This window comes from Heloderma suspectum, chromosome 7 (assembly GCF_057233095.1).
Source record: "Heloderma suspectum isolate Gila_16-S chromosome 7, 16-S_ref, whole genome shotgun sequence".
Taxonomy (NCBI): domain Eukaryota; kingdom Metazoa; phylum Chordata; class Lepidosauria; order Squamata; family Helodermatidae; genus Heloderma; species Heloderma suspectum.
Genome location: NC_139464.1, coordinates 85,438,223 through 85,582,401, shown reverse-complemented (window position 1 = coordinate 85,582,401; position 144,179 = coordinate 85,438,223). Strand labels below are relative to the sequence as shown.

At 41.7% G+C, this 144,179-nt stretch overlaps 2 protein-coding genes across 15 annotated transcripts; one reads left to right on the top strand and one right to left on the bottom strand.

Annotated features, from left to right (window-relative positions):
* Positions 1-30,524: 30,524 nt before the first annotated feature.
* On the top strand, positions 30,525-127,453 carry ANKRD26 (ankyrin repeat domain 26). 13 transcript variants are annotated; one of them, XM_084810829.1, is made up of 40 exons: positions 30,525-31,131; positions 33,006-33,120; positions 33,769-33,942; positions 35,421-35,527; positions 39,975-40,112; positions 40,489-40,637; positions 46,558-46,608; positions 50,290-50,323; positions 50,407-50,476; positions 50,917-50,977; positions 51,094-51,293; positions 53,332-53,461; positions 54,713-54,780; positions 55,924-56,026; positions 56,446-56,465; positions 56,571-56,655; positions 56,761-56,805; positions 57,838-58,032; positions 59,136-59,188; positions 61,224-62,267; positions 63,005-63,231; positions 65,239-65,388; positions 67,873-67,906; positions 69,999-70,140; positions 71,870-72,086; positions 73,551-73,734; positions 80,206-80,352; positions 88,165-89,121; positions 90,223-90,375; positions 90,892-91,067; positions 96,187-96,280; positions 96,644-96,721; positions 103,479-103,613; positions 106,226-106,338; positions 107,059-107,200; positions 109,425-109,715; positions 109,921-110,156; positions 111,092-111,338; positions 123,014-123,059; positions 125,199-127,453. In XM_084810829.1, exons 1-40 carry the CDS (start codon positions 30,878-30,880, stop codon positions 125,345-125,347), a joined length of 7,014 nt encoding a protein of 2,337 aa, XP_084666955.1. In that variant the 5' UTR covers positions 30,525-30,877; the 3' UTR covers positions 125,348-127,453. The 13 variants fall into 13 exon arrangements, 9 of the variants coding, with proteins under 9 accessions (XP_084666955.1, XP_084666954.1, XP_084666953.1 ...); XM_084810828.1 differs by having other exon boundaries at positions 30,525-31,257; positions 61,224-62,204; positions 71,873-72,086; XM_084810827.1 differs by having other exon boundaries at positions 30,525-31,257; positions 61,224-62,204.
* LSM8 (LSM8 homolog, U6 small nuclear RNA associated) lies at positions 119,992-131,992 on the bottom strand. Of its 2 annotated transcripts, XR_014784442.1 has the most exons (5): positions 131,825-131,992; positions 130,872-130,912; positions 129,754-129,881; positions 125,114-128,512; positions 119,992-122,862 (listed from the first exon to the last, which is right to left on the bottom strand). XR_014784442.1 is itself a non-coding variant. In XM_084810834.1 (4 exons), exons 1-4 carry the CDS (start codon positions 131,853-131,855, stop codon positions 128,422-128,424), a joined length of 291 nt encoding a protein of 96 aa, XP_084666960.1. In that variant the 5' UTR covers positions 131,856-131,992; the 3' UTR covers positions 119,992-128,421. The 2 variants fall into 2 exon arrangements, 1 of the variants encoding a protein (XP_084666960.1); XM_084810834.1 differs by having other exon boundaries at positions 119,992-128,512.
* Between the last annotated feature and the right edge of the window lie 12,187 nt (positions 131,993-144,179).

The following is a 144,179-nucleotide window of genomic DNA, read 5'->3' as shown; positions in this document are numbered from 1 at the left end:
CCCATGAGTTTTTAGAGGAGTTGCGAGCGGTACACCACCTCTTACGGGACTCCCTTGAGCAAGCCAAGACAGCCTACAAGGCCTCTGCTGACCGGCAGCACCAGCCGGGTCTGTCTCTGCAACCAGGGGACTGGGTTTGGTTGTCCACCCAATACCTCCCCTCTCACTCGCCCGCAAGGAAGCTCGCGCCTCGCCGCACAGGGCCTTTCCAGATTATGACCCAGATTAACCCTGTTGCTTTTCACCTGGCTCTCCCCCCCTCCATGAAGATCCATCCTGTTTTTCATCGGTCCTTGCTGTCCCTCCTGGTTTCTGGCAACCCTCATCGCTCAGTTGGCTCCCCCCCCCCCGCCGCCAATGCTGGTGGAGGGGGAGGAGGAGTTTGAGGTTGCAGAGATTCTGGACTCCCGCCTTTCTCGCAGCCGCTTGCAATATCTGGTGGACTGGAAGGGGTACGGGCCTGATGAGCTATCCTGGGAACCCACAGAAAATGTGCATGCTCCATTGCTGCTGAGGCGCTTCCACCAGCTGTACCCCCACAAACCCGGGGCCCCAGGGGAGGAGCACAAGGGGGGGCCTCATGGGAGCGGGGATGATGTCAGGGTGGACACTGAGCCCGTAGAATCCCAGAGTAGTTCTGATTCTGAGGAAGAGCAGTCGCTCCTGGGAGAGGAGCGTGCTCATCTTTCCCAGGTCCAACAGCTGACAGGGATTCCTCCCACCAGCATTCCTAGCTTAGATTCCTAGCAGTCCTGGGAGTGACAGAGCGCGGGAAGCAGACTTGCTGGACGTGCGATGCTGACGCAGAGAGTGGCGCCAAATGGAGGGCGCGGAAAGGAGGCGTAGTGCCCGGTTGGCGCGCAAACAATGGTTGCGCCCAGAGAATCCAAGGGCAAAGGGGAGGGACTCTCCCTAGCCCTTAAGTTCAGGGTCTGCCAGTGATTCCCTTTCAAACGGGGACCAACTGTTCCAACTTAGGGCATAGGTACTCTGCTGCTCATATCTAGTTGCTAACAGTAGAGTTGTTAAGTTGTAAAAGAGGAATAAAGCTTTGAAAAGAATCCCTTTGTCTGTGTCTGGACTTGGTTACTGGATTAGACTGAGAGAGGCCTCCAAGGAGCCCTTGACACTCTGTGACAACTAGGGATGTTGGAGAATTCTGCTGCGGACTCAAATGGGACTCAGGAATCCGCGGCAGGAGGGATCACTTACCTCCACTCTAGGAGGATTGCAGACAGAACAGCACACTGGCTCTGGACCGCTGGCGATACGGTAATGGCAGCCACCAGTACCATTTCGCTGGGAGCAATACAGCCGCAAATGGCGTAGTGGATGCCACTTGCGACTGTAAAGTGCTGAGTTTAACTTAAATGCAACTGTAAACAGCTGCGACTAGGTTAAACTAGGGGCTTTATGGCCGCAAGTGGCATCCACTACACCATTTGCAGCTGTGTGTCTCCCAGTGATATGGAGCTGGTGTGCAGCTCTGTGGAATCCTGCTGGAGCAGAGCCACTCTGGAAGATTCCAGGGGGGAGAAACAGATTGCCTCCCCCCCGGGCAGAAAAGACAACAGAACTGACGGTAAGTAATCCATCCATCCCTAGTGACCTTTCAAGTACTTGAAGAGCACTATCCTATCTCCCCTCAGTCTTCTCTTCTCAACATTCTAAACATGCCCAGTTCTTTCAGTCTCTCCTCATAGGGCTTTGTTTCCAGTCCCCTGATCATCTTCGTTGCCCTCCTCTGAACCCTCTCCAGCTTGTCTGCATCCTTCTTAAAGTGTGGTGCCCAGAACTGGACACAGTACTCCAGATGAGGCCTAACCAGTGCTGAGTAGAGGGGAACTAGTACTTCCCGGGATTTGGAAGCTATGCTTCTATTATTAATGCAGCCTAAAATAGCATCTGCCTTTTTTTGCAGCCACTCTTTGTCCTTGAGAGACTCAATGAACAAATCATGTACATTCTGTATTGTGCGAAATGTTTCTGTACCTGAAATGCAGTTGACATTTTTATATTAACTATAAACTGAAACTGACCATTATTTCTATCTCACCATAGTATGGAAACTAGAGGAGCATGCTGCAACCTTAGAGTGCCATGTATACAGGGCGCAAAGAGACAGACAAGGCAGAAGAGGGGAGCCAGACAACGAAGATGGGGTGCAATATGTTTATAAGGAATGTTTTTAAAATAACTTTGTACAAGTAATACTTTTTTTAGAAAAAAAAAAACAACCTCAACTCTTCCTGTTAGCAAATTTATACTTTTTCCTTAACTGACAGCATGTGCATTTTCATTTTTTTCTGTTATGGTTGAGCCCTTAAGCAGTATTCTGTAACAAAAGGTAGTTGGTAATCTTGGTGATAGTGTGAAGCAGGACTACATCAACAACCTGAGGGTCACCTGGGGAGTATTTCTTAGGTTTTTTCAGAGGACTAAGTTCTCTTTTATGTTCAGTGAAAGATCTCTTGGGAATTGAAGTCAGAAGTGGCAAACGTTCAGGACTAGATGCCCTCCTTGAAGGGGGTAAGTGCAGTATAGCGGATTTACTGGGCAAGTTAGGGTTATCAGCAACTACTCTGCTAGTGCTGACTGCAGGACTGTCAGTGGTCTCTCTCTGCTCTCTACAACTTTGCCCAGAATTCCCTGCAACAAAGTACACTGATTATCTAGAGATGCTATCAAAGCTTTTCTATCTTTTATAGAAAGATAGCTTATCTGCTAAAAGCTTATTGCAACATCATCCTCAACAATGTGGCACATGTAATTGTTAAAGGATTCCACATCCCGATCCATTCTTTCCAGTAAGCAATTATTATCTGCAGTAGCGTGCAACCAGTACCCTCACCGGAACCCTTTCCAGTCTTCCTGTTCCTTGACATTGCTATTCTTGTTGTTGGAGACAGAGTTGTTTTATGATTGGGGATGCCAGTGTCTGCAATTGTACAGGGAGAAAGAAATGCACATAATCTAGTTGCGATACTGTTGGATTACCATGCCAAATCACTTAGTGTCACACTGCATCATGACTACGTCCTCACGCAGTACAGTAATGATAAATGGAACAAGATGGGTGTGTAAGCATGTTAAGATGAGTGACGGCTCCGATCCTCAAGTCCTACACGTACATTCTGATTACAGACAGTTCTAGCAAATGACGTCCTATACTTCTTAGAGACTGATTAGTCCAGCTATGTCCACAGTATTGCTCTCCGCAATGGAAGTGTAATCACAAGTGTAAACTATGTTCAGATACATGTATTTTAGGGACTATGTCAACTTAGGTGTTAGTACAAGGGTTGTACTGCCAGTGGATTGGGAACATACACCAATGGTGTTAGTTTGCACCTCATACCTACAACAGTAACAGAGAAAAAGAAAGATACACTGTTAAGTAGTATCTGACACGCTTTCCTTCTCCATCAGAGCATCAGGATACATGTCTGTGACACCAGGTACAGAAACCACCAAAGAATTACCGGCTGCATGTCAAGATAGTGAGGAGTAGAAAGTGAGATAGGGTGTAACTGAACAGGACAATAATGAATTAGGCAATGGATGAAATCCACTACTGAAGAAGCAAGAGTGGGACAACTGATGGTATTTTATTTGTTTATTTTTATACTGCCCAATAGCCCAGTTTGAAAGACATCTACACACACCACCTTCCTGCACTCACCAAACATGCTGCCTGCTTTTGCAGTGGAGGAACTGCATCATGTCTATGCTGATTTCACAATGATTAGGAACAGTATAACTGAAGATGCATATTAAATGTGGATGTCTTTGGGAGTATACATTTCTGTAGCTAACATAAGTGAACAGCAGAAGGCACTCCCTAAATAAATGGCCAGAATTGTGAAATGAAGGGCTTAAGGACTCATGTTGCTTGCCACAGCATGGTAACAACCCTAATTTGTGGCCATCACTACAGGAAAGTTGTTAGGAAGGGCAGTTTCAGAGCTAGTAAATAATATTACAATAATGGTTGATATCCATATATATATGCGAAAGTGCGCAGTAGTGAAGAAGGGGGGGAGATACAAAGCAGACGTGAGGAGTAGGCCTTCCCAATTTGCATAGAACAAACATTCACTCACCTTGGGGTTGTCTGCTCAGACATGTTCCTCCAAAGGATCAGCGTTTACACCTTCAGGATCTGAATGAAAGATGTTGAAATTTTAAATACTTACAGATTTGTCGATACATGGGAAGGGAAAATAAATACTTCCCTGCAATGACTTGTTCTCTGCCCATGTAGTCCTCCACATCGACAGTGGTCAGGTCATCCATGAAAAGTTCCTCAGAGCCCTCTGCAACTGGAGGTTTTGGTGGCACAACTGGAGTACGCTGAATTTTTGTGCTTTAGCTAACACACTTCAGTTTGATTGTAGCATCACCACAAATAGTGCTGTGCAGCTCATTATGGTCATGTAGCAGCATTAATTCCAGACCTGGAGTTATGATTCACTACCTGGTGGTATTCAACCCACATACATTTTGTCTTTATGTGGCACTCAACCATGGTTTGTCTCCAACTATGTCCACAGCTGGAGATTTCACGAGCAATCTATGTTCCTATGACTCACTCTCAGCTGCTCCTGTATTTTTTGTTCTCCTCATATGTCAAGGAGATCTAGAATTTCAAGGTGTTTCCATGAAACACCACCACCCTTAGCCGCTGAATCTCCAGATGCCATTATGTGGAGCTCTGAAGGAGTGGTTGAGGAGGGAGAACCAAGAGACTGTTGCTTCATACATGTGCAGGTGTGAAGTTCAGAGGCAGGAAGAAAAAAAGCTACCTCCAGAGGACATCCCACTTGTAATGCAGTAAAAAGTAAACAGCAGATTGTTGGGGCACACACACAATTATTTCAGGAGACAAACCATGCCCTCTACTGCAAATTCATATCAGAAATATAAGGCACACTTGAGTCCCAAAATGCAGGGAAGTCTCAATAAAATGAAAATCTGTTACAAAAGGACTCTGCGAAAATGTGGTTTTTATGGCAAGAAAGCCCAGGATTGACTCAAATTGGTGATAGCATCATGTGTCACGCCACTGTATGATGCACAGTAGCACTGCAATAAATTCCCCAGGTAGATTAGCCCGTAAGGACAAAACAGCAGCCTTTATAATTTGACATTATAGCGTTCAGTGAAGCCATAGAGAGAGGCAGCAAGATCATGTCTGGCTATTTGCTGGATTCTCCACAACCTCCACATTTGTAACTGAAAATCTGTATAGATCTTTTGCACATTCAGATGTATACGTGCATAGGGGTCTTTCCTCACAATAAGGAACCAAAGAAAAGAAGGGGCCCCAGTTGCACCAACACTTTGTGCAGACATACAACTGAACAGGGGGAGGTTGGGGCCAAGGAGAGTGCCTGTGATCCCCTTCTCCCCACCTTTTTTCAATCCTAGCTTTTCTCACACATTACAGTGAAGGTCGTCAAAGATGAGATTATGAGCAGCGTTCTGCCAGGTTATTTTTTGCAGGTACAATCTTAGACATAGTGGCCACAGTCTTAATACAGAGCTAAGAGTGTTTAAGCTAAAGCAGTATCCAAAGCTCCCTTGCTTTATATGCTTTGGTTGGCTGTCTGATTTGCCTGAAGACGGGACGTGGGAGTAACACAAGGGAAGAGCAAGGGAAAGCAATCCTCACTTGGTAAACAGCGATGGGTCCATCTTCCTCCTTCTCCCAGCAGCACAATTTTGAACACTCACTGCCCTTATCGAGAGCAGAGCCTAGAACATATGTAATAGGAAATCTTTGAAAGTTTATAACAGAATTAAACCAGGTATCTTTACCTGGTGTCGAAAAGACCATAATGCAGGCACCAGGCAAGCATCTCTGGTGACAGTGCTCCACAAATGGGCTGCCACCACCATCAAAGTTCATATATATCTCCTCTTACTTTAAGACAGAAGAACTGAAATAGAACACTTTTGACCTATCAAGGGGTTGTAGTTGGTAATTGCCTTCTGCAGTTAATTATCTATAGAGCATTTTTTTTTATCATGCACAGTCTGATGTTTTCCATACCAATCAAAATTAAATTTACCTGATCCAGGCCCCATCTATAAATATTAAATGTGACAGTCTCTCTCTCCCCCTTCAGAACTTGTCACCAAGCTCCTGCTACTACTAAATAGGCCTTCAACACTGTAACAATACTAGGCCTCAAGTCTACACAGATACATTGTAGCCTCACAGAGGCCATACAAAGCATTCCAACATTACATCACATATATGGTTATATACATGGCATTTCTTCACACCATCATTCTATGAAACAAAATAGATCTTTAACGTGAAACAGATCTTTTTTAAAACCTAATTAAGCATCCATTAAGCTGATTGATCTGGCTCAGAAAAACTCTTTTCCACCTCCTCCCCATTTTTTGTTTATTCAACTTGACAAAGAGTTTCTTATAACTCAAAAGTTTGCATTCAGCATGTTCAATACTAGTTGGTCCAAACCAAGACAGGAGTGGCCAGCCCAGAGTGGTGCGCCCAAGAGGGGACATTTCCATTCCAACCCATTTCTATAGCTAAACACTAAACATATTGTAAATCCATACAGCAATGGGACCAAAGCAACAATTCCTCCACCAGACTTTTACTGAACACTCTAAGGGGATTCTACCTAGGTCAAAGTCTTTGCATGGTAAGTAGGAGACCCCCCATTTTCAGCATTATTCTGAAAGTTTTTCTTCCTGCCCTTCCACCCATCTAGGAGCAAGAAGCCTCTTTTTCCTCTCAACTTATAGGATGCCACTTTATCCCTGCATGTCCCCAAGTGAATTATGAGATAAAGGGGTGTTTGTGTCATGGCTGAGCTGTAGGCAGCTGTCAGAATTGAGCCAGGGGTCTGTACCAAGCACCACACAAAAACACACCACAGTCAGGAAGACCTTGTTGCTCAGGCAAAGTCCCCGCCCAAGCAGGAAGCCTTTATAGTCCTTCGTGTACAGGAGAGCCCAGTGGCCGTCCTGGGTGGGGCCAGACCAAAGCACAAGAGTACTTCATGGCCAAGATATTCCAAGCTGTAGTTCTCATACTCACTACATAGGGCAGCCGTATTCAAGAACCACAGGTTCCTGGTTCTAAGCCCTGGCTGCTCCTAACGGTAACTAAGGGTGCTTTCACACAAGTCTTTTATCGTGAAATCACACTGCCTCATCCATGGAATTTTATGAAGAGGTCCAGAGGTTGTCTCCCATTGTGGCCCTCCCATGTTTTCCCATTCCTTCCCTGTCTTTTTTCTCACCAGAAAACTATTAGTTAAGAAAAAGCAGAACAGCTGCACAATGCCTTTTGAATGTTAGCGATGGGAACCCTCCATCTGGAAGCACCCTTGAACAAACAACCAGGATGTGCCACAGTTATATGGATGCTGGTCTTGCAGAGTGTAGCTGTAGGACCAAGTACGTTATGCTGCTCGTGCCTGCGGTGCCCATGCTCCCAACTGAAAGGCTTTACCATGCTGTTATAAATGCTATTTATGCAAACAAACATTGCTTAATGTGAAAAGATTCATAAAGCTTCCCTATAATAACCAGCATATCCTAGAAAGGAAGTACCATTTTTCCACCCAGTGGTTTGAAATAAGCAAAAATGATATATGCAAGAAACTTTGCTCATGTAAAGCCTGAGAGTATAAGCCCTGACTTTAATAGGCACCACAGCGCTACAAAATAAAAACAATTTTTTAAAAAAGGAAATGGCCCTTTAAAGCATCTGCTTAACCAGTCAGAAATAATCGTAGCAGAATATCGTTCTGGCAAAGATAAGGGGTATGTTGTGGAGGGGAAAATAAGATGCAAATATGTCAGAAAGTAAAACTAGTCTAATTTTGTACAGTGCATCACTCCCTGACTTTGAATTGACTTGTGAAAAAAAAGACATTTGTTTAGGTAATGTTGCTGTACTTTATTTACTATCCATCACTATCAGGCATATGTCCATGTTCTATTCTGGAACTCTTAAGTAAAATGAGTTGGTTGTTGTTTACAACTCAAGTAAGCTGGGATTTCAAAACACTTAACATCCATGCAAACAACAATTTAAACATAAATTCCTTGAACTAAATGAATAGTCTAAACTCCTGCCGATATTGGCAAACCTTGATTTGTTTAGTTATTTTTCCCCTTTTCTTTTTTAATAGTGCTCAAGTTGCTGCTGTCTCTAAATACATAACCTCCTGGGGGAAGATCAACATCTTTCAGATATTTATGTCTCTTTATTTCTCAGCTGCTGAAATGCTTCAGGGCACATCTCGCTAAGATCCTACCAAACCCTTTGCCCATCTCTGATTTTTGCTAATTCCACTTGGTTAGGTTTCCAGTTTCAAACACTTCAATAACTATACTAATTTTTCTCCTGTGGTGGCCACAGCAGTGCTACGCTATAATGAGGATGTCTACAGCTTCCATGCCCAGGATATTAGCTTTGATCATTTTAGTTTTATTATTGCTTCCATTACCACCATTGCTGTGTGAGAGAAGGACCTGATGTATTCCTATCAAGGCTAGCATCAAAGATGAGCATGGTTCGGCACCTGCCCAGGGCCCACTGACAAGAGTCCCCTGGATGTGCTTCTCCTCTCCACCACTGCAACCTGCTTCTTCACCTGCCTCTCACTCTGGCCCAGACAACAGTGGTGGTGAGAAGAGGAGCTCACTGGCTCTCTGCTTGCCAAGCAATCAAGTGGCAGCAATGATGAGGAAGAGGATGAATAGCAATAGCAGTAGGTGACAATAGCAGTGAGAAGGTAGTTTCACGGAGGGAGAGGGCCCATTAAGGGTGTCTTGCTCAAGGGTCCTCAAAAACCTGGAGCCAGCACTGATTCCAATACATAAACACAGTGTACATATAAATATACTTGCCTGAATATGTTGTGGATTATAGAAGAAACTTTGTTAGGATATGGGAGAGTGAAATATGGGTTAGCATCCAATGCAAGTGTGATAGAGTGAATAGTGTCACAGAGATATGTGTGTGTGGAATCTCAGATGTCTTCCATACCCTGTTGTGTTTCTGGAAAGTTTGACAGCTCTCCACAGGGGTGAATCCAGAAAAGTCCTCTTGGTGGGGCCCAAGAAAGTCTGCAATGGGGCAGAGTGTTTTCGTACTGCTCCAGTACAGCTGTGTGTTATCCTTTTGTGTGAATACACATGCTTTGTTGCTTAGAGTCACATTCCAGAACATTCTGAACACAGAATGGCAGAAAATCCTGACAACTGGGAATTTCACAGCACCAATCCTGAATAGTGTTGTATTAGGGATTCACATAGCATGGCTACTTACGAATTGCTAAAAAAAAAAAAAAAGGAATGCATCACTTAAAAAGACAATGATTTGCATAACATTTGCATATGCTAATTTATAGGTGATAGATAGATGCAAATTTATTAATAAAAAGATAGTACGTACCATCCTGTAGAAGACTGTGACCAGGGCTGTCTTTACATGAGACATTTATAGTGCGCTCTTGATTGGTCACTCATAGAAGTTTGCTGGTCATTTACATGATGCCATCAACCTCCAGGGCACATTCATTCAGCTGTATTTCATCTTTATCCAGCTAAAAAAAAACCCCCACACCTGAGATAATCCACTATTTAAATGTAAATCCACTTTAATGGCTATGTGTAAATGAATGTGCAGTTCTGCTATAACCACAGCCTGGGAAGAAAAAGCCATTGAGAAGAGCAGGAAACTCACAACTGCTCTTCCCCCTCCCCTCCTCCAGCATGTCTGTCTGTTGACCAGGGCTGAGAGGAGAGTTTTCTTGGCCAGGCTAGGAGAGGCTGAAAGCAAGCACGGAGCTGGCTGGGGGAGCAAGAAGAAGAAGAGGGTGACTCCCCGTGTAAATGGCTGACAGCAACGAAGCCACCCCCCACATGCTGCTTTGCAGCGAGAGCAAGAGTGAGTGAGAAATACTTGAATCCTTCAGGAAACCCACTGATTCACTGCTCGTTCTCTGCCCCAAGCCTGTGGAGAACTTGTCTGTGTAAAGAACTGATCTTTACCTTGCTTAGAATGCAGAAACAGAAGCCCCAGTTAATTGCGAAATAAACAGCCTTGTGTGATGAACCCTCAGGTGATCTGTGTGCTGGCCTGTTCAGCCTGCTGTTCAAGTGCTGACCCTTGGAGTGTCATCACGCGGGGCTTTTATCCTGCGACTGAGATTGGTCACTCAAGGAAGTTTGCGGGTCCTGTACATGATGTCATCAACCTCCAGCTCCTCTCTCATCCTTCCCAAGCAATTTTGTGGGTTAATTTGTGTGAACAGAATGCTGGACTAGATGGACCCTTGGTTTGATCCAGCGTGGCTCTACTTATGTTCTTAATTTGAAATGTAAATAAACTACTAATAAACAGATCAGTTTCCAATGTTTCCATGGGGGAAAAAAACTGTGATAAGAAGAGCTAGTCCACAGCGCCATCTTGTGGCTGCATAAATGAAACATATAGAAACATATAGAACTCCCGGATAAAGGGAGAAAACAGGAGGGAGGGGGGGAAATGGAGCATGTCTTGATTCTGTGAAGGAAATGGAGGCAGAAAGTCATGGTACAGTCCCGGGATTTCTGCATCGTGTGATGACACCACTGATGGGCATTAGTTATTATCGTTCATTATCTTTAAACTTGAACTGGACAAGACAACACTTCCAAGAGGGGGCACCTTCAAATAGAGGATGGTTCTCTTTTGAAAAAGGACATCTGGCCCACTGGAGGGGCATCAGGTACTCCAACAAAACTTTATTTGAGGTGAGGTCAGGATATATATAAAAAAGCAAATAATACAAGAGAAAAATACAGATGCACAAACACAGTACAGCAGTCCCTGTAGTAATGTCAACTTGAATATTTTTCTGGCATCACTAACATCGTTGCCCTTATCAGACTATTGATAATTTACATGACTTGTCAGGAAAGCAGTCCCCTATTCTACAATGGTTTCCTTAATTTTGGAAACATGGGTAAATGCTCTGTGTTCACTTTTTGTAACGTAATACAACTTTTGCATGACTTGCATTTTGAACTGCACAAAAGTTATTTTGTGACTGCACATTTTGAGTCTGATTGCACATTACAAAACAGAGCCCAACACATCCCATTGCTACAAGGTAGCAAGGCCTTGTACAACACAGTAGAACAGTGTAGAGTGCTCTATGGCATACAGCTATTGTATGTGCTTATAAATATTGTACTGTATCATCCACACATGGTATCAGGCCCTGTGGATCAACATAATCGAGACCAGACAATAGCTATGCCACAATCAGAAAGCAGAAACTCTCCTCCATACAGAACAGAAAACTCAAGAAAATGAGCCAGATCACACATTGCAGGACATGTGAGCCTTAATATGCCTTATATGATAAAATAATTCACATGTAGAACGTTTCCTAGAAAATGTATACCCGTTTTAGAGATGGTGTACAAGTCCTGTTCAATTCACTCTCAATCCATCTTTCCCCCCTATGACAGCAAGACAACCCTCCATTTCTTCCCTCCTACCAAGATAATGAGTCACACCCCCGCATGCATTTTCCTCAAATCGTCACCCAACCACACATGCAGTTTACTCTAACAACAATTACAAAAATACCAACAACAACAACACCAGTTTAGTAACATCCTGATAATATATATCTTTTACCTTCTATCTACTGTACAATGGACCTCTGCCCAGTACGACAGGGTTTTAGGACACGATCAGAAAAAGAAGTATATATTCCTGGCAATTTACAGTCCTTCTAGAAAAGGTCTCGAGTGTTACGTAGAATGCACTACAGCTTGGTTAGGGATGTAGCTAACGTACATCCATAGCTCAAAATGTTCAAACCCATTTTATTTATAGATAGATAGAAGTGGCCATGTGGTCCAGAAATTCTAAGCGATGTCCTTACTGAGATCGGTTCCCCCAGGGTTACGTTATGTTTTGTTTTATTTTCACTTTGAACGTCTATGTCATAAGAAATATATGTACTCTGCAAGCAGAATCTGCAGTGCCTTTTGGCTTAGGTAAGCCTTTTGGCTTTGCGTTATTTATCCCATTTAACTTGAATGTGCTCTCAGTTAATAATCATAGTGATGTCCCTTCCAACTTCTGAGGAGTTTCTCTCCTGTTTGCTATAAATACAAATGCAACAATTAGAATATATGTAGGATTAACCTTCCATTGACCCTTTTTGAGTGTTTAGCTATTCCATTGTTCTGAGATTATCTTTAATATGGTTCTCTCTTTCACAACAGCTGTCTGCCCCTAAGCACCGCACCATTTCTCATTCTTTGATTAATCCAAACACTGAACTGGTTCTGCTTTGTACTGCAAACAAAGCAAAACAAAATATCCACTGTTCTGTATATTTTGGAAGAAAAAGGGATACTGTTCCATTATGAAAAATCAGGATGATTTTGATTAATTGTGTGAGATTCAAAGTTCTTTTGTAGCTTGTGTAGCTGACCATTACATGAATGCACAGATGGTCTGTTACTGCAGATATAGATTATGCTGTAATATCCTCTACATTTTTCCATTACAGTTATCTATAATGTATAGTTGTAGATAGCTATACATTCAACAAAAAATAACACATCCAATGTCTCTAGCATCAAAACTTTAGTTCTTCCAGTGATAAGTCTAGAGTTTACTGCAGTTAGTTTTAGACAGAACAAAAGACAGAAAAACTCTGAAGTCACTAAAATGAACAGAACAGCATGGTATAAAGACCACTCTGTCCTTAGAGATAGGAAACACAGTAATTAAAGTAGACTCTTGAAATGGTATTAAAGTTAATGGACTATCCTGCCGTTTGTTGGAACAGAAGATGCAATATAGACTTCTTTTCAACAAAGTAACCAGCTTTCTTCCAAGGCAATTCAGTTAAAAATATATTTTACCAACTCTTCTTCCATTCATCTTTTGTTCCTGTTCTTTGGATTACATCTCTTTTGATAGTCATTTAAAAAAAATTGTACTTGGCTTGTCGAGGAAAGGAAACCTTTAAGCAATATTATTGGTACTGGTGATGGAATTTCTGATGTGTATCTGCAAACTGGGGGTGGTAATTAACCCAGTAAACATAACCATAATTGAGCTTTCGTGTATGCAAATGAAAATGTACAGAGGGAATTTCAACAAAATCCTGGGGAGCAATATGACAGCAGATAATGCCACATATAGTGGTTATTTAAAACACTGCACATTCATGGGAGCATGTTTTAAAATGGTGGAATGATTGGGGACAGTGGCAGTGGTGACACAATGAGGCATATGAAGCACAAAAGGTAACAGGGAGCTGGCTAGCTGTGACTAAGGGCATCCATATCTTCAAGTATATTCATGAACAAATTTGAATGGTGAATTCAGGTTTATCCAAGGCCTGTGCAAAGTCACATAAACTTGCTCCAAAAACTGAAGGTGAACTTACTCTAAGGGAGCAATCCTATGGCCCCTAGACAGCATCTGGGAGGCCATAGGATCTTTCGGATTCCTGGATCTGAGATTGGAGAGAGCGTTCCAGCCTCAGACCCAGGAGTCCATGTTCCCTGCCCCCTCCCCATCTTGGCTGGCACAGAGAGAATCGTGCCGGCTGCTCTCTGAGGTTGCAAAAGCAACCTCGAAGAGGAGGGGAAAGGAGCAGATCTGTAGGCAGGAATGGGAGGGTACTGGGGAGATCAGCTTATGAAGAATCCTCCAGCCCCCCTCCCCAGCTTCCTTCCCTCCCTCCTACTCTGCAGAGCCCCAGCTAGATGGGCGAAAAAGCAAAAATGCAGAGTGGGAGGAGTGCGGAGGTGATGATCACCTCCACACTTCTCTCGCTCTACATAGGATGCCCATCAGGGCATTTAGAAATTATTTCTAAATTTGCATGTATGTGTGTGTGTGTGTGTGTGTGTATAAACATATGCAAATGTTATGCAGATTTGTCTCTTTTGGGGTGATGCATTTTCTCTTTTCTTGGTGATGCATTAGTGGCCACCCTACCCTTACGTTGGGCTCTCTTCTGTCAGACAGTTTCCATATGAGTAAACCTGGTGGGGTTACTGGTGGCCGCAACTGCAGGTTGTAGTGGTGGGTGGCTCTGATTAGCACCAGCTCCCATTTGAATTTCCTGCAATACCCCAGACACAGCTGTAGGGCCTTCTGGAAATTAAGGTGGCAGCTCCCCATCCCATCTGTTGATCAGAACTCTGGGGAATGTATTTTTTTAAGGAGGGCCCTAAGCCCTCCTAGTATGCTAGTATGCTGGGGCCCCAGAAGATGCCCAAGGATGTCACATGCTGATGCAAGGTATGACTGAAGAAATGACTTGTTATGTTGTCCCATTAGATGGATCCACTTATACTCCCAGAAAGCCAGTTGGATTTCCAGAAGGTATAGTTGTGTCTGGTAATCTGAACTAACTGTACATCTTTTACCAGCAACCAGAATAGCAATTACAGAAAGCTGGGGGAAGAAAACACCAGATCCATCATCTACTATTGAATGGCTATTTAAAGTGTGGGTGTCATCATATTCCCAGCAAGGAGATGAAGGGAGTGGCTCAAAGGGATCTGTTAACCCAGCTAAGGTCCAGAAGAGACTGAGTGTCTTATATATTCATTGTCAGACCCTCCTCTTCCTGGTCCTCAGCTGGATCACCACTTGCAGCTGGATCATTTCCCTCCTCCTGAATAGTCTCCTAGCAATAGAGCCTTCTGGCAGCCAAACGGGTGCTCCTACAGTGAATTTGGGCTGCCTACCGGGTCTGTTGTCAACTTCCCTCTGGAAGACCAGAGGAGAACTGGGGAGCAAGGCACGGCTCAGGATGGAGTCAGAGGAGTTATTGAAAGGGGGCAGATATCGGATCCCTGAGATGGGGCTCTTCAGGCTGCCTTGAGCTACTGTAGATTACTTCCAGTCTTCTGTTGGAAATGGGTCATCTGTGGAGTCTCAAGCCTCTTCCTCTGAAGAGGTTTCTCCAGGGTCTGGATCGAACGAGACCCTGACAAGCAGTGACCTGGACACTGACTCTGAGCAGAAGGCACCAGAGAACTCTGGAGTGGGGGCTCTGATCTTGCAGCTTGATCTGAAGAGCAGCAGGGTATAGGCCTTGTACACATGGATAAGGTGTACACAGAATTCACATTTATCCTCATTGTCGCTTTCACCAACAGGGGATGTCGTTTACCGAGTCACATTGATATGTCCAAACCAAGCCTTGTGCTTGATAATTTGCAGCATGTTCTGGCCATTCCCCAGATCAACCAAGTGCCTGCTGCTGATGACCACCTTTCATTCTGACTTTCAAAATGCACTTAAAAAACACACCTTCAAAAAGTGTCACAATGCACTCCATAAATAGAGAGGTGGTGGGGTGAAGTGTACCGTAGCGCATTAATTTCAATGGGTGAAAGGTCATCTAACAGCTCAATCCAATGCATGTTTACTTAAAAGTCCCACTGAATTCAGTGGCACTTACTCCCTCATAGGAGGACATAGGGTTGCAGCTGCAGAAGGGCTGTAGCTCAGGGGTAGAGCACACGCTTTGTTTGCATAGAGAAGGTCCCAGGCATGGTGGTGGGAAGCCTTTGCCAACCAGTATAGACAGTATAAGATGACCAATGACCTGACTTGGCTTAAAGCAGCTTCCTGTGCTGCCTAGTCTAGGTGTCAGGGTGGAAACTGAGCCCAGAGAGCCCCAGAGCAGTTCTCTGCCATCCATGGGAGTGGAGCCAGCTCATCCCTCACAAGCTCAGCACCTGGCAGAGATTCCTCCTGCCGGCATTCTTGAGATAGATAGAGATCCTAGCAGTGAGAGAGTGTGTGAGGGGGGCTTGCTAGATGCTCGACGCAGACGCAGAGAGCGATGAGCGATGGAGGGTGCGGAAAGGAGGCGTAGCGCCTGTTTGGTGCACAAGCAACGGCCGCCTCCCATGGACCCAAGGGAAAGAAGGAGGATCTCTCCCTAGCTCATAAGTTCTGGGTCTTCAAGTGACTCTCTTTCAAATGGGGATCAACTGCCTGCCTGAAGCATAGTCCACACTGCTGTTCCTTGCTTTAACGGCTGGTGATTAGCATCTGAAAGAGTCATTAAGCTGTAATGGGATTAAAGCTTTGAAAAGAATTCCCTTTCGTCTGTGTCTTGAGTTGGCTATTGGAATCTACTGAGAGAGGTCGCCAAGTCGTTCCTGATACTAGGGCTACAATCTTAAGTACAGAGAGTAAGTACCATTGAACTCTCAGGGAAGTAGTTCTGAGTAAACATGCTTAGGATTGTGCTGTCAATCTGTGTTGGATTGTGGCTGGAGTAAGCTGCTCAAGGGAAATAGCCCATTAAGGTTTATCAAGAAGGAAATGGCAAAGCAGTTCCTTGGTAACTAATCTGAGCTGATTTTGTGATGTTTCAGGGTACCTAAAGTTCCACATAATGGTCTTGCAGGCTTCGCTGCTGTGGATATAGATCCCTGTTCATTATCAGATGATAGGCATAACGTCCAAGTGAGCAAAGAAATGAAAGCTACAGGCTCATCATCTGTGCTTTTATGAGATATAATGGCTTTTATGTCACTGTAGCCAAGCATAATGTTTGATCATATTAATGCTTTGCAGCTAATTTGGAGATTCAGCCAGGAAGACTAGTAGCCCAGCCGTTGTGTAATCTACATTTATGAACTAATCAGTAAATAGTTCCATCTGCATCCAAATTAACCATTATCACTGCAGGGGAAGTGGATGCATACATTTTAAGTGGTACTGGAAACATTTCCTCTAGACATCAACCCAGTGAAATCTACAGTGCGAAATATGTACGATTTCATCAGCTCAGAGTTTTGCTACATTGCTGCTTAAAATACAAATTGGTTTGGTTGCTCTGCTTTGACTCTAACCTCTTTATGAAAGTAATATTTGTCAGTGCCACAGGAAAATCACAGGACATAATATTTCAGGAGACGGAAATAATACGTTCCTGCCAGTAGATGGCAAGAAGTATACACACTACGTATAATACCATTTTAGATTCTCAGCTGAAACATATAAAAGCATTGTTCAGTTGACAAGTAAAATCCACATTTCAATCCTTAAAAATATCAGATTCATACCCATTCCTTGCCCCCCCCATTCAACTTCTTGAAACGCCCCCCCATGCCATTTTCTTGGATTCATTTTTCAAATATTGTGACCATATAATTGCATTTTGATACAATCTAAAAAAACAACAACGAACGAACGAAAAGATCCACTCAATATGAAGTACAGCAGATTACTCCTCTCTTGAAGAATATGTCAAAAGTAGGCTGTACTGGTTTATTCACTATTTATTTTACTTATTTAGATGGACAGATTTTTACACAGCTTTTTTATGCAAGATATTCAAAGCGGTTTACAAGCTAACAATAAAACAATATAAAACAATAAAATAAATGACATATTAAAACAAGAAGGAGAAAATCAACAGAAAATAACAACTTCAGAAGCATCAACAATGTTCAAGTCAGTAACTGCCCTTTAGGGTCATAGCTGCCCTAAAAAATACTAACAGCAATGGAACCAGGTGGTTCTCTATAATCTAGGTGCCACTATAGAAAAGGCTCCATCTGTCATACCCATTTGAGAGCAGGATCTCAGATTCGGATCTTAATAATCATAATCCCATACAGATAGGAGGCGGCAGCGGTATTTAATGTATCTTTGTCCCGGTTTGTTTAGGGCATGTGCAGGGAACATTTTTCACCCTCAGGACTCCAGTCTCGCCTTCTGGGGCCATGTGGCAATGGTCAGTAGGTTCAAAGTCATATTGCCCTCATTCACACACATCCATACATTCAACACCACCCACTCCTTCCTCATCTTTCTCAGATGCATCCTTCTACACTCCTTACAATTCGTCCATCCTCCTCCTTGCATCCAATCCTCCCCGCTTCTCCACTCAGCACTTTGAATAGAGCATGGGAACAATTTGGTAACCAGAAAAAAATGATGTGTTATTGGAGTGATGGGGCCCAGTTAAACATCTGGCAGCTGCATTTTTAGTTATCTAAAGTGCCCAGGCCATTTTCAGAGGTAGAGGGCTATGGTGGTAGTACGCTATGCAACAAGCCTAGTTGCATATACCTTCCACGGGCTTTCTGTTTTCAGAACCATTTAGACGCAATGAGAGAGTCACAGGACCAAGACAAAACATTTTGGCACCCTAAATGGCTGCACTGCACGATCAAAATGGAGCAGTGCAGGGTTCCTGTAGTACCACAAGGATGCGGGGGTGCAACTTCCATGTCACAGCAAAGCGTGCTTGATTGGAGAGTTATGCTTCAAAGGATCTGCAGCATTGCAAGGAGGCCTAGGGTGAGCTCTCAGATTGCACGCTGCTTCATTCTCACACAGACCCCAAATACTTCCATCCCCAGTGACCACTTGGTTGTTTGTGTAACTGGGGTGCTTTTGAACAGGCCAGTGAATCCAAAGCCCCTCCAGAACTGGAGTTCACTGACAGGTGTGGGATTAAGGTTGTGAGCCACACATTCTCATGGGATGTACAGCTGGAAGATACAGTAAATGGGAAGTGAAGGAAGACTATCGGAGCACTACCAAAACCCTTTTTGGCTTGGCATACCCAAAAGAGCACGGTTGCACTGGTGGGGCAAGACACCCCTATATTTATGTGACATAAATACATCTTGTTGCCTTAAGTTCAGCTAGCCTTTAAGTCACTCACTCATTGTTCCTTGAGGGGAAAGTATTTTTTCTGTTAGAGTTCTACAGATATTCCAAATGTGCATTCCGAAGTTCAGTTTCTTACCATTAAAAACAATGACAGCTTTTGATCAGCTTTAGGGATAGTTCTCAAAGGTTGGGGATGTATCACTGAATGAGTGCACAGTAAATTCAGAACGTGCATTATTCATTTTAAAATAAAACAAAAAAACGTGAATGTAGGTAGATCCAGTGCTGAAACTATACATGACATGCTGTCATGGGTATAGTGCAAAATAAATGTACTACAAATAATGGTGTCTTTCTACAGTAAATACCAACAACCTCAACGCCTATTAGTCTGCGATTTTTAAAAAAATCATATAAGTAATATATTCAGTCAATGATGATATTATAGCAAGAAGAGATCTCTGAAAATGTGCAATACCATTTCCTCCACTGGATGTCAGAGTTACATAGCAATGTTCTATGTTCTAACACCAAGAGCAGAACTGATACAATTGTATAGAATAATCCCTCTGCCCTATTCCCCTCCGGCCACCTGAGATGTTCATGCTGGGCCAGCGTCTGGTGAGTCAGTGGATGAAGGTACAACAGAGGGGTAAGCAAAGTCAGAGTCCACAAATGGTCAGATCCGAAGTGGCAAATAACAAAGTCAGGCAGTATAGACAAAAGGAGTTATGCAGAGAGAGTAGTCAGATCCAGGCCAATGAAGTGGCCTTACAGAGCAAGGTCCAAGTAGAAGGCAGGGGCCATAGGAAGGTAGCACGCTGGTGCTAGAATCAAACACAGACATTGTTTCTAGCAGCTTCTATAAGCATCTACTGGGTTTTTTTTTTTCCTGCAGCTTCCAGATCCCCACCCAAGTCCCATCTGCCGTCCTTCACTTTAACTGCAGAGAGTCCTCCTTGTGAGGAGGGCCCTCTACTCATGAGGAGTCCCTTTGCTCCCAAGTAGACCTCTGCCACAGCTTTGTCGAGGTTCTTGAAGTTACACCTGCTTCCTCTGGCACCTCCTCTTCTGAGGCAGGCAGCCTTCTCTTTTCTGAGGGGCTGGGACCTCAGCAAGCTCCCCCACAGACTCAGGCCCCTTTCACAGTGCAGATGCAGGCACGACATACCCCTAATGGCTGCCTTATCTAGGCAAAGCAACCCTCCTCCCCACCTACACCTCACCTTTCCCACCATGGAGTTTCACATGTCTGTTTAGCTCTTGTGGATCATGTCATAAGAAACATACACAAAGTATTCTGGGGGATGTTTTTGTACCCCAAGCTAAATTCCAGTGTATCTCAGAGTGGTAAAAATGTTCCAACCCTACTATTCTATGATTCTAAATGGTGTGGTGTCAGAAGTAGTCTGCTTCCCTGGATCAGTTTTTGTTTGAAAAACACCATGGGGCATTTTTATCCCCATGACTTAACCCTGGCTGGGGGGTGGGGGGTGGGGGGTGGGGGAAGCACACCAGGGGCAAATAGATTTCTTGGGGTGCTTTTTCTCGCAGGCTCTTTTTGATTTTCAAAAATAGTAATTCTGTGTGGGCACTTAAATCTGCCTCACAATTTTTGTCAGAATCTTTTTTACCATAACACGTTCCATTGGCTGGCACAAAAAAGCACAAAATTCAGTTGGTTTTCTTGGGATTTCTGTTGTTTTTTGTTGTTGTCCCAGGTGCTTTTGGCATACAGAAAGAAAATTGTAAATGTTAGGTACCTGAAATTTGGCAACATTGTTTACTACCGTGCAGGGGACAGTGTCCTAGAAAGACTACATTCTAGGTCTATTGTTGTATACATTCTGCAATTAAAAGTGCACCAGAGGTGTAATTTTAACTCCAGTGGTCTGGCTGAGGGACGATAGGCAAAGGGTTAGAAGAAAAATCAAATTTACATTCCAGACAATGTAGGACTGACATTTACTTTGGGAGCTGATTAAATCAGCAACAGTGTAAAACGCCATGTGTGGAGAATGCTGTAAGAATTAGAAAAGGTGAGAGAAGACTTATCCGGTTAAATTTCCCTTGGGATGGTTTGGTGAAATGGCTGGTGCTCAAGATAAAGCTGATTATATCTGAGATCAGAAGTTGATTCCAGACCTGGGGGGGGGGGGATACCTTCCCCTGCAAACATGTGCTTTCACTTGTTTCACTGAATCAGCTTGGGTGTGTGTGTTTTTAGCTGTGTGTGTATCTATAAGGCATTTTCTTCTCTGTTTGTAACATGCTGTGGTCTAGAAGATACATAGGCTGATCGTGGGGCAGGGCTGGGGAATGGAGGAGCCTGCAGGCCGTTGGACTCAATGGCCTTTTAATGTATCGCAGTTCTGAGTCAATTAAGCTCATTCATTTAGCAGTTGAACCACTGAGAACACTTGTCTCGTGCCCTCTGAGTAAAATAGCCCTATTTCAGTTAGAAGGCGAACTCTGCGCCCGTTAGGGCTTCTCGAGAAAAATATAGAGGCAGTTTTTCAACTGCAGATGTTATTAAGTATAGTGGAAGGCTAAAATGTAGGGATCAAGACCAATGTCCATAGAGGATAAAGCTATTTTATGGAGGTTATGGCTGTTAATGGCTACTAGTCATGGTAGTATGTCAAGCCCAGTATCAAAGGCAGTATACCTCTGAATACCAGTTGCTGGGAAACATGAGCAGGAAGGTGCTGTTGCGCTCATGTCTTATTTGTGGCCTTCCCACAGGCAGCTGGTTGGCCAGTGTGTGACCAGAATGCTGGACTAGATAGGGCTTTGGTCTGATTCAGTAGGGCTGTCTTTATGGGGTGATTAATCTGATTAATAATTTGGCCATAGTACTCATACACACTGTAGAGTGATCAGAACTCTGGTTCTTCCTGGTTCTCAGCAAGAACTAAGACGTGTCAGGAAGAAATTACATAAAGAATGGGCTTCCAAAGAAGAGGCAGTTCATGATTATAATCTAAAACAGTTCCTTGGCTGTCTTTCCTGCACACTACATGGCGTACTACTACACACATCCAGGTCCAGCCCTACTATTAGGTAGAATGAGGTGGCTGCCTCAGGCAGTTGAATTTGAGGCTCATGAAAGGGCAACAAGTTGTTAGCTATTTAATTTATTATTATTGTGTTCTTACTGCCAGGGAGGGGGAGAGGAATTTGTGGGATTTTCTGCCAAAATACCTGATTGGCTTTGGTTACTGTATACCTTGACTTTCAAGGGAAGGGTGGGGGTGCTATTTGCTGCTAGGCAGCAAAATGCCTTGGGCGTGTCCTGCACATCACTTTCCAGTATCCAGCCAAACATCAATATGCTCCCAATATGCCTCTGAGAGAAATGAAACAATCCATTACCAAGAGGTAAGTAGGATGCAAAGTAGCATAGTGGGGAAATGGGCAGCCAGGATGAAAGCTTGTATGAATAACTATAATGTGATCCTGGCTGGCTAACAGAGAGTTGATTCACAGTGTACTTAACGGACACCTTTGTGCAGACACTATATTTATGCTACCTGCATGTTTAGCCCCAACAGGATCTTAAGTACAGAGGCAGCCCTGTACTCTCCTTCACCTCAAGGTACAGCTTTGTGCAAAAGTTCTCCATCATTTAAGCTCCGTTTAAGCTCCACATTAAGTTCTTAAGTGGAGATTGATATATAAATCACTTTAGGCTCAGGTGAATTTCACCATTACATTAATGTCCTCAACCTAAATTTACACTCTTCTACATATATATGTGCATGTACACACTCAATATTTAAAGGGTAATCCTTCATATGTTTCCTCAAAAGCAAGTCCCATTGAGTTCAGTGGGGCTTACTCACAAGTAAGTGTGCATAGGATTGCAGCCCAAATGTTGACATATAACATCAGCTATTAATGTCACCTGTAATGATTCTAGGGGAAAAAATATTTAATAGGGCCCAATATCTGGCATTTACAATTACATTGGCTAGTTACTTGCTTTCGCTATTGTTTGTTTTATTTTACTAGAACAAAAAAGCATTCTTAAAAACAGACAAATGTATTAATTAAAGTATTGTTGCAGTTTCTATTTCCCTGAGTGATGAGAAGTTTCAGGGGCAGTACTACCCAGGTTTGGTTTCCTTTGGATGAGGCAGCATTGATAGCAATTTCTTAATATTTGCTTTATTAACACAGGTAAGAGCTCATTATCGAGCCTACTCTGTGGCAGTCAGGGTGGCAAAGAGACAGTTCCTTTCCACTAGCATTGCATCTTCTCAGTGTCATCCAGTGGAGCTTTTCCGAGTGGTTCGTGGCCTGTTACATTCTGGGCCAGGGAGAGGGACTGTGGAACCCTTGGTTGCACGCTGTGATGAGTTTGCACAGCACTTTGAGGATAAAGTCGCTCAGATCCATCATGAATTGGACACCACGATTAATGCATTTCCATTGGTAGAGGCGTTCAGAGCACTGTCTGGTCCAGTTTTACTGGATGAGTTTCAGTTATTGAGGACTGAAGATGTGGACAAGGTGCTTGGCCAAGTCCGATCGACCACTTGTATGCTGACCCTTACCCTTTATGGCTTATTAAATCAAACAAGGAGGGGATATCCAGCTGGGTCCAGGAGGTTGTAAATTCCTCCTTGAGAGAGGGAGTGGTGGCAGCCACTTTAAAAGAGGTGGTAATCAGACCACTCCTGAAAAAGCCTAACCTGGACCTGGAGGATGTTAACAATTATAGGCCAGTGGCCAACATCCCCTTCCTGGGCAAGGTGCCTGAGCGGGTGGTTGCAGGACAGCTCCAGGCACTGTTGAATGAAATGGATTATCTAGATCCATTTCAATCAGGCTTCAAGCCTGGTTTTGGAACGGAAACTGCCTTGGCTGCCCTGTGGGATCTGCCAGGAGAGGGACAGGGGGAGTGGGACCCTGTTGATTCTCCTGGACCTCTCAGCAGCTTTCGATACCATCGACCATGGTATCCTTCTGGATAGGTTGTCTGAGTTGAGAGTTGGAGGCACTGCACTGCAGTGGTTCTGCTCCTACTTGGATGGCCGATTCCAGAAGGTGGTGCTGGGGGATTATTGCTCTGTGCCATGGCAATTATGCCATGGGGTTCCATGGGGCTCTATTTTATCCCCCATGCTGTTTAACATCTACATGAAACTGCTGGGGGAGGTTATCCGGAGGTGTGGGCTGAGGTGCCATCAATATGCGGATGACACCCAGCTCTACCTCTCTTTCTCATCAAACCCAGGTGAGGCAGTGGCTGTTCTCAATCAGTGCCTGGGCACAGTAATGGACTGGATGAGGACCAACAAACTGAAACTCAATCCAGACAAGAAGGTGGTACTGTTAGTGGGTGGTTCATCTGCCCAGCTAGGTGATATTCAACCTGTTCTGGAGGGGGTTGCACTCCCCCTAAAGGATCACGTTTGTAGTTTGGGGGCCCTCTTGGATCCAGAACTGTCACTTGAGGCACAGATGAACTCAGTGGCACAGAGCACTTTTTATCAGCATACCAACTATGCCCTTATCTGGACAGAGATAGCCTAGCTACAGTTATCCATGCTCTGATAACTTCTTGTCTGGATTACTGCAATGCATTATATGTGGGGCTGCCCTTGAAAATGATCCGGAAACTTCAGCTGGTCCAAAATAGGGCAGCAAGATTGTTAACAGGGACTGGCCTGCGAGCTCATATTACGCCAGTACTTTTCCAGCTGCACTGGCTGCCAGTCCATTTCCGGGCCCGATTCAAAGTGCTGGTGTTAACATTCAAAGCCCTTAACGGCTTGGGGCCAGGTTACCTGAAGGATCGCCTCCTCCCATATGTGCCTGCCCGGACCTTAAGATCATCATCAGCGGCCCTTCTCCGTGATCCCCTGCCAAAGGAAGTGAGGCGGGTGGCTACTAGGAGGAGGGCTTTTTCTGCTGTGGCACCCCAGCTGTGGAATGAGCACCCTAGTGAGGTTCGCCTGGCACCTACATTGTATTCTTTCCAGCACCAGGTGAAGACCTTTTTATTTTCCAGGCATTTTAGCATTTTAGCTTTCTAGACTTTTAGCTTTGCTGTTTTAAATCTGTATTTTAAATCCCTGCATTGCTGCTAAGTTGTATTCTGGTTTTATTCTGTTTGTGTTATTATACTGTGGTTTTAGTGTTTTATATATTTTATATTGTATAACTGTGGTATAGAAATAAATAAATAAATAATCTATAAATATATAATTTGAGTATACGTAGAGGCAAAGAGGCATTCCTACAAAGTAGGAGATCCACTATTGCATACCGGATCCCCAGATAGAAGTCCTGTATCCTCAAGATATGACCTCACAGCTCCACCTCCCTCTGCCTCCTCAAATTGTGCTCTCTCTCTCTCTCGCTCTCTCTCGCTCACACACACACACAGAGTTTATAACTGTGCCCTCCCCAGCTAAGAGTAGAGGAATTTTTTCTGTGCAAAAAGTCCCAGATTCAATTCCGGGCATTTCCAGGTAGGGCTGGGAAAATTCCCTGTCTGAAATGCTACCAGGCAGCGCAGACAAGACTGAGCTAGATGGACCAGTGGCCTGACTCAGCGCTCCCGCCCAGCGTGGCAGGAGAGCTTGCACTGAAGCTGAGGAACCAAATTGGCTGTTGCGCCTAGCCAGGCCAGTGGAAACTTCCTCAACAGTGCCATCTTATATGTCTGCTCAGACCCCACTGAGTTCAGTGGAACTGACTCCTAGGCAAGTATGTCTAGGACTGCAGCCTGAGTAGACTTAGCTTAGGGTCCTAGCCTCTGTGTTCAATGGGGCTTGTTCCTAGGTAAGTGTGAACAGGATTGCAGTTTTAATTTCTTTAATCTAAGGGAAGCTTCTCATGCTACAATTTCTACTCGAGTACAGAGACCCTGTCTATGTCAAAATACTCACATACGCCATATCAGTTGTGAAGGACCATGTATTATGTCACTACCTTTCTCTTCAAAATACATGGAAGCAGAGGGTCCTTACCTGGTTGTAGCTTCTCTGTGTTTCATTTACACTTGCATCTAATTTACACAACTGTGCATTGTTCACAACCGATGTGCTATGCCTGCATTTTTCCCACTCAGGCACCAATGCCTGAGTACAAAATGTAACTTGCAAAGCTGCCCTAAGAAAGATAAATGCTGTCATTGTAGGGTGCTTCTAAACGGAGAGCTCCTGGAGGTACCAAATAGAAAGCATTGTGCAGCTATTCTGTCTTTTTCGCCTTCACTGATTTTCTGCAGTAACAAAACAAACAAAAATACTGAAGAAATGGTGGGAAAACATGGGAGGATTACGAGTCTGGGCTCCCTTAAAATTCCATTAATGAAGCTGGGCAATGGCATGATAAAAGGTATGGAAGCATCCTCAAAGCTGGAACCTAGCTCTGCAATTTGGTAGTCCTGAAGTGTAAAACAATACACAGTGTTAAAGTGCATGGAATCATCATTTTTGTCCAATTTTGAATTGCTTGGAATTAAACATTGCATGTTTAGGCAGAAATAAGTCCTCCATCTCCCAGCATCCCCCAGCCAGCCATGTTGTCTGGGGAATGCTGGGAGTTCTAGGTGTTTTTTTCTGCCTAAACATGCATAGGATTGTGCCCTTAGCAGTGCTTAGTTATAATGCAAATATGAATAGTAATGGTAGTTAGACAGGCAACATTTGACTGGACCCTTCTTGAAACTCGCTTCTTCCAGAAGTCTAAGACCAAGCCTCAGCATCTTCTGCAAGCAATTCAAAATTGGACAGAAATGATGATTCCATGCAGTGTAATAGGATTGCACCCTAAGATGCTGCTTTCAACTGACCAGAGAAATTACAGTGGAATACAGGTATGGATGCAATATCTGATGTGTACACAGCCCAATCACATCTTCCTTTTCTCCCCCCCCCCCCCATATAGACAAAAAATATTATCCTACACATATCTCGATCAAAGTATTCTGCTGCCTGCTAACCTTTGGAGCATTCTTCCACTATGCTGGCAAGTGGCCCAGAAACAGCAGCTGGTGGGTCTGATTGCAATCTGGAGTTCATACGTAGTAAAGCCTAAACTCTATGAGATGAACACATCGAATTGTAGAGTACAAGCTACATGTAATAATACCCTTCAAGTAGCAAATCACACGACATGTAGAGGAAAATCCCCCGCTAGATGCAATTTTTGTCAGTATTCGGTGCAGCGCTCATCTAAATCCTATTTTCTGTGCTATTAAAGATTATCCTCAATCACAAAAATCATTGGTCCAGAAACATTTTAAACCAATCTCATCATGCAGAGCACACTTAGGGTGGAATTTTCAAATACACTCAGTGTCAAATTATTTCTTCCCGCATTCACATCACTGGTTTTAGGAAAAGAATTGGTGCCAATATTGAGAACTAACTTTCCTGAGCAGTTTTTCTGTTTCAGATGGATCTGTGCTGCCATTTTCTATCAAACATTATAGAATAAAACGATTCAGGACTGACTATAACACTGAGCTACTCTAGTCTTCATGAAGAGGTAGAGCAGTGTCATCCTCCCATGTTTTTGAGCTCTGTGTGGAAGTACGTAGTTTTGTAAGTATGGACAAGGGGCATCTTCACATGGAGATTTTATCCTGCTATTGAGATTGCTCACTCACAGAAGTTTGCAGGTCCTTTTCATGATGTCATCAACCTCCAGGGCACATCCAGAGATATTTCCTGGTTATTCCATGTTAATAGATTCGGAAATAATGAAGTATTAAGATACATCGGATTGTTGCGCTATTAAAACAGCCACCAGATGGCACTATTTCACTGAGTTCTATGGAACCTTGAATATTAAAAACTTCCCCTGTCAGCAATCACGTGGCTGCTGTCTGGGAGCCCGCTGTAAATGCGGAAAGGCTTCACAACAGTAGGACTGTGGATTTTTTCTTCAATGTAAAGGCAGCCAAGGGCAAATAGGCAAAGGATCTCAGGACAGTGAGACAAGATCAATAATACAGTGAGATGCATTAAATGTAATCAAGTGTAACTAACAGCAGTTGGTTGGGACCTGCTGGTGGAGTGGGTTTACTGCAATTTGAAGATACCACCAGGCCAGCCTAGCAGCTGGGGTGCGGCGTGTGCATTGTGTGAATTACTATCTGAAGTAAGCCCCATTGAGGTTTGTCTCAAACCGTGCAGCCCCATCTTTGGTGTACAATGAGCTCTTCCTTGCTTAATCCTGGAACAAAATTTAAGTTCAGGGTCCAAGTCCATGTGAACTACTGATGAGAGCATAGTCCATGTTCTTCAGAAGAACATAAGAAGAGCCCAGCTGGATCAGACCAAGGGTCCATCTAGTCCAGCATTCTGTTCACAGAGTGGCCGGCCAGCTGCCAGTGGGAAGCCCACAAGGACATGAGTGCAAGCACCATCCCATTCATATTCTCCGGCAACTGATACACAGAGGCATACTGTCTCTGATACTGGAGGTAGTATATAGCCATCAGGACTCAAGACCACATGAAAGGATCTGTACTGTGCTCACGTTTTCCCCTCCAAGGGGCTCATAGTAGCTGGGTGGGTGGAGGGGGCAGAGAATTTAGATCTGGGAAACAATTAAACCCACCCGCCTCAAACATTTTATTAAAGGAACCCACCTCAGTGAAACATGGCATTTGTTTTAGGAGCCACCTATTTGGTACTATTCCATGACTTAGAAAACTCATGAGCACGTCTGGAAGGTATTTCATATAGGAATTAACATGTCTATATCATCAAGTACATTTATCATACACACAGCATTTTGCTCTTTTCTTTTTTTACCCCTCAAGCCACCTCTCATATTTGCATACCAGAATTTCTGGTATGAAAAAATATACTATGGATGATGCTGCAATTATGGGCCAAGCAAAAGATTACTGTAAATCATGGGAGGGTTCTCCTTGCAGCTTCCTTCCGCAGCAAATAGTTAAAATTTATGTATTTGTTTTATTTGTATCCCGCCTTTCTACCAAGAAAAATGGCACTCAAGGTGGCATGTTCAGTACTGGCTAACAAGAAAACAGGAGGTGAGCATCCAGGGTAGATCACAAAGAAGAGAAACAGGTTCTCAGAATTCAAAACTGAATTTATGTAAGAAGCCCAATGCGTTTCAGCCTTTTCTCTTATTTTAGGCAGAAAAAAAGTCTGCAGACTTTTTTCTTTACCCCCGAAGGCCTAAAAATAAGTGAAAAGGCTGAAACGCATTGGGCTTCTTACAATAAATTCAGTTTTGAATCCTGAGAACCTGTTTCTCTTCTTTGTGATCAGTAATTGCTAACAGCAGAGGTTCTTTGCTTAGTTTTGTTTGAGCTTGCAGCAGAGCTACGGTGGTTAGAAAAGTTAGGTTGCATGGACTGCGGAAACGCTACGGAGTGTTGGGTACTCTGCTGAAGATCTCACGTCTGTACTTTATCAGCTAGCTGGAGCCTGAAGGGGACAAACTGATTTCTACGAGACAACCAACTTCTGTTGTTACAAAATTATGAGAAGTTTTGAGTTGCATCAAGTAGGCTCGAGTAGTGTGGCCAACACAGCAATCCCATACATGTCTACTCAGAAGTCAGCCCAACTGCATTTAATGGGACTTACTCCCAGGAAAGTGGGTATAGGATTGCAGCTTAAATCAGGCGTAGAGAAGGCAAAAGTTTGGTGACAAAATACAATCTGTTTAGCAGCTCCTTCAGTAGCGACATAACTTTTGGGCCGCTGCGTGGTGGAGGGGTTTGCAAATGTTGGGTTCAGCGGAGGCTGGTGGCTCCGATTTCGATGGGGCTGTGCTTCCATTGTGATACGTTCCATGGCGTTTTCTTGGCAAGAATACTGGAGTGGGTTGCCATTTCCTTCTCCAGTGGACAACATTTTGTCAGAACTCTCTGCCATGACCTGTTGGTCTTGGGTGGCCCTGCACAGCATAGCTTATGGCTCCGGGAGAGAGCACAGGACAGGAAGGCCTGGCGTGCTATGGTCCATGGGGTCACAAAGAGTCGGACACGACTGAACGACAACAACAAAGTGCTTCCATTGTGGATTTCAGTCAGAACCAGCCAGAACTCTAAAGGAACTATCCAAGGTGCTGAACCCTATCCCCCAAATAGGTTTGCTCCTCTAGAGGTCTGGATGGTTCTGACTGCAACCGAGAATGGAATCATGGCCCCTCCGACATCCGAGCCACCAGCCTCCACTGATTGGGTTGTATCTAATGTTACAGTAGACCCACTGGAATGAATGGGACTCCAGTTAGTCTAACTTTTGCCATTCATCAAGGGGTTTCCTCTAAGTAGGTCTAACGCTGGACTAAATCCCTGATGCTGGGAAAGACTGAAGGCAAAAGGAGAAGGGGACGGCAGAGGATGAGATGGCTAGATAGCATCGCCGATGCAATGAATATGGACTTGAGCACGCTCCGGGAGAGAGCGCAGGACAGGAAGGCCTGGCGTGCTATGGTCCATGGGGTCACGAAGAGTCGGACACGACTGAACGACTGAACAACAACAGCAAAATCAGTGGAGGCTGGCGGAACCAATGACGCAGGGAGGTGGTGGGCTCTCCCACACTGGAGGCATTCAAGACGGGGCTGGACAGGGATGCTCTGTCTTGGACTCCCGCACTGAGCAGGGGGTTGGGCTCGATAGCCTTGCAGGCCCCTTCCAACCCTGCTATTGTATGATTCTAAACCCGTTTGCTTTCGGTGTCGTCACCCTTACGCAACCACAAGCTGCTGCCGCCGCGGCTGCCTCGCAAAGCCCCGCGCTGCCAAGCACGCAAAAGGCGGGGGAGGACAAAGCGCCAAGAAGCCCGCGCATGCGCCTTCTCCAGCAAGGCCCGTTTCAGGGCGGCGGTGCGGGATGGCTCGAACGCGCGTGCGCAGCAGCCCCTCCGGGAAGCCGTTGCCTTGGCTGCCGAGTCCTAGCGTAGGCTCCCTTCCTCCCTCGCGCCCCGCGCCTCCCCGCCCCCGGCCTCCGCCGCGCTCCCCGCGCCCCGGTCCTGGCGAGACGCGCACTCTCGCGTGGGAGCTCCCGGCTCCGTTCTTCCGCTCCGTTTCAACGGCCGTCCCCAGGCCGGTGTCCGGGCGCCTCTCGCCCCCGTCAGGCGCCGATGCTGTCCCCTGGCGAGACCATGGTGGGCGCGGGAGTGACTCCGTGGCGGCGGCCGACGCCGTGACTCGAGCGCCTCCTCTCCGTCCCCGGCCTTTCTGAGGAGGATGAAGAAGATGAAGAAGATCTTGGGGCTGGGGAGGAAAAGGAAGGAGCAGCAGCAGCGCCTGTCTCCGGCCCGGCCCGGGGCCTCTGCCCCAGCCTCCTGCGCCGCCTCGTTTGGCTGTGCTGGGAGCGGCGGCTACAAGGTGCGGAGCAAGGACCTGGGCAGGCTGCACCGGGCGGCGGCCGAAGGCGACGTGGGCGAGCTCCGGCAGCTCCTGCAGAAACACGACCTCAACGAGCAGGATAAATGCGACAGGTGGGGGAGGGGCCGCGATGCGCTCGGGCCCCTCTTCGTGTCCACACGAACGGTCCCCGCCCCGCGCTCTCACTGGGCTGTGTCTTCGGACATTCAGGCTGCAATCCTGTACTCAGCTACCTGGGAGTAAGCCCCATTAGACTCAGTGGGCCTTACTTCCGAGGAGACATGTCTGGGATTGCGCTGTTAGGCTGCAGTCACATCGGGGGGCCAGAAACATGGGATGGCGTGTCACACGGGCTCCATCATGGGTTGGAACAAAATGTGTGTGAAAGGGTTGTGGGGTCTCACCGGCTAGCCTTACTCACACCCTTGGTGTGTGTGCCACCCATGCATTCAACAGCCATGTGAAGGGGCTCTACACATGTACTGATGTACACATGTAGTGCTTCTCCATGCGAGGGGAAATGCTGGGTCAGTCAAGATTCCCAATGTAAGTGCGTAGGGCCACTTCACATAGCTACTGAATATGAGGTGGGGGTGCTAGCTGGCATGACTGACCCCTTCACATGTGCTTTCAACATGTGAGGGGTTTGTGTTACCCTCCCCCCTTAGCCATCAGTGGCTGATTTAAGAGTAACTACCCAAACTTATACTATTGACCTATCTATCTGGCATCCCACCCTTCCTTCAAAGAGCTCAGCACACTAAATGATTATCCATTTTATCTTTACAGCAGCCCTGAGAAGTAGGTTAAGCTGAGAGATAGTGACAGTTAAAAGGTTACTCAGTGAGCTTCATGGATGAGCAAAAGATTTGTACCTGAGTCTCCTAAATTTGATACTAAACCCCACTGTGCCACAGTTATTAAGTACAGGCACTTGTGCACTCATTTTCAGAGATGGCTTTATCTCCTCATATTGTTTGAATAGGAACAGAACTAAACTGAGGACCACTTTATGTGCTTCAAAAAGTTCCAGCACTGAAGATGCTTCTGTGTAGGAAGTAATGTTCCATCTCTGTGACAACCTACATGTGGCTGTGTGTTGTTTTCTTACAGGGAAGCATCTTCCATGTTGGCATTTTGTAATATGTAAAGGAACCTTGAAAGTCTTCAGTCCCTTCAAGACTGAAGGGTTGGGGGTGCAATTAGTTTCATTTTTCCTGCCCCACTTGTGTTTCTTCTTGCAACCATGATTAATACAAATAACATACCACTTGTACAGTGCTATAGCGAATTGTACATTACTATACCTATTTTCTAGCCCTTTCTCCCGATTCCTCCATCTTTCCTATTAATTTATATTGTTCAAGTTATAGCAATATATCCTTCCTAATTCAACATGACTCCATATGCCATTAGTTCCTCCACTAGTGCAGCCTTCTTCAACCTGGTGCCCTCCAGATGTTTAGGACTTTTTTGGATAAATTGAGATTCTCTTTCCCAAGTTATTTCAGACGTTACTGAAACTGACATTTTTCTTGCAAAACACTGTTTACTTTCCAACATGGGGAAAATTTGGTGGGACTGACTTCTGAGTAAGCAAACAAACATACATAGGCTGGGCTGTGAGAATTGATTTTGAAATGTGTGTTTGTCCTTTTGGATTTCTTCCTGTATTGTAAGAATCAAAGGAATACAACTACTGTTTAAATCTGTGGAAGTTATTACTGATTGCCAGAAATAGTCAATCTACAGGGTCAATAGGAAGTAGTGAATGAAGAACTGGACTTAAACCATGAAACTTACATGAACTCTCTGGCCTAAATAGCCTCTTCCAACTCTATGACAATACCTTGGGCCACTCTAATTTGCATGATTGTTGTGAGGATAAAATGGGACAAACCCAGGTTTAAGCTGTCAGATAACCCTTAGAAAAAACAAATATATTTCTAAATTATTGATTGACTGAATCTAATGATATACCTTACAGAACAGCTTTGCACCTTGCCTGTGCCAATGGATATACAGATATTGTTACTTTCTTGGTAGACAGCAAATGCCAACTAAATATCTGTGATAATGATAAGAGATCTCCACTGATGAAGGTATGTATGAAACATAATACTGCCATTTTACAAATGGCTTATCTAGATGAAAATACCAATTGAGTACAACTGCTGTATTAAATGGCAACTATCAATATAATACATTGTTATTGCTGATTATAACTAAAAGGCTGCAAGAAGAGTTCTTATATGGCAGAGTGGGGAATTGTTTTGGGGTGGAAGACAGAACAGCTCCACATCCAGTCTTCCATGAGTAGAATGAAGTCGGGGTGGGACCACACACCCTGATATCGTACAGTCCCCGGCTGAAGCAGCAGCTGGAGCTCCTCCAAACAGTGCCTCAATCGGGATGGCTTTGCCTATCTCGCTCCTTCCCCCATTGTGGAGGACATCGGGTGGGCAAAGCTAGCAGGAAGAAGAATCCCCTCTTATCTCGATCAGTGATTGGAGATAACAAAGGGAACTCCTCTCTCCGCCCGGCCTTTAAGGGGTGGGGCTTCAGGGAGGGGCCTTGCTTCAGCCCATGTGCCTCAATCCACATGGGCTGAGCTGGGTGGCCAAGTTGGCCTGCAGGCCAGAGGTTCCCCATTCCTGTTATGTTGCGTTGCATTAAATTTTGACAGCATTAATTATTTGGGTGCATTAACATAATCTGTGGACCTAACTTACTCTTCTTAAATGTTACAGGCTGTGCAATGCCAGCAAGAATTCTGTGCAATTTACCTGCTTGAGCATGGAGCAGACCCTACACTTGTGGACATACACAATAATACTGCCCTCCACTTCGCTGCCTCTAATTCTAGCATATCTATAGCAAAACATCTGCTTGATCATAAAGCTCATATTGATGCACAGAATACGGTAAACTACAACAAGTTTTATGTCTTAAAAATAGGTTAAAACATTTTTGCTTCTATATGCTGTTTTGTATGTTAAAATAGTTTATGGAAGAAAAATATTACTTTATGCATTAGCGATATTTGCACATATAAGACAAACCAAAAATTCTGGCTTAATAAACTACAGCAAACAAGCACATGCTGGTGCACACAGGCTGTTGGTTCCTGCTTCACTCCTTCCTTTGAGTGAATAAAGAAACCAGGAAATGGGAGTTTCATATGACATCTGAACCTGGGATTATGGGTAATGCACCCAAAGAAGCCAGGATTTGTGAGTCAGTTTTAAACTTGAGTTTGTTGTTCGTTTAGAAATCCTGGCTTGTTTGGGTTCTAATCATAATCCCAGGTTCAGATGTCACACAAAACGGTCCCTTCCTGTTTGTTTACCTGCTTGCATGATGGGAGGAGTGAAGTGGGAGCAAACAGGCTGCATCCACCAGCATGTACCTCATTCTCATCGTGCTTTATTAAGCTAGAATGTTTAGCTTAATTGTTCGGTGGGCTGCTGTCATCTTGCAGCACGCAATTCGTCTTTTATTTCAAGAGACCCGGGGCACAGGAAACACTCCTTTCCAACCCCACTAACTGGCAGCCAATTGTTGTCCATAGTGAATCCCATTTACACCCAGAAGGGCCAGTTGAATGGGAAGCTATGCTCTCAACAACCTTGTTGCCTGACCCGAGCACAGCCGTTCCTTCTCTAGTCCATACCTTTATGTTCTGCTACATTTTGGCTGCCATCATGCATTTTAGGTTGGGGTAACATGATTGGCACAGTCCCAGCGCTGCCAAGCCTCATTGTGCTAAATTCACTATTTTCAATCAGCCTTTCTTCTTTGCTTCTCCTCACTGCTCCTGTACTGCCTATAGGTAGGACAGGTCTTCATGAAAAATATGGTGCTTGCTAACACATTTAAAAAGCCGGTGTTTCTTGTGACCAAATTAGTATTCTTATTTATATATATAAAATGATTTATCTATAATAAACTGTATGAATGTTAGGCAAGCTGTTGTTTTTTATCCTAAAACAAATAATTTGTGAGGAGTGGTCTTGGCAACAATCATGCCACTCATTATTTGTTTCTGGGTTATGAGGTCATCTGTATTTTTTTTGTCTTGTTTTTGTGAAGATGAACTGTATTTAATTACTTTGATATACAGCTGGAATTCTATTATTAGTCTTTAGATAGCTCTTCAAAAGATCAATAATTACGTTTCATTGAGGGAAAATTGGATTTATTAGTGCTTATAACTGTTTCTTATCTACATTTCAAATTGGTTGTCAAATTGTCGCTTGTTTTTCTCTGCATCTTTCTGTGAATGAAGTGACACATCAACAAAGCTTTGCATATTAAATCAGATTTTATTTTACGTGTTGAGTGGAAAATAGGAAAATATATGTGTAAGTACATGCCTTCAAATTTATTTTTTTGCTTGTAGGATGGGAGTACACCTCTGATAGTTGCTGTAGCTGAAAACAATCGAGAAATGGTAGAGTTTCTTCTTAAAAAAGGAGCATCTGTACATGCCACAGATAAGTCAGGAAGGTATAGTCTGATTCATTTACCTGAGCTCTCTCTAAAGATGTTAGAATTTTTTCTAAAGTAATCTGTTGCAGTTCCATCCCCAATTAAAAAATGACAGTTGAACAAATATGATCATTGCTATTCCCTGGATGTAAGAGCTTCTCATCAACTGGTTACAGTTATCATCCCATGTCCATGATACTATGAATGTGTCAGCAAGCTTTGGCACCAACTTTGACAGTGCAATCCTATGAATGTCTACTCAAAAGCAAACTATTAAGTTGAATCATAGAATCATAGAATAGTAGGGTTGGAAGGGGCCTACAAGGCCATCGAGTCCAACCCCCTGCTCAATGCAGGAATCCAAGTCAGAGCATCCCTGACAAATGGCTGTCCAGCCTCGTCTTAAAGGCCTCCAGTGTGGGAGAGCCCACCACCTCCCCAGGTAATTGGTTCCATTGCCGTATTGCTCTGACACTCAGGAAGTTTTTCCTGATGTTCAGCCGGAATCTGGCTTCCTGTAACTTGAGCCCATTATTCCGTGTCCTGCACTCTGGGATGATCAAGAAGAGATCCTGGCCTTCTTCTCTGTGACAACCTTTCAAGTACTTGAAGAGTGCTATCATATCTCCCCTCAGTCTTCTCTTCTCAAGGCTAAACATGCCCAGTTCTTTCAGTCTCTCTTCATAGGGCTTTGTTTCCAGTCCCCTGATCATCTTTGTTGCCCTCCTTTGAACCCTCTCCAGCTTGTCTGCATCCTCCTTAAAGTGTGGTGCCCAGAACTGGACACAGTACTCTAGATGAGGCCTAACCAGTGCTGAGTAGAGGGGAACTAGTACTTCCCGGGATTTGGAAGCGATGCTTCTATTAATGCAGCCCAAAATAGCATTTGCCTTTTTTGCAGCCACATCACATTGTTGGCTCTCAACAACAATGAGTAGGACTTCTGTGGAAATGTGTGTATCTCTTTTTGCTCTGAGGGGATGACATAGAGCCAGAGATTATTTTGTGGAGTAACTGTGATAAGGAGATACCTCTGTTGGGGTATCTTGGGGATGTATCTGTGTAATTTATACTCATGGTGATCAAACGGCATTTAATCCTCAGTTGTGATTCTCACAAACTTCCTGAATGTAAGCATGGTACAAAGGAGGTCACTTATTATTTCCTCTCATATTGTCTTTTTTATATTTTTAGTTGTATCAAGTCAGACAATGTGGCAAGTAACTGTGCTTGCTTCAAGCAAACAAAAAATCATAATGTGAATTTTAGTGCTCTCCACTGGTTTATTGTAGTGTTGTGATTATAGCTAGCTCATGATTTGAGGGCATATCTGTGAATTTTAATGGTCCCGAAAGCATACTTTTGAGAACAGCATAAGAAGATGCACAGAGTCTGCTTTGGTGTCAGTGCAGTGCAGAGTGCTACATAGTTGACATGCCTTGGTCATGATTGATATGCTAACTGAGCAAAAGACAAAAGAGCAAGTACTAATTTAGTAATTATATTTTTAATTACTAATAATATCTCATGTCTTGTGCTAGTAGTCAAGGGTTTAATCCAATGTTAGTCCTGCTTAGAGTAAACCCATTGAAATGAGTGAAAGATAAGTTAGTCACAACTAACTTGTCCCACTCATTTCAGTGGGTCTACTGTAACTGCACTAATATTGAATTTACACTGAAGTATTTACTTTGTATTTATACTTCCAATGTAGACAAGATTCGTGTTAGAAATTTTTACTTTATGAACTTGCCACTTTATATGTCCTTGTAAAATGTAGCTATGAAAAGAACCGACAGTTTACAAAATGTTCTTACATCTAAATTATGTAGAAAAGCACAACCCTGCTCCCTCCAGTAGCTTGCTTTGGCATCCTGTTTAATGCAAATGGGGCAAGTCTGTGTTACCTATGTTAGTCTTCTTATGAACATTTACCACAAGATATCAGGTCCACAGGTATGTGTCAGAGAGCTTGCTCCTTAATAGCCAAAATACCTAATGGTAGTCTATAGGGCAGGGATGGGGAACCTCCAGTCTGTGGGGGTTTCCCATCTAACCTGCAAGCTTCTTCTGCAGGTCCCACCCCTTCTCCCTCCAGTCATGTGCAGGATACCCTGCTCTTCTCTCCAGTCACTGATCAGAGATAACAGCATGGATTCCCTTTAGTGTGCCACTAGTTGTCCCAATTAGTTCGGCTGGTGGCGCCGTAAGTGCTTTGCCTGGGGCCTGTTTACATGGGAGATTTTCTGCGATGCTGCTGTGGCTTAAAGTTGTTAGGTACACGTGACATTGTGGCTGCTCTGTAGCCACCCCGGAGTTTACCTGTGGGGAAGCCGCATTTTTTGCAAAGTACTTTTACTCCATTGTTGTTCTTTAATTTGGCTCCCCTGCACTTCAGCTGCTGTGTGCCCATCCCTCCGCTTTAAATTCAGTATGATTGGGGCATTCCTGGGGGTGAGTGTTTCACCTGGCCGTGCCCTCTGTAACCTAGATAACTAAAATAACTGACCTGCCTTGCCAGTGCATCAAAACCCTAGAGCACTCATTCAAGCCTTCAGAGTCACCCTGCACTTTTCGCCACTGGGAGTATTTAGCCTAAGTGATTATGCACTTCTCTGATGTTTGCCTTAATTTGCTTCCCTGATTTTGTGTTAAATCGCTTCCCCGATGTTGTGAAAAGTCACTTCTGTGATGCATACGAGCTTTATTGGAGTGGTCTGATACAGAGGAGCTTTATCGGAGTGGCAATCTGGTGAGGTCTCAGGATCAAGGGAGCCTGTCATGGCAAGCAAGGAGAAAGGGCCCAGAGAAGGAGAAAGGGGTGTGTGTGGAAGCTATAACTCCACAACAGTTTGCTAGAATGGGGCGAAAGTGTGTGGGGGGTGAGATGCTCTCAGGGGGAGCCTTCAGATGCTGCACCTGAGAATTGGGGATTTTGGCTTCTTTGGGCAAAAGTGCACATATTGGGAAAAATGGGGTGACAGCAATAACTCTACAACGGTTCGCTGGAATGGGGCAAAATTGGGGTGGTGGGATGCTCTCATAGGGAGCCTTCAGGTGCTGTACTGGATAACACAATTCCTAGAGAATTGTGAATTAGTTACTCTCCATTCATAATAAAGTAGTAGCGGGGGGAGCCTGGATATGGGCCGGGAAACAAGCCTCTCTCATTGGCTGAGCAGCCCAGCTGATGATGTTCAGTTCTATTCCCCTGCTCCTCCAACCTGGAAGCATGGTCCTTTCAAGCGCTGTGTGACCCCTGAAAACTGGATTTTAAAGGTATGGTACACTCAGCTTTTCTTGCTTCATGTGTCCCCGACAGACCAAAGCCAATTCCATGAAAATCTGGATAATACTCTAACATGCTTCTCATTCCATTGTCATGAAGATCCCCACCCCCACCCAGGCCTGTGTTTTCCGCAATGGGGAAGTTACATGGTAGGTGAAGCCAGGTCCCCAACTGAGGTGCCAGCTGGAGGAGTGCTTCTCCAGCTGGAATCTTGGTTGGGGTGGCTTCACTGCTCATGGGCCTTCCCTGGCCAGGGCCCTGACAAGTCACTTTCAGACTGCTTTTCGAGGTGAAGCAATGCATAAATTAAATAAATAATAATAGCCAGTGCCTCTGTTGGGGTGGCTATGCTGCGTGCAGACTTTCCTAACCAAAGTGCCAGCTGGAGTAACTCCAACCAGCGTGTCGGCTTGGGATCAGAGGACATCAGAGGTGTGGCCTTTGCCCTCTGATGTCCTCAGGCCTGCAGATGGTTTGGGGTTTCCCCACTCCTGATTTAAGAGTCGGAGATTTCTTTCTGTTCAATTAAATCGTTATAAAATCTTTAAGTTATTGTCACTCAGAAGTGTAGTTGAATGGTTTTTGTGTTAGAACTGGGAGTTAAATTTAAGTTTTTATTCAAAGCAGTCTTGTGAGAGCTTCCTCCCTTTTTGCCTTTCTGTTATTACCATCCCTAATTTAAGTGATTTATCTAGTAAGCTAGAGATGGAAGTGCTACATAGTCTGTGCTTCTATAATAGCAGGATCCCTCAGATAAATCAAGTTCAGATGTAGATGTTCATACAGCCAAAAAGTTTGTAAAAAGGGATTGATCTTTCAGTTCAAAGTATCTTTGAATATACAATTCCCATTTTTAAAAATGTATTGATTTTTACAAGTGTTTTGTCTTGTCTTGTTACTTGTATTAATCCCATTTTTTACTTCTTAAATATAAAACATTGGAAATTGGTAGTTTTGTAAAAAAAAATAGAAACTCATAAAACGAGTTCTCAAAGGATAGCTAACAATCATGTTTTTACAAATATATTAGAATATTATGAAAGGGTTTTCTGTTCCATTTTTTGCAACAGAGAATTATGGTAATTAAACTGCAATATATTAAAACAGCAGTGGTGAAAGATCTAAGTTAAATGAGCAGGTTAAATACAGTCATTGTGGTTTTGTGTTCTGTTTCAGAACTCCACTGTTGATTGCAACCTCTAATAAAAGACGTGATATAACAAATGTTCTCCTCCTACATGGATCTGATGTTTTCCATAAAGATGAAAGTGGATGGTCAGCAGATGATTATGCTATGATTAGTGACGATCCTATGTAAGCTTTTATTTCTAACGTTTCCCAAACTGTATTAGTAAGATTATCTATTAACCAAAGAGCTTGGAATTGTGCTAAGAATTCTCAAAATTGTTTTTTGTTTTTACCTGTCCTCAAGCCAAGAAACCAATAGTTTGATTTTCATCAGTCATGGCTGGAAATACTGTTCTACGAACCTGGTTGGGTTGGCAAGTGAGAGTTGATTTCTAGGAAGCAAAAAAAAAAAACCTGGAAAAATTAGGGCATTGCTCCTAGAACTGAACTAAACCCATTATTCTGGTTTGGGGTGTATTTTTTATTACCTTTAAAGAGCCTTATATATTTAAAAATCGTACATTGTCGCAGTGTTTTGTAAAGTATTGTTTTTTCCCATTAGCCTTATTCAATATGTTGCTGAATATTCCACAAGGAAAAATAGAGAAGAGGATTCTCCTAATGATCCAAAAGTCCTGTCTGTATTGAGCAGTCCAGAAAAAGCTGGAGTTACTGGTATTATGTTGGGTGCACCTGCCACAAATAAAGAAGGTATGATTCTATGTAGTTAGACCATAAGGAATGCCCTGCTCTGGATTAGATCAAAGACTTATCTATTCAAGCATCCTGTTTCCCACAGTGGCCTGACAGATGCCTATGGAAAGCCCACTCTCGAGACATGAGGGCAATAGCTGGGACTGCTGAGATTGGTCAGAATTTTTTCCATGAATTTGTTGAATCCCCTGTTAAAGATAGTGGCCATCACACCATCTTGTGGCAGTGAATTCATACATTAATTATGCATTGTGTGAAGAATCTTTTATGTGTCCTGAATCTCCCACCAATCACCTTCACTGGATATCTGCAAGTCTGATGTTATCCACTTTCCACACCATGCATAATCTTATAAACTTGTCCCCGCTTCCTTGTTTGTCTTCCAGACTAAAAAGCTGCAAACATTGCAGCCATTCTTTTATAGGGAAGGTTCTCTACCCTTTTATCATTTTGGTTGCTTTTTCTGAACCTTTTCCAGCACTGTTACAATACTTTTTGAGATAGATTGACAAGAATTGTTCACAGTTTCCAAGTGTGCTTTCATCATGGACATTGCAATACTGGCAGCTTTATTTTTGATCCCTTTCCTAATAATCCCTAGCATGGAATTTGCCTTTTTCACAGCTCCTGCATTTCCAACATGCTCATTGTACTATCCATACTGCGCAAAGATCTCTTTCCTGATTAGTTACTGCTAGTTCACATCTCATCAGTCTGTAGAGAGCCATTGTGGTGTACTGGTTAGAGTGTTGGACTGGGACTTGAGAGATCTGGGTTGTAGTCCCTACTCAGCCATGAAGCGTACTGGGTGACTTGGGTCCAGTCACTGACTCTCAGCCTAACCTACCTCACAGGGTTGTTGTAAGGATGAAATGGAGAGGAGGAGGAGGACTATATAAACTGCCTTGGGTTACTTGCAAGAGTTATAAACGTAATAGTAATAGTAACAAAATATGTGAAATTAGGATATTTTTTTTTGCCCTAATATGCATCACTGTATACTTACCCAATTGACATTTGTCATTTTGTTGCCTTTTCACCCAGTTTGGAGAGACACTTTTGGAGATCTTCACAGTCCATTTTGTTTTTCAATATTCTGAATAGTGTTATCAGCAACCTTGGTTACATCATTGTTCACCCCTATCTCCGGATAATTTATCAACAAATTAAATAGCACTGGTTATAGTATAGATCTTTGTTTCAGTTCTTCTGAGACCATTCATTTTGAAACCCCCAGGTGGCAGAAGTTCAACATTGCTCCCATGTTTTCCAAAAGGACAAATAATAGTACTGTATGCATTATGAAGGTTACCATTCTGCATGCAATACTTCAAAGAATCTGTATGGTCTAAAGCTTATTATTTTTCATTTTTGAATTTGAGTAGGGATTGAATCATGAAACTTGTCGCATTTCGTAGACAATTTATTACATGCAGTCACCGCCTGATATAGTTGTTTCAGTTTTTCTTTTCTATCTACAGGTATGACAGTACTTGGATTAGACAGGGCATCTTGTAAAATATATTGGTTCAGCCAGGATTTCACCTACTTATTTGCTTGCTTATTTGTTTATTCAGTTTATCAGCCGCACAATGACACAAGTTCTCTGGGCAACGTACAAAATAAAAGCAAATTAAAATCACAGTTGCAATAGGACAAATTAAAAAGCAGCAAATAAGATAACTATAAAATCAAAGCAAATTACTTTAAATCCGAGATCAAGAGAGTAAAACATCATGAGCAATTCAAATAAAGTCAATAAAAATAAAAAAAAATCACAGAACTAAGCCATCATGTAAAAATCACAACATAGTGAAAACGTCTTTTCCTGGCACCAAAACAAAGTAGGTGTGAAGCACACTTCTCTGATGAGGCCATTCCACAACTAAGGGGCCACTACTGAAAAGTCCCTTTCTCTCATAACCATCCACTGTACCACACTAGGCAGGGAGACTCTGAGAAGGGCTCCAATTGATTATCTCAGGGCTTGGGTAGATATATATGGAAAGAAGCAATCCTTCTGATACCAAGGCCCCAAGCCATGAATGCTTTAAAGGTAAACATCAGCACTTTGAATTCAGCCCTGAAACTGACTGGTAGCCAGTGAAGATGATTCAATACTGGTGTAAGTGCTATGCAGGGCAAAAGTGGGGTGGGGATGTGGGCATGCACACAATTCCATCCAGAATATCTCTTGAACTTCTAGCTACCCTAGAGATCTTCATGTGCTACGTTCAAAGTTCTGAAAAGGGAGTTTAAAGCATGGGGACGTTGGAGACAAGACTTGTGTGCATGTCCACATTCTCCCCTCTCCACTTCTATCCTACCTGTGTTACAGAAAATACCTGCATAAGGCTACAGTATGTTCCTATGATACTTTTGCAACAACTGAAGTTTCTTGACCATTTTCAAAGGTCACATACAACACATTTCAGTAATCTAAGCACTGGTTATCAGGGCATGGATCACTGAAGCCTGGCTAGGTCTATCAAGGTGAGGCCAAAGCTGGTATACAAGCCTAAGCTGGCAAAAGGTATTCAGTTATAGAGGCCACTTCTGCAGCTAGTGACAAAGATGGATCAGTGAGTGTCCCCAGACTTCAGACCTGATCTTTTAGGGTGCGGGCAGCCCCCTTTAGAAGAGGGTTAACATCACTTACCAGGATAGACAAACCACCTACTATCAATAGCTCCATCTTGTCTACCTTGAGCTTCAGTTTATTGGCCCTCATCCAGTCCATTACTTCAGTCAGGTGCTGATTTAGCACCGCCAGTGCCACCGCCTCCCCTGGATTTGATGAAAAAGAAAAACATAGTGGTGAGACACTCTAAACCCCCAGATAGCCTCACTCAGCACTTCCATTATTAAAAAAACATGGGGCATAGAGAACCTAATGTCTTCTGGGCTGTCACTTCTACAGCGGAAGCCTAAGAGTTGTGGTTCCTGTCTTGTGATGCCTCTGGAGTCGCTCTGCAATGAGAGATGGCAATTAAACTTGGAAGTCCGGTGGCATATTGATCTTGGTCATAGTTTTTGATGTTGAGCAAAAGCCTTTGCTTCTTGGCAGTATTTGAAAGTATCTCAGAAGATAGGGAGTAGTGCTCATGGAAGGTAACTGCAGGCTGGAGGAGTTTAGGCGGGGTCTTCCTTTCACCTATTTTTTTATGGGATATTATCTTCTGCTCATCTCAGTCCTGCTTTGATTTATAGATTTGATGATTTCAGCTGGCATCATTAAATGTGGTTTCTTCCTTATGAAGTTGTCAGGGTTGAGCCCCAGCCCTTTCAGATGTCTGATAGCTCTGATTCTGAGTCAGAGTTAGAACTGCTAGATCAAAGCATGGGGAAGGGACACCCCCCTCCCGAGTGCCTAGACGCTGGGAGAGATTCCTCTGAAGGCCTTGACAAACAGATGGTCCAAGCTCAGTCCCTGCCCCCTCCTCCACTGTGGGAACTCAGGTTTCCAAGGAGGAAGAGGGGTGTGACTTGAGAGACGCTAGGGCACGTCGCAAAGCTAAGCGGGGAGAGTTAGGGGCAGGGCTCAGACACTCCGCCCAGATAGCCACTCTTGGAAGCCAACGTAGGGGGAGCCACGCTAAGGGAGGGGCATCACTGTGAAGCAAGCTTGGCCATGAGATTTGTACCCAAACTGCAAGCAACTTCTCTACCCTCTGTTTTGTCTCCTCTGCTAAGAGATTGTTGATTAGTTGTTTAGAGCGTAGGGCAGTCTGAGAGTTTCCTTGAATCTGCATTTGTAGAGAGGCTAGTCTCTAGCAAAATAAAGTCGTATTAGCCTGAAGCTTTGTCTGTTGTGTTGATCGCGAAGGCAAAGGACAATCCATTTCTGACAGAAGTGTTGGTAGAAAGTATATCCTTTTTTTAGTTTAACCTTTCCACAATACTCTTACCATTCAAAGTAATGAATAGGAGGATGGTTACTGTCTATCAGAATGAATACATGTCATTCGCTTCTTGACTGGATTTATTAATTGCTTTGGGGAAAGTCTGCAGCATGGCAGAATTTATAATACCATAATGCTAGAAGTGCCAAGGAAATTATCTACTCCTCTTTTCCACCTTGAGGCTGCAGTCCTTAAACCCACATAACTGGGAGTAAGCTGCTTGCTTATAAAATTTTGCTGTAAGGAAGGAATATCTTACTTTATTTAGCATATCTGAACCACGCTTAATCCAATGGACTCGAAAACAATGTTCAATAAACATACAAAATGACCTGGTTTGCACATAACGTCAGATCATGGGTTGTTTAGCCCACAAATTGGTAGGGGTGAGCAGGAGTGAGCAAGCACGCTGCCTCCAGGTTAACTCTGGGTTGTCTGGCATTATGTGCGAACCAGGTCATTATGTAAACAAAAGATAACTAAAGTAAAACAATTTTCATAGCAATTGCAAACTTAACAGGCAGCAAAAGACTATAAAAACTACATGCAAAGTGAAACAACATGTCAGGGCAAGTAAAAGAAGTACTAACCTAGCACCAAAAACAGTAAAGTCAGTGCTAGTCATACCTCTTTTGGAAAGGCATTACTGAGTTGGAGCACTACTACAGAAAAGGCCCTCTCCTTAATAATCTTAAAGCATGGGCAGGCTGGTATAGAAGGAGGTGCTCTTTCAGGTATTTGGGTCCCAAGCCACTTAGGGCTTTAAAGGTAAGTACAAGCACATTGAATTGGTCTCAAAAGCAAATAAGCAGCCAGCGTAGCTCTTTCAAAATTGGAGTAACATCCTCCACTTGGCTAAACTGGTTAAATTTCTGTTAGCCAGGTTCTGCACTAATTGAAGTAAACTTCAATTTACATTTACTTTTTAGAATGTTTATTAAGAGATTTTAGATACATGGGTGACAAAAGGAAGTTACGTAGTATCAAAATGCCTCAGAATTAATATGCCCCTTTGCCATACGTAAGTTGTGAGTTAGCTTTTCCATCAAGGCAAGCTTCCATACATGACTATACCAAGTAAAATCTGAAGATTTCCACCCCCCTGCTATTGTAAGTCAAGCTGCTGTTAAAAGAAAAATTGTAAGTTCTCTATGTAATAATTTCTACTTATAAATTGGGAAAGGAGTGCAAGTACTGGGGTTTGGGGAACTAATTCTTTAGTAATAATAGAAATCTGATTAAAAATGCAGTCTCAAAAATCTGATACGTGGGGGCAAAGCCACCACATGTGAAAGAAGGACCCGCATTCCGTGCATCCTCTCCAACAACTGGGGGATAAAGAAAGGTTCATAAAGTTCAATTTCACTGGAGTAAGATATCATCTATGAAACAACTTTAAGGTTACTTCTTGTACTGAACAGGAAACAGATTTTAATGGAGGCGATGACCACATGTTTTTCCATGCTGAGTCAGAGATAGTCAGACCTAGGTCAAAGCTTTTGAGTCCTCTTCAAATGGAGCCTCACATGTAACACAGTACAGTAATCGAACACAGTTACAGTAATATCAATACATTAATCTCTGCACAGATACTATAAGCAAAATGGTGCATTGCTCTTATATTTAGAAGTGATAGCTCCAGATAATTCACAGGCAAGTCACATGCTATATGAAATGGCCATAGCCAATCTACCTGGGGGAAAAAATCCTCCATTTCTGCAAATATGGTGATCAATAATACTAAGTCTCTCCAAACTAGGTTTTGTGTGTCTAGCTGTGGGAGGCCTTAATATTCCAAGAGGAAGAAGAAAATCCCAATATTTTAGTGTGGGAAGCAGTTCGATGACTTGCCTTTCTTGAACTTGAATTTTAGGATGTGGTGTTTTGCTTTTCAGTGTGATCACTACATTGATTAAATTGTTACTTGCTCTCATGTGTCTTTGTGTTCCTATACTTGTAATCATTTTATGAATTCACTGTTCATATCTGTTCCTTCCATGCATTGTCCTGAATAGATAGAGAAGTGCAGCAGTCGCTCAACCAGACAGCAGGAGATTCAGGGAAAGGTATAATTATCTCCAGGGGTCGAATTTGTAATAATTTGTTTAGATGTTTCTGCTTTGATTCAGACAGCCTGCTTTAGTTTATGCTTACTGCTTTTAGAAATATTCATAGTACACAGTTTAGTTGTAACCTTGAAAGGCAATCTGTAGTAAGCTGATATGGAAATTAGGCCCAAACTAGATTATTGGGGGAGAGTCACAATTGAGACTACTGCATGCAGGGAAGGCATTAACCTTTTCCCCTGTGCTCTACTGATAAAACACTATCAGTAAAACTCTATCAGATAAAACCCCCAGTTGCTATTCCCTCTGGGAGAGAAGCTGGCATTGGCACCCATTTTTGTTGGGACCATGGCATGGGGAAAACGTTCTCTCTGTGTCTGTCTGTCTGTCTGTCTCTCTCTCTCACACACACACACACACACTCACTCACTCACACTCATACGTGCATGTGTGTGTACATGCACCATAGTACTAGTCCTGATTGGACTCCTCAGTAGCTGCAATTTGTTTTAAATATAGATAAGTGAAATGCTGGCATTTCACCTTTTGTATAGTTTAGCCCCTGGTATCTTATTCTTCACAAAAGTGAGTTAATTAGATGTGATAATTCTCCTGATGGTGCCACATGCTCATGAGTCAAAGTTTCTGCTGTGTACATGGGGAGTTTTTCTAACATTCATGGGCAATGTTTTTCAGTATAAAGCTGCACACTGAGAGGAACATTTCATCCACAATCGAATGATGTTGCTTATCCAAAATTTCAGTATTGCTTAAGAACAGAAATGCTATTTCCAGCCTTGTCTTTGCAAAAAATTTGCAGCTATGTCCTGCAACATGAATACGAACTGTTCTGCCTAGGCTGAGTTCTGTCTTGGCTTCTGATCAGAAGCCAAGACAAGTCTGTGCCACCTGGTCTTGGGCTGGCCAAGGCCAAGAGGATAACAGTACCGGTCAGGTATCAGGGCAGGCCAGAAAAGAAGGGTCTCGGGAAGAAGGTGGGGTCAAGCACAACTGAGCAGCCCAAGGGCAGGCATAATTCCAAATCAAGGTCTAGCAGGGTTCCAGGTGTACATACCACAGGGGGACAGTCAGTGTGGGAAGTAATGTCAAGAAGCAGGGCTGAGCTGAAGAGCTGTGTAACTCCAGCACCCAGAAAGCCCTAACTGAGAGCAGATCTCCCAGACCCCACCCAGGCCTAGCTGTAACGAGTTAGTCCAACCATTAAGGCTTCCCTATTCCCAGACAGCCTAGTTCCTTTGTGCCTTGAAGTATACACTGTTGCTGGGTGGCCACCTGTACCTTCTGAAGTTGGGGACTGGGAGGTAGTTCAGTCTCCCCATCAGAAACATAAGCTGCAGGTGCATTGGGGAGCCCTTCCACAGGTCCTTTGTGGTCCTCTTCTGCAGATGAACCTGGGTGTGTTGCCTGGGGTATCAGTGGAATTAGTCCAGCTGCACTATAGGGTCTTCAGCTCTGCACCAGCTAGCTCCTTGTCCGAGGGCAAGTCATCCAGGGTTGGACGTAGTCTAGGCATGACACTAACACACCCACAGTGGTAGCACCTTGCGCAATCGGAAATTTATAAGGGAAACCATGTGTATTTGGACTAGAGAAAGATAAGAATTTCAGAAACAAACGGTGCTTCTAAATGGAGGGCTTCTATGACTACCAGTAAAAAGGCATAATGCCATTCCATCTTTTCCTCAATTTTTTTTCTGGTAAGAAGGATGATAGAAGTAATGGTGCAAAAACATGGGTGGGTTAACAGTGGAAGATGATGTTGTCCGGACCTCCCACATCATTCTTGAGGCAGGGCAATTGTAGAGTAGAAGCTTTGTCTGGAGGTATCCTAATTCCCCCATTCACAATTATAATCAGATCCTGACATCCTTGCTTTCTCAGCCTTTAATTTCTCACATTTCCACAATTTTATCAAGTTTGGGGTGGGAACATTACCAAGGCCACAACTTAAGACTCTTCTAAGTGTTTCTTCAGGCATGCAGTTTTTTCTTTTTAATGCCTCTTTGCACATTGACCAAGTGAAATAAAACTACACTATACAGAGTGAGGCTGATGGGTTGTTTTTTCTAAGCATCTTCTAATTTCTTTTGAGTATGCTCAGAACCTGCTCTGGAAAATGTAGAATAGTTCTTTAATCTTCTTGACTTTTTTCCAGGAGGAAAAAATACTATTGCTAGGGTTCCTGTGCAGGCGGGCTCAGTCATGCTCAGATGTTTCCAGTGCAGAGAACTGGAAACATAGTAAGAGCACTCAATTTTTTCAAGCCCTCTCTGATGCCATTTCCCCCCTTCCCTGGTAACTAGTAACGTTGGGTTGGGTGTGGGGATTGGCAGACAAGAGGACTGGCACACCTGTGGAAGAACTTCCCCAGGCTGGAACTTTCCGAGCTTTGGAGAATTCTCTAGTGCTGAGAATTTTTCTGAGAATTTTCCCAAAAGTCTTGAAGATCCAGCCATTTCAAATTGTGGTAGTGCGAGTGCTCAGCACTACATCCATCACAAAAATTTCAGCAGGGACTCTGAGACAGCTTGCACTGGTTATAAAAGATATGCACAGTAAAATCACAGCAGTAAAACACAATAATGGAGAGCTAAAAGAAACAGTAGTAACAATAACAAAAACCACCATAGCAGGATAAAAATTAAAACAAGACCACACCTCTGTCTTGCTTGTATCAGATATTGGCTTTATTTGCCCACATCCATTCCATAACATAAGACATAAAGGTGTTTTTCCTCTTCTTACTCCATCTGATCCTCTGCTCAGAAGAAAGGGGACATGTATATTTTTACTTTGTTGTAGACATTCTTGTCTTTTATGGAGATGACCGTTGATATTGCACTTCTCACCTTGTAGATACCAGGAGCCACCCTTTTTTTCTTTCTTTTTTTTTGAACCACACACAAAAAAATATTTTGTGTATTTTTAAAAACAGGATCACATGCACATGTGATCTTCTGTAGGATCTTTAAAGTCTGGGAAGCAGGTGGGGTGGGGAATTAAGCTAGGGGTGGGGTAATCCTCTTCGTTTTCCTGTGAGAGCACTCCAATTTGTTAATCTAAAATTGCTCTGACCAAACCCTTGGATTGTTCCTTACTGTGGAGATTGGGCAGAATTTCTCCATTTAAAACTCTGTGGCGGCTCTCAGATGTTCACAGATCTGTGAATGCAAAGCTTATACTTCAGTCTTAAGGACAACATCATGACTAAAATAGAGGTACATGTGCAGAGCTTGACACTTAAGCAAGTTACTGCTTGAATGGGAATTTCATGTTTATATAGGAGCTTCTACTCATGTCCTATTGTATAGCCACGAGTACTATTGACTATGGATTTGAATGCCAATTTCTAAATAGTAGTACATTCACACCGTTCCCCAAACCATACGCAGTTATAAGCCTTGCAATGGGTGCAAAAATCCTGATTTCTTTTCAGTGCTTGCTAAACTTTATTTAGTTAACTAAATGTAACCAAAAGTGCATGAAGCAGTTAGTTATTTTAATTTGTTTTAGAAAACTTGACGTTGTACTTTAAGACCTTTTATAAAATAGCTTTTCAGCCTTAAATGTCCTGTAGTTTAAAAACTTTTAAACATAGAAACACCTTATAAAACCTGCTTATCATTATCTTAATTGATTTTTAATTATTTTTTAAAATAGTTATTGATGACCATTCTTCTGGAGATTCAGCAAGGTAAGATTTTAAATTTGTTTTTAATTCAATAAGTTCCATTAAATGGAATGAGGTTTTATTTTTATTTTTTATGTTTGCTTAAGAGATTCTGGAAAAACAGATAATGACAGCTGGCTTTCTTCAGAAGAGGAAGAATTAGACTTCAGTCCTAAGGTAAAGTTTTGAGTTGTGTAGACTGTTGAACTTGCAAGGGTGAGGGGACGGTTAAGATGGTAGACCCTGGAGGTAGATGGATCCAGAAAGATTCCCAGTCATCCATGGGAAGTTTCCTGTTGACAAGGCTGTTGCTTATATCGAAGCCCTGGTGGATTTCTGAAATACAGGAATGGCCCAAATGGTTGACAAAATTGCCTGACGTGCCCTGATCTGTTTAGAAGAGTATGGTTGGCTCCTTAGTTTTCCAAGGAGTTAGGGGCAATAAAATGGTTGCATTAAGGCTATAGCTGACATAGAACAAAAACTCACAGCTTACAATACTGAAAATAGGCTAGAGCATACTTTAGACTAAGCACTTTGAAGGAATAGCAGGATAAAAATGTGATGCCTACATTGTTGCTAGAGCTAAACCTTAATCCTTAAACTTTTATTTCCAGAAACCACAAATACCAAGTTTGGCTCAGCTAATGAATGTGTCTCAGCAATTGAAGAAAAACAGTAAGTTGCTTGAAAACAGGTTTATTACTATAGTGCTTGCTTTTATAAAATGTGAATTTTAATTATTATATTCTTCTGTGTTTAATGTTCTGTGTATGTTTTCTATTTTGATGTAGTAGATGGGAAAAGTAGCATTATCAGAAAAGAACATATAGCCAGTTCACAGCAAAATAAATCAGACTTTGAAGCTGAAGATCTCAATGATTCCCTTCCTAAGCCTTTGTTCCAAGTTAAATCCTTCCCTCATCCTGTCCATTCCTCACCTGGCTCCTTTTCCAAATGTTCCCAGATGACTTCTCACTTGGGCTTTAAGCAGGTAATAATCTTTAATTCACAAGTTTCAATCAATTATTTGTTTTATCATGTGTATTTTTATACCCATATATGGTTTTATGAAGACAACGGCAATGAAAATAATCATTCATCAAAAGAAAAAGTTAAACCAGGGCTTCAAAAAAACATTAATCTGAATAAGCAAGAATTGAATGATCCAAATGATTCTTTTGCAAGCAATGAGGAGGAAGAATTTGATGAAATGGGAGACGACGAGGAGGAGGAGGAAGTAGGAGATGAAGAAGAGGAGGAGGAGGAGGAAATGGAAGATGATTTCAGTGAAGAAAGGGATGATGAAAACATAGAACCAGAAAGTCAATTCAGGATAGAAAATGAAGAAGAGGAACATTTTGAAAAATCAGAGGGAGATACTTTTGCCAATAATGAATGTGAGGGGAAAGGAAATATTTTTAATAGTAATAAAATATGCGATGTACAAGATGAAGAAATGCAGGAATCTGGTGACATTCCTGTGTCTTTTATTGCTGGGCAATATGAATGTTCAGGTGAAAATACAGCTATTAGCAGGGCAAATAATGAACTATCCAGTCATTCATTTGAAAAGGAAAATAGTTATGAATATGAAGATCAATTTCAGAATCCAAATGAATTCCAAGGCACTGAAAGAAACAACAGAATTGTACATGACAACCAAAAAGGATTTCACAAAAATGTTATTTCTTCATTGGAGACTTCTGAAGCGACAACTTTAGCAGGACCTGTATTTTCATCTCTCTTAAGTAGCGACCGTAACAAGGGTAAGAATTCAAATGTGGCTGATTCCATTGAAAATGATGATGATGCTGGGTCAGAGTCAGAACTTGAAAAACACAACACTAAAGAACAGAATTCTAAGAATCCTGAATTTGTGGATTATCAAAATATTAGAGAGAAACAAGGTGTGGATTCAAAAGAACTGGAAGAAAGATATGAATCATTAGTTCACCAAAATGAGAATAGTGAGGAAGAAAATGTGAAAGCTTTTCAACCTGATATCAAAGTAAGTGAATCCAATGTGATCAGAAAATCAATTCAGTAAAGCAAAATAAAAGTTAAAAGTGGACTTCAGCTAAATAATTAAAATAATTTCTTTTAAATATCTGTGAATGTTACAGATACATCTTGGTTACCTAATTGTGTATAGTTACAGGTTACATTACTGTAATTTATTATGCACGGTGCTGTCTGTAAAAACTGTTCAAAAACTTTAGTTGGTTCAGAAGAGAGCAGCAACATTGGTAACTGATAAGGTGATATTTTGTCAGTGATTTAAAAAAATCTGCATTGTCCACAAGTTTGTTTCCAGTCACAATTCAAGGTGCTGGTTTGGGACTATAAAGCCCTAAACAGCTTGGGACTACAATACCTTCTAGAATATTTTATCTTTGTAAACGCCTCTGGGAGGCTTTTTGGCTGAAGGGGGGGTGGTGTATAAAAATGCTTTAAATAAATTATAAATAAATACTTGAAGGACTACCTTTTTCCTTTTGAGCACACCAAAACTTTTAAGATTTGCTTCCGAGGTCCTTCTCAGGGTCCATTACCATTTCTATAGTTACAGATGGTAATCATTGTTTTTAATTGTGAACCACGTTGTAAACTCAGTAGTGGAAAAAGGCGTATGAATACTTCATCAGTAATTATTGTTGTTTATTAAAATAGCAGAAGTAATCAGACCTGTAGAAATTATTCATAATAATTCCACAATGGGCATTCAGTATTAAAAGGATACTTATTCGATACTACACTGACAGTATTTTGAAGTGTACATTTCAGATAGAAAGGCATTCTTAATTTCACCTGTGAAAATGTTGTTTATAGTGCAATCCTATACATGTCTCTTCAGAAGTAAATCCTGTTGAATTCAGTAGGGCTTACTCCCAGGTAAGTGGGTATAGGATTGCAGGCTTAGTCCTACAAAACTTATCTGGAAGTAGATTATCTGTCTTATTTTTTTTTAAGATAATCATGAAGTTACATTAAAGAATTATATAAAGAATTAATGTGGTTCCTTATGTTAGGAAGAATCTTCAGAGGAGGAGGAAGGAAATGGTGAAGAGGAAAATCAAAACTTTTCAGTTGCTGCGGATAAACATTTGACTTGTAATAGGAGCTCTCAGGATCCCCCACAAGATGGCATTGTTGGAAAGGGTACAAACATCTAATTTTACTAAATCCGTAGTACAGATTAGATACTTTGAAATTGTCAGTCCTTGCTAGCTTAATCACTTCTTTAGTTCATGTATTTGTAACGTTGAATTGCAGTAAATTTGTTATTTTAAGTATCAAGAAGCCAGGAGAGGATCTTTTTTGTTTGTGGGTTAATACTGCTCTAACATACAGTCCTGTGCATATTTATCAGAAGTCCCACTGTGTTCACTGGGCTTATTTCTAAAGTGTGCATAGGATTGCAACCTTAATGTAACATACATGCTGTGTGAAAAACCTGTTGGTAATTTGGTTATTGCCGTGAACTGTGATACTCATTTCTCTTGCATGAGTGATTATCAAGAAAGGACAGTCCTGTTAAATGAGTCTCTTTCTGAATAAATTGTTTGTTATGAAATTGCTCATCCATTCTGTTGATCTGGTAAGGTGGAGTCTTGAATTTCATCTTTCAAGTTCTGCTAAGTTGTAAGGAGTATTATACCTAGTTTCTGAAAGTGCAGTGTCAGCAAAAGTCTTACCCAGCATTTTAAAAGACATATTCAAGAAAACTAATTGGCTAGTTCTTATACTGAAGAGCTCAACATTCCTAGAATGAAATAAACATTTCATTTGGAACTTTACACACAACGAAGACGACAACATTAATGTTGTTCCAGCTCCTCAAAATCCTTCCTGCAAACTGCAGCACATGCACTATGGAAGGTAGGGGCAAGATTATTACATGCACCTAAATTATTGGACTACAACCAAGTGACCAATTTTGATCATATCCTACTCAGATGAGCCCATCCTACTTAAAGTACTTTGCTATCATCATATCATCAAACCCAGGATTGCCATTTGCCACCTGCCTGGGGCAAGTAGCAATTGCCCCAAGACAAGTACTCCCAAATACTGAATCTCAGTGCTGCATGACAGAGGGTAGTGTTGGAATGAGTGAATGCATGCTTGATTTCTCTCTATGCCTTAATGGGCTGTTGGCCTTATGCACCTGGGAAAGTGAGGAAAGACCCAAGTCCTGCTCAGAGCTGCAAAGGGGAGAGATTGAGCTATGACAAAATAGCAGAGGTATGCAATCAAGCATGGAGGGCAGAATGGCACAGCAACATCTAAATAGCTGTTTGCAAAGCTGACCCATAGCCTTCTTTGCAGTGAAACTGTCATAGGTCAGTTTTTGAAAAATTAACATTAACTATTTTGTAAAGAAAAGTTAGTTGATCTTTTATTTTGTAGCCCCATCAACATTAGGAATGGATGAACAAGAGGAGCGGAAGGGTACAGAATCTCCATGGGATTCAGAGGTAGATTACTTTATAGTCAGTATGCATGGTAACTTTTTTTAAAAAAACTTCTGCTTTAAGACTCTTATCATTATCATCAGCTGGGTGTCTTAAAGTTTGGCTGTCTTTTGGCACCTATAGGCATGGAATTTACTTGTCCTATGTCTCTAGGAGAAATACTTCTTCCATTTCAAGATATGATTTGTCAGAGGTGTTAATCCAGATGTAATTGTTGTGACATCATGTAAAATTAACAAAATAATTAACATAAAATTTAACATAGTGGGTTGGATACAGACCTCATAGCACTTAGTAATAGTAGAGTGGATCTGTGGAGATCAGTGGGACTTCAATTAGTCATTACTAGCTTGTGCCATTTCCTTTTATTGGTTATTACATATCATAGTTAGGAAATGACCAGCTGGTTCCATGATGTTGTAAATTCCTTCTTGAGAGAGGCGGTAGCATACACCTCTTTAAAGGAGGTGATAATTAGGCCACTCCTGAAGAAGCCCAACCTGGACTCAGAAAATAGTGGTGGTTGGGCTCCTAGTTGGATAGCCAATTCTTGAAGGTGGTGCTGGGGGATTATTGTTCTGCACCTTGGCAGGTATGCTATGTGGTTCCACAGGGCTCTATTTTAGCCCCGTGTTGTTCAGCATCTACATGAATCCATTGAGGAAGGTTATCCGGAGATTTGGACTGAGGTGTCACTGATATGAATGACACCCAGCTCTGTCTCTTCTTTTCATCAAATCCAGGGGAGGAAATGTGTGTTCTAAATCTGTGCATGGGTGCGGTAGTGGATTGACTCCCAATAAACTGAGTGTCAATCCAGTTTTTCCAGAATCCTGGAAATCTGGGTTTGAAATCACATGGAGAGCATTTATGGATGGAGGAGGATCTCCCCTTCAGGAAGTTGCTCTCTGTGTGTAGACAGTGATGGAAATGAGAGGGTGGGGCAAGCACATCCTTCCTCCCCCTCCAGTGTTTACTGGTCACTAGATCAGAACACCTGAATAGGGCCAGAGTCTTTAGTATCTGAATACTTTTGTATTCTCTGTAGTAAAAGATCATTCCTGTTGCCTAGAAGTAAATTTACTTCCTTTCTGTTGAAAAATTAAACTTAAGCAAGATTTGTGTCTGGTGATTTGTTTTCAATAGTGTACTTCAGAAAGCCCCAGAAAGGCAACTGTTGGTTCCTTGCCTACATCTCCTGCCATAATTAGAATGCACATGCTCAGTATTACAGAAGAACCATGTGATGGTAAGTCCATCATAAAAGTCTTTCTGCCCAATTTACTTCTTTTTTCTGTTGTATTCCTCACATACATACATGATTTTCCATATGCTTTGGAAGCGAAAGACTATCATATATAAAACATGTTGGATAGTCATTGCACAAATATTCTCTTTATATCATTATATTTTGTTATTTTGCAGTTTTTGACTTGGGAACTGAACTGTCTTCTCAAAGAGGAGAAGCAATTTTATACAGATTTACTCCAAAGTGTCATTGTGTTCAATGGGTGCTTACTCCTAAATATGTTTGCATAGGAGTGAACACACAAGTAGATTTCAGCACTATGAAAGCAGTTCCAAAAGTGTTTAGGATACTAAATAGCGACTGAAAATTGCAGTACTCTTATTATGTAGGCAATTAATTTTCCTCTCTTCATTCCCTAGGGAAATCAGATGATTTACAGGTAAATACTGTTCTGTGTTTACATTACAGAAAATTTATTGACTTGTTAATTTAAATATTGTGATGTCTTAGTTCATTCTTCTCTGTTGGATTATCTTTGTTGTAGCCAAAGACTACTAAAACAAATTGGGAAAATAATGCTACTCCCAATCTTCTGAAAGGGACAGAGGCCAGAGAAAAGCAAAAATCAGGTAATGTTTGCTACAGTAAATTATTTGCAGAGGGGTGGGGGAGGACATCTTTTATAACATTTTCAGCTGACATACATATATATATATATACATTTCTCCTTTCAGATTTAATGGAAGAACTTGGTTTAGATGACGCAGACGATATTGAAGGTTTTTGGATATTTTAACTTATATTTTGTCTCATGCGTAGAAAGTTAAGCATAACAAGTACTCTGTCCGACACTTCTGAAGCAAGTACATAAGACCACCATATTTTATCTTTTACCTTAAGCACCATTTTTGGTGGAAAGATGGGATATAAATTTAATAAATTAAACAATATATTGCAATTTTTTTAAAAAAAACTAGTTTTCATCATGAAGCTTAAGAGTCGCATCTGCTCTCAAGAAAAGACAGGCAGCATGGCCTCTATACATCCTCCGCTCCAATCTACAGAAGACTGGATTTCTCTTAACTTGAGAGAAATATGAGCAAACATCATTGTAACAGCAAAATGCTTTCATACAGGGTTACTCATTGACATCCCTCAAGTATCAATTCATATTTTTAGACGACCACTGCTAATCCATATTGTAGGGATGAGTATTTCAACTGTAGAAAACTTCTTTTGGTTACTAGGGATGGATGAACATGCGATGTTTGTGATTGTTGAGGTTCCCAAGATTCCCCCTTAAAGCTTTCTTTGGCCTGGGTTACAAGCATCTTTTTTATTATTACTGGAAAAAATGTGCATTTTCGATCAGGAAAAAATGTGAATTTTTAGAAGAACCTATTTTTCCCTATTGAAAAAAGTGCATTTTCCCCCATGAAAATGCGGGGTGGGGGGGAGAAACGTGCGTGTGCCTATGTGTAGAAGTGCACAGTTGCGTATGTGCAGAAGTATGCAAGTGTGGATTTTCAGAAGTGCGCACTTCTGAACACAAACGCAAAGTTCCAGAAATTGCAAAAATTTCCTAAGAATTGCATTCCGCTTTGCATTCGGGGTTGCAAACATGACATGCTCTCTTAATTTGCAATCAAGAATGAAATTCGCATACATCCCTGTTTGTCCTTACACACTATAGGTGTTGATGTTGAGTGATTTTAAAATACATCAGATCATTATAGTCTGTTTTCTAGAGAATGTAAATTTCTCATTGCATTTACTGTTTGATTTTTTAAAAAAAATCCTGACTTTTTCAGATCCATCTGACTGGGATTCTACCAGCATTTCACTTAAGAGCATTCCCTGTAATAAATCCTTTAACAGCTTGATGCTGGGAAATCATGCATCTCCATTACAATTAGCAAAAGGTGATACTGCTGCTGCGACCAAAACCCCCGTTCCTGTGAGAGCAGAAGAATTGTATGATGTTCAGACAATAATTGCTTCAAAAGGTAGCTGATTTTATTCTTCACAAAATCAAGGTCTGGCTGTAATCAGAAGAAGATACCTTACAGTATTTGGCTCCTGCTTACAACCCAGTCAGTTTTTCGTGGGGCCACTTAGCAAAGTTGTGGATTGCAAGAGTTGAGATTCAATGTGTGCCGGTTAGTCTTGGTTCTAATCTATGTTGAAGTATTTATTAAGGCGGAAGGATGGAATTAGCCATAGTTATTTAAAGTCCTAGAATCTTCTGTTTGAGACACTTTCAGGCTTTGGGTGCAGTGAACCTTTAAAACATGGAACTTGGACCTAGTCTATACATGTAGCAGAATGAGATGGAAACAAGGTGGTAGAGTTGTGAGGTAGTAGAATTAGCAGTAAAGCTTCAGGCTACAGATAGGGATAATATTTTTGAATGTTCTCCCTTGTGTAAAAAAAATAATCCTGTAATTAGAAAGCTAGCAAATCACACAGGGCTGGGCTAGAATCTGTCTCCCTTTTATGCTAGGTTTATGCAGGGTGGGAATTACTTGCAGGGAGATTTTTAAATAGACAAGCGTTCAAAAGCAGCATTCCTACCTTCCTTGTGAAGTGGTGCAGTTCACTGTACAACCTCATTCTGTGTAGACCACATCTTGGAGAGATACCATTTATCCTTCCTAGCTTAAGACCGCTTTTGAATCAATTTGTCTTTGCTCGTGAAACAGTTGTTGAGAGCGGAATATTAGTACAGCCACCCAGGAAAAGAGTTTCTAAAACATTGAAAAGTGCCAAAAGTTTTTTTGTTTTGTTTTTTTACCATCTTTTAACATCAATTTCTGGGCCATTTTAATTTTATATCAAACGTGTCCATCTATTTCTTTTATATTTTTCTCATCTGAACATACAAAGAAATTGCATGGCCTTGTACAATATTTTATCTCCTGTACTTTCTGCAATTTGTCTTTTCGGAAATAAATTAATTTTAATTAATAAATAGGTATAACTTGATAGATTATTGAAATATTCCAGCAGAAGCATTTTGATCTTATACTTTCTGCTGTTAATGTGTGTATTAATTTACAAAGTACGGTGCAGCATACAAATTATAATAGTTAAAATTATCTTTTTACAGATGAGCAGTGCAATGAACAAAAAAGCATTAAAGAATTTAATGATGAGAACAAGGTAAATCAATTAAAAAGTTAATTTCAATATTGGTACTGAATATTGTTGTGTTAAGTACTTAAACAGACTTTAACATTTTCTTTACCTATGTATTGATTTTGTTTTGAAGTTAAAGGCACAAGTTTGATGTCTTTGGTCACCCTGCTTCTAGTCTCTATATTGTTACTTTTCATCCTATCCATTTACTTCTAGCTGGGTTTCTCATCATTGCTGATGCTCTCCAACATTTTCTACACACTTCTACCCTCAGCGTTGATTACGAACATGAATTGTATGATTGCTATGAATTGCCTGCTTCTTAGTATACCCCTAGAAGATAGAAATAGAATTATTCTTAATTGTACAGGAACATGCTTGAGATCTTCAGTTTCTGTGCTCTCAACACATAGAAGCTTACCTCTGTGGGAGAATAAATGAAAAGTGGGGGGAAATTCCAATTCTTTTTGAAAATACCTTAAACATATTAACATAGGAACATTCATCATTCATTCATTCACTATTTTGTGTTGTATCTCACCACACCAACCTGTAATTTTATAGACCATAAGCTGTTGATCATGGAGTGCTCTACAGCATATGAGCAAAGGAAAGAAGTATAAAAATCCATGCCATCAATACAAAAGTGTCATCAGACAAACTTGTCTGCTTCTGTAACATGGCAGTCACTGAAGAATTCAGAATATTGGCAGACCTTTGGAGTAATTGCTCAAACATTTGCAGTACATTTTTGCACATTAAATCATCTAGGCACAATACTTCCTGAAGCTGATAACAGCCACGGTCCCACCAAGGAAGGTTTCCTCAGCATACATTTTGTCACAGAACTATTGAAAAATGCAGTATCAAATTTTCTTCTGTAGTATTTACATATCTGATAATTTCTCTCATTCTTGATGTAAAAGCAAACTAATAAAATTCATCATTTTGAATAAGAAATTTGAAATGATTTGTCTCCCCTCCCTCTGTTTAACTAATAGCAAGCTGAAGCTTTTCCTCCCATTGAAATTACAGAAAATGTGAAGACCCATGGTCTTCTACACACACCATCGGTCTCTGCTGGGAGTTACCTCTGGGAGCTGTCTTCATGGAGTTGGCTGCTGGAAGGGATGTGGCAGCCCCAGTAGCTGAAACTATCCTGCTCAAGTGAGGAAGCCCCTAGCTTACACAGAGTGACCTATCTGGAGGTCTCACTGGGAGTGGTTTCCAGGAAGTTGGCTTCTTCTGGGCCCAAGCTGAGGAACTCACTCCACCAGCACAGCAACACACCTCGAGCTGGGAAACTGCAGCTTGTAAGGTTTTCAGCAGTGGTATGGGACCAGTGGCAATGATAATTCATAAGTGGAAAGGCATGGTGAAGGTAGGGAGGAAACTTTCCTCCCTTCTTTTCGATGTATCTCCATAGGTGTTTTGCAAGTTGCTAGATGTGGCTTACATAAGGTCCCAGTGTTTACCACTTCCAGTCCATTTGGACAGGAAACTCCCCAGGCTTAGAGGGCTAGCAGTGATGTGTGAGTCTTCCCTTCAGTTGGGAAGAAGTTATGACCTGTTGGATGCTCCTACCCAACCCAATGGATCAGATTTGGGTGATTGAGCACTAATGGGTGATTTGAGGATCATGACCTCCCAAAAGATAATAGGGGAGAGGATGGCTCCCTTTTCTCCTTCTCCAACCTACTTAGTCTTTCTGTCTACACAAGAAATGGAAATCTTCGTAGGGCATGCAATATTACTGAGACACTATCCAATTTTCTTTGTTATTTAAACTTTGTCATATTTTCCAAGTGTTGGGATTTGACAGGTTAGAAATATATGTACATTTTATATCTGAGAAAGAAAGAACTATATGCCAATGCTACAGTGAAATTAACCCAACAAGAGTGTGAAAATTTAACAGTTGAGGAAATAAATATTGTAAAAAAAAATGTTACTTTGAAAATATACTTGAAATCAAATGTATTTTATGACATTTGTTGCTTTTTTTAACACATTGGTTATTCTTTGCTAATTTTTCTCTGTCCATACTTGCTTGCATAAGGATAAAAGTGTAATAGATACCCCCAACTCTCTAGAAAAACCATCATCTGAAAAGCAGACTGACAAGACAGAGATTTCGTATGCTCATGATGAAAAGAAAACTGGAGCACTAATTCACAATGAGGAATCAAACAATGAATGCAGTCATTTTGATTCAACACTCTGGGAAGAACGATACGAAAAAATGTGGGTTGCAAATGAAAAAAGGGAAGTTAAAACAAATTTTAAGAGCATTACAGCAGAGCTAAAGCAAATGTTTGGTGAAATTAATGTAAATGGGAAAGTAAGTAATACTTCTGTGGAAGGAAGATCACAAGATGGCTTCAGTGATGTATTAGAGGGCATAAAAGAATCACCATCTCCTCATCTGTCTAGAGTTATGATTGATATACAAGAAAAGGGTGATAGTAGAGAGTTAAAGTCTGTCACTGCAGAAAAGGAATTCAATACTGAAAACTCAATTTTATATCCTTGGAATTCTGTTTCTCAGAAACTTCTTTGTAAACTGTGTGAAAGTGGGAAACAAAACATTGAACAAAACTGGAACGCAGATGTTGAGGTATTATCTAATAACACAGAAGGTACAAAAGTAAATATAAGTGAAGAAAGAAGTGACAATATATTTGTGCAACAGGAAACAAATGTGGGTGGAAATACTACAGCTTCAGAAAAATGTCCTGATTATTCACCCGTGCATAGTTGTAAAGACATTGTTTCAGATGCAAATGATAAAACTATGATCAAACAACCAAATATGACTGACAGTACAAACACATGTTTTGATATAGCAAAATGTACAAGTCAAGAAACTCCGCACCCTTTTAATTATGATGTCAACAGTTGTAAAGGTGTCAGCAGTTGTAAATATCTTGATACTGAGATTGGAAATAAAGTGAAAATTTCTGAACGAACCTGCCATCAGATGTCAAAAAAAGAACTGGATGATGAATTAGAACGTGATGTTGCAAGATTTAAGAATGAGGTAGGAATGCTACAGATAGTGTTCCTGGCTTTGGAGAAAGAAAAAGTCCAACTACAAAAAGAGGTAGAGAAGTACCTGCGGCTTTTCATTCCTTGGTCTTTCTCGTGCCTCAGCCATCCTGTTCATTTCAGCTCTTCAACATTTATTGAAAAGCCTTCTTTCTGTGTTGGCTTTATGTAATGCCTCTAAAGTGAATCAGGAAGGAAGAAATTATATGAGTTTTTCTTCCATTCTGAGTTAGAAGGTGATTTTAAGAACATTGAATTCAAAAATTTAATAGACTATTCTAACATAAAAGGACTACAAATAGCGTATGTTTTAATAAGTGCAACTTCAAAACAGATGAATGGCACCCATTTATATACTGGTTATAAATTTGGTGCAAAATGTGAAAGTGGCTTCTGAACAGGGTAGTGATCAATCTTTCCATTTGCTCTCATTCTTGCTAAGCACTCTTCACTTGGTTATGTGTAGCTTTTCTCTTTTGTTAGATTTATTTTCTTTGTTACAATATTGTCAGTCATTCTCATAAACAATATCTATTCTGTTTAAAATTTAAAATTGTGTGTTCCTAATTCATTTTTCTGTCACTAATATCTATGTTTTCCCATTACCTCTTGTTAACTAATTCTTATTAACTTACAGCTTTAGTAGTGATTGAGTATTTTCTTGTGTGAATGTGTTTGTTTTGTGTTTTGGAGCATTAAGCAAAAATAAATAACATAACTAACAACTATTTATGATGGTTGATATTTTTATTTGCATTCAAACAAATATATTGAATTATATAATTGTTTTAGGTTGAAGAGGAAAAAAGAAAGCAGGAATTGGAGGCTGAAGGAAAAAAAGAAGCTGCAAATACTGAAAAAAAGTTGCCTGTGGCTATTGAACAGAAAATGGAGCAAAAGCCTACAGTAAATGAAAACCAGCATATTAAAATAGAAGGTGAAATGGAAGAAGAAAGCCAAGTAATTGACAGAATTACCTCACTAGATAGAAAGGGATTAATTCCAGTACCTTGCAAGGGGTGAGTATGAATACCGATATTAATCCACATCTGTTCTTGTGTGAACCAATTTGTTTAAATAATCTTTTTGCACAGTAATCCAGTATACTACCTTCTGTTGAAACTTTGCTTTAATGGCTGTTAATAGTTCACTTGAGGCACACTTATTTATATGACTCTAGTACAAATATAGGAAAGAATGTAGAAAGTTACCTTATGCCAGGACAGTCCATTGGTCCAATCTAGCTCAATATTGTCAGCAACACTGACTGATTGTGTTTCTGTAGGGTCTCAGAGAGGAGTTGTTTCCACCCTTACTGGAGATACCAGGAACTGAATCTGGGATCTTTTGCATGAAAAATATGTGGCCTATCATTGAGCTGCTGCCCTTCCCCAAATGTGCAAATAGCAAATAATTTCAGTATGATAAATTCAACCATTTATTTTATATTTTTGTAATTTATATACAGATCTAGAATAACAGCTAAAACATGGTCTGTTAACTTCAGATTGCACATCTGACTTGAGAAACATCTCAGTGGTATGCCACAAGTGCAATTCTAGGAATGCATAGTCACTACCTAGCAACACTTTTCCTAGCCTGTCTCCCTGTATTTTCAGTACAGCCAAAGGTATGTCCAGAAAGTGCAGGAGGATGAGAGCTTTTTTAGAAGCTTTTTAAATAGTCTCTTATATTCTATTCATAATGTACAAAAGTTTTGATTAACTTAAATAACAAGGACAGAATGTCATGTACAGTAGTTCTCAATACAATTAAATCTAAGAATTTGCTGGATTATGGATTAAAACATCCATGCACCTTTATAGCTTTCCACTGTAGCCTTGCATTGTTTTTATCTCTGCCCATGTATATAACATTACAGCAGTTAAGGTGTTATGAACTGGGTGTTGACTTTGCCACAAACACTGGGCTTAGCCATTGCACAGTTGAAAAATATTTCTTTGTTACGGTCTTATTGATCCATTGGCTCTCTGTCTATTAGCATTAGGTGATACTTTGGCACCAGTCCAAACTAATCTAAACCAGCCTCTCCTTTTAGAAAGAGTTCACTGGGACCCTCTAAAGCACCTGATGAACAAACAAAGCAAGAGAAAAAAGAAGGCAACTGTCTTACAAATCAGGCAGGCCATTCTAGTTATGTAGTGTTCTTTTTGAGCACCATGGTAACTTCACCAGGGAAATACTCCAGTCTCCTTTCACTTGGGCACCAAAATGTATAAACTGCTACGTAAAACATAATCTAGTGTGAGGTGCAAAATTACCTAGCCATTGCATCATAAAATATTTAAACTATGTGTCTACCTTCCCTTGAAGTTCTCATTAAAACAATCTTTAAAAGAAAAGGCACGGTATTGAATGATGATAACCGCTTTTCTCCTCACATCATTCCAATCAGAACTCTAATGTGGGCTCAATTTAAGACTCCTTCCCAGACACATATGTGCATATGTAAAACACATATCTTACTATATCGGTCTGAGATACTTGCTGTTTTATTCCATGGGATCTAGATCTATATTTCAAAAAGATCTTAAATCCAGCAAGCCATCATACATAAGTTCCTGCCAAGAATGTTGCCATCCTTGACTTTAGTAGGAAGTCCGGAGGCCACTTTTGCCCCTTGGACACCCCTCCCCCTGTGGGCTGCAAAACAACACACACACACCCCGCGCAAGAAATAAATTTTAAAGATAAAATAAAATAGCATCCGTGGTGGCTATGGAGCACTAAAAGGCTACAGAGCACTAGTCATTAACTAGCTTGCAAAGAAGCTAATTTTATTATTTTGTTGTTTTGTAGCCACAGCAGACACCATTTATTTATTTATTTACCTACCTCTGCTGTAACTTAATTTGTCTTTGATATGAGACATTTTGTCGTATCATTTTTTTTTTTCTTCTGGTGTAGGCACTTCTTTTTTTTCCAGTTTAGCATTCTTTGAGGTATTCTTGTGCTACAAGGTTTTTCTGGTGCTTTCTCAAAAGCTGTATTTTTCTTTATTTGAGGAAAAATCCTACTTCCAGTGTGAAGGATGTAAGAAAAAATGAAAATAAAAGACGAATTTCAAAGCAAAGAGTCAGTCAGCAGATCACTGAAAATCTGCATCAGCTAGAGGATGATAGCAGTTTGAGTGAGGCTTCTCTAGAAGAAGGGAGGTACTGATAATCCTGATACTGTTTGTTTTGAATGATTACTTATGGATGAAAAGAGTTGCTTCACTTGGAATGACAGCAGTGATGCATTTAGCCAAGTACTCTGCCTCCTGATTGGCTAGAGCTCTCAAGGATCTTGGGAAGAAGCCTTTCCTATGATGTGATAACTGACAATATTTGGATAAAAGTGATAGCATGCAAAATCTTGTAAGCAACTGTAATAGCTATTTACAATCTGTTTTACACCACTGTGAACTACTAGTGTGAATTTGAAGAGATTTAATTACCTTTCTAATAGCAGAAAGATAATGCTCTGCCAGACTGAGTAAGTTATTGCTAGAGATTTCTGGCTATATGCTACAATCCTATAAATGTGTTTCCTAAATTATAAATAGCAGAACATGGGTGAAAAATAGATTCTCAGTTATTGGCTTTGATTTCAAATTCAGTATGCACTCTGGTGTCCATGCTGAGCTTGGAAGCGAGCAGGGTTCCTCTTTGCAATTAATGTTGGAAACAGCTCCATATATACAAATGGATGCTGAAATATCAGTGAAAACTGGAGAAGCACGTATGGGAAGTCTACTGATGCCCTGGAAATTTCATACACGTAGGGAGCTCTGGATCAGATAGTAGGATTATTAGGTGACAAAAGATGTGAAAAGAGTACTGAAGGAAAATAAGAACACCGCAGAGAAGCTAAATTATTTATTTCGGTCTTTACTACAGAAGTCGTTGGGGAAAACCTGTTGTGCCAGCAAATGCTACTGGCATTGCCCTAGAGGTTGCTCATGCTAGCACTATGTAATTTAGCACACTGCCCATCTGGAACAACAAGTCTTCCTGAGAGAGAATCAGTCTTGTCTCATCAACCTTCTATTTATGAATGTTAACAAACTGTAGTTATATATGTCTTGTATATCAGGATTTCCAGAAAGCTAAAGTCATCTAACAAAGACTCCTAAAAGAAGAAAATAAATAAATAGTATTGACCCCGTTACAGATCGTTAAAGATCTTCCATCCGTTGTGAAAATTGCTATTCACTTACCCCGAGGCATATTATTATCCCAAGCAGTCTGGAGGTGAATAGCAGTTTTCACAATGGTAAGATCCCCAAGGATCTATACTGTAGACAGTGCTATTTAACTTAATTTATACATTATCTAAAGTGAGAGTGAATTGTGAAATTAATACATTTGCAAATGTCAAAGTTTAGGATGATGCAAGCCCAAGGAAAGAATAAAGAGCACTAAGTTGGTTAATGGGCAAAAAAGGCCTTTAAAGAAAAGCTAGTTGGAAAAGTAAACTCAGGGATCAATCCCTTGAGGATAGGCAGCTACCTCTGAACTCGGATGTGACTGCCTGTCCAATGCAGGGTGGGTGGAGCATTGAGGGGATCTTTGCCTCCGCGCTCCAGCCGCCCTGCATTTGCTGCTAGATGGCTGATTTTGGCTGTCTAGCCGCAGCGCTTTGGAGCGGGGGCAGGTAGCCAGAGGATGCATAGGAAATATCGTACTGGCCCTTCTGACGTCCCCGCCCCCAGGAATGCCCCCTTTCCCCCATTTCATGCTGCTCTTACGAGCATGGAGCCCGGGATGAACCACACCACCTATGAGGGGGCGGGGGTGGGGAGGTGTTTTTTGGGGGAACCAACCTCAGAACATCCGAGGTCAGTTCCTGAAAACCAACTAATCCTATGACCATCTAGCCACTGTCTAGCGGCCATAGAATTGCGCCATCAGTGTGCTGTACAGTGGGAAAGGCAAGGTGTGTTAGGAATTATGAGGAAAGGGATTGAAAATAACTTTTAAATTAGCTCATTGTTACCTATGATTGGAAAAAATGGGGAAGGCACATGTATCTTTATAGAATTGTTACCTTTAGCATTTTGAGAAACAACATCTTGCTTTCATCTTCTCAATACTTCATTACATATTATTGGAAAAGCATTCCCGCTTGTCCTCCAGTGTTCTATGATATAAATACACATTCTGGTCCAAACGAGATGTGATGTGGGAAATCCATGATAAAAAACTCTGACGTTGTCATAGCTCAGTGGGAGGAATCATTGCCTTTTCCTCAATCTAAATTGTGCCCCCTCCCCAACTACTGTTAACTGTAAAGGAAAGTGAGACAAGAGGGACAGGATCTTATCCAACCTTCCTCCACCTGGTGCCCCCATCCCCAGCCAGCATAACCAGCTTAGCCTTGGTGCAGTGTGTGTGATGACTACTCTTTCCAGAGCATCTCCAATCATCAAAGGAGCCATGTTGTAACAATAGCGAGAAACCCTCACAGAGATCCGTAGAAATGTCCTGCAGTATGTCTGGGTTCTACCTCATTGCCACTCTCTCAGCCACATGATAGAGTCAGCATTGACGCCATTAAAATTAGCAGTTCAGAATTTTTGTAGATTTTAATAGAGTAAAAATAGTTTTACTTGTAATTCTATCATAATACTGAAAAGTTTTTTGTTTATATTCTAGACATCCAGCCAAAACTGTGAATGGAAAAAATAAGGTAGGCTACCGGTTGTTTGCCTTAACCTCTAAACATTTGTACAGAACTGAAAGTGATGGTATTTTGACCAAACAAGCAATAAGGCACAGTGGCTCAATCTAGGCATAATGTCAGTGACTACATTTCTTAACCATGGCTTGATATGATGTCCAGATTGATAAATTATGGTTTGCAATCAGATAGCAAACCAGAATCAGAAACCATGGTTTGTGCAAACATTGATTAGCTATTACATCCACATCATCAAACCTCAGCTACTGATGGTACTGTGACTCCATAGACACACCATAGAGCCAGGTGTACTGAAAAGACACAAAATGACATTATAGAAGCTGTTCTTACTGTTCTCTAAGCACATGCTCCTGAGCACTAATCCACCCACTATCCCTGCCTCCATTCCAGCTCTTGCTGGTGGTTATATCTGTAGTTGCGAAGAGAAAACTCTGGAAAAGACCCTGATGCTGGGAAAGACTAAAGGCAAAAGGAGAAGGGGACAGCAGAGGATGGGATGGCTAGAAAGCATCACTGATGCAATGAATATGGACTTGAGCACGCTCCGGGAGAGAGCGCAGGACAGAAAGGCCTGGTGTGCTATGGTCCATGGGGTCACAAAGAGTCGGACACAACTGAACAACAAATATCTGTAGTAGAGATAGCAGAGTAGTTCACAAAGCAAGGTTGCAATACGATGAACGTTGAAATTGATTTTTAAAATCTAATGTAAAAATAAACAGAATTAAAAGACAAATCCCCCGCTTACAATCTGTGGCAACGAATATGGCCACAATTCCACTCTCCTCGCTGCCTAGCTTAGTCACTGCTATGTTCCCTACCTCAAACTTGGGTTTGAAGCATTCAGCATTCATATGTCTTCTGTTTGACGTCCGGTGGCTATCTGTTTTCTAGTAGCATTCTTTGTAATTCTCCACCCAGCTGTGGCTGAAGTCCAGAACAGAGTTCAGCAACCTTCCTCAGTTTAATCTCCAAGCTGATTGAGTTTCATGATGGCCTAGGCATTCCAAGTTTCTACTACCTCTGCCACCACCTCAGATGTCTTTGCCTAAGTATCCCAATCATCCAAAGGCAAGAAAGTCAAACTTTGATCAGATATTGAAATGGAGTCTTCAAAGACTTGCAGTTGGGTTAGAAGGGACTGTGGAATCACAGTTCTGAAACAAAGCCATCTTCGCTAGCTCTGAGGAGTTGGCAAAGAGGGCTATACCAGATCCTCTACTAGTGCTTGGGAGCAAATAATAATTCTAAATATAAGGTTCAAGGAGGTGGCCATGTACAAAAAAGTCTTATCAGATATAGAGAGGAAAAACATGCTCTTCAATAAGAAGCTGTCCTTTCCCCTCAAGGACAGATGTCATCTCCAGACATACCTCAAGATAAATGCAAGACCCAGGGGCCAGGCCTGATTGTGCCACCTGCCATTCAAAAAATGTCATGGCAAAGAAGCAAGTGGGATAGTGGCAGACGTTCCACGCCCTGCTCTAGCTAGTCCACCAGAGTTATATCGAATAGAAATAGCAACAGACCCAGATGAGTCAGCCAGTCCACCAACAGATGCAGTAGCAGTGTATCCCTGTGCTGTACCAACAGCTGGTGTGAAATCAATTTAGAAAATCCACATCTTTTAGAGCCAAAGGTGAGTAAGCTACTGTGTCCCCCATTTTTTGAGGTCATGGAAGTGACATTTGCAGTTCAACATGTTTGTAACCTTAAGCCGTTGCAAACCTTTGAGCCATTACAAAAAGCTGTTGTGGGTGGACAACAACAACAAGGCACAAAAATAAGCAACACCACTTTTGCATCTAAATCATGGTTTGTCTGTATGTTTGAAACCATACATCATATGCAAACCATGATTTGGTGTAACATCTGAACTGAGCCAGTGTCACATTATTGAAATCCTAATTATGGGTTAATTTTATTTTTGTATGTATTTATGAAAAATTAAACACCTCACAGGCCAAGGTCCTCTAGGCATTCAACAGATTAAAACTTTAATAAAGAGAAATGAAGGACTGACTTGTTATGATATACAACAATGCCTTACTCTGTTTGATTATGGGCTTATTATTCATAGATCTACAGAGCAATGGGTATTGCTAATGATTTTGATGACTTAACTCAGTCATCGGATACAGCTACAGAGGATATTGAGTTGCCTACTTTAGTCTACAGAGAAGCTATGTTGTTGATAGAGCAACTTAGCTTGGATAGTAAAGGTGAGTGTATTACTTATTGTTATCAGTAGTTCTGAATAGAATATGATTTAGAATATATGAATGCTTCCTTGAAATCTGCTGATAAGATAATTGATTCATGATAGTAATAATAAACTCTTATTTCTTTAAATGGGAACCCTGTTGATCCTTCCAATTACAGAGCAAGTAGTAAACATTAACATAGCAGTTGAAGACTCTGACCAGGTTCTAAAGCATAGTAAACCTCCTCATTCTGTGGGGATTCTAGCCTAGGGTGATTTAGACCAGTAGCAGCAAATAGTATTTTTGCTTTCTGAAGCAAAAAAACTGTGATGTTGCTGCTGTTGGAAAGAGTATTAAGGAGAAAAGTAGTTTTCTGAACCGTTAACATGGAACCATAAAAATGGGGAGGAGATTGTTAGGCAGCCTTTGCAATATCAGGTTGGCCGGCAGAAGAACTTCAGATGAGGAATAGGTGAATAACAGGTTCACATAGTTGCAGGTTGGTCAATAGAAGCCAGAATCTTAAGCACAGTACTCTTCTTACCCATCTCCAGAAGGTTCTTCAGTTTGAGAGATAGATAGATAAATAGATGTGTATACACACAAGATATGTGGACATGCATTATGTACTTGTTTTAAAACAAGAAAATTAATGGGTAACAACGCTCAGTAAAGCTGGGATCCTGAATGAACATGCAGTCTAATAAATCTGAAAATACTACCCAGTAACGACAGTTATAGCAGAGAGTAAACCTAGGGAATTGCATTCTTACAAATGAATTTGTTTTTCTGCTTTTTAAAGGGAATATGGTTTTAAAAAATTAGAAATATAACCAAGTTGCAATCCTAGACACATTTGTTAGGAGGTAAGCCCCATTGAACACTGGCACATAATTCTGAATAAGCATACATAAAGTTGTGCTATAGTATATTTAATTTACCTTAAAGAACTAAACCACCTACTATATTTTGTCATGGCCATTGATGAAATAAATATTTAAAGCATTTGGGTTTTGAATATGTTAATAGAGAGAGATTTGTTTTATAGCTCACCAGTAACTAATTTCAAAATACTTTAAGGTGCCCCTCTTTCACCTGTGGCATTTAATTTGGGCATAGAGATATTTGCAGTATCAGTAACAGATACCAGAAAATTCCATAGAGGTTGTGAAAGTATTGGATAATAACTAGAAAATGTCATTGTATGCAGATGGTGTGATCTTCTTAAAAGACTAAAGTATCCATAAGAAAGTTAATAGAACTGTTACTGGAATTTGGAGATATTCCTGGATCTGAATGAGAGATTTTAGGTTTATATATAGAAAAGGAAACTAAACAAAACATGTATGGCAAAATAGCAAACTTAAGGATATAAGGTATTTGAGAATGAAACTGTCAAATGTTATTGATAGCATTGAACTATTAATAAATGAATTTGAATAGATGGTTGAAATTGTGAATTTATCATGGTTGAGGAAAATCGCTATGGCAAAAATGGTACTAACATTTTGGTACTAACTAACTAAAATACTAACATTTGTTCCTGTCACTAGAGATGAAAAACTCTATGCAGAGAATGGGGAGCCCTGGTCTTGTCAGGAATTTGATGTGTGCATGACATCTCAAGCAGAATCATTGTGTTGATATTCCAAATGTAAAATATATGAAGTATGCAGAGTTCATTTGATTATCTTTTATGATGTAAAATTTTGGACAAATGTGTTAATACTACAGTATTTTTCCAAAGCAGATTCTGTAAGTCTCCTGAAAATTCAAAATATATTCCATGGATATGAACGTTTAATTGAACATGAAAAGGGACGTTATACCCAGCTCCTAGGAAAAGTAAAAAAACTTGAAAACGAGAAAAAAGAGCATCAGAGAATACTGGAAGAAATGAGAGAAATGAAATCTGTGTTGGATCATCAAAAAGTTGAATGGGAAAGTGATATCAGTAGTCTCAAGTAAGAACTCTTCAGTAAATCTTCAATTCTGGTTGTTGTTTTTTAAAAAAGAACCTAATATTTTTTAAAATGTGAAAGTAAATTGAATCAATAATTTCATTAGGCACTTTGCTATAAAAGCGAAGTGAACACTTTCTAGGACCAAAATCAAAATGTTAAGCAGAAAAGTTTTGCTTAAAATTGTGTAATTCCTTCAGATTAATTATTTAGTTTAGAGTGGAACAAAACATAGAATTGGCATAGCTTTGTGTTTGGCTATTTGTCTAGGGCCATGCAGGTTCACAGTTCATTCAAATAAAATGCAAGTTTGAAATTGTGATGGCTAAAATTATGTGTGGATTGGAAATGAGGCAGGTAAAACAGAGCTTAGTTTTACTATATTTCAACTCCTGTTATGTCAATGTTCATATATCCAAGATTTTTCAAGGCTTTCTATAAAGTACTTTTTATCTAGAAGTGGCAACTTTAGAATAAATACATGCCAACTAACTGTACTATGTGTTGGGATTAAAAATCTGTAAAACAAAGCTGGGGAGCCTCTGACCCTCCAGCTGATGTTGGACTTCAACTCCCATTATCCCTGACAATTATCCCTTGACAATTGGCCATGCTGGCTGCATCTGCTGTTAGTCCAACAACATCTGAAAGGCCACAGGTTCCCCAGCCCAGCAACATGCCAAATCTATCCAACTAAATTATTTTTCGATCATCTGCCAGCCATAACCCTATTTTGAGACTACTTGTGTTCAGATGATCAGCATTACACTTGTCACCTCCACCAGTTGCCCTATCCTCGGTGTCTGCACATTAGCTTGTCACACTGTCATAGGGGCCTGTGCATATAGACCCCAAAATGTGTTGGTCAGACTGTGCAATCTGTACATTCCAGTTTTATGAAATACAGATCATGTGGTTGGGGCTTACATACATATGGCTGTATGTTACACGTGGCTTGCATACTTGCATATCCACCTATGAACCTCCTTCAGCCTGAGGGCCAAATTCCATTTTGGGCCACATTCCAGTGTTGGGCATGGCTGAAAGCAAACTGGCCAGAGCCAAAAATATCAGCATATTTTAGTTTAAAGCTTCTATTGCCAATAACTAAGCCTTAGGAGAGGCATTTCCACCTTATAAAATAGGGGGAAAGCCTGCAGACAAGCCAGGAAACTGCCAAATGATTAGTGGCCAGGGAAAGCAGGTGGCAGACAGGGAAAGGGTGTGTGGCAATCTGGGGAAACTCAGAGGGCTAGATTTTGCCCCAGGCGGACCAAATTTGGAGGCTCTGCACCCCTGCCCTATGGAAATATAGTCCATTTCACAGATAGCAGGGCAAGCAAGCACAGCCTCAATTACCTCACTACACGCAGCCTCAAAGATCTCTCACATCTCCCCTAATGTTCTAACCAAACATGTGTTTACTTGTATATTCATAAACATCTTATAAAAATAATTAAATCCCAGATTTTCTTTGAAGCAAGAGGAAGGAAAGAGGATGAGTACTGAAATGCTGTATGAGAAAAATCAAGAACAATTAAGGAAGAAAGAGGAGCAGTACTGTAAACAGATGGAGGAAAAACAACAGCTTGAATTAATGCTGAGAGGTCTGGAAATGGAGTTGAGAACACTTAAAAACCACCTGAAACAGGTGAGATTAAATTAAAAATACTTGGTTTTGAAAATAATACTAAACATGCATTAAAAGTTTTTAAGACATTTACATTAGTCATTTTTACTTAAGGGTGTATAGAAATCTTGTAAATAAAATAAATAAATACATAAAAAATAAATACTCCTTGGAGTTGCTTGGACAGTATGCTGCATCCCTAGAAAAATATTACTGCCCTCCATAGGGCCAGCAGTGCCATCCACACTGTCTTAGAGCAGTTTGGGTGGCAGAAAGGGTGATGAAGTAGATAGAATTAATACAAGTTGGTGATACCCTTAGAGAATTATCAGCCTCTCTAGGACACCAGCACCATTTTGGATATGTGTGGTTCACAGAAGGGGAGTGAGTAGGAGGCAGTGGAGAAGGAGACAGAGTGGAATTAAGGTAAAAGGGTTGGCTCCAATGTCATGTGAGTGAACGTCCACTCATGTAACAGGACTTACCTGCTCTGTCCACTCCTCCCACATGCTCCCCAAATCTGCTTCAGAGGGTCCCCGAACCCTCTGGAACAGATTTGGAGGATGCACAAGGAGCTGCAGTAGGGAGGCAAATTCATCTGTCATTGGTTTCCCTTCTGCTTGTAGAATGGCACAATTGGATCCAACCCAAAGTTTTTGTATGACAGTACTGAAAACATCATTAGATTTATGGATCTTTGTGGTAGGAAGCTTTATTCTTACTCTGTTACCACTGATTCCAGTGTAAATTGTCTTATGATGTGATTCTGATTGTTTACTCTGAACTAAGTCCCATTTATTTCAGTATGTCTTACTCATGGGTAAATGAAGTCTTAGAAAAAATAACTTATTTGTAAACCACATAAGGGATCCACTTAAGTTATGTCCTAGGCAGGACCCTTCTCTAACTAGCTGGCTACCTGTCTGCTCCCCCTGTACTTTATTTGGTCTCCCTCCTGTGAATCCGAGTTTCTACCCACACCCTAATAGTCCAAACTGCTTTAGAGTTTATATCCAATGTCTAAGGAAACTTTCCAGCCAAGTGGAAGAGCCTTGCTAACTGTTTTAACATTTATTATGTGGGGCAATGTCAGGATCCAAAAGAACCCCGACTCCAAGTTGATAACATTCTTGGACTCTCTCCAGCCTTCTCCTGCTTTTAATTCCGTGCGAGAGTTCAGTTCAAATGGGACTCACACAGAGAGTCTTTATCCTGTCTCTTTGGGATGGAGGGCCTGCTGAGGCAGACCTTCTGTGCTATGAAGGTCCAGGATGGGGACATAAAAGCTGTGAAGAAATATCTGGAAATTATTTTCAGAAATTAAGAGGTTAGCAGGACGATAGGCTTCTGCCCAGAACAAGATGGGACCCATGCGAATGTTGTTTTGTCACAGTGGGGAAACGGACTGGTGGAGAGATTTCAATGGTCAAGGGAGCTTGATTAGTGAAAGAAATGATATAGTATGCATCACTGCCATCCTCTTACATTTACCCTGTATCTCAGACGATATCCCTACTTTGGATGATTTTCAGTTCTGTATCTTCTGGAGGGCATCCCAACACCTTTGGGTTGGTTCCTCCATCTGGTCAGCAGACAGGGTCCAATGATATTAATCCTCTCCAGATGTTTGAGCTTGATACAATGGGGTTTTTCCTGAGCTCTGTCAGGGCTCAGTAGTTTAAGAAAAGAAAAAGGAAGAAATGTTTTAGCTATGTTCTTCAACTCCTCTTTTTCCCTACCTACCACATCAAATTAGGGATGGGGTTGGGATACATGAGAAGGACTGTGATGACACTTGATGGTGGGAGAGAAGCACTCTCCCTCCCCACCGCACGTATTGGTGAGCTGTATTAATTTTGGTGGGAAGTCAGCTACAGGGAAACACCTCCTTAACCAGATTTGAGCAGATCCTAGAGGACTGGGAATGGTGGAGATCAGTCATTCTCCCACCTGGGTAGGACTGAACTATGGTGTGTTAGGTGTAAAAAAAAAATCATCCTCAGAGTGTTGGTTCCTTTCCTTCCCCTGCCAGGCCTGCTCATATTGACATTACAGCTTCTCTCCACTTCACTCTCCTTCCCTCAGAAGAGGTAGAGCTCAGTCCTTTTCCCACCCAGAGTACTTGGACTGCTAGGCCTAGGTGCAGAACACACCTCAGCATAAGTACTGGTAGCAGTTACAGACATGTTGGATGCCCTGGCAGAGACAGCTTCAGTGTTGGGGGATCTCCCCACCAGGCATCCCCATTGGCATCTGCAGCAGCAGTTCACCATTCTAGTAGAGGGAGTGACATGGCAGAATCCATGGCAGGATCAGTAGTATTGCCAGATCTCAGTGGGATCCAGGCCTAGCCTGAGTTCCTCATTACCCGAGAGATCAGAGGATCAGGTGTTGGAGAAGGGAGATGCCTGGTAGACTCGATCAAGTTCCAGGTCCTGAGAGGACCATAGCAGAAAAAGAAAGAGGAAACCACATCATGCCAAGGACAGGTATTCCCATAAGAGGCCCTCTTCTTCCTCCTCTCCTAGTAGTTTCTCTAGGGACTCCTAGTATTCTTGGTCCCTGAGGAGGAGAAGAAGAGCAAGGGGTTGGGCACTAGGGCCTACTCTGCCAAGTCTCAGAGCCTATGGGAAAAGGGCTGGCCCTCCCAATACTCGGACCAGTTCTCCCAGTTCTTTTCAGAAAGATCAAGGCAATCATTTGACTCAGATGTTAGAGAGGAGGGAGAGTTGTCTGAGGAGGATTGGGATCCTTCATGTCCAGGCGGGAATGTCTGTTCCCATTGGAGCTTTTCCCTGTTATGTTTGCTAAGGCTACCTGTGCCTTGAAGCTCTCCACTAGCACCCTGCCTGCCAACTGTGAGGCAGGGATAGCACCTAAGCATGTCAGGGTGGTTATTTCCCACTGGTCTCTCATGCCACTTACGTTACCCTTTCCAGAGTTCATCAGTCTGGTCCAAAGAGCTAAGTGGACCAAACCAACTAATGAGAAGGCCTCTCTTCGAGTTGACTGAACAAGCTTTATTCACTGCCTGAGGAGTTCATGAATACGCTCAAGATTCCAGTGGCTGTTACACCAGTTGCAGCCCTGTCTTTTGGTGGTTTTTCCATCTGAAGATGAGGTGGGTCCTAAAAACCCATGTCATAAGAGAGAGCCCTCCACTGAGGATTTGTGGCTTTGGTTCTGCCTCTAGAGTAGCAGTAATTCCAGATTTGTTAGGGCCACTTATCTGTGGGCCAAAGAACTGACAGGATTGGAAGGTTAGCCTTTCATAAAATAGCTCTGGCAACAATGGTAATGGCTGTTTCATCTTTGGATGCACTGCAGTTAAATGTCTGAACTTTGCCCACAAATGTAGTGGCTAGGACGATTGTTTGGCCAAGATCCCAGAAAGTTGATCCTAGTTCTCAGGACTCCCTTGCAAGCCTAATTTTTACAGGGACTAAACTCTTTGGGAAGCCCAGTGCTTGTTGAAAGCAGGGTTAAAAAGAAATCACTGTCTGCACACTAAATCTCAGCAGTCCTTTCAGACCATCTACTTTCCTAATCCACCCAGAGTGTCAGGGGGATTTGGATCCAAGTAGTCCCACACAAAGGGGTTTTGTTGGACCTCCAATAATCCATCTTCCACTCCCACTACGGGAGCCAATTTCAGCAAGGGCTCAAAAAACGCTTATCTTCTGGATGCCTGTCACTAGCATTCAGCTATAGGATGCTGTGTTCTCCACTTCTCCCTTTTACATCTAGGTTGAGGAGATAGTTGCACAGGGATATGCCCTGCAGTTTTCTAGATATCCTAGAAGCAGGTTTCTTCCTTCTCCTATATTCCAGAACATTGGGTGGTTTGGGGATCAGTCCAGTACTTGCTGGATATCAGAACCATAGAATCTGTGTCACTGGACCAGAGGTGCTCGGTGTCTATTCAATTATTTTATTTTTAGTGCCAAGAAACAATGGAGATGTGAAGGCCATTTTGGATCTGAAATTGCTCAACAATTCCTTTTGCAGAGAAAATCCAGAATATCTATGAAAAGTGTTGACCTACCTCTTTAAAACGGCATCGTTTGGTCATCAGGCAGCAGTGAGGGCCCCTTGTCCCGTTCCCTTCAGGAGTTAAGCGTCATTTTGCGCAGATGCCTTTCACTTAAAAGCAGGCAGCACCAGTTGGGCTCTCAAAAAAGCCTTATGGTCAAGGCTCTTTCAAGCTTGTGGGAGGGACTGGACTCTTTAGATGATGATAGTCTTTGGTAAAAAAACAAAATAAAAAACAACACCCCCCCATACTTCGTTTGTTATTAGTATTCCAATAAATTAGTAGTTTAAAATTATTGACTATTATATGACATTGTTTGATCAGTCAGTTTAATCAATCTAATACCAACCTGACTGAAAATCAAGAATGAACTTTCTGTGTTTCTACTTTTAGGTAAAAATAATAAATAACCAAGGATCTTTTGCTTGTCGAGACATTCGTACACTTTCTGAGTCATTCAGCATAGAATCAACATAAATATTTTTGAGTGGAAAAAAGAAAATAGACTTAAAAGAATTTTAGTGACCTCATAATTAGCCAGGGACATTTTGTGGTTTGTGATGTCAGCTGAAGCATAGAAGAAAGGAGATGTGGATATGGCAGTTCTGTAATGGTCAGCTTTACAGTGCCTATCCATATTTCCGTGTTTTCACTGTTTAAAACAGCAGCAGTGCATACTTAGCATTTGAGTTCAGACTTACAATTTTTTTTCCTGTCTGTTTCTTCCTTTCTTTTGATACTGAAGAAGGAACAAACTTAAGGGCCTTTGCGTACTCTGTATTTGGTTTGATAGCTTGAGCCTGAATTTCCGTTCACAGTTAGTTTGGATGATTCATGCTTTTAGATGGTTTGTAAAGTGAACAAATTGTTTTAGTAGGATGGGACAATGCAGAATGATCAGAAGGCTTAAAAATGTTTGGGCAATTTCAAATCCAATGACTGAAAATTGGAAATTACCAGTATTCAGAGTACTTAGAAGGATTTAATCTAGGAGCTATGGAGGCTGGTACAAGCTACAAACTATATCCTGAACTTGATAGAATGAAGAAAATGGGTCAGTTCGATCAAGAATTGGTCTCTTCGTTCTCTAGCCCTCCTCTGGGTAGTTCTAATACTTATAATCCTTTGGGCAGAAAAATGACATCTAGTTTTCAAGGAAGTTGGCTTCCTAGTCTTTCATTTTCTGTTCCACCTGTGAGAGAAAACAATTTTAAGAATAATTTCCCACCAAGTATGCTAGACATAGGTTTCAAAAAAACACCTCAGGAGTTACAAAGCCTTGTGAATGCTGTTCGACAAATGGTAAGCTTGTTCTGCCATTTGGCAAATATAAAATTAACATGCAAGCTCTGGAATTTGTCATAACTAAATTAGGGCACAATCCTATGGCCGCTAAACAGCAGCTGGATGGCCATAGGATTATTCAGTTTCCAGAAAACCACTTCCCCGCCCCCGCCACCTTGTAGGCAGCGTGGATTGTCCCAGGCTCCGTGCACCTAAGAGCAGTGTGGAGTGGGAGGAAAGGGGGCATTCTAGGGGGTGGGGACCTCAGAAGGGCTGGTACGATGCTTCTTATGTGTCATTTGACCAGCCCCCCTCCCCCTGTTCTGAAGAGCCACGGCTAGATAGCCAAAATCAGCCGTCAAGCCATAAATGAAGGGCGGCCAGAGCGCAGAGGCAAAGATCCCCTCCGCACTCCGCCCACCATTGCTATTCCATTGGATAGGCGGTCGCCTCCGAGTTCCTTGGTGGCTGCCTATCCCCATAGGATTGCTCCCTTATTTGGAAAAAAAGATAATCTCATATTCTCTGCTTTACAGTCAGAATAGTATCAGCTTGGAAATTCTTTTTTTCCAATAAAAGTAGGCACTACAAAGGATTGAGATATTCATCCTAATATCAAACAGAATAAATATCTGAAAAAGCTATTAAGCACGACTGAACAACAACAACAAATTATGTATGACATCTCAAACCCAATCTCAATTAGGTTCAGTTCATAGTCAAAAATTCATGTAAATAAACACTTCCCCATTGGTTTCCTTGTTGGATAGCTCTGCATTCCTATCCCTGTTATTTTCACAGAACTGCCATGACATTGAAGTGAATGGAGGCTCTGATCTACATTTTTATCACATTTATGTGATAAATTTATCATATTTAACACATTTTTAATCAACTCCACTTTGTGAATGGTCTCTGCAATTATTGTGCATACATCTAAGCTTTAATGTAATTATCACTGTCTGTTTTCTTGTATTTCATTCTCCTCTGGCTTCACATTTTTTTCTCTTCTCCCTCAGCGCATGCGTGCGTGTGTGTGTGTATATCTGTCAATTCAGGATGACCTTCCTTGCATCTGGTCCACAAAAACCTATGCCATAATAAATTGATTAATCTTTAAGGTGTCACAAGACTTTTTGTTTTGTTCACATTTATATTTCAAGTGCATTTTGTAGGTTGAAGAAGAACGCAATGAAACACAACGACAACTCTGTCAAGAACAGAATGCCAGAGCTCTACAAGAGGGTATTTTGAATACCCACCTCTGGAAGCAGAAGGAGTTAGAAGAAGAATCGAAAAAAACAGCAGCTAAACACTCAGAGGTATTCATTTGGTCACTTACTTAAAGTGTGTAAGTGTTAAGCACAAACATTTCCCCCAAAATGCACTAACCCAGAACAGCTCTGTGACAGTCATGTTTGCTGCGGATTTAGTGGTATTGTTGCACTGCAACAAATCCGTAAACTGTAAATGTGCATTCTTAAACATTTATGGACACATGTCAAGGAACTGTGGTGTAGTTGCGCTCCTTGATGCATTTAAAGACGTGCATTTAACCCACTTCTTTCCTGAATATGAGGGGCAAGGATGTGCATAAGCCCCTGTTAAACATTGTGGCTAACACATGAAGCATTTTTCATATATTTTATCATATATTAAATGATATATACATTTTTATATATCAGCTTTTCACATGAATACAGTTAAAGACTGGGTGGATTGATTTTAAATGAAGGTAATTTTAATGACTGATTTAAATAATGATCTAAACCAGCAAGAAAAAGGCCTCTTTAGATCATTGGTTTAAATCTAGTTTCATTCATTCATTCATTCATTTATTCATTTATTTAAAATTACTTTGATGCCTTAAGAGCTATGCCCCATGATCAGTAATGATGTTGTGCGATGTCACAAATTGTGCTTGCTTACAAGCAACAAATAGGCATGGGTCAACTCACAGGAGTATTCTTCTAGTGAAACATGCTTCAGGGTTTTTTTTAATCGTTGAACGTTAGTTATTATTTAAGAGAAAGTTAGTATGTACAATTTAAAATTAAAAACAAATCTTTTTTTATCAGTTATTTTTTTTCCACCATAGCTAGAGAGGACAAACAGTGTGAAGAAAAACATGCCTAGATCTCATTTGACATCGATGTTAGAGAAAATGCCATGATATAGGAGGGTTTTTAAAACTTTTTAGCCTGTGACTTGATAAGTATCAATGTCTTGGTGCTTAGCAAGTACAGGGATTCAGGGAGTTTTTCTGCAGTGGAGGAGGATATCCTTATATGTGTTGCCCCTCCCACTTGCTCCAATAGGCAGGAATATGCAAATTAACTGAATTGCCCTCTCACATGGGAAAGTGACCTACTTCCAGTTTCGTTTCCTGCGTCAGCTTGGAGCAGGTTGCTGGCGTACCTCCTCTAGCCCTCCAGCCCATTCTAGCTACAATTTTGTCTCACTTTTTTCTTATTTCTTCTTCTCTATCCTTCTTTAATCTTCTCCCTTAGTTTCCAAAACAAACTTTCCCCCTCTTTTTAGAGTTAGGAGCTTTTCTAATTACAGCGGTGACCAGGCCTGCACCTGCAATGCCTGATTTCACTTTGGAGATAGAGAGGCCCCAAATGCCAGGGGACTCTTTTCTGGAACCTCAAGAAAGGGCCATGGGGGCTCTGGGAGCAAGTCTGTCTGCCTGGAAAAGACATCTCCCGGCACTATCCAACTACAGGCCAAAGCAGGGCCTGGCCTCGTCAGCGCAGGCAGGCCTAGTAGGAGCAAGGCAGGCCTGGCGCGGTATCGTATCCTGAGCCCACCCAGGGACTGGGAACGATCCAAGGAGGGCTCAGAACAGTTAAGTCCCAAGAGGCCTGAATCCCAGCAAATTGCCTCCAATTTGCCCCTGCTGCCATAGGGATCATCGACAAGCCCTTCACCCAAAGTACTGCTGTTGTATCGAGCAGATAGTTGCAAGGGAGGGAGTCCGCCTGGCTATCCCTCGTAGCAACTCAGCACTTGGGATAAGTCGTCTGGCCTTCCCTCAGAGCCAACTGGGTGCAAGCATTGGAGAGATAACAGGCTAGGGGAGGGAGTCATCTTTTCTCCTCCCTCTTCCCCTCAGTCAGGCATTGAGGGTGTCCTTCTACTGACACCCTGCTTCCATTTGCATTCCCATCGTTTTCAGTGCAGCTGCTGTTGTGGGCAGACCACATGAAATGAACAGGCTGATCCACTCCCTCCACACATCTCCAAGGCCAGCCTATTCTGCAAAGGGCAGCAAACTCAGGCCCACAGAGGGTGGGGATTCTTCTCCCTTACCATACGTCCTGCCTCCAGATCACTGGATTCAGAGGCAGCTATTTCTTCATTTCTGTCTGAGGAAGAACAGGGAGGCCTTTTCAGCAGAGGAAGTCCCTACTGAAAGCCCAGCCTCACAAAGGCACCTGTCAGACTGAGGATTCCCTAGTCTTATTAAATAATGCTGCTAATACTGTGTACTAGGGCTGGTCTGAAGGCCCATGATGCAGGCAACTTTCTGAAGCTAAGTTGGTCTGGTCCTGGATAGTGTTTGAATGGGAGGCCACGTGAAACTCTATGTAACTGGACATGAATGCTGAGGGGGTGAGGACAGGAAAAGAAGCAGAATTCTGATCATCTGGAAGGGGTGGCAGATGTTTTTTCCTAACCACATCCCTTCCCCCTCTGTTGTTCCCTTCCCCAGCACCTTTATGGAATGATAAAGGCAAAATGGGTTGAACCAGGCTCATCCAGACCAAATAGCTCCTTTACCCCCCAAAAAGTTTTGTAATTTGCCAAAAAAAGGGTGATGAACAAATGACAGGTGTCCCGGTGGATGCCCCTGCAGCTGCCCCACTTTAGGGTGCAGTATATTCAAAGAATGGGGACAATACCCCCAAGAACCCAGAGGACTGAAAGGGGGAACTGGGCCTCCGTAAGGCTTATGAGGCTGCCCTGAAGGCTTCATTCACAGAATTGGTTATGGCTAGGTCCTCCTATCTCTGGGTGAAAGACATTCTAAAAGATTTTATAGGGAATAATATCAAGCTCCACTAGGGAGCTTATAAAGTGCTGAAGTCAGTAGCCTTCATGGCCAATGCCAGTTTGGATGCTGTCCAATTCACTGCCAGAGCCCCAAGCAGCAGCCATGTCAGTCAGACACCAAATATGGTTTAAAAATTGGAATGTTTCTGTGTGTTCAAATCCAATTTGATCTTGGGCCCTCTTGTGGGCAATAAGCTGTTGGAGGACTCTTGAAGAAGTCCTTATAGAAATAAGGGACAAAAAAGAAGCCATGCTCTCTATCTCTAAGGAAGAGGAGTGTAAGCACTTTTGCTGGGGGCAGGGGTGTCTTCTTTATATTCCTTTATATAGGAATAAAAGATTCTGGGACACCAGAGGGTCCAGGTCCACCTGGGGCAGATGGAGATCCATACCCAGGCACCAGCAGAGCCAGGGGTTTTGACTGCCCTGCCCCAAATACAGCCCTCAAGGGGCAGCAGCGACAGCAATAAGCATAACTATCCAGCTTCCCCAGTGGGAGGGAAGTTTCAGACTTTTTATCATCAATGGAAAGTCTCCAGCTCAGGTTAATGGGTGCTATGCACAATCAGGGAGGGCTATATATATTTGATTTTCTTCAACTTCTTCACAACTTTTTCATCTCCTTCCCAAGGTCCAGGAATTGGAGAAGAACAACTTAGTCCTGCAGGCCATATCTCACCTCATCAATGTTGGAGGGATCAAACCAGTGTCATCACTGGAAAGATTGAAAGGCTGCTACTCAATAGTTTTCATTGTCCCCCCCAAAAGATCAGGGACTGGAGGATAATATTGTACTCGAAATGGGTGGATTAAAAAAAATCCAGAATGTTTTGGATGGAGACACGTGTACCATTCCTGAATCTCTCCAGACAGGAGTTTTTCTGGCATCTCGGGATCTCACAGAAGCATACTTGCATGTCCTGAATCACCCAGCTCACCAACAATATTGTAATTTACCTATCAGGGAAATATTACCAATGCAGAGCCCTCCCATTCAGTCTCTCCTCTGCCCCCAGGGTAGAACTGGTAGTCCCCCTGAGAAGGCAGCAAATTCATCCCTATCCTCACCTCAGCAGCATTCTAATCAAGTCTCCCTCACTCCAACAGTAAATTCTGGATGTCCACAGGATGTTAGCATGCCTTCAGTCACATGTTTTCCTGGTGAATGTCAGAGAAAGTCAGTTTTGCCCTTCTAGGGAACTGCAGCACCTCAAGATGGTACTGAATACGCAATCAGGTATAGTTCTGCCTTCTGCTGGAGAGATCAGAAAAGCTCCAGGCCATGGTAAGACTGATCCTTCAGAATCCTGTCTGACACCTGATGGCCCTAGCACACTTGCAGGGGTTGTGATAGCAACCATAGATGTGTCCCATGGGGCAGAAAACACTCCAAGCCCCTTCAGTGGCTTATCCACCTTTTTTCCAGAAGGATATAGCTGTCAGAGACACAAACCAAACCAGTTATCTCTGGAAGTCCTTGACTTGGTTGTTCTCCCCCTCAATCCTGAGGGGCAGTCGCTTAGAGAGAGCCTCTCAGTCCAAATTACTACAGGTGCCAGTCTTCGGGGTTGGGGGTGCCACTGCAGATCCACCGTGGCCCAGCATAGATGGAGCCCAGAGAAAGCACTGCACAGTATCAATCCATCTGGCTGTCCTCACCTTCAGCCACCTGATAGAGCCCAAGGTGGTGCTTGTATGAGCAGACAACATGATGGCCAGGCACGTGTGAACTGCCAGGAAGGGACCAGGTTGCACCCCCTTATGGCTGAGGCAGACTGCCTCCTGCACCAAACAGAGTCAAACCTCATATCACTATCAGCCAAATACGTTCAAGGGGATTTAAACTCCTTTGCAGACTGGATGTCAACTAGACAGAATGGAGTCTTAACTCGGTGGTCTTTCATGCCATAGTTTAACATTTCACTATACTAGTTGTGGACATGTTCACATCCCCCATGAACCACAAAGGACAAAGTCCTTTCCAGATATGCGGCAGAGGGTGTGGAAGACATAGATGCCATGTCTGCTGCTTGGCCTACAGGCATCCCGTACACTTTTTAGTCCAACCTCCATGATAGCTCAACCCTCGTGCAGAATTCAGCCAGAGCATATGCTCTGTGATACTGGTAGCGCTAAACTGGCTGAGAAGGACCTGGTACTTGGACCTTTTACAGCTGTTGGTAACAAGGGCTACTACCAACCACTCCAGACCTTCTCTGTCAAAATTTAATTAATAAATAAAAATAAATCCATCCTGACCCCAGCTGGTTAACAGCTCCATGCTTGGCATGTGAAAGATTAGTACTAGAATGCACCAGTTACAGTACAAGAGACAAGATAGTCTTTTTCTTGTTTTCCCACAGAGAATCCACAAACATGATATTGAGATCTTGTAGAGAGCTTTTTGCAGTTGGTGGAGGATCCGATTAAGGCTGACATCAGACTGGCCCTGACATTTCTACAAAACAGGTTGAACCAGGGGCTCAGCCCAATAATCTCAAAAGGTGGTTCATGGCATTGTCCTCTGTGTAACCTGAGTCTTCCCATAGATCCCTGGCAGTGTACCCCCATATAAAATGTTTCCTAAGGGCTGTTTCCTTACTAAAGCCACACTTACCTACAGGTACCCTATCTGAGATCTTTATGAAGTTCTCAAAGCTCTTACCAAGCTCCATTTCTAGCCTCTATGAAGAGTCTCGTTGACCTTTTCTGTAAGGTTCTTTTCTCTTGTAGCCATCACGTCAGCCTGCCGGGTATTGACGAGAAAAGAATTGCAATTTTCCTAGCAGGATGCAGTCATACTTCACTTGGATCTGACTTTCATTCCAAATAATAATAACAAAATAACTCTATCTTCCACAGGGCAGAGGAGTTCTTTCCGCCCTCCTCTTGTCCTAGGCTAAGTCAGTTCCTAGAAATAGAATGGCATGTGTTCGACATAAAACATGCAATTAATATCTAAAAAGGACAAAAAACGTGTCTTTGACTGTCTTCCTGTTTCATTTCAGCCTTCCACCATAGGCAAGAAGGTCTCCAAGTCAATATTGTCACAGTGGATTAAAGCCTGCATTTTCCTCTTGTGTTGCACTTCTGGTTCTGCTTTGCCTGGGGGCAGGGGATGTCTCTGCTCACTTTGTACAGAGTGCAGCCACCTCTACTGCTTTCAGGACCAATGCCCCCCTCATTGACATCGCAACTTGGACTTCTGCGTCTTCCTTTACAAGTCAAACATCCTCACTTCGGCCAAGGCATCTTTCGGCCAGGGGGGTGGGGGTGCTTCAGCAGATGGTTACAGTTTAATTAATAGCATTAGCAGCGATTTACCCGCCCAGTTTGGGGTACCACTGTTAGACATCCCATATAAAGATATCCTCCTCCACTGCAGGAAAAAGGAACGTTGGTACTTACTGTGATACATTCATTTTCTGCAGTGGATGGAGGATATCCTGCCTACCCGGCAGTAATCTGTGGCTGCAGGGGGTGGGGGTGTTCCTCAATTAGTTCTTCTGAAGGTATTGTTCAATGTTTTTACTAATAAAGTTACTGGAAATTTGAGGCTGAGACATCTTCCAAACTGGAAGTAGGTTGCTCTCCCATGTGAGATGGCAAGTCAGTTAATTTGCATATTCCTGCCTATTGGAGCAAGTGGGAGGAGCAACCCATACAAGGATATCCTCCATCCACTGCAGAAAATGAACGTATCATGGTAAGTACCAACGTTCCTTTCTCTCTAGACTCTTGGTTGTGATTCAAAATGGCTTGTGTTCAAAACCACTGGTGGTCTTTTCTCGTAGCTAAAATAATATATTTTCATATGAGCACATTTTGAAATACAACAGTGGAAGAGCTCAAAACATCCCTACCCATATTGCAACAGATTGCAAAGAATTGTACAGCTAGTTCTGGGCACAGATGGTGATTTGGTCTTTCGATTCTTGAATAGCAGGTTCCAAAGCTACATAGTAAACTACTTTTGGAAATTTAGGGACTTTCAAAAACAGTTTTTTTATGTAAAGCATCACCTATTATTTCACTTTGTCCATATGATGATCTTATCTGTTACTCTTTCTTGTGTTTCTGGATTTTAAATACGGACTATTTTTTCTCATTATAGTTTCTTAATAAATAATATCTCACCAGACTATTGCAATAAAGTAGCACTTTGAATCTCTCCTGGGCCACAAACTCCCTGGGTCGCAATAGGAAAACCCCTATTTCTTAGCCTCAGCCCCTACCCCTACTCCCATCTGCAAGATAAAGTTAATACTGATCTATAAGTATAGATATATAGGGTAGGTCAAAGTATTACATGTATATGAAGCACTTCAAACACTTAAAGCACAGTAATAATGATGTTGTTATCTCAGTTTCTGTGTAGAAGATAAGACACTTTTAGCAATGCCTTATGCATTTTGGGTTGGATCCAAAGAACCATGAATGGAAGGAAAATAGCTGCTAGCACTTTTCCACAGGAGCTTACACTAGAGTTAAAGCAGTGCTATATTAGGTTGTAGAGTAGTTCTAATGCTTCCATTTATGAACATTGAAGATTATCTTTTGGAATTGTTTTGTTTTATCTTGGCAATGCTCCAACATGAGATTTAAAATACATCTTCCATGAGTGAAAGACATTGTCTGCATATGGAAAAGTACCTTTGGATCCAACCATACTGGGAAAGCTCATGTTTCCCCATATGGAATACATGCCACAGGAAGTTTGGTCCAACTGGTGAGATGTTAGCTGCATTGCAGACATACTTTAAAGCACATGTTTTGGAGCACAATTTTTAGTATGTATAATATGTAGTACATAATATACTTTATGAAATAAAAAGTTGTCAAACCTTTCACCTGTAACTTAAATGAGTTCAGTAGGATAATAAAGTTGATTTAAAATATGGAAAAGAGACAAGGAGTGAACTATCCTGGAAAGAAAATATACATTGTGCACATTGTAACATATCTGTTCTCCCATCTAGAATATAATTTAGTTATGAGGGTATGGTGGAGAAAAGAAAACCAAAGAATTATGGGTGGTTCTTATTAATTTCATCTTTTGCTTATGAATCATTCAGATGACTGATAGTCATGACCAAGAAAAAGAATTGCTCCACAAAAATCAAATACTCCAAGATGAACTTGCTGTATTAAAATTAGAGCTTGACCGCATAAGGATTCGGCACCAGGAGGAAGAAAGCAAATATTTAGAAGAAAATGAAACTTTGAAAGAAAAAACAGAAGAACTTAAAAAAGAACTGAAACTAAATGAAGAGGCTTTGACTCAAACAGTTTTCCAATACAATGGACAAATAAACGTATCAAAAACAGAAGTTGCAATGCTAACATCCAAATTAGAGCATATTAAAGAAAATAAAGAAAGATTGGAGGTAGAACTTGACTCGTTTCGTTCTCGTTTGAGTTCTGCTGTTCAGGAACTTGAAAGGTGCCAGTTATCAAAAAGTGATCTTGAACGAATGCTGCAACGAGAGCGTGATGAATGGCTTCGCTTAAAAGACAAACTGGATCATGATCTATGTACTCTACGAGAAACCAACAATAGCATGTCTCAACAGTTAAGTAAAGCTGAAAGTAAAGCTAATAGCCTAGAAAATGAACTTCACCATGTAACGCATAGTTTCAGAGAAAAGAGCTTGCTGTTGGAGACTATTCAAAGGGATTTAAGTCAGGCACAGGGCCAAGTGAAGGAACTTGAAAATGTACGACAAGTTGAAAAGGATCAAATGAACAAATACGCTGTAAAACAGGAATCTATGCAAGAACGATTGGCACAGCTTCAAAGTGAAAATCTTTTACTCCGACAGCAATTTGAAGATTTTCAAAATAAGGGTATTATCAAAGAAAAAGTAGTGACTGATGTCCAAGATAGATTCAGTGATATATTTAGCAAACTCAGAGCTGATACCGAAAAGCAAGTGCAAATGATGGAAGACAGAAATAAAGAATTAATCACAAAATGTAATAATTTAAGGGAGCAAGTCTTTAAATACGAAACAGAAAAAGTAGATAGAGAGGTAAGTGTGATGTATTCCACCAATGCAATTGAAGTACTAGTGATGCATTCATTTATCCAGGAGCAAAGCTGATCAAATTAGCCGAGTGGGTCGCACGCAGAGGTACTATACTGATTGGACATAGAGATTATAGTCTTTTCTAAATGAGCCTTCGTACGCACCTTATCTTCAGATGTTAAAACATTTTAATGGTATGCCATTTAATACTGAAGCATGCACTACAGAGAGGAAGTGTTTTATAATAAGGTTAATTGTGTATGTAAAGTTAGGCACTTTTCAAAGTATTTTTTTAGATCTATACATTCTGCGTAAATGGGAAGGAGTACTTGCAGTCTTTCAGCTAGTAGCAAGTGCCATGTACTGTCCACGGTTTCATTTGATATTGGTCAGGAAGGAAATCTGTCCATTTGTGTTTATAACTAACTGTCCTGCTTCAGGCTAAGCCGCACCCAGTCTTGGCAGCTGACTGAATGTCTCGGGCTGTGCGGTGATACAGCACACCAAGGTTGTGGAGCTAGCAATGGGGTTAGTTCTGGCTTGGGTGTTTCTCAAAGGCAAGGTCTGAAGAAGATCCAAGGGTAAGAGCACAAAAAGTCCAAGGGGGAGCTAGGTAGCAAGGAATTGCTAGGCAGAAGTCTGGGAACTGGAAACAAATATTTCAGCAACCATCAGCCCAGAATTCAGGGCTGTTAAGCTTGAGCTCTTAGAGCATCACCTAGGACTTACACATGTGGAGAGCCTTACCCACAAGTAGCCTTTTACTCACAAGGACTTCTACTTCCAAGATGGGCACTTCTTCACCTGGCAGCCAGCTGAGCCTGCACTCTCAGATGCTTGCATTCCCTAGGACTAGGTGGTGGCTTGGCTTCCATCTCTGAATCACCCCTAGGTTTCCAGAAATAGTCTGCTCCTCCAGGATGTTCAGCTCAGGGAGCGCCACATCATTCTTTGATGATCTCTCGAAAGGAGGCATAACACTAACACAATGTGTGCTTTAACCCCCATACATATATTTTAAATGTATTTTATTTAAATAATTTTAATCCAGACATTTGGGTTTAATTTGTACAGCTTGTACTTTTATGAACATTTTTCTGTTAGGGTACATTAAGGCAACTACAGCAAGAACTTGCAGATTCTCTTAAAAAGCAATCCATGTCAGAAGCTTCATTAGAGGTTTCAACACGTTATCGTATTGACTTAGAAGACGATAAACAGCAACTACAGAAGGAAATAGACAGGATAAAAGCTAAGGTACAGTTAAAATAGTTTATTTAATACTGACTAATATATCTTCAGTCTACTGCTTGATAGCTTTTTAGAATACCGCTCAGGGGCAGGGGGTAGAATAATGGGCAACATCCAATGTTCTGTGGTGTGAGACTTCCCATCCCTTTCCTCCCCCCTGCAGCGGAGGTTGTGCTAGCAAACAGACATTTTGATTTCACCCATTGTCATACATAAACGGAACTGGATTTAATTTAAAAGGTGTTTGTACCTGTATCTAACCAATACAGGCTGCAATACCAATTCAAAAGGGTAACCCCATAAAAATTAGGAAAGTAGCTTTCATACTGTCTGGTATTATGTACAGGTTTTGGAAATTAATGTATGTAGCTACCACTGCACTGAAATAAATTACCTTATTTGTCTTACCTCGTAACCACTTTGGTCTAGATCGGTAGTCAACTGGGAAAAATCAGGTGAGCATTTCTATTACAAAGCCCTTTTAACCAGTAATGTTTTACTTGTGCTGCTTTGTTTTTACAGCTGCAAGAGTCAGAAGAGCAATATCTTCAGTCTGAAAGACGTACTCATGACTTAAGAAATTCTTTGGATGCTAAGGAACGTGAAGCAAGTCTGGCAACTCAGAAATTACAAGACCTTCTTATAGCATCATCAGGAGCAAATAATGCTATAAAACAATTGGAAGAGCATATACAGAGGTAAAAAAATGCCAGTATGTTGACCATTGGTCACTTACAGTGAAGGGTCCTTCCAGTTTTTTCTGAGGATACATTCAACGATGGGTTAAGTCTCCCCACTACCCAGGAAAGGCAGGAGTCAAGTAACAAACATTTGTCTTTGATGATGAACTTGGACTCCTCCTCCAGTTCTGTCCTGTGGCTAAGCTAAGACAGGGTAGATACTGAGGAGCCTGTTAAACCAAGAGTGAGTTAGAGAGAGAAGAGGCAAGAAAGGAGCCCTCTCTCACAGACAGGGCATGGCAAAACTGGACATTAGATGTCAGGATGCCCCCATCCTAAGATGAATCAACCACCTGATACTAGGGTGTGGTTTGGATGTCTCTATCACACCAAGCCCAAAGTAAGTGACCAGTGTTCTGTTCCCAGTGTGGTGTGAGGTGGCATGCAACAATGGGATGTCCCCCAGCTAGCCCAATTAGTAGGGTAGGTAACTAGGTGGCTGTAGTTATGATGAGATATGATGTGCTGTAGCACCCTCCTTTCACAAGCAGCCTCCACAGAGGAGACGATGTCTAATCTGTAATGTCTGGTAAATGTATTAGGACTGGTCCATGTAGCTGCTAGTTGAGAATATTGCTGAAGTGGCTGCAGCCCGAGTAAAATGTACTGTGATGTGCAGTGGTGTCCAGGTGGTCCTATGACTCATATGCTGTGGTCATACATGCTTTGATCCTTCTCGTTAATGAGATGCAGAAGGCCCAAGGAAGTGGGTCGAAGGATACAAATGAATCTATATGTCTTAAGATTGTGTATGTATCTAATATAACCTTTTGAGGGCCCTATGTGTGTCTGGCTTGTGCCATACTCTCTCAGATGGGTGTGAAGCCTGGGGAAGAAGGAGGGAAGGCTTCTGTAAAACAGGGAATTTACTTTAGGTCGAAGGAGCAATTGGGCCATTGTGTCAGTGTCCTTTTGGAACGTCCATAGGTGGTCCCATACAGAGACAGCATTGAGCTCAGAGATCCTTCTGGCAGAGGTGATAGTCACAAAGTATGCGACCTTTTGGAAAGGTATTCTGAGCAGTACAGACTCCAGTGGTTCAAATGGCACTTAAGTATCACAGGTACATTCCAAGGTTGAAAACAATGGACCATGGGCGAACTTATCAGGACTGCCCATTGTGGAACCTCTTGAGGTGAGGGTGGGACCCCAATGATCACTGACCCACCTTCAAAACGACAGAGGAAAGGGCTGAGGCCTACCTCTATGGCATACTGGGTTTGCAGCCAGGTCCAGACCTGTTTGAAGAAACAGGAGGCATTCCTTTATGCCCACTTGCTATGGTCATGGGGCTCATGTCTACAACATCTGGTGAAATCTTTCCAAGTTGTTTTGTATATTCTCAGCATAGATAGTTTCCTAAAGGAAAGCAGGGTGTGGCCCACCTCTTCTAGATAGTTGCAGCTTAAGTATGCGTTCCTTTCAGAGGCCAGGCGGCTAGATAGAGCCATCCTGGATCAGGATGGAAGACCGGCCCCTGAGAGAAAAGGTGAGGGATTTGTGTCCTCCTGAGCAGATTTTGACATTTCCCTCACCACTGCAAAGGAGGTTTTGATCTCTGGGAGAAGGGATAGTGAGATACAAAACCTGTGGGCAGTTGCGTTCTGGTAAGGAAGTTGCAACCACTGAAGAGGGCAGGAGGGGATATCATTAGCCCTAGTGTATGGGCAAGGGACATCAGATCTACTGACCTGAGGATAATTACCTCTTGCTGAAGTTTCAGGACTCTTTCCTGGGCAAGAGTATTGGACCCCTTCTCCGTATCTATTAGGGTGCCTGGATGGACTACCTTTTTGCCTGGATAAAGATTACTCTCCATGGAATTGATCAGGAAGCTGTGGTTTCTCAAGAAAGATAGTGTCTTGCTGAGATCCAGGCATATCTTCTCTAGAAAGAGGATGTGAGTAGAAGGCTGTCCAGGTATGGATGATATGAATGACCTGAAGGCAGAGGTGTGCTATTATGGAAATAATTAATTTTGAAAATACCCTGGGTGCTGAAGATAGCCCAGATGGGCGTGCCCTGTACTGATAATGATCACCCTTGTACATAAAATGCAGCCATCTCCTCTGCTTGGGTACAGTGGGAACTTGAAGTATGTGTCTGAGGTCTATGGAGGTGAGGTACTTGCCTTTGTGAAATGCCTCCCTAATTGTGTGGAGGGTTTCCATCCGAAACTTGTGGTATGCCACAAATTTATTGACCTACTCCCAAGTTTAGGATACCTTCCAGTCTCCTTTCTTCAGAACTATGAAAAATGTGGAGCAGACCTCTAGGAATGTATCTGTGGCCAGGACAGGTTTTGTGGCCCTTATCTCAGGCAGGTGATTTATAGCTTGTATTATTCTCTTTTTGGTTCAAGATCTGGAGGCTGGGGATGGAAAAAAAGCCCATCATTGAATTTCTGGAAAAAATCTATGTAATAACCATCCCAGATTGTCTCGAGTACCCAGAGGTCCACGGCTGAGGACTTCCAGGGTGGAAGGAAGTACTGAAATTTTCCTTCCACAAGGTGACTGGAGGCATCAGAATTGCTGAGTGCTGCCTCTAGAGGGCAGCCTGTTGTTTGGAGGAAGCACCAGACTGGCTCCTGGTGTGGATCCTGGATCTAGTCCAGGTTGGCTTTGCATTTCTATAGTCCCTGGGAGGAAAGGAACTAAAAGAAGTTTGGAAGGAACTGTAGTTAATCCAAAAGGAAGGAAAATTGTGTCTGGGTGTATTCTTGTGATGGCCTTTTTCTTATCCCTAGTTGCTACTAGTATGTCCTTAAACACGTCCTCTCCAAATAGAGATGCTCCCATAAAGGGAACTGTGGCCAGGTTGTCTGGAAGGAGTATCTACATTCCAGTGCTTCAACCACAGGGAGCACCTAACAACCATGGCCATTACTGTGGCCTGGCCACAACTAGTATAGAGTGCCAACTGCCACAAAGGAATGTGACAGTTACGTGAATATCCTGTGGAGGGTAGTATTGTCTGGGTCCTTATTCTGCATGAGGCCCTCCATTCAAAGAAGGGAAGCATAGCAAAAGAGGAGGAGGAATCAGAGGCCCTAATGACTAATACCTCTGCCTCATGAGCTTTTTTGAAGACTTGAGTCAGAATGCCTTTCTCCTGGATCTTTAAAGGGAGCATCGCCATCTTTAGGAGTGACAGCTGTAGAGAGGAGAGCCATCACAGGGGCATACACAAGAGGTACCTTTAAGTGCTCCATGGCCTGGGATGACAGAATATTACATTTTTGAGAATATTAGTGGACCTTTTCCCTTGAGGAGGAGCTGCCCACTCTTGTTTAGCTAATTTGTCAAATATAGAAGGAAAAGACAATTCCCTGTTAATAGGATTAAATTCTGGAAACACAGAGGCTCTTCTAGATGACCATTCTGGAAAGGTGGAGGCTTCCTTAGATACCTGCTGAGTGGGCCCCTGATGACTCTTCTTGATATCTAGAGATGCCATAGTCTTGGAAAGCAATGAGAAAAAATCCTCATTATTGAGTAGTCTGGCATTGGATGAGTCTTCAACTTGAGAGTGGTCAGACCATTTACCATTCTCTTTATTGGAAAGTTCCTATGCAGGGAGATAGGTAGTTATTGGGCACTATATGGGAATAGAGTGATTCATTGTCACTTCCTGCTGCCAGACCTTATATGGTCTTATGCTTATGAAATTTATCAGAAGGTTTATTAGAGAGGTGGCGTGGGTCCAGCCATTCATCTGCCAATTCCTCTGAGGAATGAATGAGGGAAGACTGCTTATGATGAGCCCTTCTGGGTATGAGCCGACTTCCCTGTTTGTTTCTGGTTTTACTTAGGAGAAGGAGAAGATTCTGAAGGAGGATCCCTTCTGACCTGTTTGCGAGTGCACTTGGGCTCAGGCTGCTGCTGTTGTAGCAGCTGATTGGTAAGCTCGCTGATTCTACATTCTGAATAAATTGATTGTCAGGACAGCACTGGAGAGAAGGAGGTAGGGGACACTGCAAAGATACCATTGCCCTTGTCAGAATGGAGGGAGCTGGAGGAAGGATCTGCCCTCTGTTTCTCAGAATTGGCACACAAAAACCTGGAGCAGAAAAGAGCTGCCATTTTTAGTTCTCTCCCACCTACCCCACATAACCTCCCCTTTTCTCCAAATCTCTGGAGCTCTGTTGGGACGCCCTGGGTGGCCCACAGTGAAGCTGTTCCTTTTTGAAGGAGCCTGTATGGCAGCTGGTGCCAGCATGACTGAGCTCTGAGGAAGACTCTGGGGACAACTCCACACTGCTGAGCTGTGAGCCCAAATAGCATCTGAGGCCAGCATGAATGGGCTCCACACAACTCTAATGGTGGCCGTGGCTGTCAGTAACAGGCTTGGTACAATTGCGTTGCAGTAGCAGGCCCTTAATGTCGGCTAAGGGTGGCATGTATGTGCTAAGTGCTGTCTCCAGACAAATTTGCCTCTGGAATAGCTGCCAATGGAAGGGGGATTCTCTTTTGTTGCTTTGGTGCCTGGTTTGCTCCGCACTACTCTAATGTGCTGAAGAGCTCATCTTTCTGTAGGTTAGCCAGCTTTAAGGCCAGTTTCATTTCCATCAGGGCCATAGTGGAGCTGGGAAGGAGAAGGAAGGGTTGAGAGTCAGGAGAAGTGGAACAGCAACAGAGGATTTAATTTTGTGAACCAAGGAGTAAGTAATTAGCAGAGCTGAGCTGGGAAAAATAGAGAGAGAACTAAGGGCATGAGAAATTTTAAGAGCTAGGGATTCAGAGTTCAGAAAGGTCTGTGTTGGGCAAAAGGCAGGAACAAAGCGGAGGAGAAGCTCAAGTTCACCAGCACTAAGACAAATGTTTGTCACATGATCTCTGCATTTCCTGGACAGTTGGGAGACTTAAGCCATTGTTAGATGCTTCCTCACACTAGACTGGGAATGTACTTTTAAGCATGCGATAAAAAGGAAGGATTAATTTCAAACAGTTATATTCAGTTTATAGTACTGAAATTATATGCCATGGAAATTCTCTGAAATATATAAAATGAATACAGTGTAATTTTATTTATATTAAGTGCTGTTTTGAGACATTGATATGTGTGTGTTTTTAAGACTTGAAATAGAAAATGCCAGATTGGAAGCAACAACCAACCAACAAACTAGTAGAATTGAGATACTTCAGAAAGACCTGCAGGATAGTGCCTCTGTAAGTCAGCCATTGTATTATTGTGATAGGAGAGGGCGGTGGGTAGGAAAATTTCATCTATTTGTTTCTTGTTCTATGTCTTAACATTTAAGTTTTTCATTTGGTCTGTTCCAAATAATGTTGGAGCAGAATAATGTTGTGAGAACACTTGGAGGATGATTAATACAATTTCTGATTTTAAGGGTTTATTTGACCCTGTAGAGTGATGGAATGGCTTACTTCAACTTCAGAAATTGTAAACAAATTCATTAAAGATTACTGAAATCATGAATTTCCAAAGAGAGCCCTTTAGGAAATTTCCAAAAGTGAAGACTTCTGTAGCTTGTATAACTGACTACTTTTTTAATTGATGTTTTGGTATAGGTTCACAATCGTCTTGAGGAATTGATAACTGGCTTACAGACAGCAAAAATCAATTTAGAGGAGCAACTAAACCACCAGGTATAGTAAAGATTTCTAATACACCAGTCACTGGTCTGTGGCTCTGTTCAGACATAACACTAAGTCATGATGGCTAAGCATTTTGAGCTAACTATGATGACTTGGTGTGTTGTCTGTGGGGCATTTTTCCTAACCATGGTGGCTACATAACTACGGTGTAACCATGCTCACTAACCATGCGCTGCAGTAGGGCTAGCAGCCCTTACTGTAGCTTAGCATGTTGTCTGTCAGGCCCCCATGGTTAACTGACCATTACCATAGCTCCACAGCAAGAGCAGCCGAAAACTGCCATGCTGCTCCTGCCAGCACATGAAATCTCCATGGTTGAAATCTGCCTAGCAACACATGACGCAGCAGCTGAGAGCCAGCCTCCTCGCTGTCCGTCCCCACCCGCAGTACAAAACTGGAGAAGCGTGCATGGAACAAAAATGCTTTTGATCCTACACCACTGTTATTAGCACAGCGACCTTGAGCGCTCTGCGCTCCCAGGCACAAACACCCATGGCCGCTGCAGAAAGTGAAAACATCCCTGTCTGCCCAGGCAATGGCCAAGCAGTGTCATTCCTTCCACAAACCGCCCCCCCCAAGCTGCAGACCCCTCCCCCAGCCCCCACTACCAGTAAGGCCTAGCCCCAGTATGCACTCAGAGCCCCCTGCAATGACCCAGTGGGGAGATGGCGGCTGCAGTGCCAGCCCCAAGATGGCCACCTGCAGTGGCCACAAAATGGCTGCTTGCTCCGCTGAGGCCACTGGGATGTGTGGCGGCCCAACTGGAGGACTGCAGGGTTTTGCAGGATGAGGGGCTGGTTAAGGAGTGGATAGGCTAACCACGATGAAGGTTGAAGTTACATGGACATGTGGCAGGAGCATGCGGCACGGTTAGTGGTAACCACCATGCACTGTGGTTAACCTAACAAGCCTTCCCTAAGTTACCTCTGGACAGGGCCTGTGAGTATATACACTTGTAGGATAAGTGAAGGGTGAGTATTTTATGATGAGGAAAATTGGCACACTGCACCTTGGAAATCATTCCCTCTATTTCCCAAGTTCAGGAGCAAATATCAATCATTATGTAGATAAAATGGCTGCCTACACACTAGAGGGTGGTATCAGCAGTCTCAGGGGAACCCATAGATTTGCAGAAGTACATAAAACTAAAACAAAACAAAACATACAGGAAAACCTCAATTTGCATGCATGAAATTGCACAGAACAAAGTGGATGGGGAAGGAGCAGGGAGAGAGCACAGGAACAACTGTCAGTCCTCAGGCAGGGAGGCTTCCCTACTCTGGGCAGCCGCCTTGCCTGAGAAGGATGAACTTTGAAAGTGTGATTCAGGCCAGATGACAGCTGACCCAAACTGCACCTTCAAAGAATCCTAAGCATTCCTCAGACAGGAAGACTGCCAAGAGCAGAAAAGTGATTTAAATATGCTTGTATAATACAAGTGAAGGGAAAGGTGTTTGTTTTTAAGAAGCGGGAACTAGCATTCATAATTCTAGTCTTTTACTAGAGGGAGATAGTACTCATTATTCTAGTCTGTTACAGTAACACTTTTATGTAACTTTCCTTGGAGCTATATTTTGAGCTTCCTAGAAGAATTTTCTTCAGCGTCAGGTACTTCATACATAACATAGGCAACAAAAATGGAGTTGAGAAAGGAGAATCACAGTTGGGAACTTGGGTAGTTTTCCTGTCCCTCACAGGGGCATTTTGAACAGGATTATGAATGGTAGGACATGCATTTACAAAATCAGTATACAAATTGGTTACTAATAGTTAACTGAAGTGTAAACCTTTGACAACCTAAATAATAAAGAACAACAAGTTGGAGCATCCTTCTCCACCCTAGTGCCCTCCAGATGTTTTGGATCACATCTCCCAGCATTCCTAACCATTGGCCATGCTGTTGAAGCCAATGGGAGTTAAAGTCCAAAACATCTGGCAGGCACTACGTTGGGAAAGACTGCGTTAGATCATAAGCTTTCAGAAGGCACTGTGCTGTTATCATACCTGTATTATAGTTTAGTCAGATAAAAGATTTTAACCAGGCAACGTTTGAGCTCTTATCATCAACTTATCGTCAAGGTATAGGTTTCTACTCTCCTTGTTCTGAGACTCCAAAAATGAGGATATGTTGCTTTCTATGTATCTGTTTGTGTATTTATCATTTGTATTTATGAGACACCTATAAAGCAAGTTCCCTAGGCATCATACAAAATCTAAGAAATAAGATAATACAAAAGCCAACGTGATAAATATATTATGCACATCAAGAGCTAAAACCCATCAATAAATACAGGAGCAGAAACTACCAAAGTGTGATAGGTGTTAAAACAGGTTTTAAAAGACATGGGAGAACAGAGACGTCTTACACTGGCACAGAAAAGAAAGCAACGTTGGCATCAGGTGAGTTTTCTTGAGGAAAGGATCCCACAATTGGATGGCCATCACCAATAGCCCTCTCCTTAGTAGTAATTTTAGTTGTGGAGTTAAAATATCTTTAAAAGGAACAAAAAAATCTTCTGTCTTCTAAACAGAGAACAGGCCCAGGAATGTATATTATCATATTTATTTTTTTCTTGTCTTTCTTAATCATATTTTCTCCTGAGGAAAACAAAAGAGGCTGCTCCAGAAGAACACAAACAACCATTTATTCACCTGTATATTTGTAGTAAAAGCTCAGCTGTTAGGTACAAAAAGTGAAAGGGAATAGGTATAATAAATTATTTTAAAATGGAATTCAAATAGGGGAAGTGTAAATATGATAACCCCTTCTTGGATCACTGCCTTGTTGTGGTGAAGGGGCTTGTGTAACTCAGTGAAGCCATAAGCTATGCTGTGCAGGGCCACCCAAGACGGACAGGTCATGGCAGAGAGTTCTGACAAAATGTGGTCCACTGGAGAAGGAAATGGCAACTCACTCCAGTATTCTTGCCAAGAAAACCGCATGGAATGTATCACAAGGCTAAATGAAATGACGCCCGAAGATGAGCCCCTCAGGTCGGAAGGTATTACTGGGGAAGAGCAGAGGGAATTTCCAAGTAGCGCCACAAAGAGTGAAGCGGCTGGGCCAAAGCCGAAAGGACACTCAGCTGTGGATGTGTCTGGTGGTGAAAAGAAAATCCGATGCTGTAAAGAACAATATTGTTTAGGAACCTGGAATGTCAGATCAATGAATCAAGGTCAGCTGGAGGTGGTCAAACATGAGATGGCAAGATTGAACATCGACATCTTGGGAATCAGCGAACTCAAATGGACAAGCATGGGCTAATTTAATTCAGGTGACCATCATATCTACTACTGTGGGCAAGAATCCCTTAGAAGAAATGGAGTAGCACTCATAGTCAACAAAAGGGTGGGAAAAGCAGTACTGGGGTACAATCTTAAAAACGATAGAATGATCTCAGTACGAATCCAAGGCAAACCATTCAACATCACAGTAATTCAAGTCTGTGCCCCAACCACTGAGGCCGAAGAAGCTGAGGTTGATCGGTTCTGTGAAGACCTACAACACCTTCTAGAACTAACACCAAAAAAGATGTCCATCATAGGATATTGGAATGCTAAAATAGGAAGTCAAGAAATAACTGGGATAACAGGCAAGCATGGCCTTGGTGTACAAAATGAAGCAGGACGAAGGCTAATCGAGTTTTGCCAAGAGAACACGCGGATCATAGCAAACACTCTTTTCCAACAGCACAAGAGACGACTCTACACATGGACATCACCAGATGGTCAATATCGAAATCAGATTGATTATGTACTATGCAGCCAAAGATGGAGAAGCTCTATACAGTCAGTCAAAACAAGACCTGGAGCTGACTGTGGCTCAGATCATGAGCTTCTTATCGCAAAATTTCGGCTTAAATTGAAGAACGTAGGGAAAACCACTAAACCATTCGGGTATGACCTAAATCATATCTCTTATGAATATACAGTGGAGGTGAGGAATAGATTTCAGGGATTAGACCTGATAGACAGAGTGCCTGAGGAACTATGGACGGAGGTCCGTAACATTGTTCAGGAGGCCGCAACGAAATCTATCCCAAAGAAAAAGAAATGCAAGAAAGCCAAGTGGCTGTCTGAGGAGTCTTTACAAGTAGCTGAGGAAAGAAGGGAAGCGAAAAGCAAGGGAGAAAGGGGAAGATATACCCAACTGAATGCAGAGTTCCAGAGAATAGCAAGGAGAGACAAGAAGGCCTTCTTAAATGAACAATGCAAAGAAATCGAGGAAAACAACAGAATGGGAAAGACTAGAGATCTCTTCAAAAAAATCGGAGATCTCAAGGGAACATTTTGTGCAAAGACGGGCATGATAAAGTACAAAGAAGACAGGGACCTAACAGAAGCAGATGAGATTAAGAAGAGGTGGAAAGAATGCACAGAAGAACTATACAGGAAAGATCTGAATGTCCCTGATAGCCATGATAGTGCGGTCACTGAACTTGAGCCGGACATCCTCGAGAGTGAAGTCAAGTGGGCCTTAGGAAGCATTAGTAACAACAAAGCTAGCGGAGATGACAGTCTTCCAGCTGAGCTTTTTAAAATCCTAAAAGATGATGCTGTTAAAGTGCTGCAGTCAATATGCCAACAAATTTGGAACACTCAACAATGGCCACAAGACTGGAAAAGGTCAGTTTACATTCCAATTTCAAAAAAGGGCAATGCCAAAGAGTGTTCAAACTACCGTACAATTGCGCTCATTTCCCATGCCAGCAAGGTGATGCTCAAAATCCTACAAGCTAGGCTTCAGCAGTATGCGAACCGAGAACTACCGGAAGTACAAGCTGGGTTTCGAAGAGGCCGAGGAACTAGAGATCAAATGGCCAACTTTCGCTGGATCATGGAGAAAGCAAGAGAATTCCAGACAAACATCTATTTCTGCTTCATTGACTACACTAAAGCCTTTGTGTGGATCACAACAAACTGTGGCAAATTCTGAAAGAGATGGGGGTACCAGACCACCTTACCTGTCTCCTGAGAAACCTGTACGAGGGTCAAGAAGCAACAGTAAGAACCAGACATGGAACAACCGATTGGTTCAAAATTGGGAAAGGAGTACGACAAGGCTGCATATTGTCGCCCTGCTTATTTAACTTATATGCAGAGTACATCATGAGAAATGCCAGGTTGGATGAATCACAGGTCGGAATTAAGATTGCTGGGAGAATTATCAACAACCTCAGATATGCAGATGATACCACCCTAATGGCAGAAAGCAAAGAGGATCTAAAGAGCCTCTTGTTGAGGGTGAGAGAGTGCAAAAGCTGGTTTGAAACTCAACATTAAAAAAACTAAGATCATGGCATCTGGCCTCATCACTTCCTGGCATATAGAAGGGGAAGAAATGGAAGCAGTGACAGATTTTACTTTCTTGGGCTCCAAGATCACCGCAGATGGTGACTGCAGCCATGAAATTAAAAGACGCTTGCTCCTTGGGAGGAAAGCTATGGCAAACCTAGACAGCATAGTAAGAAGCAGAGACATCACCTTGCCGACAAAGGTCCGTCTAATCAAAGCTATGTTTTTCCCAGTAGTAACGTATGGCTGTGAGAGCTGGACTATAAGGAAGGCTGAGCGCCGAAGAATTGATGCTTTCGAACTGTGGTGCTGGAGAATACTCTTACGAGTCCCCTGGACTGCAAGGAGGTCAAATCAGTCCATACTAAAGGAAATCAACCTTGAGTGCTCAGTGGAAGGACAGATACTGAAGCTGAAGCTCAAATATTTTGGCCACCTAATGCGAAGAGAAAACTCTCTGGAAAAGACCCTGATGCTGGGAAAGACTGAAGGCAAAAGGAGAAGGGGAAGGCAGAGGATGAGATGGCTAGATAGCATCACTGATGCAATGAATATGGACTTGAGCATGCTCCGGGAGAGAGCGCAGGACAGGAAGGCCTGGCGTGCTATGGTCCATGGGGTCACGAAGAGTCAGACACGACTGAACGACTGAACAACAACAAATATGCTAGAAAAAAATCACCAATGAATGATAGCTTACAACTCATAAATTGAAAGCCAAGTCTATAAATGTTTATTCCAAAAGCGAAGCAGAATTTGGTTCATAAGACTGGAAGTAAACCTGGGATAAGCTTTATATTTTATTTCATAATGTTACTGTTTCTGTGTCTTCTCACTTAGCTACTGGTATGTCTTTGTCACAGTGGCTGTGTTTAGACAATCAATGGGAGAAACAATGCAGTATGGGTTGTTTCCCCCACCTTTGCGCATGCCAGTTGCATGACTGTCATTTTCCTAATTACCCGTGCCACAGGTTGCCGTGTCATCCGAACCCAGCACATGGCATGGCAGTGGTGGCTTCTCGCCCACCTCACAACCTCTACTGCAAGCCATGGGTTGTAGGGTGGATAAGAAGCCACCCCCGCCATGCTGCGTTTGGACGACAAGGCAACCCAAGACATAGCATAGGTAATTAGGGAAATGCCGGTCATGCGACCAGCATGCGCAGGGGTGGGGAAATCAACCCATACTGTGTTGTTTCCCCCACTGATCATCTGAATCCAGCCATAATATTTACCTGTGCACTGTACAGTGGAGTGTCTCACAAGATGGTCTTTAAAATGAGAGCAAATGAGAGAGCCTCCAGGGGCCTTGCTAATCACCAAACTATGGTGATAGGCTCTATTCAGATGTCACAGACTCAATTATTTATATATAAATACTAGCCCAGCTATTTCAAATGTTCCATTTGTAATATAATTTTTCATCAGAAGGCTTCTTGATTGCTCCATAGGTCCAGAAGCAAACCATGCTCTCAGTAACTGCACAAGATACTCACAATATGTGGGAAGAAGAACTAAAGTCAAGGTCAAAACTTGGAGTTCGCCTTTCTGAGCTTGATAGGGAAAAGTCAGAGCTAACAACCCAGGTAGGTCCAATGTAAACGCAGATGAGTAATCAGTGTCTATCTGTTATCTGTTGCTAGGGTCAAAATAAGTTTTTTCCCACTCAGAATAAGCATTTTACACTTCCCATCACAAATAAGTCCTAACCCTTGACATGACTGATCTACTCTAGACAAATCAAAGCTTGTGTTCTGTCAACCTTGAGATAAATTCATAAAAATTACTAGCGTAAAAACAACAACAGTAACCTGTCTCCTAATGCACACAGGTATTGAAAAATCTTAGTTGGGGACCAAACCTTTTAATTGAAGACCTTGGAAAACATGGATTTAAAACTCCAACTGTTATAGTATTACAGAACTTTTTTAAAAAGAAAAGAAAATCCAAAGAGGGAAATATGTATTTTGGGGTTGCTTTTTTAATTTTACCTTGATGTAATTTCAAAGGAGCACAAACCAACGTAAAGAAAAATTATGACCATGGTTGCATGGCAGGTTTTCCTTGCTGCTTTCCCTTTAAAGATTCTATGAAGATACAACATATTATTTTTCCCCCAGCTGGCACCTATAACAGAATTGTGCAGTTATTTGTAGGTGCACATCCTGTTTGCACTACTTGTTCCCGTCCTGTTTCCACCACTGAGGTACTCTCCATCCCATCCACTACAAAGCAGATTCTTCTTTTTGGTCTCTTCACAGTCAAACATATGAGTTCTTTACCTGCACAGATATAATCCAGGAACTTTTTAGAGCTAGCATTTTGGTGGGCTGCACACTCCCCCCCCCCCCCCCCCCGCAGTGAGAGGTCATTCTAAGTGCCCCATCTAGGGTGAAAGCACTTCTGAGAGGGACAAGAGATGCCTTGGCTGCATCTGGATTATAGAACGTCCTACCCCCTGAAATAACTGTCACTCGCTGATTTTAGCTGGATGTTGAAGACGTTGTATTCCAACAGGCTTTTGTTGTATGTGGCAGATAACATTTTTATGTTTTGGTTTTAACTGCTGACTCTGTGTCATTGGCTGATTTTTTTATATTGTTGCTTTTAAAAAATTGTCATTTTAAATGGTGCAAGACAATAGGCATCTGGTTGGCCATTGTGTGTACAGAATGCTGGATTAGAGAGGCCTTTGATCTGATCCAGGACGACTCTTTTTGTGTTCTTAAGAAGTCCTGAATGGTGCTTTTGGAACACAAGGGCAGGATATAAATGGCCTAAATAAATAAATAGTCCTGCGTATGCTGCAGATAAACATCGTACAAAAGCTGTTTCCAGGCGATTTTACCTTATGGCAGCTGCAGCTTCTGCAACAAATGAGAGAAGCTGATGAGAGTTTGCTTCACACCTTTATCTCTGACTTATTCAGGCAAAGAAAAATTGCAGGAGTTTTGTAAGCACATTCAGCCCCTTTTCAGAACCTGCAAAGTTCTGTGATGTAGCCTGGGGTGATTTGGGGCAGCAGGGAGTCCATTCACTCATTCATTCATTCATTACATTTCTATCCTGCCTTTTATCCTCCTTAAGGAATCCAAGGTGGCGTACATAATCCTATTCCTCTCCATTTTAGCCTCACAACAACAACCCTGTGAGGTAGGTTGGGCTGAGAGTCTGTGACTGGCCCAAAGTCACCCAGTGAGCTTCCATGGCCAAGTGGGGACTAGAACCCAGATCTTCCACTCCAACACTCTCACCACTACGCCACACTGGGGTGCTTGCACATGTCCCATCCTCATTTTAGCCCTTCACATGTTGCAGGCTCTTTGGACTTCTGAATCACTACAGTCCCACATACCTTCTAAGTTCATTTTATGTTCAACATATCCTAGCATTTATTTAGCACTGTTGAGTGCTCAAAGCCCTATTTGCACATTATGACAACAAATTACGCTTTATATTAGGTACTGTAAGGACAATATTATTGTTGTCATATTGCAGCTGTGAGGCTGAGGTTATAGATAATGACTTGACTAAGGTTTATCTAATGAGATGATAGATGAACTGGAAGCTTCCAAGGCCACAACTCATTCTTGACCTCTACACTGCAAACTCCCAATTGTAATTATCTCATTTTTTAAACTTGAATGGTGGGGGTGGCTTTGCATTTATATCCTTGTTAATGATATTAAAATATCCTGTCTAAAATGGTTTCTTTGGATGGATTACCCATGATAATTTCTCAAGCAGTTTTACAGAAATTGGATATGAGTTTTTATTACTCAGACTAAACTTTAACATTTTCTGTTATGTCCTTTCTTTGGTGTATCAGACCTAACTTTTATATACTGAAACAACCCTTTCCAGGCAATTTCAAGAACAGTACAGCCTTCTTAGAAAAGTGTAGCTACAGAGTATCCATTTAATCAGGGTACTCATTTAAAATTCCCATGGATTTAAATATGACACTTTGCATTTGTGGTAGGCCTTGTAATTTGTAAAACCCTGGGAAAAATATGAATTTCCACAAGTAGGACATCCTTGGATTTTGTTTCCCTTTTCTCACATAATGCTCAAGTGCAAGTTGTAAAACATCCTTTCCATGTTTAGGTCACCTGTGCACCCAACTTGATACGTTTTTTAAATATGAATGACAAGTGTGCATTTTTGTATAAAAATTATGTACTTATTATTTTACAAGCTTGAGAATGAAAGGAAAAAAGTGAAGAAGTTAATTGAGTTAAAGCGATCAGTGGAAATAAGACTAGATCAAGAAATGAAGAGAAACTGTGAATTACAAAAAGAATGTAATGGGTAAGGAGGTTTTCATTGTTCAGAAAATAATAAAAATGTGTCTTGGTTTATAGAATGCCTGCTTAAAATATATTTAACACTACCATGTTAGAAGTAATCTTGCATATAAAAGCCAGTTTCCTGGCTTCTGTTGTTTGTCTCTCCTGGCTTTCAGTGCACTGCAACCCCTTCATCCATAGTGGGTGTATGCAACCCAAAGGCTCTGTGTAGTCAAAGGATGAAATGGGCATTGTACCTTTGGATAAGCATTGACTCCAGGTTCCCTATCAGTGGTGGCATTGCTGCTGCAGGGTGAGTAAAAGTAAAGGAGGCAGTACCACAGATTATGGGAACCTGGAGGAGCAGAGGCAATTATTCTGTCATTTGTCACATTGCTACTGTCCTTGACAAAGGGCAGGCCAAGTTGCTACTTCATCAATGTAGCCCATCAAACTAGTGTGCGCTTTACTAGTGAATTAGTACATTTACCTTTATTGTGAAAAAACCAAATCCATTTGTATTTGTGATAATTTTGAAATTGGTTATTCATAGTTTAGTAAACAAGCTGTGAAAGGAATAAGACACTCTACTTTGCATTCTCTTGTATGTTCAGCCAATATCTTTCTGGGTGGAGTAAAAAAGATTCTTCATAGAGATTTTAAACAATTGAAGTAAAGCCTTGCCTTAATCCAATTTTTCTCTTCAGTGTTTAATTTGATTTCTGTAATACATACCCTATAGAATTAAAAAACTTCTAAAAACAACTAAAAAGAAACTAAAAGAATATGAGAGTGGAGAGAGTTCATCTCAAACAAGCTTTCATGGAGAAATAAGGAATAGATACTCAGAAATTGACATCGAAGTTGGAAAGCTAAGAACAAAGGTATGTTCTAACTTTTGCTTTAATAAACGTATTATTTTGTTGTATAAATGTAAAGGTTATACTGTTTCTTGAATATTCTAAAGCAGTCCTTTTAATAAAGAAAAGTTAACAGCTTGTAACTTACTTGCTGACATATTTTTGTGAATCACTAGTCCACAGCAGTCATCAGTAACTCTGCTTTCAAGGTCTAAGGGCTGCTGTCCATTAGGCTGTTATCCATGTATTTTATATGAAGAAATATAGGTAGGCTGGGAAAGGGTATTTTGTCACTGGAGAAGGACAAACATGAACAGTAGCAGACAGTAAAGAGCGTGAGTAACTACTGACAGGGACAGAGTACTCAGAAAACATTATGGAGTTCCAGAAATTAATTTCATTTGGTGTTCTGGAGATACATTTTGGCTGCATTGAAATGATCCTCCAAACCATGGTTTGGAAGTTTAAGAACAAATTCTGAGCTCCTATGTTCCCTAACTCACCTCCTTTCTTCACGCATGTGACGGAATGATTTTTCCCCCCTAGTTTGTTGAAACACTAAATTTTCCCTCAAACCAAGATGTTTCTGTAAAACCTAATCCACTTTCATTACTGAGGAGTGTGTGCTATCAGCTTTATAGAACAAAAGAAAGTGGTCCAAAGGGCTTGTGAAAATCTCCTTCAGGAGCATCAAGCACATGCCAGCTGTGTACGCATGTTGGCACAAATAATAGTATCCAAAAATGCTGCAGTTCAGACAAAAACTGTTGAGCGTCTCCTTGTGATGGTTACCAAGGTTTTGCATAATATTCAGTATATGAGCAGGATCTCTCTCTCTCTCTCTCTCTCTCTCTCTCTCTCTGCGCCAGTGCTAATGCAACTTGCAGCCATCAGTAGAGTCAGCCTAGAAAGCTCAATCCAAAGGCAAACCAGTTTCTCTGTCTGACCCCCCTCAAAAAGGTGCTCTTTGATAATTTAGTATTTTGAAAGGGATGGGTTGTTTACTGTATTTCTCTTGATCTTCATGACTACTTTCACAATATGATTTCTTTACAATTTCCTATAACTATTGCTCATTCAGAATTTATGAAGTGATGTTTTGTGAGAAGTTTGATGTATGTTTCACAGAGAGAGAAATTACTGATAATATCAGAACTTGGTGATTATCAAGAGTTGACCAACAAAACTATAAAAAAGTGGAGACTCAATTACTGACATTCACAGAAACACGTTGTGTGTGAGCAGTGTCTGAAATATAATCAAGTACTGCATTTACTTTTTTTTTTTTTTGCAAAACCAATAACCTATTAATTTAATCTATTCAGTGACACAGAAAAGATAAATACGTTTTCCACTCGCTATTAATTAGATTTAAAATGTTACCATTCTAAAATATTTCAAGTATTTATCCTTTTTCTATTAACATTTTAATACGTTTTAAAGCAAATTCAAAACCAGTTCATAACAGATTGGATTGACAGGAGATGCTGGGGTCCAGCTGAGATTTCTGTAAAAAGAAGAGTGGAGAGGCGATTTCCACCAATTCCCCTTATGCTCTCCCCCACCCCAACCGATTCTGTAGGGTTGGGGAAGAACTGAAAGGTGGCAGAGAGAAGAGGAAATGGACTAAAATCACCCCCCCCCCCCACACACACACACACTTTGATTTCTAGAAGTTTCTGCTGGATTGATGACCTTTCTGTGAGTGGTACATTTTGTATCCAACCCACTGTCAGTTAAAATTAGGGCTTCCTGATCAAAGAAATCTTGGTTGATTAATTTTATAAGTTTGAATTTAATTGATAATTAAATCTGTATAAACTTGCCTATGATGAGAAAAAAACATCAGCTCTATAGAAAAAAGCACTTTTTCTTTGTTTTTAGGTAATGCATGCACCTGTTGCAGCAGGTATTCTAATAGAAGAGGCATTCCCCCTTCTCTCTTGCAGGAGTGAGTGCCTCTTCTATGATGGTACTTGCTTTCTGAAGTGTTGATAAGTATATTTGTTTAAATGTTTTAATCAATTTATCTAGGTGATTAAATAATTAAATGTTCCAGTCCTAGTTAAAACATATATTCTATAGCCTCAGCCCAACCCCCTAAATCCGTCACATACAGATACAGCTAAATGGTACAAGTGGCCTAGTCAATAATATATTTGTGTAGATATGTAACATTTTATGGCATTAGTTTATTCTGAACAGGTGTTAGTTCCCTGTTTTGAGTTCAGTACTTCTTGTTGTTCAGGTTGATGAACTTTCCCACCATTTGGAAGTTGAGTCAGCAAGATGTACTCAGTTGGAATCTACAAATCGTGATCTACGTGAACAGTTATCTTCTATGAAGATACTACACAAAAATCATGAAAAACTGGAGAAAAGCAAACTGCAGCTGGAAGAAGAGATTGCAAACCTCAAACGCCATGTACAGGGTAATGTGATAGACCTCAACCAAGTGGAACAATACAAGAGAGACATTGAAGAGCGAGCTAGACAAGAAATAAGACAAAAACTAGAAGAAGTCAATTTGTTTTTACAGGTAAACATATTCATAATTTGTTGACGCTCCATAGTCAAGATAACTTGCTGCGTTTATTCATCAGAAAATTAAGCCAAGGTGATATGGTCAATAATAAACACTTGGATTAATCCTTGCTGCCCTACTTTAATATTTCTTGAACATTTGGGATGAGAAGGAGAATACTCGTCTTTTTCTAAAGTAATATATGACCTTTGTGTTCTAGACACAGGCGGCTTCACAAGAAACCTTGGAACAAATAAGAGCTACTAGTAATGCTTCCCTGAGAAATCAGTTAGAGAACAGAATTAGAGACCTGGAATCTGAGCTGGCCAAACTGAAAAGCAGTCAGCAAAACAACATCTTACAAAAAGAGTCCACACATACAGAATTGGAAAGATATAAGGGACTGTATTCAGAAGAACTAAAAATGAGAAAGTCTTTGGGAAGCAAATTGGATCGGTAAGTCAAAGGGGTCTTCTGAAAATACTGCTTTCTGTGGCCTTTTCCTTCAGTTCTTACACATGCATCACTTTTAGATCAGGTAATGACCAGCATGAAAAGAAAACACTACAGGGAGGGAGAGGTAAATGTATCACAGAACCGCTCACGTTCGAGTTTAGATGAGTATGAAACTCATCCAGCCCTAGAACTCCACAGCCTCCAGTAGTCCTGTGCATATCAGCTAGGAGGCAAAACAGGGCCTCCTATATACAAGTTAGTGATTTCTACATACTTGGGGGCTTGCCCAGGCATACAGAAGAAACATATTTCCTTGTAAATTAAAAGGAAAATAAAAACAAAAATCGGTCTGAGAACTTGGCATGCTGAGTGTCCTTCAAAAGCCATGAATTGTCCAGGGAAGTTGAACATTAGCAAGGAGGGGAGGAAAATGGGAAGAAAGGAAATCAGCCTGATCGAGACTGTTAGCCTCTAGGGGACAGGGTGGGTACTTGCCATCAGGATTAAAAATGCTCCTCCCTGTGCTATATGGGAGATTTCAGATGAGAAAAAAGGAAGCCTTTTTCTTTTCCCACTCTCCAGAAGCCTCGCCTGCATCACAATAAAGGAATCAGGTTTGAGGCCAACAGCCAGCCCCTAATCTGAGCCCTTGGCCTTCTATAGCACAGTGGGGGAAATTTTCAGGAGTGTGGGGAAGAAAACAGGTCTCCCTTTTTCATGACCTTGTCCCATGAACCTGGAATAGGACTACAAGGGGAGGAGACTACAAGGCACCTCTAGCTTGGCTAGAGCCCTAAACAGGAACAATCTTGTTAGGGGCTAGAACTACAACACAATGTTTTGTTGTGTGTTCTCCTTGTTATAAATTTAAATGTATCCATTCTTTTAAGATGATCTACTGGTTAATTGCTCATTTGCTGCTAATTTTTTTACAGAGCTAATGAGAAATTAGCAGAAGCCAACACCAGGCTCTTCCATGAGCGCCACAAGAGCAAGTCTTTACTTGCCAACAGCTTTATAAGTGGAAGCCTTTCTTCAGGTCCTGTCTTGGAAACAGTTCAGCTTGGAAATATTGGCAGCAATTTAGCATTAAATAGACCCCTTAGCCTTGGAGGAGGATTCATGAACCCAACTGGAAATCCATTAGCCTCAAAAAACAGAGTGGAGGCTTACCTGGCAAAGGTTAGTAATCATGAATATCATTCTGATCTGTCCTTTCTGTAATGCTGTAAACTTAGATCATGTTCACGTGAACAGTTATTACAGTTTAACAAACAAATTGGAAGTCCTTAATGTACTTTAGCTCCTGTATTTTCGCTTTAAGAGAGGAAATAAAATTAGTAATAGACAATAATACGACCTTTTTTCTTCAAAGATAAGTAATAGCATCCTAACTTCCACTGTTGTTGTTACAGCATTTGGCTTGCTACTGCCTAATGTTGTTTGCTTATGTTAATGTGAATACAACCCACTGCTGAATAGCTGGCTCATCATATTAGAATACTGTGTTCCTAATGTTTTGGAACCAGTCTACAGCTGGCACTGGAATGGTCAGAGGTGTAGTAGTAGTAGTAGTTTGTTTCAACAGGAACTAGTTTGCTGTTTAGATAATTTGAGCATAGTAAATCTCCTCTTATGTCTGGAAGCAGATATTGGGTATGGAAGAATTGTGTTTGAGTCCTTGCTGAGCCTCTGAAAGCGCCCCTAGAGCAGTTGGGGCTTGAGTCTTTGCAAACCTCTGAAGGGTCTAGTATTAGGTACTGCTTGAGGGGTGTGTTAAAGGAAGAGAAACAAACTAGAAGGAAAACAAAACAATAGATTAAAAGCAGAAAATAAGGTCTTTTGAAAACCTCAAAACAGGGCATATGCAACTCAAGTGACAGTAAAATCGCAAGATAAGTAGCCTGCATCACTTAGAAATACTTTACTATGGTGTGCATTTGTACCATTAGTATTTAAAACTAGATTTTTTTCTTTACATACATTTGGTTATTGAACAATTCAGAGTCAATTGTTGGGTTTGGAAAACCTAAAAAAAAAGGCAAATGAAGCAATTCCTGCCTTAAGTGGCCAGGCTGGTAGCCTTATAGTCTTGTTTCAATATAATGCCCTGTTTGGGGGGGTTCAAAAGGCATTGTTTTCCACTTTTGCTAGTTCCTTTAGCCTTGCTTGCTTTCTCCTTCCATCCAGCAATAGTTTGCTCTTCTCTGTTTAATCCAAGACTCGGAAAAGAAACAATCACTATGTGAAAAAAAGTAAACATGAAAAAGCTAGGAACATCTAAGTATAAAAAGGTGTATTTTTATACTATGACTTAGAAATGATTTGTTTATATTTGGTAATTGTGGGACTGGTTATAGAGTCCTGTTTTATTCACTATCTTATGCCACAGTATAGTTAATTGGGGAAGAGCAAGTGCCAGATCCCACTTTCTAAAATTCTTGCTAATCTTATGCCTTTGGAAATAACCTTTTAACCACCGAATATAATTTAAGCTCAAGAAGATCATCAAACATAATGTAGTCATAAAAAGGAAATGAAAGTGTTGTGATACCCTCTATAAAGCTAGAATGAAATCCATTCCATAGTATAAGAAACTCATGACATTTATGAATCACATAGACCACACTTCCCTGTATGGACCATCTAGAACTGAGGGTTACACCTTCTCTTAGGGACTAGGATATTTGGCTGATCTTTGGTCCCAGACGGAGGTGCACTTCCAGCTTCCCAAATTTTGTTTTTCCTGAGGGAATGTGTTCTTAAGAACTTATTAAGATTTAAGAAAATGTATTTATTGTGAAGTAATGTCTCCATTCTTTAAGTCTCCCCCCCCCCCGTCTCAGTTTGTTTTTGTCTTTTGCTCTTACACACGCGCGCACACACACACACACACACACACCGCCCCTTGGAGGCCATCGTAATCTGGCTGGATTCCATCTACACCTAATTTACTATGTGGTATTGTGCTATGTCCCCTTCATGGATCACTGCCTTGTTGTGGCGAAGGGGCTCGTGTAATTCATTGAAGCCATAAGCTATGCCGTCCAGGGCCACCCAAGACAGACAGGTCAAGACAGAGTTCTGACAAAATGTGGTCCACTGGAGAAGGAAATGGCAACCCACTCCAGTATTCCTGCCAAGAAAACCCTATGGAACGTATCACAAGGCTAAAAGATAGGATGCCGGAAGATGAGCCCCTCAAGTCGGAAGGTGTCTAATATACTACTGGGGAAGAGCAGAGGGAATTTCCAAGTAGCGCCAGAAAGAGTGAAGCAGCTGGGCCAAAGCCAAAAGGACACTCAGCTGTGGATGTGTCTGGTGGTGAAAAGAAAGTCCGATGCTGTAAAGAACAATATTGTTTAGGATCCTGGAATGTAAGATCAATGAATCGAGGTAAGCTGGAGGTGGTCAAACATGAGATGGCAATATTGAACATCAACGTCTTGGGAATCAGCGAACTCAAATGGACAAGCATGGGTGAATTTAATTCAGGTGACCATCATATCTACTACTGTGGGCAAGAATCCCTTAGAAGAAATGGAGTAGCACTCATAGTCAACAAAAGGGTGGGAAAAACAGTAGTGGGGTACAATCTCAAAAACGATAAAATGATCTCAGTACAAATCCAAGGCAAACCATTCAACATCACAGTAATTCAAGTCTATGCCCCAACCACTGATGCCGAAGAAGCTGAGGTTGATCGGTTCTGTGAAGACCTACAACACCTTCTAGAACTAACACCAAAGAAGATCTCCATCATAGGGGATTGGAATGCTAAAATAGGAAGTCAAGAAATAACTGGGATAACAGGCAAGCATGGCCTTGGTGTACAAAATGAAGCAGGACGAAGGCCAATCGAGTTTTGCCAAGAGAACACGTGGATCATAGCGAACACTCTTTTCCAACTGCACAAGAGACGACTCTACACATGGACATCACCAGATGGTCAATATCGAAATCAGATTGATTATGTACTATGCAGCCAAAGATGGAGAAGCTCTATACAGTCAGTCAAAACAAGACCTGGAGCTGACTGTGGCTCAGATCATGAGCTTCTTATCGCAAAATTTTGGCTTAAATTGAAGAATGTAGGGGAAACCACTAAACCATTCGGGTATGACCTAAATCATATCTCTTATGAATATACAGTGGAGGTGAGGAATAGATTTCAGGGATTAGACCTGATAGACAGAGTGCCTGAGGAACTATGGACGGTGGTCCGTAACATTGTTCAGGAGGCCGCAACGAAATCCATCCCAAAGAAAAAGAAATGCAAGAAAGCCAAGTGGCTGTCTGAGGAGTCTTTACAAGTAGCTGAGGAAAGAAGGGAAGTGAAAAGCAAGGGAGAAAGGGGAAGATATACCCAACTGAATGCAGAGTTCCAGAGAATAGCAAGGAGAGACAAGAAGGCCTTCTTAAATGAACAATCCAAAGAAATCGAGGAAAACAAGAGAATGGAAAAGACTAGAGATCTTTTCAAGGAAATCGGGGATCTCAAGAGAACGTTTTGTGCCAAGACGGGCATGATAAAGGACAAAGAAGGCAGGGACCTAACAGAAGCAGATGAGATTAAGAAGAGGTGGAAAGAATACACAGAAGAATTATACAGGAAAGATCTGAATGTCCCTGATAGCCATGATAGTGCGGTCACTGAACTTGAGCCGGACATCCTCGAGAGTGAAGTCAAATGGGCCTTAGGAAGCATTAGTAACAACAAAGCTAGTGGAGATGACAGTCTTCCGGCTGAGCTATTTAAAATCCTAAAAGATGATGCTGTTAAAGTGCTGCACTCAATAAGCCAACAAATTTGGAACAGTCAACAGTGGCCACAAGAATGGAAAAGGTCAGTTCCAAAAAAGGGCAACGCCAAAGAGTGTTCAAACTACCGTACAATTGCGCTCATTTCACGTGCCAGCAAGGTGATGCTCAAAATCCTACAAGCTAGGCTTCAGCAGTATGTGAACCGAGAACTACCGGAAGTACAAGCTGGGTTTCGAAGAGGCCGAGGAACTAGAGATCAAATCGCCAACATTCACTGGATCATGGAGAAAGCAAGGGAATTCCAGAAAACGTCTAATTTCTGCTTCATTGACTACGCTAAAGCCTTTGATTGTGTGGATCACAACAAACTGTGGCAAATCCTTAAACAGATGGGGGTACCAGACCACCTTACCTGTCTCCTGAGAAACCTGTACGAGGGTCAAGAAGCAACAGTAAGAACCGGACATGGAACAACCGATTGGTTCAAAATTGGGAAAGGAGCATGACAAGGCCGCATATTGTAGCTCTGCTTATTTATTATATGCAGAGTACATCATGAGAAACGCCGGGTTGGATGAATCACAGGTTGGAATTAAGATTGCCGGGAGAATTATCAACAACTTCAGGTACGCAGACGATACCACCCTAATGGCAGAAAGCGAAGAGGATCTAAAGAGCCTCTTGTTGAGGGTGAAAGTGGAGAGTGCAAAAGCTGGTTTGAAACTCAACATTAAAAAAACTAAGATCATGGCATCTGGCCCCATCACTCCCTGGCATATAGAAGGGGAAGAAATGGAAGCAGTGACAGATTTTATTTTCTTGGGCTCCAAGATCACCGCAGACGGTGACTGCAGCCATGAAATTAAAAGACGCTTGCTCCTTGGGAGGAAAGCTATGGCAAACCTAGACAGCATAGTAAGAAGCAGAGACATCACCTTGCCAACAAAGGTTCGTATAATCAGAGCTATGGTTTTCCCAGTAGCAACGTATGGCTGTGAGAGCTGGACTATAAGGAAGCCTGAGCGCCGAAGAATTGATGCTTTCGAACTGTGGTGCTGGAGAAGACTCTTACAAATCCCCTGGACTGCAAGGAAGTCAAATCAGTCCATACTAAAGGAAATCAACCCTGAGTGCTCATTGGAAGGATACTGAAGCTGAAGCTGAAATATTTTGCCCACCTAATGCGAAGAGAAAACTCACGGGAAAAGACCCTGATGCTGGGAAAGATTGAAGGCAAAAGGAAAAGGGGACAGCAGAAGATGAGATGGCTAGATAGCATCACCGATGCAATGAATATGGACTTGAGCATGCTCTGGGAGAGAGTGAAGGACAGGAAGGCCTGGCGTGCTATGGTCCATGGGGTCACGAAGAGTCGGACACGACTTAGTGACTGAACAACATTGTGCTATGAGGTATTGCAGCAATATGCAAAATACCTTACAATATATGTTCTTGGTTTAAAGTTTATTCTTCATTTTCATTATTAATTTCTTATTAATAGGAATTAATACATTCATTCTTGCCTCATTCACTTTGCATTGGTTACTTGTATCATTATTGCTTATTATTTATACAATATAATGGGAGGACAATCCTACCTGAAGAGTTGAAGTGCTATGACATCTGAGCCTTCCAACAGAGCAGAAGTGAGGGAGGAGTGGCTTTCTCTTTCTTTCCAATTCCAGGTGGGAGGGTTTGACTTATTTCCTTTCCATCATTGCAAGAAACGGGAGGGACTCCCATTTCCAGGGCCAGCATAAATTCCCCCCTTTGTTGGGGACATGGATCCCTTTGATCTGCCCCTTTTTTACCTCTCCTGGTCCTGGAGCTCTGTCAGAGAGGGAAGGGCTACGGACATTTCTGCAGGGGTTAGAAGGGAGGTTGCAAGGTTGGATCTCCCCCTCCAAGGGCAGAATACTCCTTCCACCCTCAGAGTGCATACTTGGGGGTGGGAACTGATGTGTCCTATGGCTCCTGAGGCACACTCCCAGGGTCATAGGATTGCAGCCTTAATGTACATGTTGTACATACAGAGAAGAGTTCCTAGTCTCAGGAGCAAGTGAGAGATGATGAAGGGAAAGGGAAACAGAAAAGACAATACTTTTATATCCAGACTGTGAGCAAATTTAACACCATGTCAATTTGTCATTTATATTTTATCACCTCAGCAATGGCATTTGCTCTACTCTAGTTAGTTTGTATAGTCATATGTGAAATATATATATACAAATACATTTGATAAAGTAGACCAGTCAGAATTAATAATAAATAGCAAGATAGGCAACAATGTGCAGTTTGCTGATTTTAGACACAATAGGAAGAAAAGTCACATGAAATCTCAGAGTAGATATTACTCTCTAGACCAAGTAAAAATGTCAGACATCCAGAAGAGCTAGAAGGAGGTTTTAAAAGTAACATTTTTCATCATATTCTCTGAGCAGTCATGCTTATTGGTTCAATGCCAGCAGAGAGCAGCTTCTTGGAAAGCTCTAGAATTTTAGAAAGTGGGATCTGGCACTTGATCTTCCCAAAGTGGGTGGATCCAAACAGAAGGCATTCACATGAGAGGATCTTTTCTTGTACATTTGCTTAGTAAACTGGAGGCCAATGGAGCATAAATCCACTTTGTGCATCTCACTCAGACACATAACACACCTTTTGTGTCCATCAGTGTTGGGGACCTTCCCTTCGCAATTGTTGCACTGTTTCAAAGAGCTGTGTAGTGCCAAACCAGGCCAAACAGTTTAAATCCATGAAGAGAAAACTTAGTGGTCACCAAATTAGCAACAAAACAATATAATAACCTAGCACTACCTTAATTTGATAAAGTTTGACTACTGACAGCATCAGAGGAACAAGCAATGTTTATTCTTCATGCCACTGCAAAATGAAGCTCAGAGATTACTAACATACACTTCTATCCCTAATGCCTTGCCAGTGGCACTATTGTGTTTCAGTATTTATTTACTTCATGCTGGTGCTTGTTGCTCCAGGATGAGCCTGGAGTGGCTCTAAAAATACTTAAACATAAGTAATAATTCTTGTTAGTGTCCTGAGTCCCCAACGTATAGGAACTGGGCAGGAAGACACTTGCTGCCCTCTCGAAGCATATGCACAGTGCAGGCTATACCTGCCCACTCAAAGGAAGGGAATGAGTGCCAGCTCCGTTCTAAAGTTCTAGAACTTTCCACAATGTTGGTTTGTATAGGTGTGGAACCCGTATGTGTGATTTCACAGGGGGCCATTTGAAGAATGTTTGTCATGAATAAGCAATCTGTTTTGAAGTGGTATGCTTCAAAGAGTTAAAATATGAGGATAAAAGAGAAATAGTAAGATAATGTAAAGGAAGAAAATTATTTCAAAAAGTTGATGAGAGCAACACTTGGTTTTTGGATAGAAGAAATAGATAAGCTCTTACTTTCTCTTAAAGAAACCAATAAAAAGAGACAGAGAAGGGAAAGAAAAGCTAGAGAGGAGCAAGGAAGAAAATGAAAATGGAAGGAGGCAGAATGAGAATAAAGGCATGTAAGCAGGGAGAGAGCAAGCAAGTAGGTTAGTAATTCTCCAGTTTCATTATGTAGTGTTCTTTTGGCATACATTTTAAAAACACGTGTTAATTTCAGTTAATGTTTGCTAGATTCATCTCATTCCCTGACCTTCCAAATGATGTTGAATAGGAATTCAAAAATACTGTGATAGCTTGTTCTGAAAGTTTGCTATCTGAAAGTTGGCTTATTAAGCTGAAATAAGCACAAATCTTTTGCCCATGCACACAGCCCCCTTGCTTTGCAGCACATGATAATCAAACCAAGAGCTCTCTAATAAACCATAGTTTAGTGTTGCAACCAAACCAGGAAATTATAATTACCAGGTTTGGAACAAGCCAGGATATTAAACCAGTTTGAAACTGTGGTAACTTTAAAAGCACAGCTTGTTCCAAAACTGGTAACCATAGTTTCCTGGTTCAGGTGAATTGGGAAACTACGGTTAGAGACTTCCAAACTTAAATCACAGCTCATATGAAGGCTGCATGCGGAAGGAAAAGGCCCATGCATTGGACAGCTTTCTTTCTTTAGTATTTATTTGTCTATTTAAAGTATTTATACCCCGCTCTACAGCCAGAAAGGTTCCCAGATCAATGAAAACAAGACACTCCCTGACCTTGGCTTACATGCTAAAAAGACAAAACACAAAAATGAAAACAAGAATACTCCGGCTCCAGTTCTTAATATTATGTGGATCTTATAACAACCAGCTGTAATGCAGATGTAATGGTTGTAATGCAGCTGGACTTTGTTAGCCATCTTATAACCAGCTGGAATGGAAATAGTTCACAGAGGGGGAACATTGCTTCTACCAACAGAGCTGATGGTGGCACTTCTTTTCTTCTCTGCCCCTGCTCTGACCTAATGGAATGGATGCTGAATGATAGTTTGGGGAGAAACAAGCTTAATAGAGCTGGCTTCTCAGCTGAACTGATGGTAGCTCTGTTTTCTTTCTCTCCCTCTGCTACCACATGTGATGAAACAACATGGCTATGTTGCCTTCTTAAAATGTTGAGACTTGAGTCTATGGAACTGCATAATCAGAGTTTGGATGTGTTTATATAGAGAAGAATGGCTTTCAAACTTTTCCAATTTGAGGTCATCTCTTCAGAGTACAATACTACTTTACATTTAAAAATGTTACTGATTTTATCAGCTTTATCCCTTTCTGGTGAAGTTGTCTATGTATCTGACATACTAAACAAAGTGTGGTGGGATCTTAACTGAGGAAAGGAGCAAGAACTAAAGTAGTAAGTGCCTTTTAGCTAACTTGGAAATAATCCAGGTAAGCCATGTATGGTAAAAATAATAAAATAAGTTTTCTAGGGTTATAAGTGGCCCTCACCACATAAATGTAAAAGTCCCTTTATTGCTATAGATTAATTTAATCTAGTTCACCAATATTACCAGTTTACTTAAAATAATTCTATCATGGCACATAAATTTTTGAGTAATTAAAAGTAAATATATTTCTATATTGACTCCTGTCGTAGACATGTGAAGACACACCACCAGTAAATCAAAAGTTGATACACAGCATATTTTATGCAACACTTGAAATGTGATTCAGACACTGAAACAGTCTATATTTCAGACACTTAACATTCTATAGAAAGCATTACAGGCTGTATTAACATCTCAAACATTTTAGAACAGAGTGGCTGCAGTTTGTTTCTGATTCATTCATTCATTCATAGATAAATAGGTATTACACAACAGGACTTCTGAACTTACATACCATAGGTGTTTCCTTGCATAAATATCCAATGGAAATCTACATATACTTTGCATATAAATGGATTAACAAGCTCAGCTTTTGCAGTATATAGTTATCACCCCCACTCCTCAAATCATAAAGGTTTGGATCTAGATGTGCAAACTTCCGTGCCCCTTCCTTCCCATGACAGCCCTTTGTAAATACTAAATGAAGGGTTGGGGGAATAAGTTAGGTTATGGTGCAGGAAAATGGGGAAATCCTCCAAAGGCAGAAAATTGCTTAAGGAAGGTGCCTCTGCCTGCCTTTTGAGTATTTCCCCCCACCCACAGCTGCCATAGGGAGCAGGGGGTGGAGAAAATGCACTTCTCCCAGCCCAGTTGCATGTAACAAAAACTGGATAGAACTCATAATCTTAAGCCTGAAAATAGTAAAATAAAATCCATCCCATTTAACATTTGGGTTGGGAGGGTATTTGCTGTTGTGATACTGAATCTACACAAATTCTTTGCATGGATTGGCATCTTAAAAACTAAATGTATCTGTGTACGCAAAGATTAAATCTGTGGCTTCTCAGACACAGCTATGACCTCGAGGGTGGGAATCCAAATGTGTGTTTTTCTGCCACCCACTGCTCACAGCGGTGTGGAAAGCACCATGGTGGCTTTTATTCCAAGGACGCAACAGCATCCTCTGAAGAGGTCTGGGAGGCTGGAAAGGGGCAGTTCTGGTAGGCAGGGAGGAGGAGAAGCCTAGATCTGTTCAATCCAAGAGCCTCCCACCCACTGCCTGGTAAGTCAGTTAAATGGGCTGAGAGGCCCATCTAGCTGAACATTTTTTAAACACAAGAATGGGAGGCTGTAAAAGCTTCTGTCCTCCTCCCGCCCTGTTGCTCTTGCCAGCAGGGCTTTGGATAGATAGAGGGCTCTGAGATCCTCTGTCCATCAAGCATCAATCACTTAGGATTGTGCTCTAATTGTATTAATAAAGCTCACCTTCACAATTTTATACTAGAAGATAATACAGGTATTTAGTATAAGCTATAGGTAAATCTTGCAATTGCACTTGTCAATTCAGCAGTGTACACTAGGTTATATATCTCATCTTTCCTTATTTCTATTTTCTTTTTATCTTAAACATAACACATTTTTTTCAGAGCCCTAACCAAAGAATGACAAACCAACATTGTCCAAATCTTGCTTCTCCTCACCCCCTTCCACAATTATACAGCATCTATTAATTTTGCCATCGCTGCAGTTGCCCAGATCTTAGCTAACGATTTGCCATTTGAAAGCAAACAACAGAAGATTCCAAATTAAGGCTGTTAGGCTTTTTATTAACTCCATCTTTACTAACTACAAATTATAAGCTAGATCCAGAGGAAATTAGCTGTGCTTTTAGTCCCTTGAAATCAGTGGGACTTGTTACTCATGACTAACACATCCTATTGAATTTAATAAAACTAAAGCATGACAAACCCTGTGTTCCCAGCCTTATAGTCAGATGCTATGCATGTTTACTGAGAAAGAAGTTTCACTGAGTTCAGTGGGATTTACTCCTAAGTGTACATGATTGCATCCCCTCAGTAGATGTGAATTTTCTTATTTTGTAGATAAGTTCCCCTTTTCTGACACTCTTATAAACTGGTCATTTTCATTTCTGTCTATAAGAACTATACACTTATGGCTTGTTCTTTACTTCTTCAGCTCCTTGATCAAAAGTCTATTTCTTCCTTCTCTTCTCTGCAACCAGATACTTAACAAGGTGTGTAGTCAGCATTGCTTAATGCCATGTGTTGTACTGGACAAATATGACAGTTCTGTGACAGAATAGTTAAAACTGTATGTTGCACAGCAAGTTAAGAATTAATGAAATAATGAAAACTACAGATGTGGGTAGAATAACTTTGTAAATAAGTCAAGCTGTACTTTTTCTGTTTATATTGTATTTTTACTTCTGAAAGTTAATTAAAAGCTATAGTCATTTATATACTTCAATTAGTTTCTCATTTGGCCTCTCAATTAGAAATCCCCTTCTTTAGAGTGTTTTACCAGTGCTTCATTGCAATTATCTGAGCATTGAAAATGGAGAATCCATCTGATAGAATGGCTGTTTGTAAGTAGCAAAGATGGATGGCCTGTACAACTGTCCTCCTAGTTAGACGTTAAGGCTAAAATCCCATGCACCAGGTATAAAACCCACCAAACACAGTGGAATTTACTTCTGAGTAAACATGCATAGGAATACAATCTAAGGGACCCTGAACAAGTGAAAACACTCAAAACCACTATGAGGACTGTTTACCTCTACTAAAAAAGGTAGCCATAAGGTTTTCAATTGCTTCCTCTTAATTTACTCAGTTTGCTTGAAAAATGAAAATAATCCGATTTTCTTTACTACTCTCACCCAAGGATTTTCAAGTAATTAAAATGACTTGCTTCTGAAAACACCCTTCCAAACTATTTATGCAGGAAGCAACTGAAAGGATTCTAGTTGTTATTTCAGCCATTAAAACAACCTTTGTTTCCTTTTTCTACAGTAATATCTATATTTATGGTCCACTCTTCAAAACTGTCCTTGATTTTGCATATTAAATTACCTTCCAATGATAAATTCAGTCAAATTTCTGTTCATAAAAAATTGATTGTCAGTAAAGATTTTCTCAAGCAAGGCTAGCTGAAAACTGGAAGATGAAAAATATCAAAATAAGAGATGGAATATGCAACACATCATGAAATATGCTATAGTGCTAACATTTCATAATTGATAACATATGTTTACAGTTTTTGTTTTATAGCTAATAAAATGTCAACCATATCTAAATATAATTTCAGATGCAGATGGAACTAGAAAAAAATATCACCAAGGAACTAGACCAAGGTACATTAGTCAACTGCATGTTAACAATATTAAAATTCAAATCTGTTTCAAAATGATAGAAGTAATGGTATTCAGGGGTTTTGTGCCAAAACTACTGTTAGATTTCTGTAGTTTACAAACTAGGTGCAGGAGTAATAAAGTCTTCGCCAAAGGGCTGTTTTCATGAACTTTTTATTAGTATAATTTCATGTGATAGTTCCTGTTGGCCAGTATCACATGTTTTTCTGCATGTTTCAGAAATGTGAATTGAATTATTATTATTATTGCTGTGGTTGAATTAGTCATCTCATGCCTTTGATCAGTACCAGTTAGTAATAGTGTAAAATATAAGAACAAAGTATTTTCCTGTGGGCAGAATTCCCATGAAATGTTTTGCCATTCTCCACTAATCAACCTATTTAATGTCACTAAAAAAGACTTCCACAGGTGGTTTATCTTTAAAAACTGTATAGGAAAACTAACTTAAACCAAAGTATCCATTTATAGCCAAATAGCTGGCTAACACTAGGGTTTTATTATGAAGCATTTTCTTCACAGACTGATTTTTAAGCAGTTGCTCAAGAAAAGATATCCATTTTCAAATAGTCCTGCAATATCTAAAGATATACCAAAACACTGATAATTATACTGATCTACCTCATGGTATTATTGTGTGGATGAACAACATATAGCATTTAAAAGACTATACAAATAACCAGCAAATAGAATATGGGTAAAGGATATTATGCTTTTAGATATAGCAGGAGTATAATGGATCTTTGAAAATGCTTCCTGTTAAAAGACATTTAATTCAAGACAGCCATTAGTCTATAATAATGAAAGTTAATCATGCTTTAGTCCCATTGAAATCATTTGAATTTAAAGTATTCATAACTAAGTTGTCCCATTAATTTCAAAGGGACTAAAGCATGATTAACTTAGTATGGATCCAAATTCTGATGACTTGCCCAAAGTCACACGTTCTGAGATGGGATGTCAAATTGGGTATCCACGTATCTACCGCAACTCTTGGTGACGGTGAGATGGGAAATGGAATGTTTCTCGTTTTATTTCTAGCTGCTATCCTGCATCAGAATTTGCATCAGCCATTCTGTTTCTTGCATATTAATGAGTGGTCCAATAGCTACCTGACTCCTATTTTTAGACACTGATGAAAACTTGTAGATATTACTTTGTTCACATAATTGTATATTTTCATATTGGATTGATATGCATTGTTTCATAAAATTGTTAACATAATGAATGAATACAAGGCATGTTGGGCAACTGGAATTGATACAGTACTCTCAAATCTAAAATCAAAGCAGTAATTAACTTTGTTTCAGGTGACTATCCCTAGGAAGCACACATATTTATATGAACACCTCTTCAGACATGCTAAAATTTAATATGATAATGATTTTCAGTGCCTTCATTTTGTAAAGATATAAATAAAGGGTTGGATTCATAAGCTCCCTTGATTTCAGTGGATTACTGTAAGCATAACTAGTCTAGATCCAACCCAATGTAATAAAAATGTATGCTATTGAGTTGTCATGTCTTAAAATATTTCCAAGTATTCCAGCAGAAATAATTTCCAGGTAAAACTTCCAAAATCGTTGGAATCATACCAGCTGTGCTTTTCATTTTTTCCTAAGCACCTATTTTGGCTATTAGAAAAATGTTAGACATTTATATACCATACTTGTAATATTAATATACTGCACCTTTTGTTTACTAAATATAAATGAAATAAATATACTACATCAGATCTAATCAATTTTAGGACAGTGGAAAACGTTTGATTTAAAATTTTCTGGAAAACCCAAATCACTGGGTTTATTGTAATCTGCCATCCTACTGCCCTCTGCTACATAGTTACAAAGCAATCCTTTTGACCAGTCCAATATAACATATTCCATGTAGCTAATGTATATTGGCAATGTTTTACTGGAGTAAGACAATTTGTCCTTAAGTGCAACTTTTGCAAACATAGATTGCTAGAAAACTGCATTTTATTCTGCATTTTAAAAGCACTTCTTTTAATAGTTTTTATGTCTTGACAAAATAGTTACCCTATTGTTTTGTTTCCTCCTTGATGTCAGATCAGTGTTTTCTGTGAAACTAATAGGAAACCATAAGCTTTTCTTGTTTTCGCAGCTAAAGCTGAACTTGATGTTGGATCTGCTAGAGTCTCCCCTATAGGATCAGTTGACGGATCTTCAAAAAACCTAAATGTGGAACAAGATCAAGTGTCCAAGGCTACACAGCAGTATCTTGATGTTTTAAAGAAAAACTATATGATTTGAATAAACTCTGATGAAAGCTTGTAGATGTGACTTCATTACACAACTTTATAACGGACTGAATATATCAAATGTGAAAGCTTTTTATACTTTAAATTCTATTATAGACATATCAGGCACATTGCACTTGTATCTGGAGAAATACTGCATACCCATATAGTCTCTTAGATTTATTATGAAAGCCATTTCTTTCTTTAGCAAATACACACTAAGCTACGTATGTTTTACAGAACTGCCCATGTTATCTGCTACAGATGGCTCAAGTCTTGTCCTGTTATATGTAAGTTTAAAACCAAAGCATTTCCTGAAATGTTTCGCATACATTTGCTGCTTGTACTTTTTAATGGATTTGGGTTTTGTCGGGTAACAGTAAAAATGCTTGACAGATACATTTGCTTTGTACCTTCTGCACTCCATACACATGCAACATTTCTACTTTTGTCAGTAGTGATCTTGCAGAAGTTAGGAGTGCAACACTGAGCGGTCAACATTGGTGACTTTACTGCAGTATTTAGATATGCTACACTGGCAGTAGTGCCAAGATACTTGTTATTTGTATTTTTAAATGATACATAAAATGCACTGAAATTAGAATTGAATAAAACTGGGGTATGTGGAACTGTTGGTACATCATTCCCTGAGTTAGTGGTGATTCATCTTCTACCTCCAATTTTCTTAATATTTTCCAAGGGTGATGCTGTAGGTCTGCTTCAATGATACAGCCACCCCAGTTAACTGATACCTTGTATACCCATTCTTGATTATTTGGAACAAACAGCAAAGTTGACAATAGCTAAGATGTAAGAAAAATCCCTACCGATATGCTTGCATAGTCAAGTTAGACATCACAAGCTGTTTCCAACAGTATCTATTCTCCAGCAGAATGGATTCCACCTTCTCCCTGTAGCCCCCTGCCACCCCTAAAATCTTAGGAGGGTTGGGGGACCCCCTGGAGCAGATGAGGACGGCTGCAGGGGCAAAAAGGGGAAGGAAAAGTTTCACTTGTGCAACATTGGATGTGGTCCTATAATTTTACCCTGAAATGCTAGTGCATTTAAAGTTATTTAAAACTGGGTGTTAAATGACAAGGTCCCTCACCCATTTTAAAGGAAATATGACAATTTTGCATTATCTATGTATTGTATTTAAATGCAACTTTATATTTAATAAATTTTTCAAAACATTCAACTTCATCTTAATTACTTGACCACTGTAGGTACTACTTCCAATAAAAATCTTCCTTTTCTCTGAACAAGGAACTTTAGAATTTTTCTCACCAGATTCTGTTATCATTGCCTAGACACAGATGAACTTTGACACCCCATCCAGAAGCATGGCTTTGTGTCCAAGCTGTAGCTTTTTCAACTCCATTGAAAGCAATGAAAACCACGAAGGCAGTAGAGCACATGCAAAAGGTCCTAGGTTCAGTCCTACAAATATCCAGGTAGGGCTGCTAAAGACTGGAGAGCTGCTGCCAATGTAATAGTCAATACTGAGCTACATGGAGCAGTGATCTGACTAAGGAAGTTTCTTGTATTCCTAACTAAATGCAATTCTCTTGCTTTTAGTAAAAACTAAATAGAACAAGAACAGCACATGTTCCAAGCCCCTTCACGCTTTCACATTACCTCTCCCCTGCTGCAATGAGGCTTTTAAAAAGGCTCCATTGCTGTCAATGGTGGCTTTTTAAAAGCCTCATTGAACAGGTGAGGTGATCTTTTTGAGAGATTTTTTGAGGCTTACAGTGTTCACATTGAAGGGCACTGTTCCTCAAGCTGAAATGTTTTTTAAAAAGCCTTATTGCTGCATGAGAGGGGAAATCCATTCTCTCTAATCACTGGAGACAAAGCAGCAGGGAAGCTTTTGGGCCAGAGGTCTCCCATACAAGTTGACACCAGATGCTCCAAATTTCAAGGAGCAAACACAAGTCAAGATTCCTCGTAGCCAAGAGACACACTAGGGTTGCTATACAAGCTGCTTGCTTAACGGGTAATTCAAGAGGTGCTGCATGACTCAATGCACCATAACTAAGAAAACATAATTACCAGTGTTTCCCACCTCAGCCTGCATTTTAAAGTAAGATGTAAGATGCAGAGGACATCACAACAAGTACTTCGGGAAAAAATTCTCCTGAAGGAGTCCCTTCAGTAGCAATAAAGCAAAGGGAGACAAGCTAGGAATAGCTCTCTACAGCACTAATGGTTTTAGCTATTAGAGGAACATAACTTTAGTGACTGTCCTTCCCCCCTCCCCATATAAACTATTGTCTTTTCCTTTTAAAATGACAGTACAACTACTTGGATGAGTGCAGCTACAATCCCATACATTTACTTTACAGTGAAGGTAGGGATGTACAAATTTTGTTTAATTCCTTTTTGTCTGTGTCTCATGGAGTCCAGCGTCACTCATTCCATTGTCCACTCATTGACAGAACCTGATTCTCTCCCTTTAAAAATGCAAGCAAAGAAATCCACAATTTGCTCAATATTTTGTGTATTTCTTTTAGCTCAGCATATAATGTTATACAGCAGAGGCTAAAGAGAGGTCAGATGTATAAAACCTGTTGATTTCAATATTAGTGTATTTTCATACAACTAAATTTGCATGTAATTCCACAAATCTGTATGACTCAGAAGGTACCAGTCTATTGTGCAATCCATTAGTCAGATTCATAGAAATCCAAAGTCATATGAACCCATTTCAGATTTCTGTGACATCCCTAATGTAAGGTGGACTTGTTTCTGAGTAACAATATACTTAGGATTAGCCTATCATGTGTGCCATAATTTGCTACAGGAATTTCAAAGGCAAAGTATTGTGTCCTTTTATGAACTTAAAACGTGTATATAAAACTGCTTAGAACACTACTATTCTTTGCATGTGTGAGCTGCTTTGTAAAAACCCCATGAGTCTTCAATAAAATGTGGACTTTAATACACATACCGAACCATAACATTCAAAATAAAGAGTATAAACTATCTAGGGTACTACACATAACTTGTAAAAAAGTAGCCATGCTATCCTATAAATAGTCCTGTACAGCCAGAGATATGAAGTCCTTCTATATCCTTGTTTCTTCAGTGTACAACTGAATTCAAAGGTTCTGCTCGAATATTCCCCAGGTCAAGTGCAGAGTCTGTCTCTTCATCAATTTCTCCAATTACAGCACTGTAAAAGAAATAATTGCTATAGATGAAATGTTAAATGCTGAAACTAAGTTCATACAATGGCACAACATTTCCACCATTCTAAAATTTGTCAATTCTACTTAATAACTTATAGCAAGGAAAAAGTATTGCTGTAATTACTTACACCAAAAGACGGACATCAAAATGAAATTAGTACAACATATATTCAACATGAAAATGTGGATTGCACTTTCATAAGACATAAATAGTACCTGACCTGGCTACCGCTTACCATGTACTAACTTTCATAAGGTCATACAAAGAAAATTATCTTTGTTGAAACAGGCTCTGCTACATATCAAAGAGGACAGAGTTTATGCGCAAAGGATTTGACTTTTTAAAGTAACTTTTATTTGGGGTACCTTACCCCACAGCTAAGGTGGGTAAAATGTTTCCTAACTTTGACAACCAACACAGCAACCACAACGTTAAGCCGCAACCCTATGTATGCCTACTTGGGAGTAGGTATCACTGAACTCAGTGAGACTTGCTTTGAGGAAACGTACAAAAGATGGAGCTTTTAACAGCACTGCCCTATATATGTCTACTCAGAAGTAAGTCATACTGAAGTCAATGGGGTTTACTCCCAGGTAAATGCAACCTAAATCAGGAGTGGGCACCTTGTGGCCCTCCAGAAGTTTTGGCCTACAGCTCCCATCATCCCTCATCATTGGCTATGCTACTAGGGGTGATAGGAGTTATAGGCCGAAACATCTGGAGGGCCACAAGTTACCTACCCCTGTTTCAAATAGTTTGACAGCAAATATTGAGCTCTGGGTGAAAAGCCACAAGCTAGCTGCCCAATTATTGGCAGACATGAGCCTGAAGCCTGATTTTTAGTGTTATAGAAAGAATAGTGTTGGTATTTCAGGAGCACAGGAATGTACAGACCACATGGGAGAGATAACATCGATAACCATGTAGGTATCAGGAGCCAGATCACAGGGAGGGCAGGAGACAGAGGAAGTTGTATGGTTCTGCACAGCTGTGACATTCCTAAATTAATTGAGCAGCCACATCCCCGTGACAATACAAGAACTGGGCCTGAGATTGTGCATCAATGGGTAGTAGCATAGAGAGCCCTAGCAAAGGCACCAAGAGCATACATCAAGTATCTAGCTTTCAAACGGACCATCCAAGTCTTGAGAGCTAGATATGTAATTTTCTACTGCAGTTCAGATTGTACTAAGATAGGAACAGAAGGGGGAAAGCCAAACTTACACATTATCTCCTCTTACAATGTACAATCCTAATACTACTTGTTCCACTCCTTGCGAAGAACTGAACACTCTTTCATGGCTTTCATCCAAAATCAAGTTGATGGTCTGATCAAAGCCCTTGAGAGTTCCCTAAAAACATTTTTAAAAAATGAGATGTTTCAAATCTTCACAGTTATCCTGGTTCCTAAACACATCCTAAATATAACATTACACCGCTCAACAATGATATAGCTTTAAAGCTTAAGCAAATTATTTTTAAGTAACTCTTCAGAAGAACTTCTTATACTAAATTATTATAAACTATTAACATAATTACTCCACTGAGCTTTCACAGCTTTCCCCCCTGAACAACAGCATTAAAGGAAGGAAAATATGGTTATGCAGGGCAGTTATCACTGCATTTGGCTATCAGGTATAAACTTTTCATTCCTTCATTCTTGAAGGAGTTTCCAACTCCTACAAGGTAGGCATATTTTGTAGAAGATATTTTGGACGTTATTTCCTGTAAAAACGTGTGAAATTCTCACTTCAGATAATCATCACTAACCACACCACACCAATTCCAGTGGCACCTAATCTGGAACATATTTACTTGAAATATATGAACTGTATTTCAATTAGACTTTCAAGTGCAAGTCAAGAGTCATGTACAGTCCAGACATCTGGTTGCCACTGTGTGAAACAGGATGCTAGACTAAATGAACCTTTGGTCTGATTCAGCAGGGCTATTCTTACATTAATGTACTCAGAAGTAAGTCTCTCTACATTTAATACAGCTTACTCTCACATAAGGGTACTCGGAAGCCTCCAACATCAGAGGGTTCAGTCTAGCAGATGTCAGCCTGATAGGGTTGTGCTCTAATGTTACATACATATCCAAGTCTTCAAAACACAAACGAGCACTTCAACTCTATGCATGCTTACTCAGACATCCTATTAGGTTCACCCATTCAATGCGACTTACTCCCAAGTATGAATAGGACTACAGCCTTAATAGGAAATGCTTTATGTTGAAAATAGCAAGGCTCACAAGTATGCCTTTGGCAATTATATCAAAGTCTGTTCCAGGATAAACAACTTTAGAAAGGGATGGAATTTATATTTAAAAGAATTTCTTACCACAATCATACGACCATCTGAAGTAATTACAGCAACAGTACCTGAGTCTCAAGTTAAAGAAGAGTCTTCAAATAAGATACATTAACAAGATTGAGGTGGGCTTACTCAGGGTTAGTCTTAAACCACTGCGCATTTTATGAAGCTGAGTTTAATCCTCACAACGAACTTCACCACACGATGTAGTTTAGACAGATCACGACCACCCATGTGCTTCACGGCTCGGCTGGGATTCAAACCCAACACTGCGGCAATTTATTTTAGCACAGTAGTTTTACTGCCATGACCTATCGAGGTTGCCTTATCCAGTATATTCATTCCCAAAGCTGTGCTGCCCAACAGCTACCTAACGCCAGGGGAAGGCTCGCTGAACACCTATACCCAGGGCTCAGGCAGGAAGCGGGCTTCCCCCGCAGTGGTTAATCACTACAGCGCCATCCTTTGTTCCTACGATCGTTCTGAGGGGCGCTCAACCCGCCCGCCCACTTTCAAGGAATGCAGGACAATCCTGATTGGGGCTACTGCTGCGGCTGAGGGGAATCAAACGAACAAGCCCCGCCCCCAAAGACGCTGATTCGCTCAGGCGACGCGACGCTCCCCCGGCCCGCCCCGCCCCTTCCGCACGAAGATGGAACGCAACCCAGCGAAGGCGGAAATCCCAGGTTAATTGCCGTTAAACGGAACCGTCTTTAAAAAAAAAAAAAAACCTGGGGTGAAGTGCGCGCAGCCCCTCGGAGGCAGGCTCTGGTGTACGCCTGAGCGGGCCACGAAAGCGAGAAAGTGGTGGCGCGCGGCGGCGCCAGCAGCAACTATACGGGATGGTGGAGTCTGAGGAGATAAGGAGCGGTTGCCACAGCATCTCCTTCGTGCCTCACCGCCTTCCCCACCCCACTCCCGTCTCGCGACTGCGGCGCCCCGAGTAGTTTCGTGCGGACCCCGCGGCAGCGGAAGGATACGGTTAATGTAGCTTTCCAGCGCGGAAGTCATGGCGACGGTCCTTGCGTTAGCCCCGGAGTGCGGGCCCGGCCAAACAAGCTCCCGCGAGACTTTCCGATACAAGGCGCAAATCGAACGTAGCTAGGGGAACGGTGCATCCGGGCCCAAGTTTTGTTCACTGCGCACGCGTCGGTGATGTGGTCTCAGAGCGCATGCGTGGAGCACATTTTAGCGACGTTAGGAGTAAAAATGTAGAGTAGCAAGACCTTCGTCTGAAGACAGAACTTCCTGGTTTCTTCCCAGCCTCTCCTTCACCAGGGTGGAAGTAGAAGCCGCCCATAAAAAACAGCTTCAGGATTTTCGCCCATGATTAGATAACAGTAGGTTCCGCCCCTCCAGCCACAGACAGGATTTCATTTTTTCTCCTAAATCCGATATTATTTCGTGTGGGAAGTGTGTGTGGGGGGGTGTTCTTTAGGTTTTAAACAATTAGAAATTGTCCTATAGTGCCAATACATTATCTGCATATCAGAGGAAGAGGAGGCTGTAGCTAACAGCAAGTTTATTTTGCCGCGGAGGGGGCGAGTCAGTGATGTCCCCCACTCTCAATTACGTTAGAATCCATGGATTTCTCATTGTTTTCTATAGGCAGCTCTTCATTCCGGCCCCACTGAGTTTTTTAAAATGGCGCCTAAGAACCCCGGAAGTCAGTAATCTTCGAAACTAAAAACAGAGTAAGTCTATGTTAGGGAGAGGGACCTGCTCTTTACGCGCGCCTGCGTGATGCCCGGATGTTATTGGCGCTTGTCCCGAGTACGTCACTGGTAGGGCAGGAGGCCGGGGATGCGAGAGTTGTCGTTTCTGACTGCGCATGCGTGCGCGATTGCTATTTAGCCGCCGCTGCGGGCGGGCTTGCTTTCTTTCCTCCCGGCTGTAGTGGTTGTGGGCTGTCTGGCATGTGGCAGTCTTCGTTCTGAGTTCTACGGCTCTAATGCTGCAGTCTTATGCAGATTTACCCAGGAGTAAGCACTATAGAAGGCATTGAGATTTACTTCCGAGTAAACACGCCTTGGAGATAGATACATTATAATTTGCATTGCCTTCATCCTCCTTCCTTAATTGTTCATGTTCTGAACTATCGTACTAGTTTAAAACATAATGTGCACATTCAAGAACTCTTCTCCCACCTTCTCGCTGATATTTGATACATTCTAATGTTGTTGTTCAGTCGTGTCCGACTCTTCGTGACCCCATGGACCATAGCACGCCAGGCCTTCCTGTCCTGCACTCTCTCCCGGAGTGTGCTCAAGTCCATATTCATTGCATCGGTGATGCTATCTAGCCATCTCATCCTCTGTCGTCCCCTTCTCCTTTTGCCTTCAGTCTTTCCCAGCATCAGGGTCTTTTCCAGGGAGTTTTCGCATTAGGTGGCCAAAATATTGGAGCTTCAGCTTCATTATCTGTCCTTCCAATGAGCACTCAGGGTTAATTTCCTTTAGGATGGACTGATTTGACCTCCTTGCAGTCCAGGGCACTCGTAAGAGTCTTCTCCAGCACCACAGTTCGAAGGCATCAATTCTTCGGCGCTCAGCCTTCCTTATAGTCCAGCTCTCACAGCCATACGTTACTACTGGGAAAACCATAGCTTTGATTAGACGGACCTTTGTCAGCAAGGTGATGTCTCTGCTTCTTACTATGCTGTCTAGGTTTGCCATAGCTTTCCTCCCCAGGAGCAAGCGTCTTTTAATTTCATGGCTACAGTCACCGTCTGCGGTGATCTTGGAGCCCAAGAAAGTAAAATCTGTCACTGCTTCCATTTCTTCCCCTTCTATATGCCAGGAAGTGATAGGGCCAGATGCCATGATCTTAGTTTTTTTAATGTTGAGTTTCAAACCAGCTTTTGCACTCTCCACTTTCACCCTCAACAAGAGGCTCTTGAGATCCTCTTCGCTTTCTGCCATTAGGGTGGTATCGTCTACATATTGGAGGTTCTTGATAATTCTCCCAGCAATCTTAATTCCGACCTGTGATTCATCCAACCCGGCGTTTCTCATGATGTACTCTGCATATAAGTTAAATAAGCAGGGTAACAATATGCAGCCTTGTCGTACTCCTTTCCCAATTTTGAACCACTCGGTTGTTCCATGTCTGGTTCTTACTGTTGCTTCTTGACCCTCGTACAGGTTTCTCAGGAGACAGGTAAGGTGGTCTGGTACTCCCTTCACTTTCAGAATTTGCCACAGTTTGTTGTGATCCACACAATCAAAGGCTTTAGCGTAGTCAATGAAGCAGAAATAGACGTTTTTCTGGAATTCTCTTGCCTTCTCCATGATGCAGCGAATGTTGGCCATTTGATCTCTAGTTCCTCTGCCTCTTCGAAACCCAGCTTGTACTTCCGGTAGTTCTCGGTTCGCATACTGCTGAAGCCTAGCTTGTAGGATTTTGAGCATCACCTTGCTGGCATGTGAAATGAGCGCAATTGTGCGGTAGTTTGAACACTCTTTGGCGTTGCCCTTCTTTGGAATTGGAATGTAAACTGACCTTTTCCAGTCTTGCGGCCATTGTTGAGTGTTCCATATTTGTTGGCATATTGAGTGCAGCACTTTAACAGCATCATCTTTTAGGATTTTAAATAGCTCAGCTGGAATACTGTCATCTCCGCTAGCTTTGTTGTTACTAATGCTTCCTGAGGCCCACTTGACTTCACTCTCGAGGATGTCCAGCTCAAGTTCAGTGACCGCACTATCATGGCTATCAGGGACATTCAGATCTTTCCTGTATAGTTCTTCTGTGCATTCTTTCCACCTCTTCTTAATCTCATCTGCTTCTGTTGGGTCCCTGCCTTTTTTGCCCTTTATCATGCCCGTCTTTGCACAAAACGTTCTCTTGAGATCTCCGATTTTCATGAAAAGATCTCTAGTCTTTCCCATTCTGTTGTTTTCCTTGATTTCTTTGCGTTGTTCATTTAAGAACAATGTGATGTGGCTGCAAAAAAGGCAAATGCTATTTTGGGCTGCATTAATAGAAGCATCGCTTCCAAATCCCGGGAAGTACTAGTTCCCCTCTACTCAGCACTGGTTAGGCCTCATCTGGAGTACTGTGTCCAGTTCTGGGCACCACACTTTAAGAAGGATGCAGACAAGCTGGAGAGGGTTCAAAGGAGGGCAACAAAGATGATCAGGGGACTGGAAACAAAGCCCTATGAAGAGAGACTGAAAGAACTGGGCATGTTTAGCCTTGAGAAGAGAAGACTGAGGGGAGATATGATAGCACTCTTCAAGTACTTGAAAGGTTGTCACAGAGAAGAAGGCCAGGATCTCTTCTTGATCATCCCAGAGTGCAGGACACGGAATAATGGGCTCAAGTTACAGGAAGCCAGATTCCGGCTGAACATCAGGAAAAACTTCCTGAGTGTCAGAGCAATACGGCAATGGAACCAATTACCTGGGGAGGTGGTGGGCTCTCCCACACTGGAGGCCTTTAAGACGAGGCTGGACAGCCATTTGTCAGGGATGCTCTGACTTGGATTCCTGCATTGAGCAGGGGGTTGGACTCGATGGCCTTGTAGGCCCCTTCCAACCCTACTATTCTATGATTCTATGATTCTAAGAAGGCCTTCTTGTCTCTCCTTGCTATTCTCTGGAACTCTGCATTCAGTTGGATATATCTTCCCCTTTCTCCCTTGCTTTTCGCTTCCCTTCTTTCCTCAGCTACTTGTAAAGCCTCATCAGACAGCCACTTTGCTTTCTTGCATTTCTTTTTCTTTGGGATGGATTGAGTTGCTGCCTCCTGAACAGTGTTACGGACCTCCGTCCAAAGTTCCTCAGGCACTCTGTCTATCAGGTCTAATCCCTGAAATCTATTCCTCACCTCCAGTGTATATTCATAAGGGATATGATTTAGGTCATACCTGAATGGTTTAGTGGTTTTCCCTACATTCTTCAATTTAAGCCGAAATTTTGCAAGAAGCAGCTCATGATCTGAGCCACAGTCAGCTCCAGGTCTTGTTTTGACTGACTGTATAGAGCTTCTCCATCTTTGGCTGCAAAGGACAGAATCCATCTGATTTCGATATTGACCATCTGGTGATGTCCATGTGTAGAGTCGTCTCTTGTACTGTTGGAAAAGAGTGTTTGCTATGATCAGCATGTTCTCTTGGCAAAACTCTATTAGCTTTTGTCCTGTTTCATTTTGTACACCAAGGCCATGCCTGCCTGTTATTCCGGTGATTTCTTGACTTCCTGCTTTAGCATTCCAATCTCCTATGATGAAGAGGACATCTTTTTTTGATGTTAGTTCTAGAAGGTGCTGTAGGTCTTCATAGAACCGATCAACCTCAGCTTCTTTGGCATCAGTGGTTGGGGCATAGACTTGAATTACTGTGATGTTGAATGGTTTGCATTGGATTCGTACTGAGATCATTCTATCGTTTTTAAGATTGTACTCCAGTACTGCTTTTCCCACCCTTTTGTTGACTATGAGTGCTACTCCATTTCTTCTAAGGGATTCTTGCCCACAGTAGTAGATATGATGGTCACCAGAATTAAATTCGCCCATGCCTGTCCATTTTAGTTCGCTGATTCCCAAGACGTCGATGTTCAATCTTGCCATCTCATGTTTGACCACCTCCAGCTTACCTTGATTCATTGATCTGACATTCCAGGTTCCTAAACAATATTGTTCTTTACCGCATCGGATTTTCTTTTCACCACCAGACACATCCACAGCTGAGTGTCCTTTCGGGTTTGGCCCAGCCGCTTCACTCTTTCTGGCGCTACTTGATAATACCCTCTGCTCTTCCCCAGTAGCATGTTGGACACCTTCCGACCTGAGGGTCTCATCTTCCGGCATCACATCTTTTAGCCTTGTGATACGCTCCATGGGGTTTTCTTGGCAAGAATCCTGGAGTGGGTTGCCATTTCCTTCTCCAGTGGACCACATTTTGTCAGAACTCTCTGCCATGACCTGTCCATCTTGGGTGGCCCTGCACGGCATAGCTTATGGCTTCACTGAGTTACGCAAGCCCCTTCGCCACACCAAGGCAGTGATCCATGAAGGGGACATTCTAATGTGGCTGTCAGTATTTTGTTGCATCAGCTTGGAAATGCAGAGTATATGGCCTGAAATACATTGCTCATATGGAAAGGCCAGAACACTTGAAAGATTGGGTGCAGGTGAGAGCCAAGCGCTTTCCCACCAGATACGTGTCCATTTAGAATTAAGCTCCATTGAATTCAATTGAGATTTCTCCCTATACCCAAGACTGTATAGGATTTCAATCTTGTTTATGTATATTTTAATGTAAGCTTATACACTTAGCCCTCAGGGCTGAAGGATGTCATCTTCTCTGCTGTCTTTTATTGTGTCTCGGTCATAGATATGCTGTAGTCTACAGGCGAGAGTTTTAGCTCTAATACAGGTAGCTGCATCGCATTGTAAGTAGGAGTGGAGTGATAGAGCAGCAGCATTGAACTTCATGGAAGGCCTCCTGCTATATTACCTCTTGGCTCAGATTTGTTAGCTATTTGAGAACAGGAATCATATTGTGCTGTGCATTCTTATGCAGGATGTGTTGCTTCAAATTTGCCAACTATAAGTATGCCCTGGGGTATTTGTTGTGTACAATATAAAATATAGATAGAATGTGTTATAGTTATGTAGACCCTCCTATGTTGGTGTAGACTCACCGGAAAAGACCCTGATGCTGGGAAAGATTGAAGGCAAAAGGAGAAGGGGACGGCAGAGGATGAGATGGCTAGATAGCATCACTGATGCAATGAATGTGAACTTGAGTACACTCCGGGAGAGAGCGGAGGACAGGAAGGCCTGGCGTGCTATGGTCCATGGGGTCACGAAGAGTCGGACACGACTGAACGACTGAACAACATGTTGGTGTAGTCCAAGGATGCAGAACATCAGGCTCAGGGATCAAATCCGGCCCTCTGGGGTTCCCCAAAAGGCTACCCCCTTTCTCTCAATCCCCAGTCTTCTGGTGTTTTCTGGCTTTTGTGCAATTTTTTTTCCCATTCTGAAAGGCTGAAATGCCTTTCCTAAGGTTTATTTACTACTGGCACTAAGAGCTTGAAGCTAAAATATGCTAATATTTTGCCCCTGGCCCTTTTTCCTTCAGCCCTACCCCCCACTGGAAGGTGTCTCTCTCCCCCCGCCCCCAACTTATCCGAGATGGAATTTGACCCTCGGGATGAAAGAAGTATTGCACCCCTGGTGTACTCTGTGACTGAGATGATTTTGTACTGCTTGATATCCTATTATGAACCTGGAATTGCAGAATGGGGTGTCATTTTTCATCAATGTCATTTGAGCCAATTTTTGCTTGCAAAGTGATGTGTGTTGGCACACAATGGGGTATTAAAACTCTTCTGATATGTAGTTGGTGCAACACTGGCACATCAGATAGAAGACTAAGGGGCAGCTTTTATCAAAGCTATGCTAGGTTTTAACATGCAGGGATTGTTTGATCTGGGTGGATTTTGGCAAGCAGGCTGTAAGGAAAGTTGTAGGACATCCATGTGCTGTGAATAAAGTGACTATATTCTTTTCCCTCAATTTTCAGTGCTTTCTTAATTTGAGATGCATATGATGTTTTTTATCTATTACTTGTTTAGAAGCTCCATATGTTTATGAGATGGTATTTACAACATGTTTGCACCAATCTGTCACAGAACAGTACAAATTAAAATACAGTAACATGTAAGTCGTAGGTAAAACTTATTTGTGATATAAGCCTTTGCTTTTTCTTAAGTGACAGTAAGAATAGGATCCAGTGAACTGGGTCCATTTGAGGTTGCATCATTGATGAAGCTAGTCAGGTGTGGACATGATTCCTCTTGTCTCCAGTGGGGCAACACTGGGGAACTTATCAAAGGATGGGAAATAAGAATAATACATATTAAGTTATGCTTTTATGATTCATGGGGCAGGGAGAGTGTATAGTATCTTCCTACACCCTCGGTTCAGCAATTCAGTTTTACACTGGATGCACTGTGTGGTAGAAATGCTAGGGTTGCCCGTGTTTTGACACACACAAGCCAACTTTATGGACTGCGTTTACACTGGTTGCACAATGGGTCCTATCTCTAATATAGCTGGATGGGGCCATGTGGGTTGAAACCTCTCTATATCAAGCTGCCATATCCAAAGCATTGAAAGGGATAGGCTGCTTAACTCTCAGCCCTAAAGCATTCTCAATTAATAGCTGAGATGACAGTGCTAATTGGAAGCCAGCTAAACTGGAGTATTTGTATTTAAACTTGCGGTCCCATTTCCATTAGCTGGTTTGTGAATTACATTGTAAAGCACTTGAAGCTTTCATTTGAGTTAACACTTGTTTTTGGCAAGAGACATGATGTTAGTACACAGCTGTACTTTAGTAATTACAAATCCTTTGGTATCAGAGGAGTTTAGATAGTGGCTCTGGGTTTTAATTCTTAATCTAATAAACTCCATTGTGCAACACTTAATTTCTAAATGCACATTTTAACTGAAATGTGCCCTATTTTTAAGTGAATTTGAAAGGAATTATTGGCCTTCTTCCATCAGTTCCTACTGTTGAGTTGGAATAAAGCATCCAGTGAATGATACCAATCAAAATCCATCAATCTTGTTCTTCCCTTTTAATGAGAGATAATGGAATGTCATTTGCTTTAATGGTGTATTTATCTTGTTCAGTTCTGTAATGAAGAAATATGCTTTTCTAACAGTCAAAGATCCAATACAACAAACTGCTTTTTCCACAGAAGGCTCATACCTTTTAGTTTACAGAACACTAGGGAAGGCTGTTTTGTTCCCATTACATAACAGGAATGAAACACAGCTGAGTATTGCTGAAATTTTCTTTCAGACTATGAAATCACCGGTTTTCACAGGAATTACTATAACTTCACTCTGGGAGAGGTAACAGGTGAAGTCTGTGTGGCATAAAACTGATTTAATTTATCTGTTAAACTAGCAGCCATTAAACAGTTAACTAACCTATCATTAGAAACATGGGCTAACATAGTGATTTTTAAATGCTGAGTCTGCAGTCATGGAAGTAATTAGTAATATAGATTAAACTATCATAAAGATTAGAACAGGGTTGGGCAACTTCCCTAATGGACTCTACTACACTCTTTGTTTTAAGGGTTTAATTACAGACAAATTGCTTTGCCGATCCACTTAAGTTTTTGTAGGGTGCTAAACACTCTATAGGGCCGCGTCTACCATTAGGTAGGGTGAGGTCAGTATCGTAAAAGGCCAGCAAATTGTTAGTTACTTAGTTCAGGTTTTTTACTGCCAGGTATGGGGAGAAGCAGTTGTGGGATTTTGTGCGTCATGTGCCAAAATAACTTGACTGACTTCGGGACTATAAACCTTGACTTGGGCGGGGGCAGGGGGCATCATTTGCTGCTCCACCTCAGGCAACAAAATGTTTTGGACTAGCCCTGAAAACCCATATTAGTGAGGATGAACCAGATGAAATTTGTAGAGTGGCTGTGAACTTACCTTTTGTCCATACTTAATTGTTAAGATTGAGAAGATATTACAAAAACCTACAAAAGTAGGTGACTGTATGAGGCAACAAAACTGTAATAGGAAACCCACTGACATTTTCCAAATGGTTCATGCTGGTGGACCAAAGGCCATATGTACATACAGTGGTGTGGTATAAAATTTTTGCCTATCATGAAAAAAAATGTGGGGTTGCAGGGATAACTGGACTGAATATGATATTTTAGCACGGGTATTCCCAGTGCAGGACCCATGGGCACCATGATACTCTTGGGCACCTCCAGTGGCACCTGCAACGATCTTCACTCCCTGCCTCCTTTAAAAAAAAAAATGTTTAATACACTTAAAAAAAACCCAACATTAGGGCACCAGGTTCTCCTTCCTGTTCCTGAACCTGCCGCAGATCAGCTGCTCAGTGGGCAGAAAGAGAAAGCAAGGCAAAGGGGTAGAGGGGAGAGAAAGAACAAAGCTAGATGCTAGGATCGGGGAGAAACAGCAAAGTAGAGACGGGGAAGAGAAAAATAGTGAGGCTGGAGATGGAGTGGAGAGAAACAGCAAGATAAAGTGATGAGTGGGAGTGAAAGAGCAAGGCTTTGGGCTAGGAAGGGAGAGAAAGAAGAAGGCTAGGAATGGGGAAGGGAGAGAAATATCAAGGAAAGGGATTGGGAGAGAGTAGTAGTGAGGCTAGAGGTAGGGACTAAGGAGACAGAGCGCAAAGGGGAAAGGGCTATATGGACGGAAGAAGATTGGGCAAGCCAGGAAGCAACTCTTTCCATTTCCCCCTCCCTCCCAGCCTCTAGCCTTGCTATTTCTCTCCCATGCCCCTCCTCCATGCCTCTTGACTGTTGTTGTTATTATTTACATTTCTATACCACCCAATAGCTGGATCCCTCTAGGCGGTTTACAAAGATTAAAAACATTAAAAATACAATATACAGAGATTTATTTATTTATTTATTTATTAAATTTATTAATCGCCCATCTGACTGGTCACCCAGCCACTCTGGGCGATGTACAACCCACCATAAAACAATTTAAAACAATAAAATTTTACCATAAAATTTTTTTAAAAAAATACCCTAGCCCACCCCAAATGCCTGCCTGAACAACCACGTTTTTAATGCACGACGGAAGCTCATTAAAGAGGGGGCATGACGGAGTTCCCTAGGGAGGGAGTTCCACAAAGTGGGGGCCATCACAGAGAAGGCCCTCTCCCTCGTCCCCACCAGTCTAGCTGTCCTGGCTGATGGGACAGAGAGAAGGCCATCCGAGGCTGATCTTGTTAAGCGACCTGTCTGGTGTTGCTGGAGGCGCTCCTTAAGATAGGCTGGGCCGGAACCATATAGGGTTTTAAAGGTCAAAACCAACACCTTGAATTTGGCCCGGAAAACAACTGGTAACCAGTGCAACTCCTTCAGCACTGGAGTGATGTGATCTCGCCGGCGGCTGCCTTTAATCAGGCGAGCCGCCGAGTTCTGTACCAGCTGCAGTTTCCGAACCGTCTTCAAGGGTAACCCCACGTAGAGCGCATTACAGTAGTCCAAACGAGAGGAGACCAGGGCATGTACTACCGATGGGAGCAGATGGTCGGGAAGGAAGGGGCGCAGCCGCCGTATCAGATGGAGTTGATACAGTGCTGTCCGGCTCACAGCTGACACCTGAGCCTCCATGGACAGCTGGGAGTCCAAAATGACCCCCAGGCTGCGGACCTGGTCTTTCAAGGGTAGCTGTACCCCATTCAACACCAGGTCAACATCCCCCAGCCTCCTCTTGTCTCCCACCAAAAGTACCTCGGTCTTGTCAGGGTTGAGCTTCAGCTTATTCCTCCCCATCCAGCCACTCACCGTCTCCAGACATTTGGACAGGGATTCTACGGCCAACCTTGGTGAAGATTTGAATGAGAGGTAGAGCTGCGTGTCATCCGCATATTGATGACACTGCACCCCAAACCTCCTGATGATAGCCCCCAGTGGCTTCACATAGATGTTAAATAGCATCGGGGAGAGGATGGAACCCTGTGGCACCCCACAAGTAAGATTAAAAACCATTTACAACAAAAACACATGAACAGACAATATACACACAAAAACATATATCTAAAACTACTTCAAACGACAATCTCAAAAACAAACAACCATAACCATAAGACATTCTAGGATTGATTAAACACTTACAATATACTGCTGAAAGCCTGGGAGAAGAGAAAGGTCTTAACCTGGCACCAAAAAGATAACAATGCTGGCATCAGGCGGGCCTCGTCGGGGAGATCATTCCATAATTTGGGGGCCACCACTGAAAAGGCCCTCTCCCTTGTTGCCATCTTCCGAGCTTCCCTCGGTGTAGGCAGCCGGAAGAGGGCCTTAGATGTTGAGCATAGTATACGGGTAGGTTCATGTTGGGAGAGGTGCTCCATTAGGTATTGTGGTCCCAAGCCATGTAAGGCTTTATAGGGTAAAACCAGCACCTTGAATCAGGCTTGGAAACATATAAGCAGCCAGTGCAAGCGGGCCAGAGTCAGTCTTATATGTTCGGACCTTCTGGTCCCCATTATCAATCTGGCCACCGCATTTGTCACGAGCTGCAGCTTCTGAACCGTCTTCAAAGGCAGCCCCACGTAGAGTGCATTGCTGTAATCTAACTTGGAGATTACTAGAGCATAGACAACTGAAGCCAGGTTACCCCTGTCCTGATAGGGGCATAGCTGGGCCACCAACCAAAGTTGGTAGGAGGCACTCTGTGCCACTGAGGCCACCTGAGCCTCAAGTGACAAAGATGGCTCAAGGAGAACCCCCAAGCTACGAACCTGGTCCTTCAGGGGGAGTGCAACCCCATCCAGAACAGGTTGAGCACCCTCCATACGGTCAGAAGAACCACCCACCAACAGCATCTCAGTATTGTCTGGATTGAGTTTCAGTTTATTAGCCCCCATCCAGTCCATTGTCTTAGCCAGGCACTGATTTAGCACATCCACAGCCTCACCTGAAGATGAAAAGGAGAAATAGAGCTGCGTGTCATCAGCATACTGATGACAACGCACCCCAAAACTCTGGATGACCACACTCAGCGGTTTCATGTAGATGTTAAATAGCATAGGGGATAGAACTGACCCCCGTGGCATTCCATACTGGAGAATCCACAGGGCCAAGCAATATTCCCCAAGCACCACCTTCTGGAGCCGACCATCCAAGTAGGAGTGAAACCACTGCAATTCAGTGCCTCCCACTCCCAGAGCAGCCATTGGGTGACTGGCCATATCCTCCATGGGAGATATTTTGTGGTGGTGCCAGCAGCAGTTTCTCAAATTCCCAAATGTGCTTGCGGGTCCAAAAAGCCTGGGGACCTGTGTTTTAGTGTATTGATGTATTCATAAGGCAAATACAAAAGGTTACCCACAAGCAAAGGAACCTGTGTTTGTCCATTAAAAAAAGTCCAAAATCCACTCAGGCAATACCTTTATTAGGCCCAACCAAAATGTTACAAAATACTGAGCAAGCTTTTGTGTTCTCCAGAACATATGATTAGGCTGGGTGTTAAGTAAAGCAGGGAAAGGTTAGAAAGTAATCAGAAAGTATAATTGTGCTGTTATTTAATAGCACAACAACATAACAGCTTTTTCGTGGAGCAACTATCCCTGAGCAACACCATCTGTAACTGTCCTGAGAGAAAGGAGCAGAACCACTGCAGAGTGATCCAGAAGGATACCATGGTCAATGGTATCAAATGCTGCTGAGAGGTACAAAAGAACCACTAAGGATGCACTCTCCCTATCAGTTCCCAGGCAAAGTTCATCAACCAGGACAGTCTCAACTCCGTATCCCATTCTGAAGCTGGTCTGAAATGGGTTCAGGTAATCACTTTCATCCA

Coding starts and splice junctions, on each gene's coding strand:
- ANKRD26 (XM_084810824.1), top strand. CDS start 30,878: ATGAAGAAGATGAAGAAGATCTTGGGGCTGGGGAGGAAAAGGAAGGAG. Junction 46,609..50,289: donor AGCAGGAGATTCAGGGAAAG/GTATAATTATCT, acceptor TTTTTAAAATAG/TTATTGATGACCATTCTTCT. Junction 89,122..90,222: donor CAGAAAAAGTAGATAGAGAG/GTAAGTGTGATG, acceptor TTTTTCTGTTAG/GGTACATTAAGGCAACTACA.
- LSM8 (XM_084810834.1), bottom strand. CDS start 131,855: ATGACTTCCGCGCTGGAAAGCTACATTAACC. Junction 129,882..130,871: donor CAGATGGTCGTATGATTGTG/GTAAGAAATTCT, acceptor AAATGTTTTTAG/GGAACTCTCAAGGGCTTTGA. Junction 128,513..129,753: donor ATTGTAAGAGGAGATAATGT/GTAAGTTTGGCT, acceptor TTTCTTTTACAG/TGCTGTAATTGGAGAAATTG.